This window comes from Phyllobates terribilis, unplaced genomic scaffold (assembly GCF_046119375.1).
Source record: "Phyllobates terribilis strain yellow unplaced genomic scaffold, ASM4611937v1 Scaffold_8__6_contigs__length_399053987, whole genome shotgun sequence".
Lineage (NCBI taxonomy): Eukaryota > Metazoa > Chordata > Amphibia > Anura > Dendrobatidae > Phyllobates > Phyllobates terribilis.
The window spans coordinates 142666261-142810439 of record NW_027362768.1 but is presented as its reverse complement, the minus strand read 5'-3'; the positions used below and the strand labels follow the sequence as shown (position 1 = coordinate 142810439).

Genomic DNA, 144179 nt, shown 5'->3' with positions numbered 1-144179 from the left:
GCCCAATTAACCGGGGCAGCCCAAAGGGAGGTAAAGTCCTGGCCACCTGGGAGGAGGACTGTCGCAGAGATACTAACCCAGCTAACCGAGGAGGAGCTGCAGTACTACCAATACGAGGAAAGCCAAGAGGACCCGGACGGGTCTGAGGACTACCCTCAGGAGGGAGCACAAAGAGGACATAGCTACTGAAGGGAAGTAGCATGAATAAAGAGCTGTAAATAGTTACCCGTAAGGGTACAAGGACTGCTGCTAATTAAAATATGGTCCCCGTTGGGATTAGTGAATTGTTCCCCATGTGCCCCTATCCCTTACCAGGCTGAGGACTGTGAGCAGCCATCCCCTATCCCTTACCAGGCTGAGGACTGTGAGCAGCCAATCCTTATCCCCACTGGCCGAGGACTGAGAGCGGCCATATCCTGTAAATAATTATGTGTTTCTAGTAATTTATAGGAGTCCTTGGTGGATTTACCGGGAATCCTTTGTACAGTTAGTGGAGCGTAACCCAGGATGGACTAAAAGACTGTTAAGGACTCGGGGCAGGACAGACCCCTACCTGGTTACGTCTCCCTGTTTTGGTGAAATGGACACCTTTGTTTCCTTCAAAGACTGCACCCGGTTGCGGACATGCCGTGACCACCTTTATGTGTTTCTTTATTGTTATTGTTATATCTTGTTATGTTTTTCTAAAATATGTTTAGTCCCGGAGTACTAAATTTCACTAGGGGGGAATGTGGCACCCCAGGGGTCTGGTTTTCCACAGTAACAGCAATGTTATGTCTGAGAGCAGGTGGGAGGTCTCTTGGTCAGGGATCCTGTGCATGCCACACCTCCTGCCCAGTCCTGGGAGGGGAAGAACTTCCCCTATATAAACTTAGGGCTGAGGCAGGGTTAGTGAGTAGAGAAGAAGTAGAGACAGAGAAAAGAAGCAAATATAGGAACAGAACATCAGGAGCTCTGTGGGAGCAGTGTTACAAGGAGTCAGGGGCTGGCAGCTGCAGAGCTCGCCCTGACTGAGAAGATTTCTTACCGGACCCGGAGTCCGAGGCTGTGGGGACTAACTCCTACCCAGCAGCAGAATCCGTCAGGCAGGGGATTCCAGGTCCTCTGGCCAAGAAACCCGAAGGCACGGTCACACGCATGGGACCAGCACCGCCGTCGTGGAGCGGAAGCTACTAGAAGGCCCCGAGTCACCGGCCATACGGGTGAGCACCACACGGCACACTCAGGGACGTGGGCTACTTTTACCCGCCTCTAGCAAGGTAGCCAGAAGAGTACAGTTAGTTTGGGAGGCCTACAACTCCGCCTGGCCAGGGGAGATCCCATCTGCTCAAGGACTGACCAGGCCCCAATCGCTAGCCAGTACTCCGGGAGGGTCTATCTTTGTCACCAGTAAAGACCCTGAACTACACCGCATCGTCTCTGAGTGGTTCCTGCTACCCCCATCATCCACGTCGGCTGCCCTGAGGCCATACCCCTCCCGTTGGGGGTTATACCATCCACGCTGCACCATCCTTCCACCGGCCTCAGCGGTCTGCCCTGCAGCGGCAGCTCCATAGCTGCATTCAACGGGTGGCGTAGTCGTCCATCATCTACCGCTGATACAGCGCCACTTAGTCTGACTCCCTGGGCACGGACCGGATCACCGCCACGAGACTACAACCCTCAAGAGATCCGGCTCCGGGTAAGCTCCCGCGTGCGCAACGCAGCGCGACACAGGCCCAGGGGCGCGTCATCTGCATGGCTTTTTAAGCAAATAATCAGGATTAAGATAAAAAAATAATTATTTCTGGCCCCTGATACCTGGGGCTATTTCTAGAAATATATGTAAAAGTACCAGCATACAGAACTGGAATGGACTCTCTTGCTATATGTGACTCGCCCAGGGGGATATGGGGGAAAACTCGGTACCCGGGCCTTGACCTTCTGTGGCATGTCACGGCAGTCGACTCCCGGGCCCGTACCCTGGGGTCACTCTTTAAAAGGGGGTTTTGTTAACAGTTTTGTCTCGTGACGCCACCTGTGGCTCCTGGTAATGGGTACCAGCGCTGCTGCAGACCTCCGGGGGTGATGGGATGGCAGCTGGGATGTTTCTGCTCCCCACAGGCGGAGCGGGCCCCCGGGGCAGGGTTGATGGAAGGGATGCAGGTGAGAGGTGGCCCAGCCGGGCCAGGGGAGAATAACAGACACGTACACAGGGGGTTCGCTTCAGTACCTTTACTGGTGTAGACGGCAGGTACGGTCCAGGGTACTTGATAGGAAGGGTGCACTTCTGGACTCTCCCCAGTGAGCCTGATCTGTTTCTTCCTCTCTCTCAGAAGCTTCTGACCAGCCTGAAACTAGGCCTAGCTTCTGTACTCTTTCCCTCTCCTCACCTGCATGCTTGGTGGTAAGAACTTTCTTCTGGCTACCTCTATCCCTGGACGCTGGGGCCTTTGTGGTTCCTAGTTCTTTAAATGATTGTAGCTTCAGGTTGACCAGGGGTTTAGAATCCTCCTGGTATACCGGTTATTCCTACTGGGCGTAGAGGACCCTGTAGGCGCGGACCCGGTGTCCGGCTTGTGTTCTGGGGTGAGCCTAAGATGCTCCTCTGCCCCCACAACTCCTTTCACTCTTCTCCTTGCCTCCGGTAATGCTCTAGGCCCTGAGGCTTCAGCACCTGCTTTAGGCCCTCCTGGCCCTCAGCACAGCAGCTCACATGCTGCTTCTTCACTGATCTCTGTGCCAGCACACACTGACTGCCTAACTCCACCCTCCAGTATATATATCCTTAACAGGCACCCTCTGGTGGTATGAGGTGGAAGGGTGAATGTGTTTGTTATGTAATGAGGGCCTCTTCTGGAGAAGTCCATCCATGCACCCTTTTGGGTTCTGTGGTACCTGTAATAGCAGGGTGCCACATATGCACTGCAGTCTGCTATTTACCCTGCCTGCCTAGCACTGATATCTCTGCTGCTTTAGTAGTCCTCAGAAGGACTGTTAGTTGAGATGGATATGTAAAGAATCTTGTAGAATACCTACACTAACTAATAAACAACCAAATCTCTCCCTAGCTCAGTAGCACCTCTCCCTACACTGCCTCATTCCAGAGTAGACTGTGACGAGCACGGTGGCGCCAGGTCTGATATAGACCTGATGACGCTGTGCAGCCAGCCAATCACTGTAATGCCACAACCAACATGGCTGCTTCATTACAGTGTGTGGCAGACAATCCCTGCATGTTGATTTGCGCTCTAAAGAGCGCCAAACATGCAGGGAGTGGACTCGAGCTTCCACCTGAGCATCTCGGAAGTACTCGAGATACTCAGAGCTCGCTGAGTGCTTCTGAGATGCTCGGGCGGAAGCTCGGACCATCTCGGAAGTAGTCGGCAAGCTCCTAGCATCTCGAGTACTGAGATGCTCGGGCGAGTACCGAGTACTTGCGAGTATGCACGCTCATCACTAGTGTGCTTCTTAACATGGCTGGCATACAGAAATGAGGAAGAATGGAGGGTTACTGACATCAGACCTAGATCAGAGCTACAGGGAGAGAGGAAGGACAGATTAAAGGGAATCAACCAAACAACAGCACAATGAAATACAATACTGTCTGTATAATTCCTAAATCATGGGACATGACAGCTAAAGTTTCCACCTTGCCAGTATATTACTAGCACAGCCGGTATCTACACTTTGAGGCCACTGGAATTAAAATATTGTCATTTAGAGATGAACAAATCTCCTGAAATTTGTCTTGGGCACATTCATTCAAATCGACGTTCATGTTTGATTCAGTCCAAATAAAATGGGTCAGAATGGAAAATACCCTGATTGCTGTGAAAACACTTCTATTCTGTTCCGAAATCTCTCCAAGACTCCAAAGCATAATAACTGGAGGAGAAGAGCAAGTTGAAAAATACATTACACCCATGTGTCAAACACCCTGTACAGACTCCTTACACATTGATGTGTGGCACCCCTGAGGGTTCAGTCGCCACAGGGGTACTGCACCTCAGGACGAGGTGTGGTATCTCCTCCCCCAGGTAAGGATGGAGTTTCTCACAGGACCCCAACCACCCACTCAACACTACACCACTCCAGTTCTGAAGGGGGCCTAAAGCACCATAGTGCTGCCCCGGGCCTGAATGGAGGAGTTGGGGGGGGAACCAAAGTTAGGGGGAACCACGTAGTGAGTGAGGGTGGAGGAAGCACTTTACTTAAGCACTTATTAGAATCATATATAACTGGAGGCCATTTTAAGAACCGGGTCTTTGGTCGTGGGTCTTTGGGACGACAGGTCAGCACAAGGCTGCAGTCGCCTCAGGGTCCACGGTTCCCCCGGTCTCAGGCCTCGAGACAGGGGATTGGGGCAGAGTTATAACCGGCTCTGTCCCCGGTCAGAGTCCAACCAAGAAGGCCCAGGAGGGGAGCAGAGGAGATAGGCTCAACAGGCGAAAGGATCTCAGGGGGTGCGGACGGAGCGGAGTTGCCACCTGCATACCTTATTCTGGCCCAGCCAGAGAGACCCTGCAGTAAGAGGGGGTACCGGTCCCCAATTATCTGACTTTGCACTTCACGTCTCTGTCGGAAAAGTCCGGAGGCTTATGTGGATCCCAGGGGGATACGGACAGAGCGGAATTGCCACCTGTATGCCCTAATCTGAGTTTATCCAGAGGGACCCGGCCTTACGCCACGTTCTCACCACAAGTCACCAAAAAAGGCACCCAGTCGGTCCAGGAACTACACGTTACCCACAAGGGACATCGCAGTACCCGTATGGGACTCAGTGGGCGACACAAGGCAGGAGAAGTACAACAAGAGAGGAACACTTTAGAGTGGGGGTCCTGTCAAGCGCTTCTGAACTACCTGGAGTGTGCTGAACCCCACCCTGGCGGCCGCAGCTCGCCGTGCGACAGCAGAGAGAAGCTCTGAGATGAGAAAGCACCACCGTGAGTAAAGACTTGGATGACTTCAACTACTGACTCTGTCTGTTCTTTCCTCCGTGGCTCTGCACCCGCCAGCGCTCTATTCTACACCCTCTCTACGCTGCCCTGAGGCCCTGCTCCACCTGTGGAGAGCCGAACCATCTATAGCTGCCCTGACACCGGCCTCAGAGGACTGTTGCAGCGCTGGTGATTCTCACCAGACACCACAGGAAGGGTCACGAACATTCCCCCTTTCCCATACACCTTTTCCCCTTTCCTTGCTTTTAAGAGTGACCCCAGGGTACGGCCCCGGGAGCCGGCCACCGCGACATCCCCCAAAACCAACAGCAAGGCCCGGGCGCCGAGTCGTTTCCCCATCCCCTAGGCGCGTCAGATGTATGTGACTTTAAAGAAAAAATGGCTATTCTGCAGTGCACTAAAAGTGGTGATACTAAATGATTAATGATTAATGGTAAAATAATAGGGTATAACCACCCTTACCTGCTGAGTGGTAGTAGTAGCCTGGATGCTGGTTAATGTTGGGAGAAGATAACATCTACGGTGCCGGAGTTCCTACGCTCTGAACTCACATTGCTCTTGCTGGATAGCCAGGTGCTGGAAGGTGGCGGAGCTTGGAAAAGCATGGGATCCTGCGTGTCGGGACCTACTTGCGCTCGCCTATGCTGAATAATGGTGGTAGCCTGGATACCGGTTTGTACTGGGCGAAGGTAACAGCTATGAGGCCGGAGTTCCTGCGCTCTATGAAACTTGCTGGATATTCAGGTGCTGGGAGGTAGTGGAGCTTGGAAAAGCAGGGAATCCTGTATGTCAGAACCCCCTTCTCTTGCTTGAGAACAGTGTTGGCACTGTGCCGGCCAGTCACGTTCGTGTCAAACACTTGTTCAAAAAATCCCGCCGTGTAAGGTCGTGACGTCACTCAGACAGGTACGGGCTCATAATGTCAACATGGATGACATTATACAGTAGTACTGAGCAGTCTAGCTGTGAATCTGTCACAGGTGTGTCAGGTGTGACAGACAGATGCTCTGGAGCTGGCTGTAGAAGATCACTTCTCTTGCCATTGCAGACGCCTTCTTGATTCCCTCAACTCTTTAGTATAGTTTTTCCTCCTTCCTATTAGGACCCAGCAGTAACTTATACTTTCTGCTGCTGATTGACACACCTTTGCTGGCTAGTTAAATAGTCTCAGTTTCTGCAGAGAGTCGAGGGTGATAGTTCTATGTACCTCTGTGTAGGCTTGGAGTACTAGCAGTCAGCTAGTTTCTTCTTGGGTGCTCTTTTAGGACAGTTGGCGTTTTCTCTCTGGTGTCTGCTCAAGCTAACTGTATCTCCTTTGTGTCTACCTTGTTGGTTTTAGTTTGTAGTGGGGCTTGACTAGTGCTCGCCCTGTCCGCTCCCTATCTAGGGCCAAGCTCTAGGGACATTCAGAGCTTAGGTTTCTGCTCAGCGATATGTGTGGAACCTATATAGAAATGATAGGGTAGGCAGGGTGATATTAGATCTGCCTAGGGGTCTCTACTCCCTCTTTCCCTAGTTTTTGGGCTTCCTCCCCCTCTTCCTTTTGTGTTGCACTTAGTCGTTCCCTCACCTTGCGTGACAGAATCTAGCACTTAGGTGAGAAAAACATTTATCACAAAGCTGCAGTTTTATTCCTGTGGATTCTAGTTTAAATGATGAATTCAGGGAAAGAAGGGAGAAGTTGATCATATGTGAGAAAGAAGCATTCTTATATTTGCTTGTATCTGCATATGGGACAAGGCCATCTATACTTCTTTGAGTACTGACTTGTTGCTTGGCTGATAGTAAGGTTTGTAATTGTAACTGGCTGAAAGATCAATTGCACCCTGAGAGTTGTGGTGAATTACTGCTACTATGAATGGTCTCCAGTTATAAGTGGAGTATTCCAAGGCTCAGGGTTCAATTCTGGGTTCACTATTATTCAACTTATTTATTAATAATATAGAAGGCGGGATTAATAGTGTTGTTTCTATTTTTGCAGATGACACCAAAATTTGTTTTGTAGCGCAGTCTATGGCAGATGTTCATAAATTATACCCTGACTTGGACAAAAATGACTGATTAACAGTGTTGAGCGAGCATGCTCGACACTGCTCGGTACTCGCCCGAGCATCTCACTACTCGGGATGTTCGGTGAGCACCGAGCATTTCCGGGTTACTCGGGCGGGAGCTCGGGTCTCCGCCCTGCATGTTTGGCGCTCTTTACAGAGCCAATGAACATGCAGGGATTGCCAGCCAGTCACAGTAATGCCACAGCAATGTTGTTTGTGGGCATTACAGTGATTGGCTGGCCGCACAGCGTCACCTCGAGTATTTAAAACCGGGCGCCGCCATCTTTGACACAGTCGCTCCGGATCAGACAGTGTAGGGTCAGTGCTGCAGAGCTAGGGAGAGATTTATACTGCAAAATAGTTAGTGTAGGGTCTCTAAAGCCTGTCAAATCAAACAAACTATCCTTCTCAGGACTAATATCCATCCCAGATATCAGGCAGGCAGGCTGTATAGGAGACGCAGTGGTTATACGAGCAAACACTGCATTACAGTCCTGTGTGTTCCTGCTGGTCAAATTGCTAGACTTATCCCCAGGTCTCAGTGGCCAGGAAAAAATCCTTTTTTTTCATCTAAATCCTGTTTTTGTTTTTTTTTCCTCAGTCAGACTGTACAAATACCCGTCTTATTAACCTTTTGGTATCCCCCCCCAAAAAAAAAATTGATTGTCTCGCTGACTGTTCAGACACCAATATATCTGTTTAAAAGAGTCTGGTGTAGGCCAGAGAACTAGAACTGTGTTTTTCCTCTTCCACGGTTCAAATCTGGGTGTTATCAACCTGCTTGCCTTTTTTCCCTAAAAAAAAACTGTTTGAGAGTGTCGCTGACTGTTCAGACAAAAATATATCTATTTTAACAAGTCTGGTATACACCAGGAAATTATAACTGTGGTTTTGCAGTTCCACGGTTCAAATCTCAGTATTATCCACTTTTTTGTCTTTTTTGCATAAAAAAAACATTTTCAGTGTCTCGCTGACTGTTCAGACACCAACATATCTGTTTAAAAGAGTCTAGTGTAGGCCAGAGAAATAGAACTGTGTTTTTCCTCTTCCACGGTTCAAATCTGGGTGTTATCAACCTGCTTGCCTTTTTTTCCATAAAAAAAACAGTTTGAGTGTGTTGCTGAATGTTCAGACACAAATATATCTATTTTAACAAGGCTGGTATACACCAGAAAATTATAACTGTGCTTTTGTAGTTCCACGGTTCAAATCTCTGTATTATTCACTTTTTTGTCTCGCTGACTGTTCAGACACCAATACATCTGTTTAAAAGAGTCTGGTGTAGGCCAGATAACTAGAACTGTGGTTTTCCTCTTCCATGGTTCAAATCTCCTTTGTATTACCCTTTTGCCATTGATAGTGCGAGTGTAAGCTATTTTACTTCATTTACAATGGGCAAGGCGCGTGGCAAGGGACGTGGAACTGGACGTTCTGGTGATGGTGAGTGCAGAGGATGGGGCCGTGGCTAAGGTGAAAATGTGCCACAACCAACAGCCACATCTTCTCGCTCCCAGTTCTTGACCTAATTACTAGGGAAGCACACAACAGCACCACTATTGCGAACTGATCAGTGTGAACAGGTTATTAATTGGATAGCAGATAATACTTCCAGTCACCTGGGCACCACCACCTCCGGTCAGTCTTCCACACGGTCAAGTCTTAGTAGCCGTGAGTCTCGACTGCATTCTCCTCCTCACCCTGATGCTCCTTCCTCCCACCATGCCGAGTGTCGTCAGACAGCAACTGATCCCACAGTTGGACACTCTGAAGAGCAGTTCACTGGTCCATTTCCATATTTGTGCCCCTCGCCTGCTCCGCTTGAAGTGGTGGAAGAGGAGATCCCATGTAGCAATGGCCAAATATTTGAACAGCCACGGCCACAGGAAGGCGATGCTGGCAATTTGTCACAAGAGATGGACGATGACGAGACACAATTGCCACGAAGTGAGGAAGAGGACCGTGGTGCGGAAGTGGAAGAGGAGGAGGTGGTGGATGATCTAGTAACTGACCCAACGTGGCAGGAGGACATGCAGAGCGAGGCCAGCAGCACACAGGGGGAGGGAGGCAGAGTACCCCAACAGGCAGGAAGAAGCAGTGTGGTGGCCGCAGACAGAAGGCGGGCAACCGTTCCCCGTAACACCAACACGAGGGACCTTGCCAGTGCAACCGGTAGGTCTTCCAGAGTCTGGAATTTTTTTAAAGACTCTGCTGATAACCCCAAAAAGGCCATTTGTATCACCTGCCAGGCCAGCATCAGCAGGGGTGACAAAACTACCAGCCTGACCACCACCAGCATGATCAGGCACATGGCAGCAAAGCACCCGACAGTACATCTCCCTGACGGCACACTGGGTAAACATAGTGGAAGCCGGGACCCAATCGGACCTTGGGACGGAACACATCCTCCCCACACCGAGGATTGCGGACCCTATGTCAGTCAAAGTTGCCCCCACAGTGTACAGCTCCTGCGCATCCTCCTCCTCCTCCTCATGTTCAGCCTCCATCTCAGATATCACCACATCAGTTACAAGCTGGAAGCACTGCAGTACTGCCTCAGCCAAGCGGCAACAGGCTGTGCTGAAACTCATAAGCTTAGGTGATAAACCTCACACTGCTTGTGAGTTGTGGACAGCTGTGAAAGAGCAGGCAGATCTGTGGCTGAGACCGCTGAACCTACATCCAGGCATGGTCGTGTGTGAAAATGGCCGTAACCTGATGGCAGCTCTGAGACGAGGCGAGATCACACACGTACCATGCCTGGCTCATGTACTTAACCTCGTGGTTCAGCGGTTTCTTAAATCGTACCCCGAGTTGCCAGATCTGCTCGTCAAAGTACACCGCCAGTCAGCTCATTTTCAGAAGTCGGCTACAGCTTCCGCCGCCCTTGCTGTGTTGCACAGCGTTTGCAGCTTCCGGCACACGAACTGGTGTGTGATGTCCCCACACGTTGGAACTCTACCCTCCACATGTTGCAAAGTATTTGTGAGCAGAAGAGAGCAGTTGTGGAGTACCAGCTGCAACAAGGACATCTATATTCAGGTCAGACTCCACACATAAGACCTCAGGAGTGGACCTGGATGTCTGACATATGTACCATCCTGACAAACTTTGAGGAGTCCACCAAGATGGTGAGTGGCGATGATGATGGGCCCAGGGAATGGGGACGACTCGGCGCCCGGGTCTTGTTGTTGCCTGATATTGGGGGATATCGCGGTGGTTGGCTCCCGGGCCCGTACCCTGGGGTCACTCTTAAAAGAAGGGAGAAAGTTGTATGGGATAGGGAATGTTGTTGACGCCACCTGTGGTGTCTGGTGAGGATCACCAGCGCTGCGACAGTCCTCTGAGGCCGGTGTTCAGGCAGCTTAGTTGGTGCGGCTCCCCACAGGTGGAGCGGGGCCTCAGAACAGCGTAGAGAGGGTGTAGAATAGAGCGTTGGAGGGTGCAGATCCACGGAGGAAAGAACAGACAGAGGCAGTAGTTGAAGTCATCCAAGTCTTTACTCACTTTGGTGTTTACTCAGCTCAGAGCTTCTCTCTGCTGTCACACGGCGAGCTGCGGCCGCCAGGGTGGGGTTCGGCACTCTCCAGATAGTTCAGAAGCACTTGTCAGGACCCCCCGCTCTAGTGTGTTCCTCTCTTGTTCAACTTCTCCAGCCTTGTGTCCCCGACTGAGTCCCGTACGGGTACTGCGATGTCCCTTGTGGGTAACGTGTAGTGCCCTTTTTGGTGACTTGTGGTGAGAATGTGGCGTAAGGCCGGGTCCCTCTGGATAAACTCAGATTAGGGCATCTCCTCTGCTCCCCCCCTGGGCCTTCTTGCTTGGACCCTGACTGGGGACAGAGTCGGTTATAACTCTGCCCCGACCCCCCGTCTCGAGGCCTGAGACCGGGGACCGTGGACCCTCAGCCGGCTGCAGCCTTGTGCCGACTTGCCGTCCCAAGGACCCACGACCAAAGACCTTGTTATTAAAATGGCCTCCAGTTACATAGAATTCTAATAAAGTGCTTAGGTAAATGCTTTCTCCACCCTCACTCACTACGTGTTTCCCCCTAACTTTGGTTCCCCCCCAACTCCTCCATTCAGGCCCGGGGCAGCACTATGGTGCTTTAGGCCCCCTTCAGAACTGGAGTGGTGTAGTGTTGAGTGTGTGGTTGGGGTCCTGTGTAGTACTCCATCCTTACCTGGGAGAGGAGATACCACACCTCGTTCTGAGGTGCAGTACCCCTGTGGCGACTGAACCCTCAGGGGTGCCACAATGACGCCGTCAATAGCGTCAGCATCCCACTTGTCTGTCTTTTGCAGCGCTCTCTGCAGAGAATTAAAGAGGAGGCATTTCAGCCAGAGTATGATGAGATCGCTCAAGAAGCCATAGCGGGCGATTACACACAGCCCAGCCTCATCTCATCCCAACATGCATTGGGGGACAATGAGGGAGAGGAGGAGGAGTAGGAAGAACAGGAGCTGGTATCATGCGCTGTAGACGGTAGTACCTGTACAACTGTCATACCGTCGGTTCAGCGTGGGTGGCCTGAGTACAGGGGGGAGGAGGAGGAGGAGGAGAGCATGGTCAGTCGTCATCTTGGTGAGGACACGGAAGTCTTGCCCATTACCAGTCTGGCACACATGGCTGACTTTATGTTACGCTGCCTCGCATTGTCAAAATGTTGGGTGACAGTCATTACTGGTTGGTGACACTTTTAGACCCCCGCTACAAGGAGAACTTTCACTCTCTTATTCCTGAGGTGGAGAGGTCTACAAAAATGGGGCAGTACCAGAAGGCCCTTGCTGCAGAACTGTTAAAAAATTCCCATCTGAACACGCTAGCGGCAGAGGTCACAGTTCGTTGACCAACCAAGGCGTACAGGCAAGAGAGACGCAACTCCAATCCAGCAGAGGCAGGGGAACACTGTCAACGTTCTGGGACAGTTTTCTGAGACCCGCCCTGCTTACAGGCCCTGAGGCGCGGGGTACTCTCACAAGGAGTGGAAAGTTTCAAAAGATGGTGAGGGAGTACCTTGCCGACCGTACCAGCGTCCTCCGTGATTCCTCTGTGTCTTTTAATTATTGGGTATCCAAGCTGGACACTTGGAATGAACTCGCTCTGTAAGCCTTGGAGGTCCTAGCCTGCCCTGCCGCTAGCGTGTTATCAGAGCGTGTTTTTAGTGCTGCTGGGGGAATTATAACTGATAAGCGCACTCACCTGTCAACTGACAATGCTGACAAGCTGACCCTTATCAAAATGAACAAGGGTTGGATTGGGCCAGACATCTCATCACCACCAAATGACAGCAGAGTAACATAAAGTCAAATCCACTGTGTTGTTTCGGGAGGTGTATTCCCATGCACCGCTTCACACCCACACATGGGTATACGCTTCCTCATTTCGGCTGTTTTTTGCTCTTCTCCTTATTCCCAGCCTTGACCACCACTATACCACCAGGGTGACCGTGGTCCGTGTTGCCAGCATTGCAAGTTCCTCCGTCCTAATTTTTGGCAGCTTTTGCTTGGAAGGCATAGGCAAAGACTATGGGAGACCCACTCCCCAATAATGGAAATAATGTTTTTAATATGCTGTACTGCATGGCTCTTGTAAGGGGCATTAAAATTGCCTTGTTAAGCTATTGTGACCTCCACGTCTCTTCCAAGGGGCATTGATATTGTCTTTTTATTCCACTGTAACCTCCACGTCTCTTCCAAGGGGCATTAAAACCATCTTGTTAAACTACTCTGACCTCCACGTCTCTTCCAATGGGAATTAAAACCATCTTGTTAAAACACTCTGACCTACACCACTATTTCAAGGGGCATTAAAACCGTCTTGTTAAGCTACTGACTGTGACCTCCACATCTCTTCCAAGTGGCATTAAAACCGTCTTGTTAAGCTACTGTGACCTCCACGTCTCTTCCGAGGGGCATTAAAACCGTCTTGTTAAGCTACTGCGACCTCCACCACTCTTCGAAGGGGCATTGAAATTGTCTTTTTATTCCACTGCGACCTCCACCACATTGATATTGTCTTTTTATTCCACTGTAACCTCCACCACTCTTCCAAGGGGCATTAAAAATGTCTTGTTAAGCTACCGTGACCTCCACGTCTCTTCCAAGGGACATTAAAACCGTCTTGTTAAGCTACTGTGACGCCCACGTCTCTTCCACGGGGCATTGATATTGTCTTTTTATTCCACTGTAACCTCCACCACTCTTCCAAGGGGCATTAAAAACGTCTTGTTAAGCTACTGTGACCGCCACGTCTCTTCCACGGGGCATTGATATTGTCTTTTTATTCCACTGTAACCTCCACCACTCTTCCAAGGGACATTAAAAACGTCTTGTTAAGCTACTGTGACCTCCACGTCTCTTCCAAGGGGCATTAAAACCGTCTTGTTAAACTACTGCGACCTCCACCACTCTTCCAAGGGGCATTGATATTGTCTTTTTATTCCACTGCAACCTCCACCACTCTTCCAAGGGGCATTAAAACCGTCTTGTTAAGCTACTGTGACCTCCACGTCTCTTCCAAGGGGCATTAAAACCATCTTGTTAAACCACTCTGACCTAAACGTCTCTTCCAAGGGGTATTAAAACCGTCTTGTTAAACCACTCTGAACTCCACAGCTCTTTCAAGGGGCATTGAAATGTTGTTTTTAATTAACTCTAACCTCCACGACTCTTCCAACGGGCATTGCATTTCCTCCTAATTTTAGTCAGCTTTTGATTTTCAATGCATAGGCGAACACTAAGGGAAACCCACTCCCCAATAATGGGTAGAAGGTTTTTAGTACGCTGTAATCGTTGTCTGTTTCAAGGGGCATTGCAGCTCCTCATAATTTTTGGAAAGCCTTCCTTCACTGCTTAGGCCAACAGTGTACAGGAGACACAGTTGCTTTAAATGGAAAAAACGGTTTAGTTAAGGCCCTCTGACCTCCATGTCACTTCCAAGGGGCATTGGAGTGCCTCAAAATTTTTGGTAGGAATTGCACTCACTGTATGCCCTATAACTGTGTAGCCGAACCGCCCCTTTTGGTACAGAAACATATCCTACAAGACATGTGTGGTTGACTGGCCTGATATTGATGTGAATGGTCCCTGTTCCTCCTGCTCTTTCTCCTTTGCCACCACCTCATCCACCATTCATCACCTGAAGCTTTGTTTTAACAGGAGTCATAGAACTGGGATAGTAGCAGGAAAACATCCAGCAATCCTCGGAGGAGGTAGGATATGCGCCAAAACGCTGACCACTTCAGGCCTAGCCGCTACTACATACATGCGCTTGCATTCCAAGGAACAGAAAGCTAAGGAGATGGATGGCCTCATGATCATGAATAATTTACTCGTTGTGTAGAAGGCCGACCACTGCTGCTGTCTACCTTCTGAACTTTGTGTTGAAGCCTGATTGACCCAGGACCCGCAATCCTCTATGTCTGGAGGACGTGTTGCATCCCAGTGTCCCTGGCCATATTCACTTGTCCACGTGTTTGTGGTTAGGCTGTCCTTCAAATAGGGGCGGCTGGGGATCGAGTATGGACACCCGGCTGCCCCCTGGCGGCTGGGGACCAAGTGTGGACACCCGGCCGCCGGGCAGCTGGGGACTGAGTATGGATACCAGGCCCCCGACTCAGCCATGACGTGGTGGCCAGATTCCGCCTCCACATGCCTAAAAGGCCCAATTTCAAGTGCAAGCAAGCAGTATGGTATTGCAGCCTGGGGGTGGGTGGGTGGCAGGCTGCATACTTGCGCTTGTGTGGCACCCCAGGCCTGGTTGCCACAAATGTGATTAATCTGCATCTGAGAGCAGGAGGGAGGTTCCCTGGTTAGGGACAATTAGCATGCAGCACCTCCTGTTCCAGGCCAGTAGGGGGAGCTGGCTGCCCTATAAAAGCTGGAACTGGGGCAGGGTTAGTGAGACCAGAACCCACTTCTGAAGTGACCAGAAGGGTTTCTTAGAGGAAGGGACAGGTCAGCAGCAGCTGAGGAGTCCATGAGGCAGAGGAGAGACTGCAAGCCAGGGACAGAGGCGACGAGAGCCGGTCCTGGCAGAGAATCAATCTAACCGGACATTGGGGTCCGAGGCTGTCCAGGTTATCATTCCCAGCAGCAAAGAACCAATCCGTGAGGGATTTCAGGTCCCTTGGCCTAAGAAGCCTGGAGGCTCCACCACACAGAGGGACCAGTACAGCAAGGAGAATCAAAAGGTACCCAAGGCCCGAGTCGCAAGCCATACAGGCGAGAAGTATACGGCAAGCTCAGGGACATGGGCTATTACACCACGAAGAGGGGGATAGTCAGAAAGAGCATAGAGAGAACGGTAGGCCTACACACTCACCCTGACCAGTGGGGCTCCCCCGAATGCTCTCAGACACCCAGGCCCATTCCTAACCGGTACTACTGTTGGGTCATTAATAACATCTACAATAAAGACCCAGAAACGTTTTGAAACGGACTCTGAACTTTTACTATTGCGGCCGGCACTATCACCCCCAGCATCCACCTGCACTGCCCTGAGGCCACACTCCTCCCGTGGGGAGTTATCCTACCCTTGAGCTGCACACCAACACCAGCCTCAGCGGTCTGCCTAGCAGCGGCGGTTATCCCTGACCGCAATCCACGGGTGGCGTAGTCGGACATTCACAAATCTATAAATAGGCTGCCACAAATTGGTCTGACCACCCTGAGCCACGGGACCGGGTTGCCACTACTACCCCCATCAGCACCATACACCAGAAGACCCGGTTTCGAATACCCCACGGCCCAGGGGGTGAGTCAGCTTTGGCGTAGTCGGCAGGATTGTGACCAACCCGCCAAAAACGGGTATTGTGTGCATGAAAAGACTTTATATTTGCCAGAGTGAAGTTTCCCGCCATTCGGGGCCGTTTCCCGCCAACTTCGGGAATCCGCGCGGGAAGAAGAGGGGCGTGGACACCAAAACCGTGCGAGACCTGAAGCCCCGCCCTAAGTCCAGACGCTGCGCAAGGTCCTGGAAGGAGATCCAGCGGACGCCGACGTCATCACCCCGCGACGCAAGGTCCTCACCCAGAGCATCGCGAGCGGAGCCGCGGCCTACAGAAGAGGATCGTCGGAAGGTAGGCCACGGTTAACTTGGGGGGGAGGAAGATGTCGGAAGCGGAGGGACCCTCTACCACCAGCGTAGCCACTGCAGCTGTGATGCCGTTTTCATGCCCTATATCCCCGGAGCGGCCTGGCTGCCACAGTATGCCGGCGAGTCGCATACCTTGAGCGACTTTAAAGAAAGACTGTATAGCTTATTCAAAGTTTATCCCCTGACAGAAGAAGAGAAAGTAAGCATACTGATAGGGCAGTTAACTGGTGCGGCCCAGCGGGAGGTAAAGTCTTGGACAGCTGAGGAGAAAAGGACTGTAAAGGGGGTTCTGACCGGTCTACGGGACACCTTTGATACCCGTACCTCAGCAGAAATCAAAATGCGGTTCTATGGATGTAAGCAGCGGGCCCAAGATAGTATCAGAGACTATGCCATAAACTTGCAAGAAGCCCAGAGAGCAATCAAACAAGCTGACCCTGGCAGCGTGCAGGATACAGATAAACTATTGACTAAACAGTTCATAGAAGGTCTGCTGTCCAGCGCCCACAGAACCCAGCTGCGCCTCTTTGCCCTACAGAACCCCGATTTGACTTTTGCACAGTTTAAAGATAGGGCCATCCGGGTGCTCCGAGAACCCGCACCAGGTGGCGCTGTAGCTTCCCGGCGCCCTGCCATCACTTACCACCAGGAGGCGGCGCCCTACCCTGCAGACCTTGTGGGAGCTGATGCGCAGGCCCTAAACCAATCCCCGCCTGCAAACCTGCACCATCAGGTCCAAGAACTAACAAAGAGTGTTGCTGCATTGACCAGGACCGTACAGTCGTTACAGATGGACCCGTCAGGACCAATCGAGCTGGCTTCCAGTCCGGAGGATGTCCCATGGCGTCGACAGAGGAGGATCCCGTTGTTCAGAGGGAGGCCCACAGACCGCTACGCTGAGGATGGACAGCCGATTTGCCGCCGTTGCAACCAGACAGGACACATAGCCAGGTACTGTACTTTAAACGGGTCCGACCTGGGGCAGAGGGCCAACCCCCAGGAATAAGGTCACCAGGCACGTCTAATTGGCGTGATAAGTACGTGGGGGGACGCCCGGTTTTACCCGTAGTGCTGGATGGTATCCCCATGAGTGCACTGCTGGACACCGGGTCCCAAGTGACTACCATCCCCTATGTACTTTTCAAGCAGTATTGGAGTGACACTGATATAACCCGTTATCCAGACAATGACTTGAGCATCATCGCCAGCAATGGCCAACTCGTGCCGCAGGTGGGGTTCAAAGAGGTGACCATCAAGATTGGTAAAGTTGAACTGCCGGCACAGGGGATGATTATTGTGGACATTGACCGTCGTGAAAGTCACCCTAAAATAACTTTGGGTACTAACGTGATTGAAAATTGTCTTTCTGAGATAATTGTAATTTTACAGCAGGTGGCGATGAATGCTAGCTCCAGCCAACAGAGGGTCCTCCAGAAAGAGATAAGAGCCCTGATGAGACGGCAACAGGTAGAACTGTCTGGTGGTGAGATCGGTAGCGTGAGGATGAGCAACCCGTTCCCCATTGCCATGCCTCCCAAAAGTGAAATGATGATCTGGTGTCGGACTGCAATCGGGTTAAGAGGAAGAGACTACCAAGCCATGGTAGAACCCGTGTACTCAGACAGCAGGCCCACCATTTTGACAGCCCGGGGGGTGGTTGATGTCCGCGATGGGAGGGTGCCCGTCTGCATCTTAAACATTGGGGAAAGGGAAGTACACATGCCCCGGTACGCTACACTAGCCAAACTGTTTGCTGTCGAACACAATGCTCTCAGGGTCGTGGAACCCTTGCCTCCATCTCCCCCGGTGGAGGATAATGGCTCCCAGAAACACAAGGAGGACTGGTGCCAGAAACTCCATGTGGGTGCTGACTCCACTCCCCTGCACCAAAAACAAGGAGTCTACCGGGTGGTTCAGGAGTACGAGAGAATCTTTAGTAAGCACCCGCTAGACTTCGGCAGAGTAAAAGGGGTAGTACACCACATCCCCACGGGGAGCCACCCACCAATAAAAGAGAGATACAGACCTGTACCCCCCGCACACTATCAGAACGCAAAGGGCATGCTGAGAGAAATGAAAGAAGCTGGGGTCATTAGAGACAGCTGTAGCCCCTGGGCAGCTCCCTTAGTTCTGGTAAAAAAGAAAGACGGTACCATGAGAATGTGCGTGGATTATAGAAAGGTTAATCGTATTAACCATAAAGATGCGTACCCGTTGCCTAGGATAGAGGAGTCTTTAGCTGCACTAAAATCAGCTAACTTCTTCTCTACTTTGGATCTTACTAGCGGGTACTGGCAGGTTCCTGTGGCAGAGGCTGACAAGGAGAAGACCGCCTTCACCACCCCGATGGGACTCAGTGAATTCAACTGTATGCCGTTCGGGCTCTGCAACGCACCAGGGACCTTCCAGAGGTTGATGGAATGCAGCTTAGGACACAAAAATTTTGAAACGGTCCTACTCTACTTGGACGATGTTTTTGTCTATTCAAAGACTTATGAGGACCATCTAAAACACCTGGCAGAGGTGTTCGAGGCCCTGGCAGGCTTTGGCATGAAAGTGAAACCATCCAAGTGCCATCTGTTAAAGCCGAAGGTACAGTACCTGGGACACGTGGTGAGTTGAGAAGGAGTAGCCCCCGACCCTGACAAGATCACAGCAATAAAGAACTGGCCAAGCCCCTCTAACATAAAAGAAGTGAGGCAGTTCCTCGAGTTGGTGGGCTACTACCGCAGGTTCATCCCCGGGTTCACCTAGATGGCAGCCCCTATGCAGGACCTCCTGATAGGACAATCTAAGACCTGAAGCCAAAAGCCACCCTTCAAGTGGGACAAGCTGGAAGAGGAGTCCTTCCGCCAGCTGAAGATGGCCCTCACGGGGGATGAAATCCTGGCCTACCCCGATTATGGCCAGCCTTTTATCCTCCACACAGACCCCAGTAATGTGGGGCTGGGAGCCGTACTGTCACAGAACCAACAGGGCAGAGAAAGTGTGATTGCGTACGCCAGCTGGAAACTGAGGCCCACCGGAGAATTACAGCTCCTTCAAACTGGAGTTCTTGGCCGTGGTGTGGGCCGTAATGGAACATTTTAAACATTTCCTGGCCTCTGCTAAGTTCACAGTATACACGGACAATAATCCATTGACGCACCTGGACACTGCAAGACTTGGTGCCTTAGAGCAGCGATGGATGGCTCGGCTATCAAACTATGACTTCACAATCAAGTACCGGGCAGGCCAAGCCAATGCCAATGCAGATGCCCTATCGAGAATGCCCCACTTACCCGATGAGGGAGAAGATCCAGAAGAGCTGGAGGAAATAGAGCTCCCTGCATTCCACCGGTATGGGGCCACTCAGTAGTCCTACCGTGTAAGAGATAAAGACTTGACGACCGTCATGGTCAATCCCTTACCTCACCACGGCTGGGCTGAAATGCCCTGCAGTTCGCTTGGTGAAAGAAATGCTGACTCAGGCAGATGCCTACCCCGATCCGGATGCCCCTGAGGAAGCTAAGCATCTGTGGAAGGAGAAGAGCAGGCTATTCCTCTACGAGGGGAAGCTGTGCAGAAGGCTTGTCAACCACCGGACACACGAGTTAACTTGGCAGGTAGTAGTCCCAAGGCGAGATGCGGCCATGGTCCTGGAGGCCTACCACGATAGAGCAGGACACTTCGGGTGGAAGAAACTGGAGTTCCAGTTACGTGAGCGGTTCTTCTGGATAGGTATGAGAGGGGCCATAGAGAGATGGTGCAGAGAATGCGGCCCCTGTAACCTCAGAAGGAAGGATCGTACCAGCCAGAAGACTCCTTTGAGGCCCATTATCACCAGGCAGCCTCTCGAGCTGGTAGCACTAGACCACGTGAAGTTGGCTCCAAGCCGGTCCGGCTACATCTATGCTCTCACGATTGTGGACCATTACTCCCGGTTCCTAGTGGTGGTTCCTGTTAAAGACTTGACAGCGCAAACGGCAGCCCGCGCCTTCCAGCAACACTTCTGCCGTCCACACGGGTACCCGGAGCAGGTATTGACAGACCAAGGTCCAGCGTTCGAGGCAGAAGTCTTCCAAGAGTTCTGCAACCTCTACGGCTGTAAGAAGATACGGACGACGCCTTACCACCCCCAGACCAACGGGATGTGTGAGAAAATGAACCAGGTCGTCATAGACCTGCTCAAAATGTTGCCCCTGGAGGAACGCTGCCTGTGGCCTGAGAAGCTGCCAGATCTAATAGACTTGTATAATCATATCCTGGTGGGATCTACCAACTGCACCCCGGCTTACCTAATGCGAGCAAGACCTGGTAAGCTGCCGATGGACTTGGAGATGGGAGTCCTGACACCCGAGGACACCTCCCCAGAAGCAGACTGGGACACGGAAAGGAGGCAGCAGTACAAGAAGGTACAGGAGAGTGTGGAGAGGAGCTTATCCCAGGCGAGAGAGAAGCAGGAGAGGCTCTTCAACCAACACGCACCTGCTGGTCCCCTGGCACCTGGAGCACAGGTCCTAAAGAGGAAGAGGCGGCCCCACAAGCTGGACGACCAGTGGGAGAAGGACCCGTACACGGTGCTGCCTTCCAACCATGACAATTCGAAGGTGTGTGTAATCAGCAAGGATGGAGGAGAAACCACCACCACTATTTCCAGAGACCACCTGAAAAGGTGCCCCGAGCAGCTACAGAGTGCTGGTGAAGACCAGGATAGCCTTGAACCCGCAGTGGACAAGGAAGAAATGGTCAGCACGGTCCTCGGAGAGTTCCCCCTGTCCTGGACTCAAATTAACAATGCCATAGTGGTACCTGTCCTTACCTTCCTTCAACCAAACCAGCAAGAACCTACAGGAGAGCAGGAAGAGTCGGAAGAACAAGCAGCCCCGGAGGCAGAAGAATCCATACCAGCAGCCCAGGAGAGTCAGTCCTCTGCTGATAGTGAGCCTGCCATGCTTGCGGTAAGCCAAAGGACACGCAGACAGCTGCCCGACCTACCTGTAGGCCCTGCAAGTATCTGTACCCCCAATAAGAGTGAAGAGAGCCAGGTAAGACCACCATCAGACAGTGGGTTACGTAGGTCAACCCGGAGCACTAGGGGACAGATACCCTTGCGCTGGAAAATATAGGATGTGCCAATAGTGTGACCTGTATATATTTTCCTGTAAATGATGCCTAATGTTGAAAAAGTTTACAAAAGTTAATTGCATGACCAGTAATTATGTTTTTCTAGTTTCTCCTAGTGACAAATGGACTAACAGGTTATGAATAGTGTTGAGCGAACATGCTCGACACTGCTCGGTACTCGCCCGAGCATCACGCTACTCGGGATGTTCGGCGAGCACCGAGCATTTCCAGGTTACTCGGGCGGGAGCTCGGGTCTCCGCCCTGCATGTTTGGCACTCTTTACAGAGCCAATGAACATGCAGGGATTTCCAGCCAGTCACTGTAATGCCGCAGCCATGTTGCTTGTGGGCATTACAGTGATTGGCTGGCCGCACAGCGTCACTTCGAGTATTTAAAACCGGGCGCCGCCATCTTGGACACAGTCGCTCCGCATCAGACAGTGTAGGGACAGCGCTGCTGATTTAGGGAGAGATATATCGTGCAAAATAGTTAGTGTAGGGTCTGTAAAGGCTGCCAGATCAAACAAACAGTCCTTCTCAGGACTAATATCCATCCCAGGTATATCAGGCAGGCAGGCTGTATAGGAGACGCAGTGGTTATACCAGCAAATGCTGCATTACAGTCCTGTGTGCTCCTCCTGTTGCTGAAATTGCTGGACTTAGCTCCAGGTCCCGGGGGCCAGGAAAAATCCTTTTTTTTTATCTAAATCCTCTTTTTTTTTTCCTCCTTCGCAATGTACAAATACCCATCTTATTAACCTTTTGGTGCCCCCCCCCCCCCAAAAAAAAAGTGTGCCTCTGATTTTTCAGACACAAATATATCTGTTGAAAATAGTCTGGTGTAGGCCCGAGAAATACAAGTGTGGTTTTGCAGTTCCACGGTAAAAAATCTCTATTATCCTGCTTTTTGCATTTTTTGCTATAAAAAAAAAAAAATAGTGTCTCCCTGATTTTTCAGACACAAATATATCTGTTGAAAATAGTCTGGTGTAGGCCAGAGAGACAGAAGTGTGCTTTTGCTGTTCCACGGTAAAAAATCTCTATTATCCTGCTTTTTGCATTTTTTGCTGTAAAGAAAAAAAAAATAGTGTCTCCCGGATTTTTCAGACACAAATATATCTGTTGAAAATAGTCTGGTGTAGGCCAGAGAGACAGAAGTGTGCTTTTGCTGTTCCCCGGTAAAAAATCTCTATTATCCTGCTTTTTGCATTTTTTGCTGTAAAAAAAAAAAAAAAAAGTGTCTCCCTGATTTTTCAGACACAAATATATCTGTTGAAAATAGTCTGGTGTAGGCCCGAGAAATACAAGTGTGGTTTTGCAGTTCCACGGTACAAACCTCTGTATTATCCACTTTTGGGCCATTTGTATCTAAAAAAAACAGTTTGAGTGTGTCGCTCACTATTCAGCCGCAAATATATCTATATTTTAAAAAGCCAGGTATACACCAGTAAATTATTACTGTGGTTTTGATGTTCCACGGTAAAAAATCTCTATTATTCTGCTTTTTGCATTTTTTGCTGTAAAAAAAAAAAAAAATAGTGTCTCCCTGATTTTTCAGACACAAATATATCTGTTGAAAATAGTCTGGTGTAGGCCAGAGAGACAGAAGTGTGCTTTTGCTGTTCCACGGTAAAAAATCTCTATTATCCTGCTTTTTGCATTTTTTGCTGTAAAAAAAAAAAAAAAAAAATAGTGTCTCCCTGATTTTTCAGACACAAATATATCTGTTGAAAATAGTCTGGTGTAGGCCCGAGAAATACAAGTGTGGTTTTGCAGTTCCACGGTACAAACCTCTGTATTATCCACTTTTGGGCCATTTGTATCTAAAAAAAACAGTTTGAGTGTGTCGCTCACTGTTCAGCTGCAAATATATATATATTTTAAAAAGCCTGGTATACACCAGTAAATTATAACTGTGGTTTTGCTGTTCCACGGTAAAAAATCTCTATTATTCAGGTTTTGGTAGTTTTTTCCGTAAAGAAAAACAGTAGTGTCTCCTGACTGTTGTGACACAAAAATATATCTGTTGAAAATAGTCTTGTGTAGGCCCGACATCCCAGTGTGGTTTCGCAGTTCCACGGGTCAAATCGCTGTACTATCCAGTTTTGGGCCTTTGGTATCTAAAAAAAAAGCAGTTTGAGTGTGTCGCTCACTGTTCAGCCGCAAATATCTCTGTTTAAAAAAGTGTGGTATACCCCAGTAAACAATAACTGTGGTTTTCCTCTTCCACGGTTCTAATCTACTCTTTGTTACCCTTTTTCCATTGATAGTGCTAGTGTAAGCTATTTTACTTCATTTACAATGGGCAAGGCGCGTGGCAAGGGACGTGGAAGTGGACGTTCTGGTGATGGTTCGTGCAGAGGACGGGGCCATGGCCAAGGTAAAAATGTGCCACAACCAACAGCCACATCTTCTCGCTCCCACTTCTTGACCGAATTACTAGGGAAGCACAGAACAACACCAGTATTGAGAACTGATCAGTGTGAACAGGTTATTAATTGGATAGCAGACAATACTTCCAGTTACCTGGGCACCACCACCTCCGGTCTGTCTTCCACACGGTCAACTCTTAGTAGCCGTGAGTCTCGACCGCATACTCCTCCTCACCCTGATGCTCCTTCCTCCCACCATGCCGAGTGTCGTCAGACAGCAAGTGATCCCACACTTGGACACTCTGAAGAGCTGTTCACTGGTCCATTTCCATATTTGGGCCCCTCGCCTGATACGCTTGAAGTGGTGGAAGAGGAGATCCCATGTTGCGATGCCCAAATATTTGAACAGCCACGGCCACAGGAAGTCGACGTTGGCAATCTGTCACAAGAGGTGGACGATGACGAGACACAATTGCCAGGAAGTGAGGAGGAGGATCGTGGTGCGCAAGTGGAAGAGGAGGAAGTGGTGGATGATCTAGTAACTGACCCAACGTGGAAGGAGGACATGCCGAGTGAGGCCAGCAGCACACAGGGGGAGGGAGGCAGAGTACCCCAACAGGCAGGAAGAAGCAGTGTGGTGGCCGCAGACAGAAGGCAGGCAACCGTTCCCCGTAACACCAACACAAGGGACGTTGCCAGTACAAGCGGTAGGTCTTCCAGAGTCTGGAATTTTTTTAAAGACTCTGCTGATAACCCCAAAAAGGCCATATGTTCCACCTGCCATGCCAGCATCAGCAGGGGTGACAAAACTACCAGCCTGACCACCACCAGCATGATCAGGCACATGGCAGCAAAGCACCCGACTTTGTGGGGCGAAACCCAGGGTCCACGACCAGTGTCAGCGGGTGTCACCACTGCTTCTTCCACTGTTGTGCGTGCAATAGAACCCCCTGTTGTGTGTGCAAGGCAATCCCCTGTCCATACTGCATGTAAAGATGCCCCCTCCTCTCAGTCTTCACTTGTTATGGCAGTTTCTCAAGAAACAGCATCAACGTCCACGTCCACGTCCCACCGCAGCGTTCAATTGTCCATATCCCAGACCTTTGAACGAAAGCGGAAATTCGCAGCTAACGCCCCACAGGCCACAGTCCTAAATTCGCACATTTCACCACTGCTTGCATTGGAAATGCTGCCTTTTAGGCTGGTGGAGACGGAATCCTTCCGCAATCTTATGGCGGTGGTCGTCCCTCGGTACTCGGTCCCCAGCCGACACTATTTTGCCCGGTGTGCCATCCCCGCACTACACAAGCACGTGTCCCAAAGCATCTGCCGTGCCCTCAACAACGCAGTTACTGGGAGAGTCCACCTGACAACGGACACGTGGACAAGTGCTTGTGGCCAGGGACGGTACATCTCTGTGACGGCACACTGGGTAAACATAGTGGAAGCCGGGACCCAGTCGGACCTTGGGACGGAACACATCCTCCCCACACCGAGGATTGCGGGCCCTATGTCAGTCAGAGTTGCCCCCACAGTGTACAGCTCCTGCGCATCCTTCTCCTCCTCCTCCTCCTCATGTTCAGCCTCCATCTAAGATATCACCACATCAGTTACAAGCTGGAAGCATTGCAGTACTGCCTCCGCCAAGCGGCAACAGGCTGTGCTAACTCATAAGCTTAGGTGATAAACCTCACACTGCTTGTGAGTTGTGGACAGCTGTGAAAGAGCAGGCAGATCTGTGGCTGAGACCGCTGAACCTACATCCCGGCATGGTCGTGTGTGACAATGGCCGTAACCTGGTGGCGGCTCTGAGGCGAGGTGAGATCACACACGTACCATGCCTGGCTCATGTGCTTAACCTCGTGGTTCAGCGGTTTCTTAAATCGTACCCCGAGTTGCCAGATCTGCTCGTGAAAGTACGCCGCCTGTCAGCTCATTTTCAGAAGTCGGCTACAGCTTCCGCCACCCTTGCTGTGTTGCAGCAGCGTTTGCAGCTTCCGGCACACCGACTGGTGTGTGATGTCCCCACACGTTGGAACTCTACCCTCCACATGTTGTAAAGGATTTGTGAGTAGAAGAGAGCAGTTGTGGAGTACCAGCTGCAACAAGGCCGTCGATATACAGGTCAGACTCCACACATAAGACCTCAGGAGTGGACCTGGATGTCTGACATATGTACCATCCTGACAAACTTTGAGGAGGCCACCAAGATGGTGAGTGGCGATGACGCCATCATTAGTGTCAGCTTCCCACTTGTCTGTCTTTTGCAACGCTCTCTGCAGAGAATTAAAGAGGAGGCATTGCAGCCAGAGTATGATGAGATGGATCAAGAAGCCATAGCGGGTGATTACACACAGCCCAGCCTCATCTCATCCCAACGTGCATTGGGGGACAATGAGGGAGAGGAGGAGGAGGAGGAGGAGGAAGAACAGGAGCTGCTATCATGCGTTGTAGACGGTAGTACCTGTACAAGTGTCATACTGTCGGTTCAGCGTGGGTGGCCTGAGGACAGGGGGGAGGAGGAAGAGGAGGAGGAGGAGGAGGAGAGCATGGTCAGTCGTCATCTTGGTGAGGACACGGAAATCTTGCCCGTTACTAGTCTGGCACGCATGGCTGACTTTATGTTACGCTGCCTTAACCGTGACCCTCGCGTTGTCAAAATGTTGGGTGACAGTCATTACTGGTTGGTGACACTTGTAGACCCCCGCTACAAGGAGAACTTTCACTCTCTTATTCCTGAACACGCTAGCGGCAGAGGTCACAGTTCGTTGCCCAACCAAGGCGTACAGGCGAGAGAGATGCAACTCCAATCCAGCAGAGGCAGGGGAAAACTGTCAACGTTCTGGGACAGTTTTCTGACACCCGCCCAGCTTACAGGCCCTGGGGCGTGGGGTACTCTCACAAGGAGTGGAAAGTTTCAAAAGATGGTGAGGGAGTACCTTGCCGATCGTGCCAGCGTCCTCCGTGATTCCTCTGTGCCTTTTAATTATTGGGTATCCAAGCAGGACACTTGGAATGAACTCGCTCTGTACGCCTTGGAGGTCCTGGCCTGCCCTGCCACTAGCGTGCTATCGGAGCGTGTTTTTAGTGCCGCTGGGGGAATTATAACTGATAAGCGCACTCGCCTGTCAACTGACAATGCTGACAAGCTGACCCTTATCAAAATGAACAAGGGCTGGATTGGGCCAGACTTCTCATCACCACCAAATGACAGCAGAGTAACATAAAGTCAAATCCACTGTGTTATTTCGGGAGGTGTATTCCCATGCACCGCTTCACACCCACACATGGGTATACGCTTCCTCGTTTCGGCTGTTTAATCTTCTTCTCCTTATCCTCAGCCTCCACCACCACTATACCACCAGGGTGTCAGCATTGCAAGTTCCTCCGTCCTAATTTTTGGCAGCTTTTGCTGGGAAAGCATAAGCAAATACCATGGGACACCCACTCCCCAATAATGGGACTTATGTTTGTAATATGCTGTACTGCATGGCTCTTGTAAGGGGCATTGCAAGTTGCTCCGTCCTAATTTTTGGCAGCTTTTGCTGGGAAAGCATAAGCAAATACTATGGGAGACCCACTCCCCAATAATGGGACTTATATTTGTAATATGCTGTACTGCATGGCTCTTGTAAGGGGCATTGCAAGTTGCTCCGTCCTAATTTTTGGCAGCTTTTGCTTGCAAGGCATAAGCAAATACTATGGGACACCCACTCCCCAATAATGGGACTTATGTTTGTAATATGCTGTACTGCATGTGACGCGCCCCCTGGGCCGTGTGTACACGTGTGTGGGATACCCGGTGCCGGGTCTCTGGGGTCTGTAGTCTCCGTGGCGGTGACCCGGTCCCGTGGCTCAGGCTGGTCAAACCAGTGGCAGTCTTTCTTAGGTTTTGAGGTTAATTGTCCGACTGCGCCACCCGTGGATTGCGGTCAGGGAGTACCACCGCTGCGAGGCAGACCGCTGAGGCTGGTGTTGTGTGCGCAGCATAGAATGGGATAACTCCCCTCGGGAGGAGTATAGCCTCAGGGCAGTGAGTGTGGATGATGGGGGTGATGGTGCACGAGCGCAGCAGGAACGACTCAGAGTCTTTGCAGTGCAGTTCAGGGTCTTTACTGATGATTATAAGGTAGACCCTCCCGGGAGTACTGGCTAGCATAAGAGGCCTGGTCAGTCTGTGAGCAAGCAGGAGTTCCCCTGGCCAGGTGGAGTTGTAGGCCTCCCCGTCTGTCTGCACTCTTACTGGCTACCTTGCTGTAAGCGGGTAGAAGTAGCCCACGTCCCTGAGTGTACCGTGTAGTGCTCACCCGTATGGCTGGTGACTTGGGGCCTTCTGTTAGCCTCCGCTCCACGACGGCGGTGCTGGTCCCTTGCTTGTGACTGAGCCTCCGGGCTTCTATGGCCAGAGGACCTGAAATCCCCTGCCGGCTGGTTTCTGCTGCTGGATATATAAGTCCTCACAGCTTCGGACTCCTGTGTCCGGTTCCTATTGCCTTCTGCCAGGGCGAGCTCTGCTCAGCTTCCAGCCCCTGGTCTTTAGCTCCTAGCTCCTACAGAGCTCCTTGCTGTTACTTTCCCTTGCTCTCACTCTGACTCTGACTGTTCTCTGACTCACTCAACCCCGCCCCAGATCCAGTTTATAAGGGCAGAATTCTCCCCTCCCAGGACTGGGGCAGGAGGATGTTGCATGTTTAAGGGATCCTGACCAGGAAACCTCCCACTTGCTCTCCGACGTAATATCTCTATTACTGTGGTGACCAGACCCCTGGGGTGCCACACATGGCTCTTGTAAGGGGCATTGCAGTTCCTCATAATTTTTGGAAAGCCTTCCATTCACTGCTTAGGCCAACAGTGCACGGGAGACCCAGTTGCTATAAATCGAAAGAAAGGTTTAGTTAACGCCCTCTGACCTCCATGTCATTTCCAAGGGGCATTAGAGTGGCTCGAAATTTTTGGTAGGCATTGCACTCACTGTATGCCCTATAACTGTGTAGCCGAACCACTCCTTTTGTTACAGAAACATATCCTACAAGACATATCTGGTTGACTGGCCTGATATTGATGTGAATGGTCCCTGTTCCTCCTGCTCTTTCTCCTTTGCCACCACCTCATCCATCATTCATCACCTGAAGCTTTGTTTAACGGGAGTCATAGAACTGGGATAGTAGCAGGAAAACATCCAGCAATCCTCGAAGGAGGTAGAATATGCACCAAAACGCTGACCACCTCAGGCCTAGCTGCTACTACATACATGCGCTTGCATTCCAAGGAACAGAAAGCTAAGGAGGTGGATGGCCTCATGATCATGAATAATTTACTCGTTGTGTAGGAGGCCCACCACTGCTGCTGTCTACCTTCTGAACTTTGTGTTGAAGCCTGATTGACCCAGTACCCGCAATCCTCTATGTCTGGAGGACGTGTTGCATCCCAGTGTCCAACTGTGTCCCGGCTTACACAATATTAACCCAGTGTGAAGGCGTCAGTGAGATGGACCATTCCTGGCCACATTCACTTGTCCACGTGTTTGTGGTTAGGCTGTCCTTCCCACTAAATGCACTGGGGAGGGCACAGGTAATGTTTTGGTATGCGCGCTTGTGTATAAGGCGCACCGGGACAAATAGGGGCGGCTGGGGACCGTTTATGGACACCCGGCCACCCCCACGCGGCTGGGGTCGGTGTGTGGCCACCCGGACGCGGAGCGGCAGGGGACTGAGTATGGACACCCGGCCGCCCCCTGGCGGCTGGGGACCAAGCATGGACACCCGGCCGCCGGGCGGCTGGGGACTGAGTATGAATACCAGGCTACCGACGCAGCCATGACGTGGTGGCCAGATTCCACCTCCACATGCCTAAAAGGCCCAATTTCAAGTGCAAGCAAGCTAGCAGTATGGTATTGCAGCCTGGGGGTGGGTGGGTGGCAGGCTGCATACTTGCGCTTGTATTGCAAGTTATGGGGGAGGTACAATTGAACACTGCCCTGGGACAAGGACTTGCACGGGGATAGTTGCAAGTCTGCATCTTCTGATGCGGCAAGGATCACTTCTGATGGGCACACTTTTAGGCAGTGACCTGGGTTTCAGAGATCCTTCCAGGGGTCTTCCCCATGCTGTTCCCATGTCTTTTTAGCACTGTATGCATGTGTCACACAGCGCATGGCCAGATAAGGTTGTAAAATGTTAAAATGACATTTCCCGGTGAATGCATTTGTCACGGTTGAAAGCAATACAAACGTGCAAAAACGCATAAAAAATGCTACTTGTGAACATAGCCCAAGGTGTGGAGGAGTATTTTTGTTTTTGGTTATTTATTTTACCTTATACACAAGTCTTTACCCTGGAAAGGATGTTCCTTAACCCCTTTCCGACCTGGTCAGTAATAGTACGCACCAGGTCGGGAAGGCCGGTTCAGCGGGGGCTCCGGCGGTGAGCCCGCACTGAAGTGAGCGCATGTCAGCTGATTATTGGAATCGCAATCCACCCGCGGCTGTTAACATGTTAAATCTCTGACAGTGGCATTTAATTTGCGCTTCCGGGAGTCCTAAGCCCCGCCCATCAGTGACCCCGTCACGTGATCGCGGGTCACCAATGGGTGGGCATGACAACTCAGGGTCTGCAGCAGACGCCTGTGGTTGTCATGTCTCAATTGCTATGAGCGCCACCTAGTGGTCAGCGCTCATAGCAAGTGAGCATTTCTCCTGCATACAAGCGATCTGCTCATCGTTTGTATGCAGTAGAAGCAATCAGACAACTGCTGCTTCTAGTCTCCTCTGGAGACTATAGAAGCAAGCAGAAAGTGTAAAAAAAAAGTTTTTAAAAATATTAAAAAATAAAAAATATATAAAAGTTTAAGTCACCCCCCTTTCGCCCCATTCAAAATAAAATATATATATATATAAAAAAAAACCCACATACACATATTTGGTATCGCCGCGTTCAGAATCGCCCGATCTATCAATATAAAAGAAGAATTAATACAATCAGTAAACGGCGTAACGAGAAAAAATTTTAAACGCCAGAATTAAGTTTTTTTGGTCGCTACAACTTTGCAATAAAATGCAATAACGGGCGATCAAAACATCGGATCTACCCCAAAATGGTATCAATAGAAACGTCAGCCTGGCACGCAAAAAATAAGCCCTCACCTGGCCCCAGATCCCGAAAAATGGAGAAGCTAAGGGTCTCGGAAAATGGCGTCATTTTTTTTTGTTTTTTTAGCAAGCTTTGGATTTTTTTTTCAACACTTAAATAAAAAAGAACCTATACATGTTTGGTGTCTATGAACTCGTAACGACCTGGAAAATAATGATGGCAGGTCAGTTTTAGCAATCTGTGAACGTGGTAAAAAAAGGACCCAAAAAACAACTGTGGAATTGCATTTTTTTGCAGTTTCACTGCACTTGGAATTTTTTTCCCATTTTCCAGCACACGATATGGTAAAACCAGTGATGGTGTTTAAAAGTACAACTCGTCCTGCAAAAAATAAGCCCTCACATGGCCATATTGAACGAAAATTAAAAAAGTTCTGGCTCTGGGAAGAAGGGGAGCAAAAAAGGAAAACACAAAAACAGAAAGACCCATGGTCGTTAAGGGGTTAACATATTTCACAGGAAAGCACTTTCACTTTCGTTTTTGAACGTTTTATTGTGAGCCTGTAAAAGTGGCTTAATACCTCTGACCACGTTGTTGACAGCAGTGACCTGGGGGTCAGAAATGCTTCCAGGGGCGATCCCCATGCTGTCCCCATGTCATTTGAGCACTGTCACTATCGTTTTGGGCACTTTTTAGGCTTTCTACAGACTGCCGGGGGAGCCGCCGCAAAAATGTTCGGGTCTCCCATAGACTAACATTGGGCTCGTTGCCCGGGTCGAGCACCCGAGTATCACAGTGAGCTCGGCCCGAGCTTCGACCATCCGAGCATTTTAGTGCTCACTCAACACTAGTTATGAACTTTGAGTAACCGGGACTGCTTGTAAATAATTGCACAAGGTGCCTCCTTTTGAAGCTCAACCGCGGAAGAAAGACTGTCCAAGCAAAGACTGTCAAAGACTTGGGGGTTAGGACAGACACCCACCCGGTTTGAGCCTTACCTGTTTAAGTGACATGGACACCCGATCACAGACCACAATGTGACCTAAAGAACTCAATTGTGTTTTGTTTGTTGCCATTTATTAATGTTGTGTTTATGGTCATGCATATGTTACCCGGTTGTTTTTGCCTACAAGGCTTAGTCCCGGAGTACTAACTTTTACTAGGGGGAATGTGGCACCCCAGGCCTGGTTGCCACAAATGTGATTAATCTGCGTCTGAGAGCAGGAGGGAGGTTCCCGGGTTAGGGACAATTAGCATGCAGCACCTCCTGACCCAGGCCAGTAGTGGGAGCTGGCTGCCCTATAAAAGCTGGAACTGGGGCAGGGTTAGAGAGACCAGAACCCACTTCTGAAGAGACCAGAAGGGTTTCTTAGAGGAAGGGACAGGTCAGCAGCAGCTGAGGAGTCCGTGAGGCAGAGGAGAGACTGCAAGCTAGGGACAGAGGCGACGAGAGCCGGTCCTGGCAGAGAATCTATCTAACCGGACATTGGGGTCCGAGGCTGTCCGGGTTATCATTCCCAGCAGCAAAGAACCAATCCGCGAGGGATTTCAGGTCCCTTGGCCTAAGAAGCCTGGAGTCTCCGCCACACAGAGGGACCAGTACAGCGAGGAGAAAGCAAAAGGTACCCAAGGCCCGAGTTGCAAGCCATACAGGCGAGAAGTACACTGCAAGCTCAGGGACGTGGGCTATTACACCACGAAGAGGGGGATAGTCAGAAAGAGCATAGAGAGAACGGTAAGCCTACACACTCACCCTGGTCAGTGGGGCTCCCCCGAATGCTCTCAGACACCCAGGCCCATTCCTAACTGGTACTACTGTTGGGTCATTAATAACATCTACAATAAAGACCCAGAAACGTTTTGAAATGGACTCTGAACTTTTACTATTGCGGCCGGCACTATCACCCCCAGCATCCACCTACACTGCCCTGAGGCCACACTCCTCCCATGGGGAGTTATCCTACCCTTGAGCTGCACACCAACACCAGCCTCAGCGGTCTGCCTAGCAGCGGCGGTTATCCCTGACCGCAATCCACGGGTGGCGTAGTCGGACATTCACAAATCTATAAATAGGCTGCCACAACATTGGTCTGACCACCGTGAGCCACGGGACCAGGTTTCCTCTACTACCCCAATCAGCACCGTACACCAGAAGACCCGGTTTCGAGTACCCCACGGCCCAGGGGGTGAGTCACTTGCATTGCAAGGAATGGGGGAGGTACAATTGAACACTGCCCTGGGACAAGGACTTGCACGGGGATAGTTGCAAGTCTGCATCTTCTAATGCGGCAAGGAACACTTCGGATGGGCACACTTTTAGGCAGTGGCCTGGGTGTCAGAGATGCTTCTAGGGGTCTTCCCCATGCTGTTCCCATGTCTTTTCAGCACTGTATGTGACGCGCCCCTGGGCCTGTGTCGCGCTGCGTTGCGCACGCGGGAGCTTACCCGGAGCCGGATCTCTTGAGGGTTGTAGTCTCGTGGCGGTGACCCGGTCCGTGCCCAGGGAGTCAAACTGAGCGGCGATGTAACAGCGGTAGATGTAGGACGACTACGCCACCCGTTGAATGCAGCTATGGAGCTGCCGCTGCAGGACAGTCCGCTGAGGCCGGTGGATGGATGGTGCAGCGTAGATGGTATAACCCCCAACGGGAGGGGTATGGCCTCAGGGCAGCAGGTGTGGATGATGGGGGTAGCAGGAACCACTCAGAGACGGTGCGGTGTAATTCAGGGTCTTTACTCGTAACAACGATAGACCCTCCCGGAGTACTTGCTAGTGAATGGGGCCTGGTCAGTCCTTGAGCAGATGGGATCTCCCCTGGCCAGGCGGAGTTGTAGGCCTCCCAAACTGACTGTACTCTTCTGGCTACCTTGCTAGAAGCGGGTATAAGTAGCCCACGTCCCTGAGTGTACCGTGTGGTGCTCACCCGTATGGCCGGTGACTCGGGGCCTTCTAATGGCTTCCGCTCCACGATGGCGGTGCTGGTCCCACGCGTGTGACCGTGCCTTCGGGTTTCTGGGCCTGAGGACCTGAAATCCCCTGCCGGTCGGCTTCTGCTGCTGGGTAAGAGTTAGTCCCCACAGCCTCGGACGCCGGGTCCGGTAAGAAAGCTTCTCAGTCAGGGCGAGCTCTGCAGCTGCCAGCCCCTGACTCGTAGTAGTATTGCTTCTGCTGTTTCTTGTCTCTACTCTCCTTGACTGCTCACCCTGCTTCAGCCCCGGGTTTATATAGGGGAAGTTCTTCCCCTCCCAAGACTGGGCAGGAGGTGTGGCATGCACAGGATCCCTGACCAAAGGACCTCCCACCTGCTCTCAGACATAATATCTCTATCACTGTGGCAACCAGACCCCTGGGGTGTCACATTCCCCCCTAGTGAAATTTAGTACTCCGGGACTAAACATATTTTAGAAAAACATAACAAGATATAACAATAACAATACAATAAAGAAACACATAAAGGTGGTCACGGCATGTCCGTAACCGGGTGCAGTCTTTGAAGAAAGCAAGGTGTCCATTTCACCAAAACAGGGAGACGTAACCAGGTAGGGGTCTGTCCTACCCCGAGTCCTTAACAGTCTCTAGTCCATCCTGGGTTACGCTTCAACTATGTACAAGGATTCCCGGTAAATCCACCAAGGATTCCTAAAAATAACTGGAAACACAAAATTATACACAAGCAACAATACACAGATAAACATAAATAAAACAATTTATACACTTTAAATCCTCCAGCGTGCGGGTAACTGGCCCCTAGTGGCCCTAGTGGACCTACGGAGCTGACTGTCTGGCCCTGAACTACAGGGTGTAGGAGCTGTCAAGGGTAAACTGGGCAGCTGTCTACCGGCTCTTTGTCTCACTAGGGGTACGGCAGGCTCACTATAAGCAGAGGGTTGATCCTCCTGTTCTGCTTGTGTGGAGTCTTCTGCCTCCTGGACCGGCTGTTCTTCCAGCTCTACCTGTTGCTCCGTAGGTGCTTGGGATGCTGGTTGGAGGAAGGTGAGTACGGGTACCACAACTGCACCATTGACTTGAGTCCAAGACCGAGGGAAGTCCCCGAGCACAGTACTAACCATATCTTCCCTTTCCTCTACGGGTCGATGGTCTTCTTGTTCCTCTTCAGGGTTCCTCAGTTGTTCGGGACACTTCTTCAGGTGGTCCCGGGATACAATGGCTGTAGTTTCCCCTCCGTCTTTATTGATGGTACAAACCTTCGGGTTCTCGTGGCTTGAGGGCAGTACGGTGTACGGGTCCTTCTCCCACTGGTCGTCCAACTTGTGGAGCCGTCTCTTCCTCTTCAAGACCTGCTCTCCGGGTACCAGGGGAACAGCGGGAGCATACTGGTTGTAAGTTTTCTCTTGTCTTTCCCTAGCCTGACAGAGACTTCGCTCCACGCTCTCCTGTACTCTCCGGTACTGCTGCTGCCTCTCTGTGTCCCAGTCTGCTTCTGGTGAAGTGTCCTCGGGTGTCAGGACTCCCATTTCCAGGTCAACAGGTAACTTACCAGGTCTTGCCCTCATTAGGTAAGCCGGGGTACAGTTGGTGGAACCTACCGGGATGTGGTTGTATAGGTCCACCAGATCGGGCAGCTTCTCAGGCCACAGACTGCGTTCTTCCAGGGGCAACGTTTTCAGAAGATCCATTACCACCTGGTTCATTTTCTCACAAAGTCCATTAGTTTGCGGATGATAGGGTGTCGTCCTTATCTTCCGGCAGCCATACAGAGTGCAGAATTCTTGGAAGACCTCCGCTTCAAAGGCAGGTCCCTGGTCTGTCAACACTTGGTCCGGGTACCCGTGTGGACGGCAGAAATGCTGCTGGAAGGCTCTCGCTGCTGTTCGAGCTGTTAAGTCCTTGACGGGGACGACAACCAAGAACCGGGAGTAGTGATCCACGATGGTTAGTGCGTAGACGTAGCCACTTCTGCTTGGGGTCAGTTTTACATGATCCAAGGCTACCAGTTCCAACGGCTGCCGGGTGACGATGGACTGCAGGGGAGTCTTCTGGCTGGCACGATCCTTCCTTCTTAGGTTGCACGGGCCACAGTCTCTGCACCACTTCTCAATGGTTCCCCTCATGCCTACCCAGTGGAATCGCTCGTGCAGCAGGAACTCCAGCTTCTTCCACCCGAAGTGTCCAGCTCCGTCGTGGTATGCCTCCATCACCATGGCTGCGTCTCTTCGTGGCACCACTACTTGCCAGAGTAGTTCATGCGTCTGGGAGTTAACCATTCTGCGGCACAACTTCCCCTTGTAAAGGAACAGTCGACTCCTCTCCGCCCATAGTTGTTTGGCTTCCTCCGGAGCGTCTGGTTCAAGGCAAGCCTCCGGGCGAGTCAGCATCTCCTTCACCAGTCGGACGGCAGGGTCGCTGTCTTGCGTTTCCGCCCAGTTGTAGTGAGGTAAGGGGTTCAACGTAGCAGCCTGCTTACTCCTTACCCGGTGGGAGTACTGGATAGTCCCATGACGGTGGAACGCAGGGAGTTCAACTTCTTCCAGTCCCTCCGGATCTTCTCCTTCGTCCGGCAGGTTGGGCATCCTGGACAGGGCGTCCGCGTTGGTATTGGAGCGTCCTGCCCGGTATTTGATTGTGAACTCGTAGTTGGACAGACGGGCCATCCACCTCTGCTCCAGGGCACCGAGTCTTGCCGTGTCCAGGTGTGTCAACGGGTTGTTATCCATGTACACGGTGAACCGGGAAGAAGAGAGGTAATGCTTAAAGCGCTCGGTGACTGCCCATACTACGGCCAGGAACTCTAGCTTAAATGAGCTGTAATTCTCGGGATTCCTTTCGGTGGGTCGCAGCTTTCGGCTGGCGTAGGCGATTACTCGTTCCTTCCCCTGCTGGATCTGGGACAGTACGGCTCCTAGCCCGATGTTACTGGCGTCGGTGTAGAGGATAAAGGGCTGGCTATAATCCGGGTACGCCAGGATTTCGTCCCCCGTGAGGGCCATCTTCAGCTGGCGGAAGGACTCTTCTTCCAGCTCCTCCCATTTGAAGGGCGGCTTCTGGTTCTTGGCCTTCCGGGACTGGCCTATCAGGAGGTCCTGCATAGGTGCTGCCTTTTTGGTGAAACCGGGAATAAACCTTCGGTAGTAGCCTACCAACCCGAGGAACTGCCGCACTTCTTTTACGCTGGAGGGGCTTGGCCATTCCTTAATTGCGGTGATCTTATCAGGGTCGGGAGCCACTCCGTCAGCGCTCACCACGTGTCCCAGGTACTGCACCTTTGGCTTCAGGAGGTGACACTTGGAGGGTTTCACCTTTAGGCCGTAACTCGCCAGAGCTTCGAACACTTCCGCCAGGTGTTTCAGGTGGTCCTCATACGTCTTGGAATATACGATGACATCGTCCAGGTACAACAGGACCGTCTCGAAGTTTCTGTGGCCCAGACAACACTCCATTAGTCGTTGGAAGGTTCCTGGTGCGTTGCAGAGTCCGAACGGCATGCAGGTGAACTCGCTAAGTCCCATCGGGGTGGTGAATGCGGTCTTCTCCCGGTCCGCCTCTGCTACAGGAACCTGCCAGTACCCGCTAGTGAGATCCAAGGTAGAGAAGAAGTTAGCAGATCTTAAAGCAGCCAATGACTCCTCTATCCTTGGTAAGGGGTACGCATCCTTGTGTGTGATACGGTTGATTTTCCGGTAATCTACACACATCCTCATGGTGTTGTCTTTTTTTCTGACTAAGACTAGTGGAGCTGCCCAGGGGCTACAGCTATCCCTGATCACCCCAGCCTCCTTCATGTCTCTAAGCATCCCCTTGGCATGTTGGTAGTGTGCAGGGGGTACGGGTCGATACCTCTCTTTTATGGGAGGATGGTCTCCCGTGGGGATGTGGTGTTCTACCCCCTTGACTCGCCCGAAGTCTAACGGGTGTTTACTAAACACTCTCTCGTACTCTTGAACCACCCGATAGACTCCCTGTTTCTGATGTGAGGGAGTGGAGTCAGTACCCAAATGTAGTTGCTGACACCAGTCCTCCTTTGTTTTCTTAGAGCCATTACCTTCCTCCGGGTGAGATGGAGGCAAGGGTTCCACAGATTGTATAGCATTTTGGTTAATGGTATATAATTTGGCTAGCGTGGCATACCGGGGCAGGTACACTTCCCTCTTCCCGATATTGATTATGCGAACGGGCACCCTCCCATGGCGTACATTAACCACCCCCCGTGCTGTCAAGATGGTGGGCCTACTGTCTGAGTAAACTGGTTCTACCATTGCCTGGTAATCTCTACCTCTCAGACCAATAGCTGCCCGGCACCAAATCATCATTTCACTTTTTGGGGGCATGGCAATAGGAAAAGGGTCACACATTCTTACGCTACCAATCTCACCGCCGGAGAGTTCCACCTGTTGCCGTCGCATCAGTGCCCGGATCTCTTTCTGGAGCACCCGCTGCTCGCCGGAGCTGGCGTTCTTGGCAACCTGCTGTAAAAGGAAAATCACCTCTGCAAGACAATTTTCAATTACATTAGTTCCTAGAGTTATTTTTGGGTGACTCTCATGTTTGTCAATATCTACAATGATCAGTCCCTGTGCTGCCAGTTCGACTCTACCGATTTTGATGGTCACCTCTTTAAATCCGATCTGTGGCACGGGCTGGCCATTGCTGGCGATGATACTCAAGTCGTCGTCAGGGTAGCGGGTAATATCCGAGTCATTCCAGTACTGCTTAAAGAGCACGTACGGGATGGTGGTGACCTGTGACCCGGTGTCCAGTAGGGCACTCATGGGAATGCCATCCAGTACCACAGGCAAGACTGGACGTCCTCCCACATATCTGTGCGCCAGTTCGATGGGCCTGGTGATCTTTTTCCTGGGGGTTGGCCCTCTACCCCAGGTTGTTCCCGTTTAAAGAACAGTACCTTGCCATATGTCCGGGTTGATTGCAGCGGCGGCAGATGGGTCGTCCGTCTTCGCTGTATCGGTCACTGGGTCTTCCTCTGGCCGGTGGGGTCCTCCTTGGTCGACGCCACGGGATGTCCTCCGGTCCGGATGCCAGCTGGATCTTCCCTGGGGTGGAAGCCTGTAAAGACTGCACAGTTCGGGTTAGCGCAGCAACGCTCTTAGCTAGCTCTTGGACCTGATGGTGTAGGTCTGGAGCCGGGTCATTGTCCAAAGCCTGCGCATCAGCTCCCACAGGCCCTGCCGACAAGGGCGCCGCCTCCTGGTGGTAAGTGATAGCAGGGCGCTTGTGGGTCACAACGCCACCCGGTGCCGGTTCTCGGAGCACCCGGATGGCTCTGTCCTTGAACTGTGCAAAGCCCAGATGGGGATCCTGTAAGGCCATTGCCCGCAACTGGGTTCGGTGGGTATTACAATACAGTCCCTCTATAAACTGTTCGGTCAACAGCCTGTCCTCGTTTCCCACTCCATCAGGGTCGGTCTGCTTAATGGCCCTCAGGTCCTCTTGTAGGTTTAGTGCATAGTCCCTTATACTCTCATGCACTCGCTGCTTGCACCCGTAGAATCTAAGCTTAATCTCGGCTGAGGTGCGGGTATCAAAGGTGTCCTTCAGCCGGGTTAGTATTCCTGCGACAGTCTTCCTCCCAGGTGGCCAGGATTTTACTTCCCTTTTGGCTGCCCCGGTTAGTTGGGCCACCAGGATGCTCACTTTTTGCTCTTCTGTGAGGGGGTACACCTGGAAGAGGCTATCCAGCTTTTCTCTAAAGTCATGCAGGGTATGTGACTCCCCTGAGTACTGGGGTAGCCAAGCTGCTCCCGGGATATAGGGCATGGTGAAGGGCATAACTGCAGCAGCGGTAGCGCTGGCGGGGGTTGAGGCAGTGAAGCTCTCCTCCGTATCCGACATCTTCCTCCCCCCTAGTGGACCGTGGCCTACCTTACGATGATCCTCTTCCGTAGGCCGCGGCTCCGCAGTGGATCGTCAGGGTTGAGGACCTTCCGTCGCGCTCCTGTGACGTCGGCGTCTGCTGGGCTCCTTCCAGGACCTTACGCAACGTCCGGACGTGAGGCGGGGCTTCAGTTCTCGCGCGCTTTCGGAGTCCACGCCCCTCTTCTTCCCGCGCGGCGTCCTCAAGATGGCGTCCAATGGCGGGAAAACTCCACGGATGGCGGGAAGAAGGCAGAAGATGGCGCCGGATGGCGGGAAACTTCACCGATGGCGGGAAGAAGGCTGAAGATGGCGCCGGATGGCGGGAATCTTCACCACAGGTAAGTTTGAAAAGTCTCTTTTTCAGGCACGCAGTACCCGGTGGTTGCGGGCACGAAATCCTGCCGACTACGCCAAAGTTGACGCGCCCCTGGGCCTGTGTCGCGCTGCGTTGCGCACACGGGAGCTTACCCGGAGCCGGATCTCTTGAGGGTTGTAGTCTCGTGGCGGTGACCCGGTCCGTGCCCAGGGAGTCAAACTGAGCGGCGATGTAACAGCGGTAGATGTAGGACGACTACGCCACCCGTTGAATGCAGCTATGGAGCTGCCGCTGCAGGACAGTCCGCTGAGGCCGGTGGATGGATGGTGCAGCGTAGATGGTATAACCCCCAACGGGAGGGGTATGGCCTCAGGGCAGCAGGTGTGGATGATGGGGGTAGCAGGAACCACTCAGAGACGGTGCGTTGTAATTCAGGGTCTTTACTGGTAACAACGATAGACCCTCCCGGAGTACTTGCTAGTGAATGGGGCCTGGTCAGTCCTTGAGCAGATGGGATCTCCCCTGGCCAGGCGGAGTTGTAGGCCTCCCAAACTGACTGTACTCTTCTGGCTACCTTGCTAGAAGCGGGTATAAGTAGCCCACGTCCCTGAGTGTACCGTGTGGTGCTCACCCGTATGGCCGGTGACTCGGGGCCTTCTAATGGCTTCCGCTCCACGATGGCGGTGCTGGTCCCACGCGTGTGACCGTGCCTTCGGGTTTCTGGGCCTGAGGACCTGAAATCCCCTGCCGGTCGGCTTCTGCTGCTGGGTAAGAGTTAGTCCCCACAGCCTCGGACGCCGGGTCCGGTAAGAAAGCTTCTCAGTCAGGGCGAGCTCTGCAGCTGCCAGCCCCTGACTCGTAGTAGTATTGCTTCTGCTGTTTCTTGTCTCTACTCTCCTTGACTGCTCACCCTGCTTCAGCCCCGGGTTTATATAGGGGAAGTTCTTCCCCTCCCAAGACTGGGCAGGAGGTGTGGCATGCACAGGATCCCTGACCAAAGGACCTCCCACCTGCTCTCAGACATAATATCTCTATCACTGTGGCAACCAGACCCCTGGGGTGTCACATATGCATGTGTCACACAGCACATGGCCAGATAAGGTTGTAAAATGTTAAAATGACATTTCCCGGTGAATGCATTTGTCACGGTTGAAAGCAATACAAAAGTGCAAAAACGCATAAAAAATGCTACTTGTGAACATAGTCCAAGGTGTGGAGGAGTATTTTTGTTTTTGGTTATTTATTTTACCTTCTACACAAGTCTTTACCCTGGAAAGGAAGTTCCTAAACATATTTCACAGGAAAACAGTTTCAGTTTTGTTTTTGAATGTTTTCTTGTGAGCCCGTAAAAGTGGCTTAATACCTCTGACCACGTTGTTGACAGCAGTGACCTGGGGGTCAGAAATGCTTCCTGTGGCGATCCCCATGCTGTCCCCATGTCATTTGAGCACTGTCACTATCGTTTTGGGCACTTTTTAGGCTTTCTACAGACTGCCGGGGGTGCCGCCGCAAAAATGCTCGGGTCCCCCATAGACTAACATTGGGCTTGTTGCTCGGGTCGAGCACCCGAGTATCACGGTGAGCTCGGCCCGAGCTTCAAGCACCCGAGCATTTTAGTGCTCACTCAACACTACTGATTAGACATCAACTTGGCAGATGTGGTTCAATGTGGAAAAATGTAAAGTTATGCACCTAATAATATTGTGGCAACATATGTTTTCGGGGTAATAAAACTTTGAGAGTCACTTGTAGAGAAGGATCTGGGCATACTTGTTGGACAGCATGCAATATCAATCAGCAACTTCTACGGCTAGCAGGATTTTGTCATGTGTTAAAAGAGATATGAACTCACGGCACAGGGATGTAATACTACCACATTACAAAGCGTTAGTGTGACCTCATCTGGAATATGATGTTCAGTTCTTGTTAGTAGTTCATAGATAAGATGCCCTGGAGCTAGAAAAGGTACAAATAAGACCCACAAAACTGATAAGGATTAAAATAATTAAACTTATTTAGTCTTGAGATGGGATGTCAAGGGGGGACATGATTAACTTGTACAAGTGCATAAATGGCTTATGAAAAAATATGGTCAACGACTGTTTCATGTAAACCCCTCCCCCCTTCCTGCAAAAGAAAAGAGGGCGCTCCTTTTGTTTGGAGAAAAAAATGGTTCCATCTCCAAAAAAGAGAAACTTTCTTTGCAATGAGAATTATTAATCTGTGGAACAGCAGACCTCAGGGGCTGGTCACAGTGGGAACTGTCCATGGTTTCCAAAAGGGGCTTAGATGTTTTTTTCTAGAAGAAATAAACATAAATACTTATGTAAATGTATAAAATTCTTGTTCTGAATGTTGATTCAGTCAATCGATACTTGGGATCAGGAGGGAAATACTTGCTCTCTAGGGCAGATGGGATCATGTATTATGGATGCACCTTTCCCTCATTCCCTTTATCCTTTCCCATTCCTCGGTTGAATTTGATAGTTGTCTTTTTTCAATACTACTAAGTAACTACTTGGTCAGTCAAGCAGTGAGTAAATAGGAGATTTACGAAATAATGAACTTGATGAAATATCATTGGATCTAAAGTGGATAAGAAAAAGAAAAAACAATAAATGCTGAAAATCTGCAAAAAACAGCAAATAAGTTCTATAAGTACTAGGCTAATATCATGGATTACCTTCTGTAATATGAACAGTATTTCCAGATAACATAATATGCAATAAAATATTGAAGCTATTCCAAACCTCTCTCTTCTATCTAAAGATGCTTTTCTTAGCTGTAATTTCTTCGTTTAAAAGCAATTTTCAGTGAGAGATTCCTGAATCGTTTTTAATACCATTCTTTAAAGGTCACAGGCATTTAATGACTATTTATAAAAGACTAGTAAAACAGCTTTTTATATATCCACTTATAGTTTACTCCAGCTATAAAATTATAACTGTCAAGCATCTCTTCCTTTTCTGGAACATAGTTGTGTTTGCTGTAATTTTTTTCCGCATTGTGGTTAAAGAAATATTTAAGAAATAATGGCAGGGGATGGGTAGAGGGATGTTTCATGACCAAAGGGATCACCCTTAACTGGTGTGCTATGGGGGTAATATACATACGGACAGATGTAATGTATAAAGTCCAAAGAATGTGATACTTTTTATGATAGGCCCTAAGGGGCGAAGTAATGCTCCTGGGACCCAATTCAAAAGTTTGGTTGCCAAGTTTCACACATTACTTATAACACTGGTCTCCTTATATAGGGCACAGGTAACTTTTTGCATCTTAGATATCAAGGACAAGTTGCCCTCCCATAATTTGCTCCTGTAAAAAGGACACTATTGTGGTCCCAAATTATTGAAAAGTAATACTTACAAGGAATGATAGATCCACCATGTTTTTGGTGGTTTCCAGTTAGCAATAACATGTTTCTCAAGAATGATCCCATAACTGCAACTACCTCTCCACTAAGTATCTGGACTCTTGGGGTGGTTTGGGTTTAGGAGTTGGGTGCAACAAATTTGGCTACACTCTTGGATTGGCCTAGATCTGTCTTTTAAGCATACATGGCGAATTCTTATTAAGTGATGAGCCAAAAAAACATGCTTTCGTGGGCTTTTTCATGTGGGGAAATCTAATGACAGCCAAAGGGGTATAAAAGAATTGTTGAAGAATACTGTAGGCACTCTCATAGTGCCCTTGTCTTTTAGCTGGACGCAAACTCCACCATAGATCATGGTGTAAGAAACTTCACCATAGATCACCAAAGATTTGGACTGAGCTATCAGACTCACCATCACCAGAGGATCCTTCAGCGGAACCAGGCACTTACAGAATAATAGGCCCATACAGCAGAAGACAGCCCTATGTGTTGTTTACCATCAGGGCCTGCTTCCTATGGGGTGATTCACAAAAAAAACATTAGACTTATAAATCTGCCCTGCGTTGACTTGGACACGTTCTATACTTATGAAGGGTGCACCACCTTGAATCTTCTAGTTAGGGTGGACCCAAGGAACCCGAAGCTATTACTGGATCATTATTTCCCATAGATGTGTTTGAAGACATAAACTGAATCTTCAGAAATTCAGTTTTGGCAGATTTTCTCAACATGGTGGTGAGATTCGACTTTCATCGAATAAATTGAGTGCGAATCGAATCTGCTGGAAAGGGGTTAAAAAATAAACTTTTATACTCACCTCTACTCGGTCTTTCCCTACTGCCGCTTCGTTCTCTGATCTACACCTTTTTGGCCTTCATCTACTTCTTCTACTTCTACCCTTTGGGCCTAGTAAGCGATGGCACCCATCAGAAGACCCAAAAAGAAGGCTGAAGTGGAGTGAATGGATGACCAAGCAGGGAGCAGCATCGCTGAGACGGGTATGGCCGAGGAGTAGTGAGTATGATAATTTATTGTTTTTTCCAACTTATTTAAAATATAAATTAGCATAAGCATATCTAATACTGAATGAGCGCTACTGTGCTGTAAGGTTTTCTATGCAGCGGCTCGGCGATAATGCATTCCTGATGGCTTTCAGTACAAATGAAGAGAGCGGCGTGCATGCTTGTTATTGATTTTACAAATGTCATTATTATTCATTTACTGTGGGGGCTGCGTAAAAGATTAATTTTAAAAAATGCAATTTAGTATCTAGGGTTTCCAAAGACCTTGTAATAACTTGCTGTTGATTAAAGTTGTAATTCAAACTCCTTGTTAAAAAAAAGAATCATATATATGCAATTTTTTTTGTACAGTGAAAATTTATTCTGCTGCTCATTAAATCTACAATTTCACCTTGAGTTGACTATATTGCTCTCAGGAGATATGAGGTGTGAAATCAGCATCCGCACAACTTGTTAAGAAAATAAATTTCTTCTAACCTTTAAAAAATGTGCATCCTGTTCTTCGCATGTGGCTTTACCTTGAACGTCTCAGTGCACGTAGGCTAATATAATCCTAAAATCGGACGCCCTGTAATAAAATATCCTGCCTCATTGAACTTGATTACTTAGAGCTTATTAAAACCCTTTGTTTTTCAGATAGGAAAAATACAAAGGGTTAGGCCAGGTTAAGGATAGCAAATGGCAAGCACATGGACCAATGGTATTGATTAGGGAAGTTTAGATGAGCATTTTTTTTTCAAAAGGACCCAATGTCTGCGTGAAAAAAAGTAGCAGCATAGCACAGGTCCCATGTTTTTTAGGATGGGTCTTTTCCAATAAACTCAATGGGTGCGTTAAAGCCAACTATAGTGAACATCAAGAGCCGTGAGTTAAAAATCGATGGTCAGTTGTGTACCCTGACTGGACAATGACTTAAAGAAGATCTTTCACTTGTTGGGGCATGTTAAACTGGGCACATTATGGAATAGTGGCTGCAGAACTGAGTAAAATGTAATTTTTATAGTTTCTCTTCTTCATTACTGAGATATTAGCTTGTAAATTTCAAGGGGTTGCTCACTACTAGGATAATCCCTTCTTGATCTGAATGTTTGCCCCCCGTTAAAATAAAAATATCTATACTCACTTCCCGTGCCGGCGCCGTTCCAGCAGTGTCAGCCACTCATGTTTCTGGGGCTCACATTACTTATACATCTGAAGGCGGGGATAGAGACGCCAGCACTGATTGGAAGCAGGGTTTACGTTATGTAACAACCTCACATGAGCCCCGGGAATGTGAGTGATGCACTGCTGAAATGGCACCCGGCATGGGAGGTGAGTATAGGTGTTTTTGTTTTAATGGGGGCAAACATTCAGATGGAGAAAGGGTTGCCCTAGTAGTGGACATCCCCTTCAAGTTATAACTTATGCTATAGGTCAACTGGGCATTACCAGAGATTTGAGTGTACTTCTTCCCTTGAATTAGGTTGACTAATCATAAGCATCAAGCAGGGGAAAAAAAATAACAGACCCTCCTCTCCTTCCTGATCTCTTCAGCTACTATTTGGAGATACTGCCAAGCTGAGTTATGTAATATTACAAACACTTCCATATATAATCTCACAGCAGTCAGTGTGGGGGAGAGTAATGGCTGACAGCACTGTGAGATGAGATCTTGAAGTTTTTGCAATGATACATAACTCTGCAGCTACTATATAGCTGATCTGAGTTATGTATCATTAAAAACTCTTCCAGATCTTATCTCATAGTGCTGTCAGTGATGCGCCCAAGGGATGGGGACTCGGCGCCCGGGCCTTGCTGTTTGGTTTTGGGGGATGCCGCGGTGACCGGCTCCCGGGGCCGTACCCTGGGGTCACTCTTTAAAAGAAGAAGGAATGGGGGAAAGGGTGTATGGGAAAGGGGAAAGTTCGTGACGCCACCCGTGGTATCTGGTGAGACTCACCAGCGCTTCGGCAGTCCTCTGAGGCCGGTGATCAGGCAGCTTAATTGGTGTGGCTCCCCACAGGTGGAGCGGGGCCTCAGGGCAGCATAGGAAAAGGGATGCAGGACAGAGGGGACCCAGCCGGGTCGGAAGAAGAATAGGCACACTCACAACAGTTCACTTCTGTACCTTTACTGGTGGTGTTTCAGGCACGATCCAGGGCACTGTAGGGTGAAGGGTGCATTTCAGGACTCTCCCCAGTGAGCGGGTGTGGGGCCTCCTATTTCTTGCCTTTTCCTGATAAGTTTATGACCTGCCTGTAGTTAGGCCTAACTTGGTCTCTGTCTTGCACCGGCTGACCGGGTGGTAGGGCCTTCTGTTGGAGTTCACACTCCCTGGTCTCTTGGGCCTCAGTGACTCCTGACCCTGGTATATCAGTGAGCTTTTGGTGTTCCTGGGACATGTAGTTCGCCAGGGGTTCTGGTTGTTTCTGCTGATCCTAGAGATCCTTGCAGACACGGACCCGGTGTCCGGTAAATGCTTGTGGGGTGAGCTGGTTAAGCTCCTCTGCCCCCTATGTAGCTCGCTTACTCCACTTGACTTCGGCCTCGCTTGGGGCCCTCACTAGGCTTCACACTGGCAGTAGGCCTCGCTACTCTTCACCGCTCTTATGGCGTCGGCACGCCTTAGGCTCACTAACCTGAGCTCCCTGAGTCTAGGCTGGACTGGCAACTTCTCTGGCTGCAGCAGACCGTAGACTGAACTGCCTAGCTCCACCTTCCCTTTTTATATCCCTATCCGGGCTCCCTCTGCTGGTCTGAGGTGGAAGGTGGAGGTGTGTGTATGCTATGAGGGCCTCTTTTGGAGGAATCCGTCCATGCACCCCTCTAGGATCTGTGGCACCAATGCACAGCAGGGCGCCACATCAGCTCTCCCTGCCCCCACATTTACTGCCGAGAAATGAGATCAGGAAGGTTTTGTAATAATACATAACCCAGCTCTGTTGTATCTCTGCACAATAGCCGCAAAGAAAAGTAAGAAGAGAAGAGTGTGGTCTTTTTCTCCTCTGCATGACTCTTGAGACAAATTTCTGGTAACACACAGTTGAACTCAGCTGGAGGATCAATTTTTAACTATGTCAAAGGACTGTGTATAAAAAGAGTATGTTAGGGAGGCCGAGTCTCTCTTTTTCAGTGAAGGCCTTGCATATATTGGCAAGACAGTGCTAAACCACATACTGCATCCATCACAACATCATGGCTTCACAGAAGAAGAAATCAGGTGATGAACAGTCCATACCTTCTACCAACAGAAATTTTTTTCTGCATTAAGAAATGAAAAATTTGGCAAAGACCCCGGACTGTGGAGCAGCGAGAATCCCACATCAGACAAGAATGGGACCACATTTCTCTCCAAAAACTTCAGCAATTGTCTCCTCACTTCCCAGAAAGTTTACAGAAAAGAAGATGAAATACTACACATTGGTAGAAATGGCCCTGGTGCAACTTTTTTGAGAAGTGTTGCTGCCATCATTCTTATTTTCTTTTAAATTTTACACATTGTCCCAATCATTTTAGAATTGGGGCTGTACAAAAAATTCAGATTCTGGAGAATATTCATTTTTGTAAATCTCGAAGCAAATTTAATTAGCCTCAAACAGATTTGCTCATCGTTATTATCCTCTATAAGAATCGGTACAAATGAAGACAATGAGCAGGAATTTGATCTGTTGCTAGATGCCACTTCCCGCTTTTTACGGAACTTTCTTTTAACTTTCACATGTAAAGCGCCATGGAATAAATGGAGCTATAATAACAAATAATAATAACATTTAGCGTGAAGGTGTTGCTGCGATCCATTCATAACACGAGGGCTATGTTACGTGTCTTCACCACATTTTAGGAATGTGAACAATAAATGATAAAATATGACAATCCATCGGACCACCACAATCACTTAACAATTCACTTAATGCAGCTATGGGCCTTGTCCTTTGACCACCATGGGTTACAGTCATCCAGCTCTTTCTACATAAATAATCTACTTTCAGTATTTGTGACAAGGATGTGATAGATAAGAGCACAGGACATAACGCTGGGAACACTTTATTACATGTTTTATTTATTTATTGCAGAAAAACTCAACTGACAAAAAATGAGTTATTATTTTGGAGTTTCCTCATGGACTATACTTTATAAACCAAGGGTTAAATCATTGACAATAAAATCTAGGGCTGAATAAATATCTGTACATAACATGGCGTAAGTGTAAAGGAACATTTTTTGCTTTATTTTCATATTATTTTATTAGAAAATCTCTACGTAAATCCAATAAAGTTATTTCTGAATGTATGCTCCAAATGTAGCAGATGCTTCTGACTCACCCCCTGGGCCAGTGCTGTAGTGCGGCGCGCGTGCGCGCGGGGGATACCCGGAGCCGGATCCGATGGGGGTAGTAGTCTTCGTGTGGCGGTGACCCGGTCCGCGCCCAGGGTGGTCAAACTAAGTGGCAGTTATTGGTATGATGGTATTAGTGTCCGACTACGCCACCCGTTGAATGCGGTTATGAAACCGCCGCTGCAGGGCAGACCGCTGAGGCCGGTGGTATAGGTGTGCAGCAATGTTGATATAACCCCCAACGGGAGAGGTATGGCCTCAGGGCAGCGGATGTGGGTGATGTTGGGAGTGATGGTGTGGATGTCCCAGCACTAACGGTGCGACAAGGAAGCACGGAGACGCGAGGGTACAGTTCAGGGCCTTTACTGATGGTACAAGGCAAATTCCCCCGGGAGAACTGGCTAGTAGTTGGGGCCTGGTTAGTTTGCGAGTAAGCCGGAGTTCCCCTGGCCAGGTGGAGTTGTAGGCCTTCCCGTTAGTCTGTACCCTTCCTGGCTACCCTGCTTTCGGCGGTTACAAGTAGCCCACGTCCCTGGGTATACCGTGTGGTGCTCACCCGTATGGCTGGTGACCTGGGGCCTCCTGTTAGCCTCCGCTCCGGGATGGCGGTGCTGGTCCCTTCGTTGTGACTGAGCCTCCGGGCTTTTATGGCCAGAGGACCTGGAATCCCCTGCCGGATGGATTCTGCTGCTGGGTATATCTTAGTCCCCACAGCCTCGGACTCCTGTGTCCGGTTTTAGTACCTTCTCCCAGGGCGAGCTCTGCACAGCTCCAGCCCCTGGCGCTTCTCCTTGGCTCCTACAGAGCTCCTGATGTTTATCTGTCCCTGTTTCTGCGTGTCCAGACCAGACTCCGTCTCTGTCTGGAACTCCTCTCTCTAACCCTGCCTCAGCCCCAGTTTATGTAGGGGAAGTTCTTCCCCTCCCAGGACTGGGCAGGAGGTGTGGCATGCTTAGGATTCCTGCCCAGGAGACCTCCCACCTGCTCACAGACGTAATACTGCTATTACTGTGGAAACCAGACCCCTGGGCTGCCACATTCCCCCCTAGTGAAATTTAGTACTCCCGGACTAAACATATATATATATTTTTTTTCAAAACATAACAGGGTATAAACAATAACAATTAAATACATGAGATGGTCACGGCGTGTCCGTAACCGGGAAGCAATAAGGGTGTCCATTTCACCAAAGAACAGGGAGCCGTAACCAGGTAGGGGTCTGTCCTGCCCCGAGTCTTCAACAGTCTTTAGTCCATTCCTGGGTTACACTCCAAACATATTTACAACAGAGTTCCGGTTACTCACTGTCCATAACCTGTCAGTCCATATAAAGAAATCTGTAACTGAAAAACATAATTAGCAACGGCTACAACAAAAACAGGTAAACATAAAATAGTTAAAGCAACTAGCCAACTTAGATTCTCCAACGTACGGGCAACTGGCCTCTGGTAACCCTAGTGGACCTACGGAGCTCACTAACTGGTCCTGCACTACAGGGTGTAGGAGGTGTTATGGGCAGACTGGGCAGCTTTCTGCGCACTCTTTGGCTCACCACGGGCACGGCAGGCTCACTACTAGCAGAGGGTTGATCCTCCTGTACTGCTGGTGTGGACTCTTCTGCCTCTTGGGCCGGCTGCTCTTCCAGCTCTACTGGTTCCTCTGTAGGCACTTGCGGGGCTGGCTGGAGAAAGGTGAGGACGGGTACCACGACAGCACCGTTTACTTGTGTCCAAGACCGGGGGAAGTCTCCGAGTACAGTCCTGATCATTTCTTCCCTTTCCTCTGCGGGTCGAGGGTTTTCTTGATCTTCTTCTTCAGGGCTTTGCAGCTGCTCGGGACACTTCTTCAGGTGGTCTCTGGAGACAACGGCTGTGGTTTCTCCTCCATCCTTACTGATCACGCAAATCTTTGGGTTCTCATGGCTTGATGGCAGTACGGTGAACGGGTTCTTCTCCCACTGGTCGTCCAACTTGTGGAGCCGTCTTTTCCTCTTCAAGACCTGCTCTCCAGGTACCAGGGGAACAGCGGGAGCATACTGATTATAAGCCCTCTCTTGCCTTTCTCTAGCTTGAGACAGACTTCGCTCCACGCTCTCCTGCACTTTCCGATACTGCTGCTGCCGTCCTGTATCCCAGTCTGCCTCTGGCGAGGTGTCCTCGGGCGTCAGGACTCCCATATCGAGGTCGATAGGCAGCTTACCAGGTCTCGCTCTCATTAGATAAGCCGGGGTACAGTTGGTAGCACCTACAGGGATGTGGTTGTATAGGTCCACCAGATCAGGCAGCTTCTCAGGCCACATACTGCGTTCTTCCAGGGGCAATGTTTTCAGGAGGTCTATCACCACCTGGTTCATCTTCTCGCAGAGTCCATTAGTTTGTGGGTGATAGGGCGTTGTTCTTATCTTCGTGCAGCCATACAGGTTGCAGAACTCCTGGAAGACTTCCGCTTCGAAGGCTGGCCCTTGGTCTGTCAGCACTTGGTCCGGGTACCCGTGTGGACGGCAGAAGTGCTGCTGGAAGGCTCTAGCTGCTGTTTGAGCCGTTAAGTCCTTGACCGGGACCACCACCAGGAACCGGGAGTAATGATCTACGATTGTGAGGGCGTAGACATACCCAGATCTGCTTGGAGCCAGTTTCACATGGTCCAGGGCTACCAGTTCCAGTGGCTGTCGGGTGATGATGGGCTGCAAGGGAGTCTTCTGGCTGGCACGGTCCCTCCTTCTTAGGTGGCACGGTCCACAGTCTCTGCACCACCTCTCGATGGCTCCTCTCATGCCTACCCAGTAGAACCGTTCACGCAACAAGAACTCCAGCTTCTTCCACCCGAAATGTCCTGCTCCGTTGTTGTACGCCTCCAGAATCATAGCCGCGTCTCGTCTGGGGACCACTACCTGCCAGGTCAACTCATGTGTTCGAGAGTTAACCATTCTCCGACACAACTTCTCCCTGTAGAGGAACAGCCTACTTTTCTCCTTCCACAGTTGCTTAGTCTCTTCTGGGGCGTCTGGGTCCAGACTGGCATCGGCTTGGGTCAGCATTTCCTTCACCAGACGGACTGCAGGATCACTGTCTTGCGTCTCCGCCCAGTTGTAGTGGGGCAAGGGATTGAACGTCGCGGAGTGCCTGTCCTTCACACGGTGGGAATACAGGGTAATCCCATGACGGTGGAACGCAGGGAGCTCAACTTCTTCCAGATCTTCTGGATCTTCCCCTACGTCCGGTAAGTTCGGCATTCTAGACAGGGCATCCGCGTTGGCATTTGAGCGTCCTGCCCGGTATTTGATGGTGAATTCAAAGTTGGACAGGCGAGCCATCCATCTCTGTTCCAGAGCACCGAGCCTTGCAGTGTCCAGGTGTGTCAACGGGTTGTTATCCGTGTACACGATGAATTTGGAGGAGGCAAGGTAATGCTTGAAACATTCGGTCACTGCCCACACTACTGCCAGGAACTCCAGCTTGAATGATTTATAATTCTCAGGGTTCCTCTCGGTGGGTCGTAGCTTTCGGCTAGCGTAAGCGATTACTCGTTCTTTTCCTTGCTGGATCTGGGACAGCACGGCTCCTAGTCCGATGTTACTTGCGTCCGTGTGGAGGATAAAGGGCTGGCTGTAGTCTGGATATGCCAGGATTTCATCCCCCGTGAGGGCCATCTTCAGCTGGCAAAAGGACTCCTCTTCCAGCTTTTCCCACCTGAAGGGCGGCTTCTGGTTTTTGGCTTTTCGAGATTGACCTATCAGGAGGTCCTGCATAGGGGCTGCCATTTTGGTGAAACTGGGAATGAATCTTCGGTAGTAGCCTACCAACCCGAGGAACTGCCGCACTTCCTTTATGCTGGAGGGTCTTGGCCAGTCCTTAATCACGGTGATCTTATCAGGGTCAGGAGCCACTCCGTCAGCACTCACTACGTGTCCCAGGTATTGCACCTTTGGTTTCAGGAGGTGACACTTGGAGGGTTTCACCTTTAGGCCGTAGTTTGCCAGAGCTTCGAACACTTCTGCCAGGTGTTTCAGGTGGTCCTCGTAGGTCTTGGAATAGACGATGACATCGTCCAGGTATAACAGGACCGTCTCGAAGTTCCGGTGTCCCAGACAGCATTCCATCAACCGTTGGAAGGTTCCTGGTGCATTGCAGAGCCCGAACGGCATACAGTTAAATTCGCTGAGACCCATCGGGGTGGTGAATGCGGTCTTCTCTCGGTCTGCCTCTGCTACAGGAACCTGCCAGTACCCGCTAGTGAGATCCAAAGTAGAGAAGAAATTAGCAGATTTTAACGCAGCTAAGGACTCTTCTATCCTTGGTAACGGGTACGCATCTTTGTGTGTGATACGGTTGACCTTCCTGTAGTCTACACACATTCTCATAGTGTTGTCCTTCTTTTTCACTAAGACTAGTGGAGCTGCCCAGGGGCCACAGCTGTCCCTGATTACCCCAGCCTCCTTCATGTCTCTAAGCATCCCCTTGGCGTGTTGGTAGTGTGCAGGGGGTACGGGTCGGTATCTCTCCTTTATGGGAGGATGGTCTCCCGTGGGGATGTGGTGTTCTACCCCCTTTACTCGCCCGAAGTCTAACGGGTGTTTACTAAACACTCTCTCGTACTCTTGAACCACCCGATAGACTCCTTGTTTCTGGTGTGAGGGAGTGGAGTCAGTACCCAGATGTAGTTGTTGACACCAGTCCTCCACTGGTTTCTTAGAGCCGTTACCTTCCTCTGGTTGAGATGGAGGCAAGGGTTCCACGGCCTGTACAGAATTCTGGTTTATGGTGAACAATTTAGCTAGCGTGGCATACCGGGGCAGGTGTACTTCTCTCTCACCGATATTTATGATGCGAACGGGCACCCTCCCATGGCGTACATTGACCACCCCCCGTGCTGTCAAAATGGTGGGCCTACTGTCTAAGTAGATGGGTTCTACCATTGCTTGGTAGTCTCTACCTCTTAGACCAATAGCTGCCCGGCACCAAATCATCATCTCACTTTTTGGGGCATGGCAATAGGGAACGGGTCACACATTCTCACGCTACCTATCTCACCACCAGATAGTTCCACCTGTTGCCGCTTCATCAGCGCCCGGATCTCTTTTTGGAGCACACGCTGCTGGCCGGAACTGGCGTTCTTGGCAACCTGCTGTAAAATGAGAATCACCTCTGCAAGACAATTTTCAATTACATTGGTTCCCAGGGTGATTCTAGGGTGACTCTCATGACGGTCTATGTCCACTATAATCAGTCCTTGTGCCGCCTGTTCGACTTTACCGATCTTAATGGTCACCTCTTTGAATCCCACCTGCGGCACGGGCTGACCATTGCTGGCGATGATACTCAGGTCGTCGTCTGGGTAGCGGGTTATGTCCGAATCATTCCAGTACTGCTTGAAGAGCACGTACGGGATGGTGGTGACCTGTGACCCAGTGTCTAGTAGGGCACTCATAGGAATGCCATCCAGTACCACAGGCAAGATTGGACGTCCCCCTACGTATTTATCACGCCAGTTTGATGGGCCTGATGGTCTTATGCCTGGGGGTTGGCCCTCTACCCCAGGTTGTGCCCGTTTAAATGACAGTACCTTGCCACATCTCCGGGTTGATTGCAGCGGCGGCAAATAGGTCGTCCGTCCTCGTTGTATCGATCGCTGGGTCTTCCTCTGGCCGGTGGGGTCCTCCTTGGTCGGCGCCACGGGATGTCCTCCGGTCCGGATGCCAGCTCGATCTTCCCTGCAGTAGAAACCTGTAAAGACTGCACAGTTCGGGTTAGCGCGGCAACGCTTTTAGTTAGCTCTTGGACCTGATGGTGCAGGTCTGTAGCCGGGTCACTGTTTAAAGCCTGCGCATCAACTCCCACAGGCCCGGCAGACAAGGGCGCCGTCTCCTGGTGATAAGTGATAGCAGGGTGCCTGTGGGTCACAGCGCCACCTGGTGCCGGTTCTTGGAGCACCCGGATGGCTCTGTCCTTGAACTGTGCAAAGTCCAGGTCAGGGTCCTGTAAGGCCATTGCCCGCAACTGGGTCCGGTGGGCATTGCACAGTAGACCCTCAATGAATTGTTCAGTCAACAGCTTATCTTCATTTCCCACGCTGTCAGGGTCTGCCTGCTTAATGGCTCTCAGGGCCTCTTGTAGGTTTAGAGCATAGTCTCTTATACTCTCATGTGCCCGTTGTTTGCACCCATAAAATCTTAGTTTTATTTCGGCTGAGGTGCGGGTGTCAAATGTGTCTTTCAGCCGGGTTAGTATGTCTCGGACAGTCCTCTTCCTCCCAGGTGGCCAGGACTTTACCTCCCTTTGGGCTGCCCCGATTAATTGGGCCACCAGGATGCTCACTTTTTGCGCCTCCGTGAGGGGATACACCTGGAAGAGGCTATCCAGCCTTTCTCTGAAGTCATTTAGGGTATGTGACTCCCCTGAGTACTGGGGTAGCCAGGCTGCCCCCGGGATATAGGGCATGGTGAAAGGCATGACCGCAGCAGCGGTGGCGCTGGCGGCGGCTGTGGCGGTGAAGCTCTCCTCCGTATCCGACATCCTCCTCCCCCCTAGTGGACCGTGGCCTACCTTGCGATGATCCTCTTCCGTAGGCCGCGGCTCCGCAGTGGATCGTCAGGGTTGAGGACCTTCCGTCGCGCTCCTGTGACGTCGGCGTCTGCTGGGCTCCTTCCAGGACCTTACGCAACGTCCGGACGTGAGGCGGGGCTTCAGTTCTCGCGGGCTTTCGGAGTCCACGCCCCTTTTCTTCCTGCGCGGCGCCCTCAGGATGGCGTCCAATGGCGGGAAAACTCCATGGATGGCGGGAAGAAGGCAGAAGATGGCGTCGGATGGCGGGAATCGGCTCCAGATGGCGGGAAACGACTCCGGACGGCGGGAAACTTCACCACAGGTAAGTATAAAAGTCTCTTTTTTTCAGGTACGCAGTACCCGGTGGTTGCGGGCACGTAATCCTGCCGACTACGCCAAAATTGACTCACCCCCTGGGCCAGTGCTGTAGTGCGGCGCGCGTGCGCGCGGGGGATACCCGGAGCCGGATCCGATGGGGGTAGTAGTCTTCGTGTGGCGGTGACCCGGTCCGCGCCCAGGGTGGTCAAACTAAGTGGCAGTTATTGGTATGATGGTATTAGTGTCCGACTACGCCACCCGTTGAATGCGGTTATGAAACCGCCGCTGCAGGGCAGACCGCTGAGGCCGGTGGTATAGGTGTGCAGCAATGTTGATATAACCCCCAACGGGAGAGGTATGGCCTCAGGGCAGCGGATGTGGGTGATGTTGGGAGTGATGGTGTGGATGTCCCAGCACTAACGGTGCGACAAGGAAGCACGGAGACGCGAGGGTACAGTTCAGGGCCTTTACTGATGGTACAAGGCAAATTCCCCCGGGAGTACTGGCTAGTAGTTGGGGCCTGGTTAGTCTGCGAGTAAGCCGGAGTTCCCCTGGCCAGGTGGAGTTGTAGGCCTTCCCGTTAGTCTGTACCCTTCCTGGCTACCCTGCTTTCGGCGGTTACAAGTAGCCCACGTCCCTGGGTATACCGTGTGGTGCTCACCCGTATGGCTGGTGACCTGGGGCCTCCTGTTAGCCTCCGCTCCGGGATGGCGGTGCTGGTCCCTTCGTTGTGACTGAGCCTCCGGGCTTTTATGGCCAGAGGACCTGGAATCCCCTGCCGGATGCATTCTGCTGCTGGGTATATCTTAGTCCCCACAGCCTCGGATTCATGTGTCCGGTTTTAGTACCTTCTCCCAGGGCGAGCTCTGCACAGCTCCAGCCCCTGGCGCTTCTCCTTGGCTCCTACAGAGCTCCTGATGTTTATCTGTCCCTGTTTCTGCGTGTCCAGACCAGACTCCGTCTCTGTCTGGAACTCCTCTCTCTAACCCTGCCTCAGCCCCAGTTTATGTAGGGGAAGTTCTTCCCCTCCCAGGACTGGGCAGGAGGTGTGGCATGCTTAGGATTCCTGCCCAGGAGACCTCCCACCTGCTCACAAACGTAATACTGCTATTACTGTGGAAACCAGACCCCTGGGGTGCCACATTTCAATTAATTAAAGAGAACTTATGGAGGGCGGCATCAGGCAGAGAATGTATGTGGGGGGTCGAGGCCGTGGAAGCAGGTTCGGACTGGTCCACTGGACAGCAGGAGAATTTCCAGGTGGACCCCTATAAAGCAGTGCTAATAAGCAGTGCTAGTACACTTGATTTAATTTTCAACAGTGGGCCCTTAGACTCTAAGTTACTGGTGGGTCCGTACCAGCCCAGTCCGACAATCCGTGGACGTACATAGTCTCATTAGCATATTGTTTCAAAATAGCTTTGGTGGTGATATACAGGTATGAATTGAGTTGTATTTACAACAGCACCCACATGTTTTCGGTTTTAAGGGGTTGTTACTGACAGGTCCCCTTTAAGTCCACTTGTTTGTTAGGTATTTTTACTGAACTGGTGGAGATGAAATAATACTACATATATTTTTCGTCAGGCCATCGTGCCTCTAGAAGCAGATCATTTAGGTCGTATTTATCAAATCTGCGTAGGAGAAAAATTGGTTTTGTTGCCCATAGCAACCAATCAGACCTCAGCTTATACAGGGTGGTCCAAAAGTAGGTGGACACTGGACAGAAAGTGTAATAAGGTTATGAAGGGGGAGATTTATCAAACATGGTGTAAAGTGAAACTGGCTCAGTTGCCCTTAGCAACCAATCAGATTCCACTTTTCATTCCTCACAGACTCTTTGGAAAATGAAAGGTGGAATCTGATTGGTTGCTAAGGGCAACTGAGCCAGTTTCACAGATCTAGCTTTCACAGATAGATCTCCCTCAAATCTGTTTTCTTTTCAGATAATTCAGATAACACATAATGGCAAATAATTTAAATACAGATCAAAGAAAATGGATTTTAACAGAGTATTGGAAATCTCAAAATGCTGAAACCGTTAGAGCAAATTGGGTTGAAACATTTGGTACTCAAGCCCCAAAGAGACAAACCATTTACCGCATTCGTGACAAATTCAATGCCACTGGCTCAATCCTTAATGCTCCAAAAACTGCTCGACCCAAAACAGTCTGTACAGAAGATAATAAACAACTTGTTGCTGAAACATTTGTTCAGAGTCCAAAAAAGTCCACCAGAAGAGCCTCATTGGAATTGGGAATTTCACGAGCTTCTATCATGCGAATCCTGAAATCTATTGGGTGGAAAGCTTATCGTCCACGTCTAATTCATGGTTTATTGGAGGATGATCCAGACAGGCGGCTGCAATTTAGTGTTTGATAAATCTCCCCCTTCATAACCTTATTACACTTTCTGTCCACCTACTTTTGGACCACCCTGTATTTGTTAAACTGCTCTGGAAAAATGAAAGCTGTGCCGTGATTGGTTGCTGTGGGCTACAAGGCTGGTTCTTCTGAAAAATTATATAAATTAGACCTAATGTTCTTTTCAGGGCAATGGTTGCAGGTTTAACCCGTGAGACTGCTAGAGTGAAAAAAAAAAGCCTTAACCCTTTGATTTTACGCATTTGTATTTTTGCTTTTTTCTCCCCTTCTTCCAAGAGCCATAACTTTTTTTCCCATCCATATAACTGTACGATGGCTTCATTTTTGCGGGATAAGATGTACTTTTGAATGACACCATTGATTTTACCATATAGTGTGCTGGAAAACGGGAAAAAAAATCAAAGTGCGGTGAAATAGCAATAAAGGTGCAATTCTACAATTTTTTATCGTTTATTTTATTTACCATGTTCACTATATGGTAAAACTCACCAGACAACATGATTCTCCAGGTTAGGCCACGGCCCCACTATCAGTATCCGGTCAGCATTTTTTCTCAGGAGTGGGAGCCAAAACCAGGAGTGGGTGATAAATGCAGAATTGGTGACTTGTTTCTATTCTACCTTTTCCCTGATTGTTCCTCACCTGGTTTTGGCTCCCACCCCTGAGAAAAAATACTGACCAAATACTGACCAAATACTGATAGTGGGGTCGTGGCCTTAGTACAGGAACGCAGGTACCAAACATGTATAGTTTTTTTTTTTATTTAAGTGGTGAAAAAAAGATCAAAAATGTGTAAGAAAAAAAAAATTGCTTATGTCGCCATTTTCCGAGACCCGTAGTGTTTTCATATATTGGGATAGTGGGCTGGTTGAGGGCTTATTTTTTGCAGCTTGAGCTGACGTTTTTATCAATTTTATTTGTAGATATATAAAGAAAGAGAGATAGAGATATATGTATATATATATATATATATATATATATGTATATATATATATATATATATAATAGGTATAATATTCTATTAACAAGGTGGCCTCGATTTATTATTTGTTTGTTTTATTTAAGTCATTTTTTTGCCTTCCCTTGTTCTTGCCCTGGCGGATCTTCTGCCAAATTCACCAAAGTGGCGAACGATGATTAAATGTTCCGTAAATTTAAAGATACTTTTTTTTTGCATAAAAGTTAAAATTCAAGCGATCCTTTAAAATGTCTGACGTTACTCTTCAACTGGCAAAAACATGCTAGAACATCTGGAATTGGCTATCCAAACCTCTCAGTCATGAACAGAAAAAGAAAAGTGTCAAAGTGCGTAAAAAGTGCGCAAAACACTGAGATAGTGAAAGAAAAAGCAAAACAACAAAACGAGAAAAAAAATTAAAAAAATCACTAAAAAAAAATTGCACAATGATGAATTTTATGGATAAACCTGAAATGTTCCCGATGTGTACATGTATATAGGATCCCATAGCACTGAGAGGCTGTAAGCAGGCCTCAGTATTAACTGACAGTCGGATATGCACTGATGTCAATGAGTGGCGGGGGTATGTGCTTTAGGCCACAGTCTCCCTATCAGTATTTGGTCAGTATTCGGTCAGTATTTTTTCTCAGGAGTGGGAGCCAAAACCAGGAGTGGGTGATAAATGAAGAATTGGTGACTTGTTTCTACTATACCTTTTCTCTGATTGTTCCTCACCCGGTTTTGGTTCCCACTCCTGAGAAAAAATACTGACCGAATACTGACCAAATACTGATAGTGGGGCCGTGGCCTTAGTGCTGTGATCGGTGACTGTAATTGTTCCAGCCACGCCTGCATGACTGAAAGCCGGCGGCTGACGGGAGAAAAAAAGTTGATTCTCTGCTGGTGCCACACTTTCAGTACGGCGGCCGGGCACTTTCCTAATGCAATTAACCTGCAGATTAACCCTGTATCTGCAGGTTAATAGCGCTATAGGACATCACAGGTTCCCTTTAAAGAAAAGTACATTTTCTCCAAAAATTCCTCAAAATGGTACGTTTCCTGAAGAAGTTTCCACTTGAAAAACTCATTATTTTTGAATGCCTAGAAAAACCCTGTGAGAACATCACCTGATTGCACAGTATCTGGAGTGAATTATACTAGAATGGAAGCCTCAAGACAAGAATTAGAAGATTTTAATTAAAATTGCGCAGAATTGTGAATGCAGCTCTGGATGTAAATGGAGAGAAATGCTGGCTGTTCTAGATAAGTAAAGCTACTGAATATGATACTTGTGAAGGCACTAAAGATGATAACTTTGGTTTCTTTCACACAGTTCATAGCTGCAGAGTTCAGGAAATTCTAGTGCAAAAATAAAACCACAAACACTTATGAGCAAAGTAAACGCCATTGTCGCTCACAGTTTTATGAGGGTGATAACATTTTATACTTGCTTTACTCCCCAAGTAATGAAACTAGTATAATCTGTACAGAAATCTTATCTTCAGTGCAAATTCAGTACAATAATAACACTTCCATTTACAACACAAAAAGAAAAATGCGCCCAAGGTTTATTCGAACGTTCAGTTTTTGCAGCATTTTTTTCTGCACTAAAAATGCATCTTTTGGCAGGAGAAACACAGCATACAATACTTGCATTTTTGATGCGTTTTTAATTGCATTTTCATTGCGTTTTTATGCATTTAATTTGAATGGGTGAAAAACTTTGCAAAAAATTCTGAAAGAACTGACATGCTGCAGATTTAAAAAAAACACATTGATGGTTAATATTCAACCAGGAAAGAAAGGCAACATGTGCAAGAGATTTCAGAAATCTCATTCATTTTGCTGGCATTGTAGAGTTTTTTTGCGCATGAAAAAAGCACTGAAAAAATGCAGCATGTGAACAAGCCCTTAAAAGGGTATTTCTAATATATTAAAGATGTTAGATACACCTGAATGTATCATATATTAATTTCAATTAAATACCCTATTTGAGATCAATATCTGATACATTCAGATATATCTCACAAATGGGAACCCATATCATGCTGCTAGCTGTGCATGTACATCCCCCTGCTGTTCTTTTGATTCTCTTTTAGAAAGTCCATGAAATGTGCTCCATGTCAGTGAGAAGAAGACAATTCTAGTTCAGAAAATCCACCTTGTGGAACTGAGCTACTGGGCACGAACGTCCCAGGGTTTGGACACATGCTTTGAAAAGGAATCATAAGAACACCAGAGGGCGCTATAACAAATATGTAACAGAATTTTTTTTTAAATATTCCAATTTCAAAAATATTTCAGTTTTGTGTGATGGAAATGAGTAATTCATTGAGGGTCTGTAATACTGTAATACTTTGCTATTTAGGTTAAACAAAGAAAAATCCCTTTCTGATACCAATTATGAACTGTGCAAAACTGTGTAATCAAATTATTCCTACTAGCAAAATGTACAGATATTATATTTTAATTTATATATATAACTTAAGGATTTCAGTCCCATAAAGTGCCTATATAAAATACTCTTACTGTAACAGTGCTGTTCTGGGTTTTAGGCTTTTACTATGGCATTATATTTTTCAGTTGTTTAGTTAAGTATGTAATGTATACACACATATATATGTATATATAAATATATATGTATATATATATATATATGTGGACCAATAGAAGTTGATTAACTGCTATTCTTTTCTGCAGGGGCTTAAAAGTAATGTGACATCAGAAATTGACCTATTGTTTAAACCAAGGTTTTATGATAAATATATTTTTCCAAGTTTCAGGGAATGTTTTTTTTTCAGTATTCCATATCACTATGTACCGTATATTAAAAATCTGAAGTCTTGCAATTTTTACACTGGCCACTAGGCCTAATTCTAAACTCATACTTCCTGTTCTGTACAGAAGAATTTTCAGCAGTCTCATTATCATCACAGACAGAATTACAATGGCAGATAACAACTCTATATCAGTTAGATAACAGAGGATCCACCCTGCACAATAGAATGTAACAGTCATGGGAATAACTATAGTAGATGCATCAGTTGCAGTGGCACCTGGGCCCTGTGGGTCTAAAAGTTCCCTTTGGCACTTATAAGAGGACCAGTAACTGGTAGGGGCAAGTTGGAGATTTTACATTGTCCCACAAACTTCGAATAATGTCCCTGATCATATCACAGCTTACCTTCTTCCCCTCTCTTCTGACCTTAGCCCAGATTAGATCAAGCTCAGATTATACTTTAGGACAAAAAAATACAGTCTCAGTCAGTCTATATTTATATGTCCAACAGGAATTGGAAGTCTTAAATTAGACCTAGTGTCTGTGTGGAAATAGCAAACATTTTTATTATTTATAATGATATAAAAAAATATGTAAAAATATAAAATAAAGCATTTAACATAAAAAACGCTGATTTAAACAGTAGGTAATTTTCTAATGACATGTGAAATAAAGTTGAAGGTCCTGGGCTCAAATATAAAATTTGTAACAGAATTCCCCACCTACCATGTGGCTGAGCCGCAGGTGGGCATGAGGCCTCAGTGCTACTGCTACCTCTGCACCACACTATAGATATGCATTGAGATTTGTACTGTCCAGTGGAAACTTTTCTTGGAACTTCCCCAAACTCCCATCACTCCAGAGAATGATGGGAGTATATCTAGCCTGAGTATTTGTTACACCTCTATAATATTCCATCCTTTCTTGTTTATGGCATAATAAAGGAAATGTGTATGACTTTTAGTTTACTGAGTCCTGGACGGACAAAACTGTTGGATATTGTCCATCCTCATGCAGCAGGTTGATATAGCTTGTAGCAAAATAGTTGATGTCAACTTTGCATTCAGCTGCAGCAGATAAGCTATCAATAGTCCAATCTCATCCCCAGCTATACAGAAAATGAAGGCACTTTTTCCAACATGATGGACTTGGCCTGTGGACTTGGTATCCACAAGTCTTCTTCTTCGTTTTTCTTCTTCTTCTTTTTGCCCGGTGGAGGTTTCAGCGAGTTACTTTTTCTGGTCCGACAACAGCAGAAGTGACAACAAATAATGCTAGTAATGAGTATCACAAGTAACGGTAGGGCGAGCAATACCCCCAGGCAGATGGTGTTGTAAATCCCCTGCTCATGTTTATATTGTATCATCTCATAGATCCTTTGAAAGAAAGCATTTATCGACTCCATAGTAAGTCCTGAAGATCTGGAATCCCGATTCCTGAGAGTCCCTGTGCTGGCTAAGAAGTCAATATGAGCGTAATGCAAAGAAATGCAGTCACGTAGTCATTTCTAAGGGATATTCCAATTATTCATCTGAAAAGGCAGGCTTCACCCTGAGTGGTAAAAGAGAAATACGTCAATATGCTGAATTCATAGAAGTTTGTGATACAGAGAGATGAAAATATCATTTTACAAATGTAAGGATTTACATATAGATCCCGAATATGACAATATAATTTTATAGAGTACAAGCACAATCATATTTCTATACATCTGTATTTTATCACTCGTTGTAGATCCAAGGTTGGTTGGAGACACTAGGGCAAATAATCCCAGAAAAATATGTCTCGCTTTAAATAAAAAAACAAAATCAATATATTTCCATAAATGTTCGTCTCGGTTTCCAACTAACGTAAAAAAAAAACCCCAGCACAGTGGACAATCATTCTCTGCTACATATATCGTCAGATTTGGACTGGCCCACAGGAGAACAGGGGAATCCTCAGGTGGGCCATCATCCTCTTATATGAGCAGTACTTGGCATAATATACTTGAATCACTTATTCATTTAACAATCTACCCAGTTCATTGTTATATAAATTTGTGATTGAGGATAATGTCACATTTGCATGTAGTTGAAAAGTGGGGCCCTGGAGTTGGTCCTGGTGGGCCCTGGGCACCCTAGTCCGGCACTGTATATCATAATACATATATATGCTCAACCTCCATCTGGAAGTCCATTGGTATTAAACACCACTAGGAAAGAAACCTTTATTTTTACCCAGACTGGGACAGACATACCACATGTGCATCAGACAGGGGCACTTGGGAAAGGAGCGCCCAGTTGATCTCTGGCAATAGTTGGTTTCAACTATATATTTTCTCAAAGCAATCAAAGATCACCATCTTCTCATTTGCTATCACTCTACTCTCTATGTGTTTAATTAATTATTTCCTTTTCCATCAAGCTGGTCTTACTTGTGACCCAAACACAGGAACTGTCGCATGGAAGGCAGCAACATTAACAGTGAGCTCCAGGCTGCACTGTTATGCATAAGAGTATTTTCTCTACCTAAAGATCTAAATGTTATGTGCTGGTCCTGAGACTTTCTTCTATATGCCAGAACATCTCTATATGCCTGTACTTTATGATACAAAAAGTAGAAAAATATAAGCCAGAGATTTATTTTTCTAAAAAGTAACTAAAAAAATTGGCATATATAAACAATTAATAATCACTTATTTGTAGCACACTTTTTTTAAATTATTGTCATAAACCACTCAATAACACAACAATATTTAGTATTCCTGTAACAACCCATAAAATACACTGAATACTTCATTGATGATGCATGGTAAATAGTTTAAAAATGTTTTACTTTTTTTTTTCAATTTTACCCATAGCAAAAATTAATATGCATGAAAAGCTTAGATATGTGTATGGCAAAATTATGGAAAAATTACTGCTGGTTTTGTAAAAATCAAGACTTCATATAGTAAAATTTCCATAGATATAAAAAAGTTATGGCTGTTATACCAATGATCTCTGGAAGGTGAAAACAAAAAAATTCTTCTGACCGTCTGAATAGGTGCATCAGAAACTTGCCATGTGTAATGCATGTGGTACGTGTATGTGTATTTTATATATGTTTGTGTGCATATGTATATATGTGTTCGTAACGTATGGCCTGTACGGCGACCCAAAGGGGCTAAAAGGGAGGCAGTAGGCAGGACCTACACAAAAAAGTGGGGGGTTGATTAGGTGAATGGGGGGATTGCATGGTTCTACCTGATTGGTTAAAGGAGCTGGGTATAAAGATTTGCCTGGGCAGTGTAAGGGCAGTTCGTTAGAGGATCAGGGTCCCACTCTACCTTCTCTAAGCTTGATCGGGCATTATATTATGGCAGATGGTGGCAAAGGGGCTTTGAAAAGCCGATTAGTGGTATGGGAAAAAGGAGGGGATCAGCTTTGGTAGGGCCAAATCCCCTGTAAGTGGTGAAATACTCGAGGTTCTTACTTGGCGAAGGTCTCAGGGGGACAATCTATGGGACATCATTCAGCAGAAGGGCCTTCGAATCAACGGGATGCAGTGTGGGGGCAAAGAGGAGCAGCTGATGCCGCTAGGTTTTCATTTGTTGAGCTTTCAGAGATCCTTTCTTATATTCATGTCAATTGATAATATATTATGAGTATTAATATTGTTAATGTTATTTAATAAAGGCTTCTGTAGCCATTTCATCCAAGTCTTCAGTCTCTGTCGTTATTGAAGGGGGCAAAGGAAAAGGGATGATGCGGGTGGTACAAGCTAGGCAAAGTTCAGCCATTCCTCAGTCATGTATATGTAGCACCCCGAGGGCTCGGTTGCTACAGAGGTATTGCACCTCACCCAGATGTGAGATATCTCACTTTCAGGTAAGGATGGAGTGTGGATCAGGACCCTGACACCTGCATGCATTACACCACATTTCCGGGGGGCAGGGCAACCGATATGCCCCTAAGATGGGCACGACAGTCCCTGTCCCTGGCTGGAGGGAACACCGAGGAAGGGGGGACCCTGTAGTGCAAGAGCAGGGAGGAAGTAATTCCTGGGTGCACAGTTAGAAAGGTATAAAAGGCGGGCACCATCTTAGAGTTGTTGAGTTTGGTTCCAGTCAGAGAGAGGAGAGGACAGGGAGCAGGGGCTCTGTACGAGCTCTCCTCCAGAGGCGGGCCTAGGAACTGAGGCCGGAGCCTGGAGGAAGGAGAAAGAAGGAAGGGGAGATGAGGAGGCTCCAGGAACAAGGAATGAAGGGACCCCAGGGGTGTGGACCGGCGAGTCGCCACCGCACGCCCGAATCTACCTGCGTGGAGGGGTCAGCCAAAGGGGGGCACCGGTCCCCAAAACTAGTGGAGGCGGGGAACTACCCTCAGCTAGAAACCGGAGGCTGTGACATTTTATGTGGCGCAGCCCCTTGCCATACCCGAGGCAGCCGGACAGAAGCGTGGTCACTAGTGGGGTATGAACAGCCAGAGAAAGGACACACAAAGGGGGTCCTGTGAAGCGCTCCAAATTTATCTGGGAGTTGGCCGAGCCCCTCACCTGGTGAACACAGTGCGACGTGGGATGTTATGACCAGCTGAAGTAACTTGGATAAAGAACTGTGAGTAAAGACCCTGGACTGCATTACAGAGACTCTGAGTCATTATTCCTGCGCACCACCATCCCCGATCATCTGCACTCACTGCCCTGAGGCTATACTTCTCCCGTGGGGAGTTATACTACACTCTGCTGCACCCATAACACCAGCCTCAGCGGTCTGCCCTGCAGCGGCGGTTCATCCTGACCACAATCCACGGGTGGCATAAATAGACTGCCATTTGGTTTGACCACCCTGAGCCACGGACCGGGTCACTGCCACGCGAAGACTACAACCCCCAGCATCCCACAAAAGGCCCGGTTCCGGGTTCCCCACATGGCCCAGGGGGCGCGTCAACTTTGGCGTAGTCGGCAGGATTTCGTGCCCGCAACCACCGGGTACTGCGTGCTTGAAAAGAGACTGTTTCACTGTATTGAATGTGGCGCCCGCCCCAGCAGAACGGACGCCATTATGTGCGCGCCAAAAGACAACAAGAAGCCACTGCCCATCATGGGCCAGGTCCTAGAATGGCGCCAAAGACGGAGCCCACCCCCAACAGCCATGAGTGCGGCTGTAGAGATGTCCATCAATGTGGGGGGGCTGCCCCTGAGAGTGATTGTCAGCAGATTACCCCGGGACCACCCCCAACAGGGGCAGAAAGAGAAGAAAACCGAGGGTCAGGGTGTGGTTTGGATCAGTCTCGGCAGACCACACCCGGAGATGGCGAGCAGCACCAACTCCAGCACCCTGATGGGTGGCCTGCTGCAGGCCGAGGCGGTCCCGTACAGCCTCACGGAGCTGATGGCTCAGCTCCCTGGAGAAGACCCGGAGTTCCTTCGGACTGCGCTGGAGGATCTGGACCGGAGGATGGTCCAGGCGCAGCGGGAGGCCATAGCTGGATGGAGGGAGGAGATGGCCCGACGGGTCGCGAACCGGCAGCAAGAGACGCCGCCAGCACCCGTGCCTGCCCTCGAGGATGAGGAGCGGAGGCCGGAAGCCAAGAGCAGCGCAGCCCTGGAAGCAGGTAAGGGGGATACCGCTGTCCAGAGTCTTGATGCCGTAGGTCTACCCCTGGATCCCGTCGCGGAGCCAGAAGCCCCGGGAGTTGTTGAAGCTCCCCCGCTCCCGCTGCCAACACCTAGGCCCCAAGCTGAGAGCGCAGTCGCCGGACCGGGCCCCACGCCGTGCCCTCTGACCCCGGGCGCGACCGGAAGTAGCCCGCCTCAGGCCTGGTTGTCAGGCCTGGTGCCCCCTGGCGCCTTTAGCCCGTTGGTGCCCCCTGCCCCAGTGCTACCACCTCTGGGCTTAGACCTGTATGCCCAACTCACAGGTCCAGAGGGAGAGCCGGTTCCCCGACCACCCGGGTGGGTCCGCCCTTGTCTTCGGGGGGGCCCGTCCGCAGAGGCCGGAGCCCCGCTTCTTCCGCTCCTGCCCGCCCCACAGCCGGTCGATATCCCCCAGCTCCCGGATGAAGAGGTCCAGTATGAGTTGGACCAGTCCAGGGAGGACCTCATGGAGTTCTCACAGGAGACGCGGGCGGCCGCCACCCGCAGGCGGGAGTTCTGTCACCGACAGGTGGCGCAGTTGGAGAAGGAGAGGCGGGCGCGGCATCAGAGGCAGGAACAGCTGCAGGCCCAGAGCGCAGAGCAGAAAATGCGCACCCGCCGGAACCCCCAAGCTGCACGCGGTCCCAAGATTACAGGGACCGTGGTAAAATTCCACCAAGAGAAAGGGTGGGGGTTCCTCAGGGACCTGACCACGGACACGGACATGTTCGTTACCCGGAGGGACGTGGAGAGCCACCTGCCAGAAGGTCACCGGGGGCGGGATCTGTTCCCGGGAGACTTGGTGTCCTACACCCGACACCGAGGTCTGCGGGGGTGGTACGCCCTTAATGTCCGGAGGGTAGAAGAGGAGCAACACTACCCCGAACTCGGCTATTCAGAGGACCCGGACGGGTCTGAAGAATATTACGACGAGGAGCAGGAGCGTCAAATAGCAGGACACCGCTACTAAGGAGCGGCAGCGTACACTGTATATAGTTACTCATCAGGGTAAAGAGAAAAAGTTGGCTACTGTTACCTGACTGTTTCCTGACTGTTCTACTTAAAGTTACCCGGAGACGGGTTAGTAATATCCGGCTGAGGACTGGGAGCAGCCAACCCTCTGCTTTATCCGACCGAGGACTGGGAGCGGTCAACTTTGTAAATAGTTGCACTTCCTAAAGTGCCCACTATTGGTTTTATAAACATTGCAACAGACCACAGAACAAAAACCTGTTTGGCGTGGCGGAAGACGTAGTCCAACGGCCGGATCACCTATGCCCTGCAGCCACGCCCAGGGCCTACGTTGAGGGTTTACGAGCGGGTCCCTCCTGTTAAAAGTTTTGCCAGTTTGCACCTTATTGAGAAATGGACACCTTGTCGCAAGTTGCACCGCGGCCAGTGAATCAGAGTTTACTTGAAAATGTTTTACCTACAGAAATGTTTTATATGCTGCTAGAAGAAGAGTTACATAGTATTGAAAATGTTCTATATGATGACTGATAAAAGAGTTCCTTTGATATTAAAGATGCACTATAATGTTTGGTAAAGAAAAGTAGCTAAAAATGTTGAAAAAGAGGAAGTGTTTCCCATAAAGGGAATTGTATGTGGTCGGCCGTTTTCTAACGTAAAAATACAAACAACAAAAACAACAAAAAAAACAACAACTTTAATTCTGCATGTCTTGTAAATCAAATTGTTTTTGCTCTGTTCCAGCCCGCGGACGTGCTGTGATTTACCAGGGGGGAATGTAGATCCCCGAGGGCTCGGTTGCTACAGAGGTATTGCACCTCACCCAGATGTGAGATATCTCACTTTCAGGTAAGGATGGAGTGTGGATCAGGACCCTGACACCTGCATGCATTACACCACATTTCCGGGGGGCAGGGCGACCGATATGCCCCTAAGATGGGCACGACAGTCCCTGTCCCTGGCTGGAGTGGGGGGAGGGAACACCGAGGAAGGGGGGACCCTGTAGTGCAAGAGCAGGGAGGAAGTAATTCCTGGGTGCACAGTTAGAAAGGTATAAAAGGCGGGTACCATCTTAGAGTTGTTGAGTTCGGTTCCAGTCAGAGAGAGGAGAGGACAGGGAGCAGGGGCTCTGTACGAGCTCTGCTCCAGAGGCGGGCCTAGGACTGAGGCCGGAGCCTGGAGGAAGGAGAAAGAAGGAAGGGGAGCGGAGGAGGCTCCAGGAACAAGGAACGAAGGGACCCCAGGGGTGTGGACCGGCGAGTCGCCACCGCACGCCCGAATCTACCTGCGTGGAGGGGTCAGGCCAAAGGGGGAGACCGGTCCCCCGAAACTAGTGGAGGTAGGGGGAACTACCCTCAGCTAGAAACCGGAGGCTGTGACATGTTATGTAGCGCAGCCTCTTGCCATACCCGTTAGGAAGGCACCACATAGGGTCAGGGAAACGGAGGCCAACGTTTGCCCACCAAGGCCCGAGGCAGCCGGACAGAAGAGTGGTCACTGGTGGGGTATGAACGGCCAGAGAAAGGACACACAAAGGGGGTCCTGTGAAGCGCTCCAAAGTTATCTGGGAGTTGGCCGAGCCCCTCACTTGGTGAACACAGTGCGACGTGGGACGTTATGACCAGCTGAAGTAACTTGGATAAAGAACTGTGAGTAAAGACCCTGGACTGCATTACAGAGGCTCTGAGTCATTATTCCCGCGCACCACCATCCCCCATCATCTGCACTCACTGCCCTGAGGCTATACTTCTCCCGTGGGGAGTTATACTACACTCTGCTGCACCCATAACACCAGCCTCAGTGGTCTGCCCTGCAGCGGCAGTTCATCCTGACCGCAATCCACGGGTGGCGTAGTCGGACAATTTATAAATAATAACAAACACCATAAATAGACTACCATTTGGTTTGACCACCCTGAGCCACGGACCGGGTCACCGCCACGCGAAGACTACAACCCCCAGCATCCCACAAAAGGCCCGGTTCCGGGTTCCCCACACGGCCCAGAGGGCGCGTCATATATGTATTAAGGTGTGCATAGTTTAGTATAAGAGAGTAGGGCATTACGATAGAGGGGCCCAGACACACGTGCTGCACAGGTGCCCTTTACTGTCAGTGTCCATCCCAGGACCCAAACATCTGACACCTATATTTTAATATTTGTATTTGTATTTACTCTCAAGCAATTCTTTAGCCATGAACGTCATATATCATAAAAGCTAAAATCTTACATTTGCCACTCGTTTCAGTTATGTACACATTGTCATTAATCCTGTAAACTTCTCATTTAAAAAAAAAAACTTTGAGCAAACTTTTTCAAGTGTATCATAAAACAATTAAAAAGAAATGATCGTAGTATAATATATTGCAGCCCAGGCCTCCCAGTCTGGTTATTGTGAGGTTTCGCAGTGGTTGAGGGCACTCTGTGTAATATCCAGTGCGCTTCCTGTTTATAAGGGTTCACTATTCTTACTCAGGGCTCGGAGCATTACACATCCTGTTTGTGTTAGGACTGGCAGAGAACCACGGTTCTCATGTTTACTCCACAGCAGCCGGAATGCGTTGATGAGAACCCAAAACCACTGCCAATTTGCACTTGCTTTTCGCATAAACTAAAAATGAAGAGGTTCAGGCTCAGCCTAAGATTAGCATTAGCTCTACAGTCTTTATGTTTGAGATTCTGCAGGTTTGTACATCAGGTTTATAATGGTTGCTGTGTTTTGATTTTACTTACAGTGCAGAAAAAGTGTGGAAAACTTTAGTAACTTATCTGATGTTAACAGATGTTACGTGTATTTCAGTAGACAAAATTGAGACAATAAAGCCATGCCCAACTAAAAAAGTCCAAAACGCTGTGGAACAACCCTATATTTCCAGAATGTCGGTGTGACGCTAGTCACTACTCACGGACAAGTCGTACGGCTGGATAGTCAAGCGGTCCGAGGACAAATGCCAGGAGGGTACATCATAGACAGAGGGGTGAGACAAAGGCGTAGTCAGGTAACAGTCAGAGGTCAGAATTCCAAAAAGGTAGTGGATCCTGACAAAAGGGCTAGGCAAACGGATGGTCAAAGGCAAATCCAAGGTCTAGCAGCAAAGATTAGAATACAAGACTAAGAGCACAGAGCAAACACACACTTCTTCAGCAAAGCTACAATTGGCAGCAATCTAAGGCAGAGAGAGCTAAATAGGAGACACATGGAGGAAGCCCTGGCACACCCTTGTCCTGATTGGACGGCTAAACTGTCACTCAAGACACTGACAGCTCAGCACACCCCAGCATCTGATTGGATGGTTGAGCTGTCCATCACCATACTGACAGCTCAGCATGCTATTTTCCTAGATTGGACGACAGACGGCATCTAGACACACTGATAGGAGGAATCGTGACAGTCGGCAGGGTTGCATCAGCTCCACTATTTTTGAGCAGCAGTTCTTGCAATAATCCTGGAAAAGTTGGGTCTGTTGGCAAGAATGGTGTTAGTATGGTTTCATAGTTAATGTAGTGCATGCTAATGATCACTCCTCCAGAAGAAACACATATATCTCAGACCAGCCAAACCAGAGATCAGTTAAAAAGGAAGAGGATAACATCTACATACAACTATTTTAGGGTTCTTGCCCCACATTGATGTAGAGCAAGGTACTATATTATTTGAGATGTGGTGCCTTACACATTGAGAAGGGGGAGGTTCTACTCCTCATTGAAAATACACAGGGATGTATTGAGAAATTTATTTTCAGGCAATAGATAATGGGAAACAATATGAAAATTAGCTCAAAAATACAAGCTGAACCAGAGGCTTCAAGGATTTTTTCCTGCTCATCAGTGCAAAGCAGGAGACATAACTAAGTTGACTCTGATTTATTTGGATGCTTCCTTTACATGAAGATCTTTCACCTACTCTGTTATGGAATATTAATACTACAAAGGAGGTGTCTTACTCAACAGACTACCTGTCTACTACCCAGAGTTGAGAGCAGTCTTATGTGCAGTGTTGTATCATATCTCCTTATATCCTCTGAGCAATCAACTTCTCTGGTGCCCTACTATACCTACTATACGCCTCTAAATTCATAGGGAGGCATACAAAACTTTTTTTTTTTTTTAAATAAAACATCATTCCATCTCCTAAGGGAATAGCTGTACAGAAGCACTATATGGCAACACAGGAGTTGCCTATGGCCATGGATGTAAATACCATAGAGACAAAGTCTGTGGCCGCCATGGAGCCCTTGATGAGAGGTGGTCCAGCCCTTGTTGGACCCATTCTCTTTGCCACTGAGGCTCGTCAGAAAGATGTAATTTTTAGCAAAGAAAGAGAGGTGGCCTCTTTAATTGAGGCGTCCCAGGGTTTAGTGATCAGAATGTGGCGCATTATACCCTGCAGACATGGCATAATATTCAATGATATGGAATGTCTACTTAGCCAGGTCAACCTTTATATGGTGATGCAGATTTTCTCTGTTTGCTTGTATGATCTCCAGTTTGCTCGAGGATTATTGGCTTGATGCAAAATTGTAACAGGAATATGTGGGTGGTTGAGCCCGAGCGAGGGAAGTTGCATCCCAAATCCCACTGGGGACAGTTGTAGGTGCCAATTACAGATAATAAATAATGGTGTTCTCCTGATCTCCATCGCTTGCTGTTCAGAATTTTCTTTTTGGACCTCCTAGGTGGCATGATATGCATACGCAAGTTCCTTTTTGCTCAATTTATACTTAAATGCTTCATTTTCTTATGCTACTTGATAATACTAAAGTGCTCACCCTAAATAAATTCACCCTTATCCCTCCCTCCCACATTTGCTGGTGACATACCATAATAATAACTCTCATTTTACCTGCTATAACCTGCAGAAAATAAGTTTTGTTTGGAAAACATTAAAGGGAAAACAATAAAGATCTATGGAGTTGTACCATGTAGTTTTCACATGCGCCACGCCGCCAACGCTGTGCTGCCTTTTGATGCGTCTCTGGGGTAGTTATAAAACATTGATGTGTCTCCGCGGTTCACAACTTCTAACCGACAGTATAAATAAGATACAGGGAAGTGATTCAGCTCTTATTGAGTCAATGCTTCAATACTTATAGAGTGTCAATATCACATTATTTAGACATAATATAAAGAAAATATAAAATGTGGAGCACTGCACTGCATTGCTGCAAATAAATATTTATATGTTGAGTCTGCTTTCCTTGCCTTGGGCATGTGTAGCCTATGCTTATATCCGAGTCTGATCGCTGTGGGACTTAGCATGACAAAGGAGCAGTTCACATGGAGATCAGATAACATTTCGTTATGGGGCCATAGGATTTAACAAAAATGAGAAATTAAAGAAAATCTCCACCTTTTGGCCACGTTCACACGTTCAGTATTTGGTCAGTATTTTTTATCAGTATTTGAAAGCCTAAACTAGGAGTGCAGAATTCAGAAATGGTGACGTGTTTCTATAATACCTTTTCTCTAATTGCTTCATTCCTGATTTTGGCTTACAAATACTGATGTAACATACTGAACGTGTGAACATGGCCTTAGGCAATGACAGATCTGTGATTTCTGCTGCATAAGGCCACGTTGACATGTTCAGTATTTGGTCAGTATCTTACATCAAGCCAAAATCAGGATAGGAACAATCAGAGGAAAAGTATAATAGATGGGATTGTGTTACTTACGTATTCACCAATGTCATAGACATTGTTCAGGCAAGTGTACAGTCATGGCCAAAAGTATTGAGAATGAGACAAATACTAATTTTTCCAAAGTTTACTGCTTCATTTTTTGTAATGGCAATTTGCATATATTCCTGAATGTCAAAGAGTGATCAGCTTAACAGCAATTACTGTACTTGCAAAGTCAATATTTGCCCAGAAAATGAATTTTAACCCCCGAAACACATTTCAACATCATTGCAGTCCTGCCTTAAAAGGAGCAGCTGACATCGTTTTAGTGATTGATCCATTAACACAGGTGTGGGTGTTGATGAGGACAGGGCTGGCGATCAATCAGTCATGACTAAGTAAGAATGACATCACTGGACACTTTAAAAGGAGACTGGTTCTTGGTATCATTGTTTCTCTTCAGTTAACCATGGTTATCTCTAAAGAAACACGTGCAGCCATCATTGCACTGGACAAAAATGGCCTAACAGGGAAGAGTATCGCAGCTACAACGATTGCACCTCAGTCAACAATCTATCGCATCATCAAGAACTTCAAGGAGAGAGCTTCCACTGTTGTCAAAAAGGCTCCAGGGCGCCCAAGAAAGACCAGCAAGCACCAGGACCGTATCTTAAAACTGTTTCAGCTGCGGGATCAGACTACCAGCAGTGCCGAGCTTGCTCAGGAATGGCAGCAGGCTGGTGTGAGTGCTTCTGCGCGCACTGTGAGGCGGAGACTCTTTGAGCAAGGGCTGGTTTCAAGGAGGGCAGCAAAGAAGCCACTTCTCTCCAGAAGTTGATTGAGAGCATGCCAGGGAGAATTACAGAGGTCTTGAAGAAGAAGGGGCAACACTGCAAATATTGACTTGCTGCATTAACCCATTCTAACTGTCAATATAACCTATTGGTACTCATAATATGATTGCAATTATATTTCTGTATGTGATATAAACATCAGACAAACACTAATAAAAACCAGAGGCCAGCAGATTATGTGAAAATTTCATTTTGGTGTCATTCTCAAAACTTTTGGCCATGACTGTATAGTTGGTTTGTGTGCAGTCAGTCTGCAAAACTGAGAGCATAATATACCACAAAAAGAACCAGACTTTGATATAAATCATGCTAACTCCTTATTAAGCATTTTACTTAGAAAGACAGAGTAATTACACATGCAGCAATTTTTGTGAAAAAGTATAAATCCATTTATTTTACATATATGCTGACAAACAATTAAAAACAGTTATTTAGCAGACAGTGAGCCATAGTAAATAATGAACCGATCAATTGGGGTGGTTTGCAGGTTTACAAGTATATATCCTGAGTGGCATTAACATCAATCAAATCACATTGCAGTAAACAGTTTAACAGCAGTCTTTTTAGTAATCAGAAGGGCTTTATCTTCCCCTCTCCACGGGAGGTGGCAAACAGCAGGCAGAGAAAACACAAGTCACAGTTTAACAGCACGCCATTATATATATATATATATACCTCAGTCTATGCCTCAAGTGCAATCATAAATGCAGGCTGCAGACTATCAGTGCTCATGTACCCAGTGCACAGTTACCCTGTGCTGAAATCTCAAACCCCAGTTAGTGTCACCTCACTGAATCAAGCAAGAATATCTCATTTTGTGGTGTTAGCAGAGTCAAATCATGTGTTACATGCTATTACCAGTCAGGAAAGCTGTTAGGACCCACTTACCACGTGACCCCTGGCCCCAATGCGCATTTCGCACTAGCTTCCTCAAGGGGGCGTCAAACTGAGAGCATATAGACAGTACAATGACCAATGCAAGTCAATGAGAGAGAGAGAGAGAAAGGTGTGTAGCTAACTGCGGTATAGAAATCAATGGGTTGGAAAGAGGTGGCTGGGATATCAGAAGTTAACTCCTCTCTCCTGGAATGAAACTACTGTGCTCACTCACCCAGGATCTGAGCAGGTACCAATGGCCGAGCTCCATGGGAATCAGCTTTACACTACAAAAGATAAAAGCTCTCATTGCAGTAGAATGACATCAGATACAAAAAGCAAATCAATAGAAACCTTGCTTATTTTCATGCTGTTTAACTAAATCAATTTAACAACTTGAAAATACCCCTTTAAGTTTATTGACTGAGTGAAGCTGGGAGGGACAAAACTTATTTAAAGGGAATCAGTTACCAGCTTTTTGCTACCTCATCTGAGAGCAATATCATATAGGGGCAGAGACCCTGATTCCAGAGATGTATCACTTACTTTGCTGCTTTCTGCACTTTTGATATAATCAGATTTGTCTGCTGCAGATATTCCAGTTATTTGTATGCTGAACTCAGTATAACCACACCCACAGCACTTATTGACAGTTTTCTGTGTACACTGTGCATAGGCAGAAAGCTGACGGTTATACAGAGCTCATGAATATGGAGGACTACATTGCAGCAAGTTTACTAGTCCTCTACTGATAATCTCCTGCTGATAAAGGGGTAATTTTATCAATACTACAGCAAGCAGCCAAGTATGTGACAAATCACTGGAATCAGGGTCTATGTCCCGACATTATTGTGGCGCCCTGCTGCGCATTGGTGCCACAGAACCCAGGAGGGTGCATGGATGGACTTCTCCATAAGGGGCCCTCACACATTCACACACCTCCACCCTACCACCTCAGACCAGCAGAGGGAGCCCGTTAGGGATATACAGTTATATGAAAAAGTTTGGGCACCCCTATTAATCTTAAGCATGATGTTTTATAAAAATTGGTGTTTTTGCAACAGCTATTTCAGTTTGATATATGTAATAACTGTTGGACACAATAATGTTTCTGCCTTGAAATGAGGTTTATTGTACTAACAGAAAATGTGCAATCTGCATTCAAACAAAATTTGACAGGTGCATAAGTATGGGCACCTCACCAGAAAAGTGACATTAATATTTAGTAGATCCTCCTTTTGCAAAAATAACAGCCTCTAGTCGCTTCCTGTAGCTTTTAATGATTTCCTGGATGAAGGTATTTTTGACCATTCCTCTTTACAAAACAATTCCAGTTCAATAAAGTTTGATGGTCGCCGAGCATGGACAGCCTTCTTCAAATGATCCCACAGATGTTCAATGATATTCAGGTCTGGGGACTGGGATGGCCATTCGAGAACATTGTAATTGTTCCTCTGCATGAATGCCTGAGTAGATTTGGAGCGGTGTTTTGGATCATTGTCTTGCTGAAAGATCCATCCCCTGCGTAACTTCAACTTTATCACTGATTCTTGAACATTATTGTCAAGAATCTGCTGACACTGAGTGGAATCCATGCGTCCCTCAACTTTAACAAGATTCCCGATGCCGGCATTGGCCACACAGCCCCAAAGCATGATGGAATCTCCACCAAATTTTACTGTGGGTAGCCAGTGTTTTTCTTGGAATGCTGTGTTTTTTTTGCCGCCATTCATAACGCCTTTTTGTATGACCAAACAACTCAATCTTGGTTTCATCAGTCCACAGGACCTTCTTCCAAAAAGAAATTGGTTTCTCCAAATGTGCTTTTGCATTCCTCAGCCGACTCTGTTTGTAGCATGCTTGCAGAAACGGCTTCTTTCGCATCACTCTCCCATACAGCTTCTCCTTGTGCAAAGTGCGTTGTATAGTTGACCGATGCACAGTGACACCATCTGCAGCAAGTTGATGCTGCAGCTCTCTGGAGGTGGTCTGAGGATTGTCCTTGACTGATCTCACCATTCTTCTTCTCTGCCTTTCTGATGTTTTTCTTGGCCTGCCACTTCTGGCCTTAACAATAACTGTCCCTGTGTTCTTCCATTTCCTTACTATGTTCCTCACAGTGGAAACTGACAGGTTAAATCTCTGAGACAGCTTTTTGTATCCTTCCCCTGAACAACTATGTTGAATAATCTTTGTTTTCAGATCATTTGACAGTTGTTTTGAGGAGCCCATGATGCCACTCTTCAGAGGAGATTCAAACAGGAGAACAACTTGCAAGTGGCCACTTTAAGTAGCCTTTCTCATGATTGCATACACCTGGCTATGAAGTTCAAAGCTCAATGAGGTTACAAAACCAAAAAAAGTGTTTTAGTAAGTCAGTAAAAAGTAGGTAGGAGTATTTAAAACTAGAAAACGATAAGGGTGCCCATACTTATGCACCTGACAAATTTTGTTTGAATGCAGATTGCACATTTTCTGTTAGTACAATAAACCTCATTTCAAGGCAGAAACATTACTGTGTCCAACAGTTATTACATATATCAAACTGAAATAGCTGTTACAAAAACACCAATTTTTATAAAACATTAAGCTTAAGATTAATAGGGGTGCCCAAACTTTTTCATATAACTGTATAAAGGGAGGGTGGAGCTAGGCAGCTCAGTTTATAGTCAGTCAGTTCAGTGAGTAGTGAGCTCAGAGTCGAGCAGAAACAATGCTGACGCTCAGAGAGCAGCGAAGAGGCAGCAAACTGGCTGCTGTGCTTAGGCGAGCCAAGGCCTACAGCACGTGTGAAGGCCTAGTGAGGGCCCCGAGTGTGGCCGAAGGCGAGAGGAGAAGGAAGAAGTAGCGAGGGGGCAGAGGAGCATACCAGGCTCACCCCGAGATATATACCGGACACCGGGTCCACGCCTACATGGACCCTTTACACCCAGTATGAACCACCGGAACCCCTGGAGGACTACAGGTCCCAGGTTCACCAAACGCTGATTACAGTACCAGGGCTAGGAGTCACGGAGGCCCCAGCAACCAGGGAGAGTGATCTCCAAGAGAAGGCCCTACCACCAGGTCAGCAGGTGCAAAGAGAGACAGTAACCAAGCTAGGCCTAGTTCCAGGCAGGCCAGAAGCTTAGCGAGTAAAGCCTCGGATCAGGAGGCCCTATAGCCGCTCACTGGGGAGAGTCCAAGAGTGTGCCCTTCGTCCGGAATACCCGGGACCGTGCCGGCATCATCACCAGTAAAGGTACTGAAGTTTATCCCCGTGTGAGTGTCCGTCTTTCCTCCGGGACCGTCCTGCCGTCTCTCTCCCCAGCATCCACCATCTACCCCTACACTGCCCTGGAGCTAGCTCTACCTGTGGAGAGCCACACCATCCCTGCTGCCGAAACACCAGCTCCAGAGGACTGCTCTGCAGCAGCGGCACCCTCTAGCCTCATTCCACAGGTGGCGTCACAAACTTTTCCAAATCCCCTATAAATATCCCCCTTTTCAGTGACCGCCCTGGGCCATGGATCGGGCCAGCCATCGTGATATCCCTCGGCAACCAGAGGCCCGGCTGCCGAGTACCCCACGGCCCTGGGGCCGCGTCATTATGCTGTTCTCAGATTAAGTGGCAAAAACATGGTGACAGATTCCCATCAATGGCTAATTTCCTCCATTCTGAGTCAGTAGCAGAGGGAATTAGGAAAGAGTAGAAGCTACAATGTCTTTTAGAGCCTGCAATTTTGACATGAGAAGTGGGCATTTTTGCTGTGGTTCGTCACCCCAGGTTATGGAAAGGAGCTTGCCCCCGTAACTATGCCGGGTGGAGGAAGTCATGCCTGCCTGAAATGAGAGGAGAAAGATACTAATCGGAGAATGATGGTGAGGAATTTTGAGAAGGTGCCTCCTGACCACTGAGATAGTGAAATATACAAGAAGTGAGGAGTTTGACACCATGACTGTGTGGTCTGTTGTGAGAGTGTGTTAGCAACCATGCTGAAGACATGTTCCAGAAGAGTAACCATCAGAATCATCTCTTACGACTGAAAAATGGATGAATGCAGAAGCGTCTCCTGTAATCGTGTGGGGAAAAGAGGGCCTGACTTTTTGAGAAACGCCTATAAAACATGTTAGTTGTTAAAATTTGAGCCAAGAATCTTATCTGAGTAAAAGTTTTTTCTTACTACTTTTAAAAGAGTCTGTTGTGTCCGTGGTTCTTGCGCTGCCCTGAGAGATGAATCCCCAGACAAGGCCATCCTACAAGGTACACTGAAGTTATGGCGCACACCTTTAGCTTGGTGCACCTGTTACCGATGTGTTTGGCTGACCTAAGAGAACCTTTCAGCTACAAGAAAAGCCATTCACCTGCAGATACAGTGCTAATCTGAAGGTAAATAGTGTTTTAATCATGTTTGTTTGGCTTACTGAAAAAAAAAATGACTGCAGGGAGAAAGTGAAGTTATATTCTCCCTGCAGCTGCTCCCTTCCAGTGATTAAGGCGATACAAGAGCTGTTACTGCCAGGACATGACAGGGATCAGCAGTCACTACTGTTCCCTTTACCTTGTAACAGGGTGGGATATGCTTCTAACAATTACCTCTGCTTTATATACTAATTTGTTGAAATGTATCGCACAAGGTGACATCCTCTTTCCATTGCTTTATTTTATTTAGTAAGGAAGGCAGACATGATTAAAACCTGACAGGCTCCCATTAATTTGGAGCTTTGGAAAATTCGGGGAATCAGAGTCGGAAGCATTCAAGTGATTTTATCTTAGCATAGAATTCAAGTAAGTTATTAAAAAGCATTTTTCACATTTTTAATCAACACTAAAGGGCTCTAAGAAATTTTTTTCCAGCATGTCTCATTAAAGGTTAAGCTGTCTGGCAGTGATTTTTTTTTAAACCCTTCACAAATATCAGTACGGGTGTCAGTGATAGAGACCTTTCTTCTATGGAGCTTGTTTTTAGTGACCTGATTTGACTGGTCTTGTGTCTATAAATTTGTAAAGCTGCTGCGATTTTGGTGACATAGACTCTGCTGATGATCCTGTGGCTGTTCACTGACCATCTTTCCACATGTTTATGCCTGGTACCTCTCCTGTCTCCTTGGTTGCTGAGATGACTTGAGATCAGGTATGGACATACAGTACGATTAAAGAGGTTGTCTACTAATTTTTCATTGATGACCTATCCTTAGGATAGGTCATCAATGTCTGATCAGTCGGGGTCCGACACCCGGCACCCCCACCAACCAGCTGCTCTCGGTATCGGCGGCAGCCGACGTAACTGTTCAATCAATCTTGCATTGATGACCTATCCTAAGAATAGGTCATCAATGAAAAAATTGTGGACAACCTCTTACTTGTGCAGCTGAACAGGGACCCAAAAGAGGACCCACTCCTACCTCAAAAGCAGCAAGCAACTTCTCTCACAGACACATAAAGTGGTGCATTATGATGAACTATTGGACTGCAAAGGGCCAATATACAGTTCTTGGTTGAGGACGACTCTTAACAGCAACTGTGTCATCTAGATGTCAATACATTTGAATACTATGATGAGTTAAGCCGGACCACCCCCTCACTATTGATTTTGTGTTATTTTCAACTTCATCCCTTTTGGAGACCTTTGGAATGTGATTAATGGGAGCAAGCAAAAAAGGGTAGGATGTGCATGTATGCTGGCTGCTTGGCAATACATCCCTGGTAGTATCATTGATTAGCAAGTGGGAGGCCCTGAACGCCTGAGGGTACATGGGGGTATGTATTGCACGGTGACGGTGAGCATGCAGAATGTGTGACGTCAATGAGCGCACGTGACCTCTACGGGTGTACTTTAGCAAGTTCTTCTCTCTGCTCAGAGTCAGTCATGGATGCAACAGTCGGATCAGCCTGTGATGTATAACCTAGGGACAGACACACTTGAAGCATGTATTGGATAGTTGAAGAGTGTTATGAGGTCTGCCATTGCTGCCTAAGGCAATGGATACAGTACATCATAGGGTATGACGTGAGCATGTGGCCAAGTTAGGGCCACAGAAGAGAGTTTGCCTGTGAGCTGTTGGTTGTGAGAGCCCACAAAGGGAAAAGTTGTCACCATGTGTGATAACAACCCACTTGCGTGCTTCAGATGCCGAGGCCGGGAGGTGTCGTGTCCATAAGTATCGAGAAGTAGTCCTTTGAGAACAGTGATAAAGACGTGAAGAAACCAACTGGAGTCTGTCCCACATTGTTCAAACAGAAGCAGACCAGAAAAGGCACTGGCTATGCTAATGGAAGAGTAAGCAAAGAAGTGTATGACAAAACCGATCAGGTGGTGGTGTGCTGTGTGGCCTACCTAGGTCAGGGAAAGAGGGCCTGAGAACATTGCGCTGGTACATGGTGTGTGTCTCGTAAATGCAGACTCACCCTGAAGTGAGTTCAAATCGTTCTTCCACTGCAACTACTTTACATTTGCAATGTTTAAGTATAAACATCAGTATTACAGTAGAAGAGGCTTCAATAAAGAATCCCGTTATTTGTTGTATCTACCTATGGCTTCCTGAAAGTAGGCTGGAATCCACCCAGGAGGATGGGCAGCTTCAACACCCACCCATGCAGGCAAGTGCAATGTATATGGATGGGGGCATGATTACTGTTTAGAGGGAATTTTTCTACTGTGAGGGTGTGTGCTATTAATGTGTAGGGAGCATCAAGTAGGCAGCCAAAAATGTTTCATGGACACCAAACATGTAGCATAAAGAGGGCACTATTGTGTGAGGCACAAAGGGGCTTTTTTATTGTGTAGGGCCAAAGGTGGACACTATTTTTGTATGTCAGCAATTAGGGGCAGTATTACTGTGTAGGACACTATACTATCTTTGCGCTATTATTTTTGGGGCACTATCTGTATGATAGCAGCAGGGTGGGAAGTTTCTGTACACGTTGGAGATGTGCCAGAATAGTGAGTAGCAAAAAATGTCTGGGCAGAGATGAAAGCGATACTGATTACACACCTCCCTAAGGCTGGGTTGGCACATAACTTTAGGACAGAAGGGGGCCACATTAGTGAAGCATTTTTATGCCATGTTTTGGAGTCTACAAGTGAACATTTTACAGGTTTGCAGGAAGTATATGTACTAAACTATGGCATACTGCATATTTTATCATAAGACAGTAGAAAGGCTGGGTAATTGGCAAAATCCTTGCTGAAGGTCACTATGTCATATGCAAAACCTTCCCAATTGTGAAAACTGACTCTTACTTATCCTCTACAGCAGAGAAAGGTTACAGGCAACTTTTCTAATGTTTTGCGTTCAGTCATAATAAACTCAAAGTTTTAAAGCGAATATGTTTGTGGAATGTTGTAATATAAGGTCATAAATGAAAAACTCTTCTATTTGATCAATTTTCTAGAAAGCCGATATAGAATGTTAACCAGCTGACATCAACCCAGTGAGAAATAATTGCCTGCCTGTGTATTTTAATTGCTGTTCGATGGTAATGGTTATTTTATGGTATCAATGTAAAACAAGTCAGACTAGAGGTCTTTTTATTAGAATCTACCGATCAGCAGATAAAGACAGGCTGCAATTAGCAGGAGGAAAACTGCGCCTCACGCGACATGCATACTTGAAATGTCTTCTATAAATTCCTCTATTTTATGAAGGAGGTAGCTTTCCTTAGATGCTCTGTACCTTAAAGGTTATATGCCACCAGACTAATCCTTATAAATGAGGGCTTCTATTAGATGTCCTAATGTAGAAAAGCTAATGGTAACATCTTTATCCATTACCAGTGACGGACTGGTGTGTCGTGCGTCCAACGGAGGAAATTATTACAGAACGAGCACTTGTACACTTTCAATTAAATTCTACACTAAGCTGTTATTAAAGTCAGGTAACATCATTAAAAGGGGTTTTCATTGTATTCTTTATCTAATCCATTTACTCAGAAAAAAAGGAAGACTTTTTCTAACTCAGATTGTAAGAGGGGACATAAGTGAAGAATAGCGCCACTTTAAATTACCAGGATTGACTGACTTGAGATAGGTGGCAACTGACCATTTTTGCTCATCGAGAGGCACAAGTTGCTGAGTGTTACAAATGGTGCTTTGAACACTCTCACTCCGGTTGGACTTTCTATTCACACCACTCATTCTCCCGCTGGCACACCTCTCACCAGCCCTCCACTCCAAACTACCACAGTCTACCATAGGCCTCACTTCTTCCAGGATCAAGGGCGGACATATCATTGGTGCAACCTGTGTAGCCCCTCAGGGGACGGAGAGCTAAAGGGGCCCATTTCTACCTCCAAAGCAGGTGGAATTGTGCATAATGATGACCTAGTGGACTGAAAAGTGCCCATATATTGTTCTTGCACATAGGCCCTTTTCTCTCTGTGTCCGCCAGTCAATAGGTTGTATTGACAGTGACACCGGTCTGGCACTTAGCTCACTTACACCCACACCTGGCCTTCTCCTTTCTGTTGCACTCACTCGTTGTAACACATACTCCGGACAGAGATGACGATGCCATGTCACAAACTTTCAGCAAGCGCTGTGACCACAATGAGGACACCCTTTCCGTGCAAATATTTCATACAGTGCACAAACCATAATAGTATAGGAAGGCTGCGTACGATATGCAGCAGTGAACAATTACCCTATCCATATAGATTGACAATTGGTCCTCAAATAGTTTACTCTTTAGTTATTTCTAGCAGCAATGTTTGGGCTGAAAATCAGCGTCAAATGAGTTTCCGGTCTACTGGAGCCTAATATTGTGTTAGACCAAGTGGATCCTCTGGTACTAGGCCGGTACCACTCTATTCATTAATAAATCTTTTGTGTGCACTCTACATTAAAGGGGGTGTCCAGTCCCCCCTCCAAAAAAATACATAAATTAACTTTAAACAGTAAGTGATATAGTTCAATAGCTCCAAATGCCAAATCTGACAGTAGAGGATCCGGTAAGCAGTTCTGGCATCTCCACTTCCGGTCCTGTGATTGATGCAAAGCAGTGCTTCCTGTGTCAGCGTTAGACCGGAACAGTGTGTGAAGGGGTCTGGCTGACTGCTTATTTTAATAGCCAAGCCAATTCCCCTCTCTGTTTAATCTTTGCTTATAGCAAAGAAGGGGGCTGGCTTTTCTATGGAAATAAGTGTCATATGATGACACAAAAAACACTAAAAGTGAAGCTAGGGCGACCGCAGAAAAGAGTGGAGTGGGGCAGTTGGTGTAATAGAAGTACATTTCTAGATTCCTACGTCACTTTTTCTTTTTTCAGATAATTTATGTTTATTTTTTGTGGCTGGACAATCTCTTTAATTACTATGTCGTATATTTTTCTTTTTTAAATAATGGGAACCATAGGATGCAGTATGCTACCTCTACCTTTGCACCCTATGTAATTATAACTCTAGGTGGAAATGTGCCCATAAATTTTCCTTCTTATTTATTTTACTCACTTATATTTATTGATTTATTTTACTCACTTATATAGCACCATTAATTCCACAGCGTTTTACAGATATTATGTATATATATATATATATATATATATAGTGCCATTAATTCCACAGCGCTTTACAAACATCACTGTCCCCATTGGGGCTCACAATCTAAATTCCCTATCAGTATGTTTTTGGAGTGTGGGAGGAAACTGGGGAACCCAGAGGAAACCCACGCAAACATGGGCAGAACATACAAACTCTATGCAGATGTTCTCCTTGGTGGGATTTGGACCTCAGTGCTGCAAACCAACAGTGCTACTGACTGATACATCACCCCTAAATATTACAGACTCTTATAGAGTGTGAGGATATCCTTCAACCCATATAATATTTTCAATTTCTATATCTAACCTTAGGATGTTTCTTTATCCCTTGATTATATTGTAAGAGCCAGAGCTATAGAAAATGCAACATGTCCTTGCCTTGGGTTTCGAGACACCTTGATCCCATGCTACCTGCTTCATCTGCCTCGTCCATCACTAGAAGTCAGTAGAGGAATATTACAATTTCTTTCATCCCTTTATGACTGTAAGTTGTTTCTTCTTTTTTTACAGTGTAACCCAATCATAGCCGTATTGTCATAGACATGAAGGGTGCTGCTCTACGTATGAATAGTGGTCAGAGCAGTGGAATGATTATCACAAATGTACTCTCCTATTGTAAAGTTAGCTGTGACCCTGCAAAGAACTTATGTAGGAAATATGAAAAGTTAACGCTCTGTGGCATCATTAAAATATAATTCCTTCAAATGAAGTTTAAGTGTATTTATTTTTAATAAATTTCCTCTACTTTCATTTGCCTCAGGCATCGGATAGTGTACCATGAGTACTGATAGTGACTGCTTTATTTATCACTATGATGAAGTTTTATTACTATTCTAAAATGTCTAAAACTGCCTGCCATGTACTTTGCAAAATGCAGCAAAAGTCAAGGCGAGATGTAAAAGAGTTATTTATTTTTCCCCAATGGCTTCCTAAAGTTATGTTTTATTTTAATACTGGTGCTAATGGGTTGAACCGTAATAATGAGGGCATCAAAAGCTTGATCTCGCTCTCGAGGGTTCCAGGACATCTACTACTCCGCTGAACTATTCATACACTTTTTTGTTAAAGGGGTTGTCTGGAGAAAAAAAAGTTATGCCATGGATAGGTGATAACTTATCGATCGGTGGGGATCCGACCACCTGGATCTGCACCGATCGGCAGAGCGGGGAACCTTTATTGCCTGACAGCCACTCAATTCATTTCGTATGTGGCTCCTTATTCCAGCACTTGACTCTTTCTGGCAGCCCGATAGGCAATCAATGGGGTGCCAGTAGGGTGACCAACCTTCCCTTCATTTTGTAACTTGGACAAAAGTGCCCTGTTGGGGATAAAAAATCTCACACACCATTGGCAACCATACTTTCCTTTTGTAGGCTACTCACAGTCAGTGACTATCAGGTAAACTCTTTTCAGCTGCCCTTACTTCTCCACACCCTTGTCGAATCAGTACCGGTAATTCTTCAGGACCAGCTGGTCTTACACCCCTGGGAAATCCATGGACAACCTCTTACACTCCCACTGTTCAGCCAACGTAGCCCATTCCCAATTTGCTTTTTATCCAACAGTTGTGACTGACACCTTAATTATTGCCTTCCATGACACCAGAGAGAGAAAACCAGACTAGCAGGGGTTGACCACCTTTGGAACAACTTTTCTTTTTACTTAAATGTTTTTATTTTGGGTTAAAACAAATTTTTGCAATTTGGTTTCATTCCAAATTTTGCACCGTTTGGCTTTTAAAAGCACATTCAACTTTAAGGTGGGTTGTGGTCTCAAATCAGTTAGCAGGAGCTAAGAAAAAGACAGATAAAAAAAGATTTACAGACTTCCCTGTTAAACTATCAGAACAATTCGTTCTCATCTTACTCCAACGCTCCCTTCAATGAAAATGGCGTACAAAATGCCAAACTTAATGAACCCATGCCTAAGTTCCACAACCTACTAATATTCTTCTTTTATCACACATGCCCCAATCTTCAGATATCCCTTCCTATCCTGATTTCCCGGTAGTAAAGGAAGTTGAGTGTCATAGAGAAAAATTAAAATCCATCCAGACATCTCCAGAGAGGGGGACATATTCCCCTCACATTGAACATATGGGACTAATTGTAACTGAAGAGTAAAAAATAATTAAAGCAAGGGAAGTGAGAGAGAGAGATCTAATACTACCATCTCCATTGAAGTAGCGGTCTCCTGCAGTGACCAGATAGTTACAGCAGGGAGATTTGCAGGGAAAAAGACACACAGTCTGAGAACCATATATTCAGGAGGCAGAGAAGTGGAAAATCTAACACTTTCAGAGGTAACTCTTCTTCTCTTCAAAGAAAAACTGGACAATTGCAGCTAGACACTCTGTCTCCTATGTCCACTTATGAATATTGGGGTTTGCATCGATGCAATATTTATGGGAGATACACTTTAGGCGTCGTAGCGAAGGGACCAACAGAACACATTCACTCACATCACTGTAAGGCCGGCAGAACCCCTCCAACCTAATATTGGTCCAATGGATGGAGCTATCCATGTTATGTTTCGTCTCTATGAAAAGATAAAACCTTAATAGAAAACATGACAATATCTACTGCCTGGGACCTCCAGGGGTAAAGATACCCTGTAACTTGGGGATCTCATAAAACTCTGTGGGATCTCTATGGTTTCATCTGTGCCAAACTGGTAACAGTGGTGGGATCTGCGCAACCCCCCCGGCTGTTATCCTTGGCATTGAGCTACACTGCTTTTGGAAAAAACAACCTTATTTTTCTAATTCTGTACAATCCCTTTAAGAATACTTCACTACAGAATCTACATTATTTCTGTCAGATTTTCTGTTCACAGATGTACTGTGCATCAACAATACGAATTGCACTGCAAACAGACTCCTTAAAGGGGCGCTCTGGGTTTGTATACATGGCTGAAATAAAAGAAAGGGCTCTGACTTGGTAATGTGTTATGCATTAAAATTTATAAGGAAGGAAGTATTTGTTGACAAAGCAATTGCCATATGTCTCCAATTAAGCTTATGTATCAAGAAGTTCAGAAGTGGCAGCATTGAACAGCTGGCATATAGTGTGTATATATGAGTCAAGACGTTTAATGGGGTTTTATTTTCTTAGAGCTTTAACAATCATCTTCTTGGTTCAGTGTTGACTAACTTTACATATTACTGACATCTAGTGTATACATTGGAAACTGCATAATTAATAAGAACTAGATTTATGGTTATAGAATAACTAAACTTTCTTTTTTTTTGACTTGTGTGAAGCATAGAAAGTTATGAAACTTTACAAATCACTTTATTAGGGGATTCCAGAAAAAAAGTTGCATGTAAGTGGTTCCCAAACTCCTGCTTTTCCCCAGTCTATTTGCCTTCCTTTATCTGCATTGATATACTAACGTATTCATTTAGAGTACTGATGCTGGCAGTGAAAGGGTCAGCACCTGTGTCCTCCTCTCCTGCCCTCTATACTGTAAAGGAAGAATTGGATTTACGTCCACATATACTCTCATATACTCTGTTCTCATTATGTCTTTCCCGCAGTGATACATATGCATATATAGGTCTAATTCAGAGCAAGACATGGGTGCTGACCCTTTCACTGCCAGCATCAGTACTCCAGTACTCCCAAGGCAGGTAAATAGACTGGGAAAAAGCAGTGATTTGGAAGACATCTGCTAATAAAGTGATTGCAAAGTTACATAACTTTTCATGGTGGACAACATTCTACAAAAAAAAAAAACCTAAATAAAAGTTTAGTTACTCTTAAAAGTCATTGCCCACCCATGAATTTCTTTAAAAAAAAATTGCCTTGCATGCATTAAAAAAAAAAATTATATACTTTACCGATCCCCTGATGCTCCTCTTCCAGCGCTGCACAGTTCGATCCCCACTTCATAGAAACTTTAACGAGTAGAGATGATCAAAATCATTCCCGGGTCCAGCGGCCACTTCGGTAGTCCGTAGTCACCAGACCACAGAACTGCGATCTTCTTTCTATATATCGGAATCTACTGTGGCTTCTTCTGAGGCATGAGGTCATGGTAGAGGAGCAAATTATAACGTGATCGTAGAACATGTCCCTAACACAAGTCAATGAGTCACGTCCAAACTTTGTAAGATCCATGAAAATTACGCTAACAGCAGCGCAGGCAAGATGAACGTTTCCCGTGATCATGAACAAAAAATAAAATAATTTGATGGAATTATTAAAAAAATAAAGATGATAGATTCCATTAAAATTGGAGTAGCGGTGCCATGCTGGACAGTGGTGGTGGGGTAGCTGATCATTGTGCGAAATGTGGGTAAATGGCAATTTCATTCTTATTAGGCTAGGGTCATAGGAGCATATATTCTCCCATCGGTCGGATCATGCTAATCACACTCTGATCAGAATTTGATCAGAGTGTGACCCGAGCAGAATAGAAAAAAAAATTCTCTGTCTTCTCCATTCAATCTGACCGTGAAAATCAAATCGTACTCGGATGACATCCGAGTTCAGTCCAATTTTTTCCACGAACCCATAGACATGAAAGGCTGAGTGCAATCCGATAATCAGATGCAACTCATGCATGCTGTGACTTTTCCCTCAGATCGACTCGGTCGGAGGAAAAAATTGGACATGTGCACGGCCCCATAGAATAACATGGGGATGAAAACGACGGATAGCACTCGTCCAATTTTAATGGTCATGTGCATGAGTCCTTACTTATATAGCCCCAGCCTGGGTGGCTTCTGCCATGGGGAGAGATGTAGAGATTTCCTTTGGGGGGCGGCAAAATGTAAAGGAATAATGTAAATGAACTTTTCAAATACGCAAACTTTACTTATTGCACTTTTTCATAAGTTACAAAATGACTGAAACAGAAAGGGTTAAAGTAAATGTGATAAAATTTGTAGACAGCTGAATGAGGATTTCCCAACTGATGACGAGCGTCCAGGAAAATGAGGACAGAGGGAGAAACACGAGCAAACAAGATTAAAACTGAAACTATGTGACCATTCCCACCACCTCGGCGAGAACATTGTGTAAGTGGCTGGTAAATATCAGCACCATGAATCACCGCCGCAGCCCTGCCCAGGAATGTGCTTTCTACATCTGCATGTGTTACCAAGAAACAGCAACAATATTATACAGGAAAAATGTACATTTTACGTATCTGCTGAGCTAATACGCCGTCTATGCCTCAGGGCATGGTATGCACAGCGGAAGGAATGACTCTTATATCTAGATTCTGTTGCATCAAAATAATGTGGCAATGACACTAAAACATCCTGTATAGTTGCATCTAGAATAGGAAATGAAGCAACTCTGCAAAAAGTTTTGATTTAAAAAAATTCTGTCGTATAGAGAATGCAGCTCCTATGCTGATATATGATGTGTCTCCCGTAGGTTCTTCCTAACCGTTAGACAGAGGAGGAGAATGAAACACAACTGCAGGATCAGAGTCTGTAATCAAGGAAGCGCATAGATCTGCATCGGAACTGTGAACACAAAACGGTTGTAAAAAGTGCAACTACTGGTTTAAAAGGGTAGACTCATTTCGGTAATTGATAGCATAGGATAGTGACTTTTTTCTTGAAGTTCACCACTCCCTAGCTTATTTCTTGCCAGGAGGACAGTGATTGGCAGTTTGAACCAGTGCCGGCATTGCGTCGTTGGCTGAAAATGTGCGTTATCCAATACAGCTTTGCCTCTGCAGTATCAGAGAAGAACAGTTACACTGAAGCTGGCGAGGATCAGGAGCTAACAGCATGCTCCAGCAATCACGACCACTTTCAGGGCAGTGCTTACAAGCTCAATAGAGAAGAGCTTGTAAGCACTGTGCATCTCTTCTAGACTGCAGATGAGAATATTCCAATATTTGAGAACCCCACTGGTCCTAAGAATGTAGTAGATCAGTTTCACGACCGCAGTTTTTCTCCTGCACAGCGGTGCTCCCGAACATCCGGACGTGCAGAGATCTACCGGCGGCCTCATTCACTTTTAGAAGGTGGCCGGGGACGCCCCTGAACCGAAGAAAAATTGTGATGGTGATGTAGCTCTGAAACAGCACTGTAACCCCATCATTTACATGATTGATGGGGGTCACAGAGGTTGGACCCTTAGTGACCGACCATTAAGTGGGTCGTCCGGTCCAAATTGATGTCTGCAGTCAATCTGTGTGACTGAAGACTTATGAATCCCCCCAGCATTCGCACTGTGCACTGCAGGGATTGGCCAGTTTCTGACCCGAGACCGGAAGGTATTTATGTGTTATACATACTCCTGGCCAGTGGGCACGGCCTCACTCCATACACTTGTGTAGAGCAAGTCCATCCCCTCTAGTCAGCCACGCCCACTGGATGGCCCTATCACTAGACGGTGCGCAGCCTCGCGCCCACTGGCTGGGTCCTGGCCGGGAGTATGTATAACTCATACATACCTTTCAGTCCTAGCTCAGAAACAGGCAAATTCCCACAGCACACAGTGACTGCGCTGGGGGATTCATATGTCTGCAGTCACACAGAGTGACTGCAGACTTATTTGATTTGGACAGGACAACCCCTTTAAGTGAGGGTATATAATAATGATGTGCCACCACTGACTAAGATGTGAACACCTGTTAGAGCCTAGATGAATCCCATGAAAGAGCGCCAATAAGTTACACCTACAACCTCAGAATAATTGTATACCCAGATGGACCTTGTTTTTCGCTTACCTAGAAGTGATGTTCACTGAGGCATAAGCGGGCCTTTTCACGCCTTTTCACCCTTGTGAAATAAAAATATATAATTAAAATTAGACATGAACAATATTGTTCTGCATTCTATTGTTATAATAACACGTGTTCTTTTATATTTTTGGAATCAGTTGGAAAAATATCACAGCAAACTCTACAATCTGCAAAATTTCAGAAAAAAAAAGTAATAGGTGAGTGGGATTTCCATAAATTTCCATTTATTAACACTGCGCACCTGGCTACTGTGGTAAGAATGCCAGAAAAGGGACCTGTGAGAATGCGAAAAGGTCAATCGCTTTGTCAAACTTGTGTATACAGCATGAAAATATCTATCTATCTATCTATCTATCTATCTATCTATCTATCTATCTATCTATCTATCTATCTATCTATCTATCTATCTATCAGGGGAGTACATAGAAATCATGGGGCCCCATAGCAGAAGTTCTAATTGCTCCCCCCCCCCAAATGTAATAATTGTCGGGGTCACAGAAGAGCAGATCTCACAACTTTCAAACCTTTACATAGTAATTTTCCTTCTGCTGAAGTCTTAGATTCCTCTTTCATTGCCCCCATAAAAAGTATGATGCCAACAAAGCGCCCCCCCTAAACACAGTATGATACCCCCATGGTGAATTCCTCCACATGCGCAGTATAATGACCCTACTGTACCCCACCTCAACTCCCAAGGCAAAGTATGGTGACCACAACACAGTATGATCCCCCAACCGTGACCCCCACACAGCCTTCCAGTATAATGGGCCTACATACAGAATAATGGCCTGCACTAGCCCTCCAAACAGTAAGATGGCCCCCATACAAACCTTCACACTGTATAATTGCTTGCACACAGTATAATGGCCCCACATAACCCTTCAAATATTATAATGGCCCCATGCAACCCTCCAAATATTATAATGGCCCCACATAGCATTCCATATAGTATAATGCACCCCCCCATGGTCCTCCATGCAATAAAATGCACCCCCATGGTCCTCCACGCAAAATGATGCACCCCCCATGGTCCTCCACACAATATAATGCACCCCCATGGTCCTCCATACAGTATAATGTAATCCCATGGTCCTCCATTCAATATAATGCACCCCATGGTCCTCCATACAGTAAATGCACCCCCATGGTCCTCCATACAATATAATGCACTCCATGGTCCTCCATATAGTATAATGCACCCCCATACAATATAGTGCAGCCCCCATGGTCCTCCATACAGTATAATGCACCCCCATGGTCCTCCATACAGTATAATGCACCCCCATGGTCCTCCACACAGTATAATGTGGCCCCCATGGTTCTCCATACAGTATAATGCGGCCACCATGGGGCTTAGTGCGGCCCCCTTAGGGCTTAGTGTGGCCCCATATGGCTTAGTATGGCCCCCATAGGGCACAGTGCGGCCCCCATAGGGCTTAATGTTGCCTCATATCACTTAGTGTGGCCCCCATAGGGTATAGTGCGGACCCCATAGGGCATAGAGCAGCCACAGTCCTCCATTAATATGGGCACCACATTCAAATAAATAAATGCACACTTACCGCTCCTCGTTCCCCCGCTGCTTCGGTCTCTGCAGCGCGTCTGCTCCACTGCCTGACCCAGCATGGTCCAATGAAGTGAAGTCATTGCTCCGCTGCGTCAGACAGGGGAATGATGGGAGAGGGAGTGTCACATGATGCTCCCTCCTCCATCATTGCCTTCAACTGTATCGGCATCTGCATTTTTACATTATAGTGTAAAAAAATTCTGTACAATTTGTTTTCTAAAATTGCACGAATGCCATTTCATCTGAGCATAAACCACTTATGATCCACTCTTGTGTCAGAATGTGGACAATGATAATTTCCTTGATTGGCAAGTCCCATAATAAACAAACACTTTTAAAGTGGATTTGTCATCATGTTTTACTATACAAACTATGCATTATTAAATACATCTCTTAGACCTGAGGAGGTTGATATAATTATCTTGAAAATCTCTGTCAGAATAGCTGTACGATACCTTTGGGAAATTTTGTTGCCTATAATAAGCATTTTTTATTTCAGATCTACAGTGGTGTGAAAAAGTGTTTGCCCCCTTCCTGATTTCTTATTCTTTTGCATGTTTGTCACACTTAAATGTTTCAGATCACAAAACAAATTTAAATATTAGACAAAGATAACACAAGTAAACACAAAATGCAGTTTTTAAATTAAGCTCTTTATTATTAAGGGAAAAAGAAATCCAAACCTACAGGGCCCTGTGAGAAAAAGTGATTGCCCCCTAAACCTAATAACTGGTTGGGCCACCTTTAGCAGCAACAACTGCAATCACACCAGTCTCATCAGGCCTAAGAAATCTATTTAATAATGTATACAGTTTGTATTGTGAAATTCACTTTGATACCACTTTTTACTACATTGTACCAAGAATCTGGGGCATAATCTGGAGTTTAGGGGGGCACAAAAGGTCCTCTGGCTCATATGAAGAGACAAATACTATTTTTCCAGCTGTAACTCAGTAAATTGGGTGCGAGATTGACAAAAACAGAGCTTCCACCTAAAAATAATTCTTCATTTATGACAGAGAGTTTTTGCTTACCTCCTGAATCCAACAATATGACAGCGGTGTGACAAGTGAATCTGCATCGCAGACATGAAACATAGAGAGAACGTCATAAGTGTCAAATCTACATCAAAATGGGCTGTAAAATTGACAAATTCTGGAGTAAAGTGGCTGGACAGAAGACTGATAACATCACGTCCACAGATTTCTCATCTCACAGACATTCAATCAACTCCTATACGTCTGTTCTGACAAAACCCAAAAAACATGATCCAGACACATATGGGAAAAAAATCTGCCGACTGTTGAGACTTTTATATTTGCCTGTAGGGGGCGTATTCCATATGACACATAATAGCCCTATTGACTTACAGAGTGACGCTTCTTATCTATGGTTATGCTTACCTCTGCAAAACAATAAAAAATGAAGTGCATAAAATACAACTGGTCAATCACATTTTCCGTAAATAGGAGATGTCAGCGGGCAGCTAAGCTGTCACCATAAATAGTAAACTTTTGGTTACCCACACTAAAATTGACTCAGCTAAAGGGAAGTGATTCACATGGTAGATATATATTTTTTCTTACAATAGCTACTTAATTTTTTCTTCCATACATAAGATTGCCAGCAGATCTAATTAACACTATTAAAGAGATAGCTGTGGGCTGAACAATTGTTTAACACCTTTTTAATGTTTATCGGGGCCTTAAACCTGGCATAGACATGAGATCTTTCTTAAAAGAATCTGTCACCAGGTTAAAAAAAAGGCCAGTTTTTTTTATCTTATTTTATTCTCGCTGTTCCCCTGTTTAGTACGTTTTTTGTATTTTTTAAATCCGCCATACGGTACCAGATATATGAGCTTTTTTATTTAGTGCTAATTTATATGTTCTTTAGCAAGAAGGCGGGGCTCACAGGGTAATTATGCAGAAAAAGTCTAAAGACACACCCCCAAGGAATCATGTGAGCCACACCCCCTTAGTAAAGACCGCAAAAATGTGCACTTGAAAACGGCTTGCATCTCTGGAACCGTATGGCGGATTTAAAAAATACAAAAACCGGTATACTCAGGGAGCAGCGGGATTAAGATGGCACCAAAAACTTGGCACTTTTTCTCTGGTGACAGGTCACCTTTAAGAAGATCTAATGTCTATTGCAGGTTTCTCATAGATGGTATAACAGAAGTAAAAACACGGATGTGTTCGCTGAGCTCCTTGATAATGAAGAAATCCAAATTGAGTGTAGAAATCCAATCGAAATGAGAAGATAAAGTTCAAGCAGTTTATTTCAATGCGTTTCTGAGTTGGACAGATTCCTTCTTCAGGAGAAAAACACACAAAGAGTATAGAAGTATACATTGGCGTTTTAAGAAACGCCCCCCCTGGGAGTGTATACAACAATTTTATTGTTGTTCTTGTATTTGTTAATAATAATAACTGGACACTATTATTATTATTATTATTATTATTATTATTATTAATAAACATGAATTTCATGTCTACGTCAGGTTTCTCATAGACACATTTTTGAACTAAAGAACTTTAATTATTTGAAGAAGCACAACCATACACATGGGTTAAAGCAGTGGTTCACTCCTATTTTATTAAAAAATGTTTAAAAAAAATATTTTTATTTTATAAAATAAAAAAAATAATTATTACACTCACCTACTGATCCATCTCGACCAAGGCATTTTACCCTTGCAGACAATAGTTGGCTGACAGGGTAGCCAGGTAGCAATCGGAAGGAGGAGAAGTGTGGGTGAGTAGACATTTTTATTCTCTACCCCTGCTTGACTTTTTTTTTAGGGTAGCTGACACCTTTAATAACTTTAACGTATTACAAAATTGCTATTGAAAAACTCATTCATTCTACATATTATTGTGCTTTAGTTTTATCAATATACCTAAAATAACTAAGGCTGTGTAGCTTTACCAAGTATGTATTGTTTAGGAACCTGATCTGTCACTTGATCTTTACATGTGGGTGTGTAGGTACGTGTGCACACAAGCAAAACAATCCTATTGCTATTTACCTAGCTGGTAAATTGTGTCTAGTGTTTGTTTAGCTTACATTATATTGTCTGGATGTCAGCTTTTATCTGAAGATGTGTCCAGGCATTAAGAACACTGCTCCATAAAGCAAAAGCTGGTATTTAGACAAGTTGGCTAACACTATTGTGATATATTGATAAAGGATATAATAAATGATAGGTATTATCATAACCTGACACAATCAAAAAGGGGGTTGTCTGGGGTCATCTGTACTGGATCTTTGTGATATTAGAGGGTAGAACAGGTACCAACCTTCTCTAACCCTGGAGGATTCGGCACATCCACAAATTACTCAGGAAGCTCCTTGAGTTGTATCAGAATTGTGTAATTCCTAATCATGCCTGTGGTGGCGCTATAGGGAATCTGAAAACTTTCTGATGACTTCCCACACAAATTATAAAGATTTGTAGAGTTTATCTACTGGGCAGGATCAAGGTTGAGGAATGCCTCTTGGAAAAATATGGGGGTTGTATCCCCACCTCAGTAAGGGCAGGCGCACACAACCGTATGTTCTCCATCCAAGAAAAACGATCCACTTATACTAATCACACTCTGATCAGAACTAGATCAGAGTTTGATCAGAGTGGGATCCATTTTTCTCAAACGTGGAGAATAAAAAAAAGTTTTTTCCATCTTCTCCATTCAGTCTGTATGTGAAAATTGGACCGCACTCGGATGTCCTCTGAGTGAGGTCCAATGTTTTCCATAGACATGAATTTGGTGAGAGCCATCCTCGGTCCGAGGAAAAAATTGGACCCCAGAGAATAACATTGGTCCATGTGTGATCCGATGTCTTGACGGATCACACTCGGACTGAAACTACGGTCGTCTACACAAGCCCTATTAAAAGGGTTTTCTGGGCTGAGCATAAATAAAGTGACAGCAGATAGAGAGACTGCAGATAGTCAAATCCCCTAGCCAGTTTGAGTGGTAATGAGATTAGCAAGTTGCAGTCACGAGACGACTATCTTCTCATCCGCTTCACTCAACAGAACATTGAGAGAAACAGGAAAAGTGTAGCGCTATGGCCGGCGTCCCAGCATGGTGTCCCCTTCTCTCTCCATGCAGGGAGGCTGGCTTACTCACCGCCCTGGCTCCGCGGCGTGGTCCCTGGCATACCCTACTTTCTGCTTTTAAAGGGACAGCGCAGGTGACGCGCTCCCTGGGCCGTGTGTGCAAGCGTGTGGGTTACCCGGAGCCGGGTCTCTGGGGGTTGTAGTCTCCGTGGCGGCGACCCGGTACCGTGGCTCAGGGTGGTCAAACCAGTGGCAGTCTTTATAGGGTTTTTGTGGTTTAATGTCCGACTACGCCACCCGTGGATTTCGGTCAGGGTGTACCGCCGCTGCGAGGCAGTCTGCTGAGGCTGGTGTGGTGTGCGCAGCTAAAGATGGGATAACTCCCCACGGGAAGAGTATGGCCTCAGGGCAGGGAATGTGGATGATGGGAGTGATGGTGCACGGGCATCCCAGTACTAGTAGTGCTGTATGCGGTGAGAAAGCAGGAACGACTCAGAGTCTTTGCAGTGCAGTTCAGGGTCTTTACTGATGATATTAAGGCAGACCCTCCCGGGAGTACTGGCTAGCATAAGGGGCCTGGTCAGTCTGCGAGCAAGCAGGAGTTCCTCTGGCCAGGTGGAGTTGTAGGCCTCCCCGTCTATCTGCACTCTTCCTGGCTACCTTGCTGTAAGCGAGTGGAAGTAGCCCACGTCCCTGAGTATACCGTGTGGTGCTCACCCGTTTGGCTGGTGACTTGGGGCCTTCTGATAGCCTCCGCTCCTCGATGGCAGTGCTGGTCCCTTCCTTGTGACTGAGCCTCCGGGCTTCTATGGCCAGAGGACCTGGAATCCCCTGCCGGCTGGGTTCTGCTGCTGGACTTGAAGATCCCTGCAGCCTCGGACTCCGGTGTCCGGTATTTAGATTCTTCTGCCAGGGAGAGCTCTGCTCAGCTCCAGCCCCTGGTCTCCGCTCCTGCTCCTACAGAGCTCCTGCTGTTTCTTGCCCTGTGTCTGGAACTTCACTCCAGGCTCTGACTGACTAACCCCGCCCCAGACCCAGTTTATAAGGGCAGATTCCTCCCCTCCCAGGTCTGGGCAGGAGGTGTTGCATGCTTAAGGGCTCCTGACCAGGAAACCTCCCACTTGCTCTCAGACGTAATATTTCTATTACTGTGGTAACCAGACCCCTGGGGTGCCACATTCCCCCCTAGTAAATTTTAGTACTCCGGGACTAAACACATTTTTAAGAAAACACAAATACAGGGTATAAACAATAATACAACAACATATGTACAAGAAGTTTTAGTCTTTAGAGGTCACGGCATGTCCGTAACCGGGTGTCCATGTCACCCAACAAGGTGAAGTCTTGGAACAGAGTAGGGGACCTGTCCAAAGCAAACCCCAAACGTTGGCCCTGGGCGTGGCTGCAAGGCTGAGGCTAGCTACTTTGGGCCACAAGGAGGCCACGCCAGACAGGTTTTTCTCTTCCGCGGCCATCTTCGCAAGAGGTACCAAGGTGCAACTATCTACAATGTAGTTCCGGTTACTCAGCGTCCATAACCTGTCAGTCCAAATAAACCTGAAGGGTAACTAGAGAAACATAATTAGTAACCAGGTAACAAAAACATAAACCTTTTTCAACATTGGCAATTTACAAGCAAATTCACATTACATTTAGATTCTCCAGCGAGTGGACATTTGTCCTCTAGTGCTCCTGGTGGACCTACGTAACCCACTATCTGGTTCTGCACTACAGGGTGTAGAAGGTGTTGCGGGTAGGCCTGGCAGCTTTCTGCGTACTCTTTGGCTTACTAAGGGCACGGCAGGCTCACTACTAGCAGAGGGTTGATTCTCCTGGGCTGCTTGTATGGATTCTTCTCCCTCCTGGGCCGGCTGCTCTTCTGACACTACCTGTTCTTCTGTAGGCCCTTGAGGAGCTGGCTGGAGAAAGGTGAGGACGGGTACCACGACTGCGTTGTTAATTTGAGTCCAGGACCGGGGAAAGTCTCCGAGTACGGTACTGATCATTTCTTCCCTTTCCTCTGCAGGTTGAGGGTTCTCTTGGTCTTCGTCAGGGCTTTGCAGCTGCTCGGGACACTTTTTCAGGTGGTCTCTGGAGACAATGGCTGTGGTCTCTCATCCATCCTTACTGATTATGCAGACTTTTGGATTATCATGACTTGAAGGCAGTACTGTGTACGGGTCCTTCTCCCACTGGTCGTCCAACTTGTGGAGCCACCTTTTTCTCTTCAAGACCTGCTCTCCAGGTACCAGGGGAACAGTGGGAGCATGCTGGTTATAAGTCTTCTCTTGCCTTTCTCTTGCTTGAGACAGACTCCGCTCGACGCTCTCCTGTACTTTCCGATACTGCAGCTGCCGTTCTGTATCCCAGTCTGCCTCTGGTGAGGTGTCCTCAGGTGTCAGGACTCCCATATCCAGGTCAATAGGCAGCTTACCAGGTCTTGCCCTCATTAGGTAAGCCGGGGTACAGTTCGTGAAACCTACAGGGATGTGATTATATAAGTCCACCAGATCAGGCAGTTTTTCAGGCCAGAGACTGCGTTCTTCCAGGGGCAACGTTTTTAGCAAGTCTATCACCACCTGGTTCATTTTCTCACATAGTCCGTTGGTCTGAGGGTGATAGGGCGTTGTTCTTATCTTCCTGCAGCCATACAGATTGCAGAACTCTTGGAAGACCTCCGCTTCGAAGGCTGGCCCTTGGTCAGTCAACACTTGCTCCGGATACCCGTGTGGACCGCAGAAGTGCTGCTGGAAGGCTCTAGCTGCTGTTTGAGCCGTTAAGTCCTTGACAGGGACCACCACCAGGAACCGGGAGTAGTGATCTACGATTGTGAGGGCGTAGACGTACCCAGATTTGTTTGGAGCCAGTTTCACATGGTCCAGAGCTACCAGCTCCAGTGGCTGCCTGGTGATGATGGGCTGCAGGGGAGTCTTCTGGCTGGCATGGTCCTTTCTTCTTAGGTTGCACGGGCCACAGCCTCTGCACCATCTCTCGATAGCTCCTCTCATGCCTACCCAGTAGAACCATCCACGCAACAGGAACTCCAGCTTCTTCCATCCGAAGTGTCCTGCTCCGAACCATAGCCGCGTCTCGTCTTGGGACCACTACCTGCCAGGTCAGCTCATGTGTTCTAGAGTTGACCATTCTCCGGCACAGCTTCTCCTTGTAAAGAAACAGTCTACTTTTCTCCTTCCACAGTTGCTTGGTCTCCTCCAGAGCGTCTGGGTCAAGACGGGCATCAGCCTGTGTCAGCATTTCCTTCACCAGATGGACTGCGGGATCACTGTCTTGTGTCTCCGCCCGGCTGTAGTGGGGTAAGGGATTGAACGTGGCAGAGCGCCTGTCCCTTACATGGTGGGAATACAGGGTAATCCCATGACGGTGGAATGCAGGGAGTTCGACTTCTTCCAGTTCTTCTGGATCTTCCCCTACGTCCGGTAAGTTTGGCATTCTGGACAGGGCATCCGCGTTGGCATTTGAGCGTCCCGCCCGGTATTTGATGGTGAATTCATAGTTGGACAGGTGGGCCATCCATCTCTGCTCCAGGGCACCAAGTCTTGCAGTGTCCAGGTGTGTCAACGGGTTGTTATCCGTGTACACGGTGAACTTGGAAGAGGCAAGGTAATGTTTGAAACTTTCGGTCACTGCCCACACCACTGCCAGGAACTCTCGCTTGAATGAGCTATAATTCTCAGGGTTCCTCTCCGTGGGCCGTAGTTTTCGGCTTGCGTAAGCGATTACCCGTTCTTTCCCCTGCTGGATCTGGGATAGTACGGCTCCTAGCCCGATGTTGCTCGCGTCCGTGTGGAGGATAAAGGGCTGGCTGTAGTCAGGGTACGCCAGGATTTCATCCCCCGTGAGGGCCATCTTCAGCTGGTGGAAGGACTCCTCTTCCAGCTTTTCCCCACCTGAAGGGCGGCTTCTGGTTTTTGGCCTTCCTGGATTGACCTATTAGGAGGTTCTGCATAGGAGCTGCCATTTTGGTGAAACCGGGAATGAATCTTCGGTAGTAGCCTACCAACCGAGGAACTGCCGCACTTCCTTTATGCTGGAGGGTCTTGGCCAGTCTTTAATCACGGTAATCTTATCGGGGTCGGGAACCACTCCGTCAGCACTCACCACGTGTCCCAGGTACTGCACCTTTGGTTTCAGCAGGTGACACTTGGAGGGTTTCACCTTGAGGCCGTAGCTTGCCAGGGCGTCAAACACTTCTGCCAGGTGTTTCAGATGGTCCTCGTAGGTTTTGGAATAAACGATGACAGGTATAACAGGACCGTCTCGAAATTCCGGTGTCCGCTGGAAGGTTCCTGGTGCGTTGCAGAGCCCGAACGGCATACAGTTGAATTCGCTGAGACCCATCGGGGTGGTGAATGCGGTCTTCTCCTTGTCCGCCTCTGCTACAGGAACCTGCCAGTACCCGCTAGTAAGATCCAAAGTGGAGAAGAAGTTAGCAGATTTTAATGCAGCTAAAGATTCTTCTATTCTGGGTAACGGGTACGCATCTTTGTGTGTGATACGGTTGACCTTTCTGTAGTCTACGCACATTCTCATGGTGTTGTCCTTCTTTTTCACTAGAACTAGTGGAGCTGCCCAGGGGCTACAGCTGTTCCTGATTACCCCAGCCTCCTTCATGTCCCACAGCATCCCCTTTGCATGCTGATAGTGTGCAGGGGGTACAGGTCGGTATCTTTCCTTTATGGGTGGATGGTCTCCGGTGGGGATGTGATGCTCTACCCCCTTTACTCGCCCGAAGTCTAGCGGGTGTTTACTAAAGACCCTTTCATACTCCTGAACCACCCGGTAGACTCCCTGTTTTTGGTGTGAGGGAGTGGAGTCAGTACCCAAATGCAGTTGCTGACACCAGTCCTCCATTTGTTTCTTAGAGCCGTTACCTTCCTCTGGTTGAGATGGAGGCAAGGGTTCTACGGCCTTTACCGAATTTTGGTTTATGGTGAACAATTTGGCTAGCGTGGCATACCGGGGCAGGTGTACTTCTCTCTCCCCGATATTTACGATGCGGACAGGTACCCTCCCATGGCGTACATCGACCACTCCCCGTGCTGTCAAAATGGTGGGCCTACTGTCTGAGTAGACGGGCTCTACCATGGCTTGGTAGTCTCTACCTCTTAGACCAATAGCTGCCCGGCACCAGATCATCATCTCACTTTTCGGGGGCATGGCAATAGGGAACGGTCACACATTCTCACGCTACCAATCTCACCACCAGATAATTCCACCTGTTGCCGTTTCATCAGTGCCCGGATCTCTTTTTGGAGGACACGCTGCTGGCTGGAACTGGCGTTCTTGGCAACCTGCTGTAAAATGAGAATCACCTCTGCAAGACAATTTTCAATCACGTTAGTTCCCAAGGTTATTCTAGGGTGACTCTCATGACGGTCAATGTCTACAATAATCAGTCCTTGTGCCGCCAGTTCGACTTTACCGATCTTAATGGTCACCTCTTTGAACCCCACCGGCGGCACGGGCTGACCATTGCTGGGCGATGATACTCAGGTCGTCATCTGGGTAGCGGGTTATGTCCGAGTCATTCCAGTACCTCTGAAAGAGCACGTACGGGATGGTAGTCACCTGTGACCCAGTGTCTAGTAGGGCACTCATAGGAATGCCATCCAGTACCATAGGCAAGACTGGACGCCCCCCTACATATTTATCACGCCAGTTCGATGGGCCTGATGATCTTATGCCTGGGGGTCGGCCCTCTGCCCCAGGTTGTGCCCGTTTAAATGACAGTACCTTGCCATATGTCCTGGTTGATTGCAGCGGCGGCAGATGGGTTGTCTGTCCTCGTTGTATCTGTCGCTGGGTCTTCCTCTGGACGATGGGATCCTCCTCTGTCGGTGCCACGGGACGTCCTCCGGACTGGTGGCCAGCTTGATCCTTCCTGGAGGAGAGACCAGTAAAGACTGCACAGTTCGGGTTAGCGTGGCTATGCTTTTAGTTAGCTCTTGGACCTGATGGTGCTGGTCTGTAGCCGGGTTGTTGTCCAAAGCCTGTGCACCAGCTCCTACAGGCTCTGCAGACAAGGGCGCCGCCTCTTGATGATAGGTAATAGCAGGGCGCCGGTGGGTTACAGCGCTACCCGGTGCCGGTTCTCGGAGCACCCGGATGGCCCTGTCCTTGAACTTTGCAAAGTCTAAACCAGGGTTCTGCAAGGCCATTGCACGCAACTGGGTTCGGTGGGCGTTGGACAGCAGACCCTCAATGAATTGCTCAGTTAACAGTTCATCTGCATTCCGCACACTGTCAGGGTCTGCCTGTTTAATGGCTCCCAGGGCCTCTTGCAAACTCAAAGCATAGTCTCTTATACTGTCTTGGGCCCGCTGCTTGCACCCATAAAATCTCATTTTGATCTCGGCTGAGGTGCGGGTGTCAAAAGTGTCCTTCAGACGGGCCAAGATCTCCTTTACGGTCTCCTTGTCCCGGACTGACCAGGACTTTACTTCACGCTGGGCTGCGCCGGTTAGCTGGCCTATCAATATGCTCACTTTCTGGCCCTCCGTCAGGGGGTATACCTTAAATAGGCTGTACAGTCTCTCTTTAAAGTCGCTTAGGGTATGCGACTCCCCTGAGTATTGGGGCAGCCAGGCCGCTCAGCGGATGTAGGGCATTGTAAATGGCATTACTGCGGCAGTGGCCGCGCTGGTGGTAGAGGGTCCCTCCGTGTCAGTCATCTTCCTCCCCCCTAGTTAAGTGTAGCCTACCTTCCGACGATCCTCTTCTGTAGGCCGCGGCTCTGCTGATGCTTCTCCGGACGAGGACCTTGCGTTGCGTCCTGGTGACGTCAGCGTCGCTCTCTCTCCCTTCCAGGACCTTGCGCAGTGTCGGTGCGTGGGGCGGAGCTTCGGGTCTCGCGCGCTTTCGGCATCCACGCCCCTCTTCTTCCCGCGCGGCGTCCCGAAGATGGCGTCCGATGGCGGGAAAACGACTGCGGATGGCGGGAAAACAGCTGCGGATGGCGGGAAACTTCTGAAGATGGCGGGAAACGGCTCCGGATGGCGGGAACCTTCACCATGGCAGGTATGACAGTCTTTTGAAGGCACGCAGTACCCGGTGGTTGCGGGCACAAAATTCTGCCGACTACGCCAAAAGTTGACGCGCCCCCTGGGCCGTGTGTGCAAGCGTGTGGGTTACCCGGAGCCGGGTCTCTGGGGGTTGTAGTCTCCGTGACGGCGACCCGGTCCCGTAGCTCAGGGTGGTCAAACCAGTGGCAGTCTTTATAGGGTTTTTGTGGTTTAATGTCCGACTACGCCACCCGTGGATTGCGGTCAGGGTGTACCGCCGCTGCGAGGCAGTCCGCTGACGCTGGTGTGGTGTGTGCAGCTAAAGATGGGATAACTCCCCACGGGAAGAGTATGACCTCAGGGCAGGGAATGTGGATGAAGGGAGTGATGGTGCACGGGCGTCCCAGTACTAGTAGTGCTGTATGCGGTGAGAAAGTAGGAATGACTCAGAGTCTTTGCAGTGCAGTTCAGGGTCTTTACTGATGATATTAAGGCAGACCCTCCCGGGAGTACTGGCTAGCATAAGGGGCCTGGTCAGTCTGCGAGCAAGCAGGAGTTCCCCTGGCCAGGTGGAGTTGTAGGCCTCCCCGTCTATCTACACTCTTCCTGGCTACCTTGCTGTAAGCGAGTGGAAGTAGCCCACGTCCCTGAGTATACCGTGTGGTGCTCACCCGTATAGTTGGTGACTTGGGGCCTTCTGATAGCCTCCGCTCCTCGATGGCGGTGCTGGTCCCTTCCTTGTGACTGAGCCTCCGGGCTTCTATGGCCAGAGGACCTGGAATCCCCTGCCGGCTGGGTTCTGCTGCTGGACTTGAAGATCCCTGCAGCCTCGGACTCTGGTGTCCGGTATTTAGATTCTTCTGCCAGGGCGAGCTCTGCTCAGCTCCAGCCCCTGGTCTCAGCTCCTGCTCCTACAGAGCTCCTGTTGTTTCTTGCCCTGTGTCTGGAACTTCACTCCAGGCTCTGACTGACTAACCCCGCCCCAGACCCAGTTTATAAGGGCAGATTCCTCCCCTCCCAGGTCTGGGCAGGAGGTGTTGCATGCTTAAGGGCTCCTGACCAGGAAACCTCCCACTTGCTCTCAGACGTAATATTTCTATTACTGTGGTAACCAGACCCCTGGGGTGCCACACAGGCATATAGTAATATGCCCTCTGCCTGTTGCTGAGAGGTATTTAGTGTAATGATGTCCACCTGTAAGATGGCTCCCAGCCAATAGCTGGGTGTCATCCTGTATAAAAGACTCCCTCTCCCTTAGGGAGTTGCCAAACAATGAGTTTAGTCATTAGGTAGTGTTGTGTTCTACCAGAGCAGTTGTGAGGTCCCCTGGTCCCGGTGCGGCCAGTGTACTGGACCCGAATTCCTGGTCTCTCTTTGGCCAGTGTCCTGAACCCGAATCCCTGGATCTGGTGCAGCCAGTTCCTGAACATTGTCCTCCGGTCCGTTTGCGACCAGTCCCTGATTCAGTATCCTAGACCGGTGTGTCTGAACATAGCCCTAGTCCGTGTCAGCGAAGCTGACCCCTCAGCAGCTGCAGTACCGGGATCTGCCTAGGAGGCAGACCAGTCTGTCTCCACCATCAGGAGCTCCAGTGAATTCCTGGTAGCCACTTAGCTTTGCCCCTTCCTAGGCAGACCCGTTAATGTGGCACAGTGGGTCCACAAAACCACTTGCGCCAAAATAATGATAAATAGAGTTTTCTTCAGATTTCCTAGTAGTTACCAGACAATAATAAACTATACCTGGAGCTGAAGAATCCAATGTGAAAGAAACCTCAATACTTGTGGCGCAAGGTCATAATCAGTCTACAGCAGCTGTAAATTGTGTCTGTGAACTGATAGCTTATGGTTTTGTATGTTCTAGTAGACATGTCGAACCTTGGACACTAAATAACGTTCTTCTAAGAAGAATTCACCTTAAGACTTTGTTCCCACACACAATAAGTGATTTATAACATTTCAATAAGACATCTTGAGTCTGCTCAGTCTTCAAGGCCCATTTGGGACCCCAACCTCTACACCTCACACATTATGCTCCTGCCTCAATAGGACAATTGGATGCATGGGTATTTCCTATTGTCTAGAGCTCCTTTGTGAAATCAGAACTCCTCTCCTGCAGATTTCAAGGCTGAATTCTAATAATGATATGAGGAAGGACACATTTAGCTAATGTTAACCCAATGTGGTCAGGTAGTCTCACTCCAAAGACCCATAAGTGTAGCCTAGACTTCTTTAGTGACCAGAATCAAGATTTCCTGTCCACCTTTAATAAAGAAATAGTAGGGTATTTTGTTTATTCAGGATTTTGAGGCATTTGTCATGCCGTGCTTTAACGGGGGGAATTTGTCAGAATATCATATGCATTGTGAGGAAATACAGGTAATTTTTACATATTCATTAAGGGCTGATATTCTAAATTGCATATGATACCCTTTGTCTGGAAAACCCCGAGCTCTGCAGATAATAGACAGCTTAGTTTAAAAAAGCCTATTAATAGCAATAAAGGAAATAACCTTTTCCAAAACATGAAGTTTTCAGAAGACAATCTGACATGCTTTACTCAGTAATTGAATATAGGTTACTATATTATATTCTCTATGACAGATCTATGCAGACGATATATCCAATATAGCATGCTGAACTCAAGCTATTGCCAACATACTGGTGGTTTTTGCACATGTAATTAATTTAATTAATTAATATTATTTGCTTTTGTTATTTATTATTATTTTACTCATTTATATGGGGGCAATTACTGTAACATTTCATTACTGCCTCCTATCTATCTATCTCTCTATATATCTATCTATCTATCTATCTATCTATTTTATCATCAATCTTTTACTACTGTATGTGTGGGGATTCAGGGGCCATTATTACTGTATGTGACGGGACTTTGGGGCCATTATCACTGAATGTGGGGGGACTCAGAGGCCATAATTAATGTATGTGAGAGGACTTTTGGGCCATTATCACTGTTTGTGAGGGGACTCAGAGGCAGGGCCGGCTCCAGGTTTTTCTGGGCCCCGGGCGAAAGAGTCTCAGTGGGCCCCTTTAACACATACCACGATTCATGAAGCACGGATACCGCAGAGAAATATATATATATATAGTACAATGCAAAGATTTCACTTCTTACATTACATGAGTGATATCTATTGTAAATTCCACAATAGCTCAGAAACCGGTGAATCGCTCCACACAGAATACTGGCCCCCGTATAAGGCTCCATACGGAATACTGGCCCCCATATAAGGCCCCATACGGAATACTGGCCCCCATATAAGGCCCCATAAGGAATACTGGCCCCCATGTAAGGCCCCATACGGAATACTGGCCCCCATATAAGGCTCCATGCGGAATACTGACCCCCATATAAGGCTCCATGCGGAATACTGACCCCCATATAAGGCTCCATACGGAATACTGGCCCCCATATAAGGCTCCATACGGAATACTGGCCCCCATATAAGGCTCCATACGGAATACTGGCCCCCATATAAGGCTCCATACGGAATACTGGCCCCCATATAAGGCTCCATACGGAATACTGGCCCCCATATAAGGCTCCATACGGAATACTGGCCCCCATATAAGGCCCCATAAGGAATACTGGCCCCCATGTAAGGCCCCATACGGAATACTGGCCCCCATATAAGGCTCCATGCGGAATACTGACCCCCATATAAGGCTCCATACGGAATACTGGCCCCCATATAAGGCTCCATACGGAATACTGGCCCCCATATAAGGCTCCATACGGCATACTGGCCCCCATATAAGGCTCCATACGGAATACTGGCCCCCATATAAGGCTCCATACGGAATACTGGCCCCCATATAAGGCTCCATACGGAATACTGGCCCCCATATAAGGCTCCATACGGAATACTGACCCCCATATAACGCTCCATACAGGATACTGGTCCCCTTATAAAGCTCCATACAGGATACTGGTCCCCTTATAAAGCTCCATACAGGATACTGGCCCCCATATAACGCTCCATACAGGATACTGGTCCCCTTATAAAACTCCATACAGGATACTGGCCCCCATATAACGCTCCATACAGGATACCGGTCCCCTTATAACGCTCCATACAGGATACTGGCCCCCATATAATGCTCCATGCAGGCTGTTATCCCCCACATAATGCCCCATACAGGCCCCCCCACTTTTAATGCTCCATCCTGGCTGTTACCCCCCACATAATGCTCCATGCAGGCTGTTCCCCCCACATAATGCACTATGCAGGCTGCCCCCCCCTTTATAATGGCCCATGCAGGCTGTTCCCCACTTTATAATGCCCCATGCAGGATGTCCCCCCCTCTCTTTATAATGCCCCATGCAGGATGCCCCCCCTCTCTTTATAATGCCCCATGCAGGATGTCACCCCCCCCTCTTTATAATGCCCCATGCAGGATGTCCCCCCCTCTCTTTATAATGCCCCATGCAGGATGCCCCCCCACTCTTTATAATGCCCCATGCAAGATGTCACCCCCCTCTCTTTATAATGCCCCATGCCTCCATACATTTAAAAAAAAAAAATCAAATACTCACCTCCCTTCTCCTCACCTGCTACCTGCTGCCCGCTGCTCGGGTCCGAACTCCAGCGTTGTCGGCGTCTTCCTGCTCAGCACTCCCTGTGACGGCTCAAGGGAGGGCGCGGTGTAAAGACGTCACCGCGCCCTCTGACCTGAGACGTCACAGGGAGCGCAGAGCAGGAAGACAGCTGATCTGCGGAGGCACGGGGAGAGGTAAGTATCCAGCTGCCGGGGCCCTGAGCAAGCGGCGGAGAAGGGCGGGCGCTGACACCGCTCTCCTCCGCCCATAGCCCAGCGGGGTGCGCGACTGCCAGTGGGCCCCTCTGCCAGCTCAGGGCCCCGGCATTTGCCCGGGTGCGCCGGGTGCTGACGCCGGCCCTGCTCAGAGGCCATCATTACTACATATAAGGGGACTTTAGGGCCATTACACTGTATGTGGAAGGACTTAGGGGTCTTTGTAACTATATGTGCAGGTGCTCAGGAGGGCATTATTACTATATGTGAGAGATTCAAGGGGCGTTATTACTTTTAATGAGGCACTTTGTTGTATTATTAATTGCTAAGAAGACACTTAGGGGACATTATAACTTTTTAGTAGCACTAAGGGGACAATATTAAGTGTTAAGTGGGCACTTAAGAGGTATTATTAAAATGATAGGGGTACTATGGATATAACTGTCAAGTGGGCACACATGCATTATTAATTTTTAGAGGGAATAAAGGTGGACACTATTACTTTCTAGAGCTCTCACAGAGGGCATTCATATTCTTTAGGGGACAATTTTACCATCAGTTACCAGTGGCTGTAACTGCGCCACTGACACTCACTGACAGCCGGCTCAGCAGTGCATCAGTATAGAGCCGGCTGTCAGTCAGTGCCGGTAGTGTGGTTATAGCTGCTGCTCACTATGTACTGGGCAATGACTCATGCTGCACCGGTCATGCTTCTATGACTGAAAGCAGGATGCTGCTGGTAGAAATTAAGTACATTTCTTCCCGGCAGCGGGGCTCTCATTGCAGCAGCCGGGTCGCTTTAGAAGGCTATTAACCTGCAGATTAGCCCCATATCAGCAGGTTAATTGCATTTTTTTGACATGATATGTTCCCTTTAAGGTCTTAATGAGGAATCCTACCTTAAGTGTAAAAGTGGCCATATATTAGAAAAACTCAGAAGTTAATTCTGCAAGCGAAGTTGACAAGGCATAGGTCAGTTAGCCACTCTGCTTTGACCAGTGAATTTAGATACAGGACTGGGGCCGTAAACTGAACATTTGCTCTGGAACTGGGAAAAAAAAAGCTGGTGGAGTCTTTACTGACGTGCCCCCTGGGCTGTGTGTGGGGGAATACCCGGAGCCGGGTCTCTGTGTAATGCTGGGGGTTGTAGTCTCCATGGCGGCGACCTGGTCCCGTGGCTCAGGGTGGTCAAACCAGTGGCGGATCTGTTTATTTGGTTTTCAATGTTTAAATGTCCGACTACGCCACCCGTGGATTGCGGTCACTGAGAACCGCCGCTGCGGGGCAGACCGCTGAGGCTGATGTTGTGTGCGCAGCAGAGAGTAGTATAACTCCCCACGGGAGGAGTATAGCCCTTGGGCAGTGTGTATAGATGGTGAGGGTCGTGGTGCATGGGCGCAGCAGAAATGACTCAGAGTCCGTGCAGTGCAGTTCAGGGTCTTTACTGTTGGTAATGAAGAAGGCCCTGCCGGGAGTACTGGCTAACGTTAAAGGCCTGGTCAGTCTGTGAGCGAACAAGAGTCCCCCTGGCCAGGTGGAGGTGTAGGCCTTCCCGTCTGACTGCACTCTTCCTGGCTACCTTGCTGTAGTCGTGTAGTAGCCCACGTCCCTGAGTGTACCGTGTGGTGCTCACCCGTATGGCTGGTGACTTGGGGCCTTTGGTACCTTCTGCTCCTCGATGGCGGTGCCAGTCCCTTGCTTGTGACTGCTTGCTTGTGACTGAGCCTCTGGGCTTTCTATGGCCAGAGGACCTGAAATCCCCTGCCAGGTGGTTTCTGCTGCTGGATGTGGATATCCTCACAGCCTCGGACTCCGGTGTCCGGTTCTCTGCGTCTTCTGCCAGGATGAGCTCTATCAGCTCCAATCCCTGGCTCTCTGCTCCTGTGTTGCCTCCAGAGCTCCTTGCTCTGACTAGACTCGACTCTGACTCCAGGCTAGACTAGACTAGACTAACCCCGCCCCAGATACAGTTTATAAAGGGCATGTTCCTCCCCTCCCTGGACTGGGGCAGGAGGTGTTGCATATTACAGTGCTCCTGACCAGGAAAACCCATGCTCGCTCTCAGACATGGTATTTCTACCACTGTGGCAACCAGACCCCTGGGGTGCCACATAACCACTCACAAGGTTGAATTTCTTGCTAAGGTTTAGGCTTTGTAGGTTTTGTATCAACCTGAGATGTAAAGTTTAGCATTTCAGGAAACTGACATAGAGCGACATCCCTGCTTAATGGTGGAGCTACATGACACTGTGTGCCTCATTGCACAGAATCATAAAGATAACATTTCTTCATGTGCATGGCATGAATCATATGCTGCAGAGAGAAGTATATCTCAGGGCTAATGTCATCATTCTTTATAATGCGCTATGTATTTTATTGCTTCCCAGAGGCTTTATTTTCTACAGAGAGAATCTCGCTGATGCATCAGGTGGCATTTAATGATGAAGAAAGAAGAAATAAATAGGAAATGTGTAAAATAAAATGTAAACATAAAAAAATGTTTAGCGGTATATACCCTACCTCCCCTTGGGGCTGTAAAGGGGTTCTCTAGTTAGATCGATGGATCACCAGTATCATATCACTGAGGTCCGACACGCGGCATCTCCACTATTCAGCTTTTTCCAGCTCCTGCCGTGGTTGGATGCAAACAGTCAACTGATCCGAGAAGCACAACTCCATATATTGAATATTGGCCTTTTTGGCCAGTTTTTCTGTTAGGTCCATGCTCTCATTAGTTAATAAATAATTGAAAGTCAAGTTCAGGTTAAGGCAATGACTATGATTGTGGGATATAATGTAAAATGTTCCAAATCTGAAATCTAAAACTTTTTGAATATTTCCAACACCTGAAACTCAAATCCCAACACACTTGTAGACCCTCTCCTGTGTGAGCAGAAATGTCCCTTTTTATGCAAAAGGTGAAGCAATGGTGTAAAATCTTTTTTATATTGATATGAATATTTATGCTAATTAACTTATATATTCACTGGAAAACCCAATGGTTCCACATTAATGTACTATCCAAAAGGTTTTCTGTATATAAATTTATTTATTCATTTTCTTAGAGCTAAAATGTTCACCTACACTTATATCTTTTAATGCGGACAAACTTATGTATCATAAGAATTTCATCAGAGTTTGGTCCAAGTTTCATCAGTTTTTCACTATATATCAGCCCGTGAAAAATGTACAGCACACTGATGTGTCCAGTGCTGTGCGATATTTTCTGGGACTCAGACTTTCAATGTCGAGTTTGTTTTGACACTCGGATCAATATAGGACATGTCGCCGCGATTTTGTGTGTTACCCTGGGGGAATATATGGGACTCGGTACCCGGGCCTTTTACCTTGTTTAGGAGGTCACGGCAGTCGGCTCCTGGGCCCATGCTCTGGGTCTCTCTTTAAAAAGGGGTTTTAGTATACAGTTTGTCACGTGACGTCACCTGTGGTTTCCGGTAATGGTTAGGGGTGCTGCTGCAGACCTCCGGGGGTGATGGGATGGCAGCTGGGATGTTCTTGCTCCCCACAGGCGGAGCGGGCCCCCGGGGCAGTGTAGGTGCAATTGGTGGTGATGCTGGTTCTTGTAGTGCAGGAGAGATGGCGCAGCGGAAATAACTGACGGAGGCAGTGCAGTGCAGTCATCCGAGTTTTACTCACAGTTCTTGATCAAGTTACTCAGGTACACTGTACGTGTGTCAGCCTCCGTGTCGCACTGCGTCTGCCAGGCAGGGGCTCAGCACTCTTTCAGGTAGATTAGAGGCACTTAACGGGACCCCCTTTCTTATGTTCCTTTCCTTGACCGACTTCACGCACTGGGTCTTCTCCCTCCTGCCCTGCGCTCCCCCACACACTGTCCCGATCGGGTGCTCTGAAGTCCCTTCTGGGCAACCTGGAGTTCCCGGACCTACTTGATGCCCTTCACGGCGACTAGGGTGAGGCTGTGGCAACTGCACCATGGAAGTGCAGAAGCCTCCGGTTTTTCCAGCTGAGACCTGGAGTAACACGGCTGGTCCAGGGACCGGTTCCCTTCCTATGGCCTGATCCCTCTGACACCTGGCAGATTCGGGGCGTATGGGTGCCGTCCTGCACTCACTGTACCCCCTGGGATCCCTTCTGTTACCGGAGCCTTTCTCCTCTGCTCCCCTCCTGGGCCTCTATTACTAGGCCCCACTTATGGAGCTGAGCTCCTAAAGAGACTCTGCTCCCCTCCTCTCCTTACTACTCACTGACTGAACTCTCTCTCCCCACCACCCTAAGATGGCTTACCTTTATATACCTCCTACAATGGTGCTCCCCTACTCTACATCCTCCACCCACACCCACTACTGGTTCCCCCTCTCTTTGGTTCTCCCCACTCCAGCCAGGGACAGGGCTCAGCAGGAAACACAGTGCATCTTGCCCTTCCAGCCGGCCTGGAGCAGTGTAGTGTTGAATGTGGGTGTCGGGGTCCCAGGCAGCACTCCCTCCTTACCTGAGAGAAGGAGGCACCACACCTCTGGGTGAGGTGCAGTACCTCTGTGGCGACTGAACCCCCAGGGGTGCCACATTTGCACAGAACCTTTGGTCAGGAAAAACTCACAGACATGTGAACAGCCCCATAGACTGTCTTACGCATGAGTGCTATCTGTGAAAAACATGGATGGCCCTTGTACATGAAAAACTGACATGTAAATAAGCCCTAATTATGAGGAAACCAGCAAGATTGCTGGGAGTAAATCAGCATAATTACTGGGAGGAAACCAGCTCGATCACTGGGAGGAAACCAGCACGATCACTGGGAGGAAACCAGGATGATCACTGGGAGAAAACAAACATGATGACTGGGAGGAAACCAACACAATGACTGGGAGGAAACCTACACAATGACTGGGAGGAAACCAACACAATCACTGGGAGAAAACAAACACGATTACTGGGAGGAAGCCAACATGATCACTGGGAGGAAACCAACACAATCACTGGGAGAAAACAAACACAATCACTGGGAGGAAACCAGCACGATCATTGGGTGGGAACCAACACAATCACTGGGAGAAAACAAACACGATTACTGGGAGGAAGCCAACACGTTCACAGGGAGGAAACCAGCACGATCACTTGGAGGAAACCAGCACGATCACGGGGAGGAAACCATCATGATCACTGGGAAGAAACCAGCACAATCACTGGGAGGAAACCAGCTCAATCACCGGGAGGAGACGAGATCGATCACTGGGAGGTAACCAGCACAATAACTGGGAGGAGACCAGATCAATCACTGGGAGGTAACCAGCACAATTACTGGGAGTAAATCAACACAATCACTGGGAAGAAATCAGCATAATCACTGGGAGGAAACAAGCACAAACACTGGGAGGAAACCAGCACAATAACTGGGAAAAAAATCGGAATAATCACTGGGAGCAAACCAGCACAATCACTGGGAGGAAACCAGCACAATCACTTTGAGGTAACCAGCACAATCACTTTGAGGTAACCAGCACAATCACTTTGAGGTAACCAGCATGATCACTAGGAGGAAACCAGCATGATCACTGGGAGGAAACCAGCATGATCACCGGAAGGAACCTTGCATAATTGCTCAGAGGGAACGTCCACAATCTGGGAGGAAATCAGCACAATCAATGGGAAGAAACCTGTACAATCACTGTAAGAAAATATTTCAGTCACTTTAAGAAAATACAAGCTCTAGTTAGTTACTGCCCTGGTAGTGGTGAAGTTCAAAAGTCTAGCAAGCCGCAAAAACATTGCTGATCCCTTAGCCACTATGGCATCTCTTTTAAAGGAGCACTCTTGCCAAGGCCAGTTTCAAAGTTTGCGCCAGTATTATGGCAGACTGTGCTTGTCGAACAAGAATTTTACTACCCAAAATGCCAGAATCATTGAGACGTATGATGCACTCAGTTCGGATCATTTTACCTGCGATTGTACCAACACTTAATTGTTTTACAGGTTCAAAAATGTATCTGTCATTCTCTAGTGTGAATCTGGCCCTAAGCTTATACACTGTGATTTGCTTAGTGGCTACAGCATGCATTGCCTCCTCATGCCCTCGCATAACACAGTGTATCAGTTTTTATTGGAGAACATGTAAATCGTAAAATACATACAAAAAATAAAATACAGATTAAAATGACTCCTTTGTGCCAAACGCACCAAAAATAATACTAGCAATGGAATAATATAATTTAAAAACACGACATTTTCACTATTATCATGTTATTCTCATATCCATTGCACCATCTGATTGACATAACTAGATGTTTCTGATGAGTTCCCCTGCTGTGGTTCTTATGGGCAAACACTCCAGGAGCAAAACATATTTTCTGAATTTGGAAAGACGTAGAATACCAGGGACACTGGAAAAGCCATGTGAGTTTATGTAAGAATGACGCATTGGGCTGCAGGGCGGGTTGGCATTGTTATTGGCATGGATCCCTGAGTAGGAGTTTATAGTAGAAGAAGTCATACTGCAGGGCAGAGCATGGGTGCAGCGGCACTTTGTGTGAGGCTGATGCAGAAATAGTCATTGTTATTACAGGAATCAGGAATTGGCAGAGCAATCAGAGTTTAGAGCAGGTCGCAGCAGGAGGGAGAAGTATGTGCACCGGGAAGTTTATGAGCCAATTACATGTTACACTGAGCAGAGGAATGTGTATATAGAGGAAGTGATCACAAAATTGGGCAACGCGTAATCACATTAATACAAGAAAAATCTCCCCAGTTGACAGTTCTACCTTTACGCCAAATTTGTGGTGTGGCGCCCATCCATAGTGTACCCAAACATGAAATGGGCTTAGAAAAAAAGTTGATTCCTTGTACAGTCCTACAAAGTCCTAGTAGTCAGATGGAAACACTATTACTCAGTTGTACGATATGTACGTGCACATACTCACTGTTATATAATAGATTAATAGCTGTGTATTACACTTTATGTAAATACATCCCATATAGATAGTGTTAATGCCTAAAGATAGGATCAATTTCCATCTCCACCTAAATATATGTGTTTTCACATTCATCTGAAAATTGTTGTACACTTATCCCCCCCTCAACTTGTATGACAGATCCCATTATGATGAGCTGATCTGCTACAATTGGGGGAAACAGAGCTGGTATATTATTCTTGACCCCAAAGGAGTAACTAAGCATTATATGATTCCCAATAGAACCAATGGGTCATCCATGTAATGTTCAGAAAACCCGTGTCCCCCAAAAGGAGTGCAGCATCTCTCCCCTCTGTATAACAGAGACATGACCCCTGCCGCCTACTTACTAATATATATATATATATATATATATAATATACATATATGCATAATATATATATATATATATACATACTGTATATATATTAGGGCATATGGGGAGGGCCCTCTAACTTAGTCAAACCCTTTCAATTAACTTTACACATATAAATAATGGGGAACTGGTTCCTAAAATATAGGAACAGCGGGTAGGTACTTGCACCTTTGATGAGAGAAATAAAGTCTTACACTTTCAAGAGAAATAACAAAAGCACAATGCAATTCTCACAGATCTTCTGGAGATAAAGTAGTAGTATTTGGTGCTTCTTGGGAGGTATATTTTTCTGAACTGTAGTATTAGATGCTTCTTGGGAGGTATATTGTGCTGTACTGTAGTATTTGATGCTTCTTGGTAGGTGTATTGTGCTGCACTGTAGTATTAGAGGCTTTTTGGAGGGTATATTTATTTATTTTACTCATATAGCGCCATTAATTCCTCAGCGCTTTACAGACAATATCAGCACAGTCCCCATTGGGGCTCACAATCTAAATTCCATGCAAACACGGGGAGAACATATAAACTCCTTGCAGATGTTGTCCTTGGTTGGATTTGAACCCAGGACCCCAGCGCTGGAGTTATGATGTACTGCGCTATTTCATTTGGTGCTTCTTGGGAGGTATGTTGTTCTGCACTGTAGTATTTGGTGCGTCTTGGAAGGTATGTTGTTCTGCCTTGTAGTATTAGATGATTCTTGGGAAGGTATGTTATTCTGCATTGTAGTATTAAATGCTTCTTGGGAGGTATGTTGTTCTGCACTGTAGTATTTGGTGCGTCTTGGGAGGTATATTGTTCTGCATTGTAGTATTAGATGATTCTTGGGAGGTATGTTGTTCTGCATTGTAGTATTAGATGCTTCTTGGGAGGTATGTTTTTCTGCACTGTAGTATTAGATGATTCTTAGGAGGTATGTTGATCTGCACTGTAATATTAAATGCTTCTTGGGAGTTATGTTGTTCTGCACTGTAGTATTAGACGATTCTTGAGAAGTATGTTGTTCTGCACTGTATTATTAAATGCTTCTTGGGAGGTATGTTGTTCTGCACTGTAGTATTTGGTGCTTCTTGGTAGGTATGTTGTTCTGCATTGTATTATTAGATGATTCTTGGGAGTTATGTTGTTCTGCACTGTAGTATTAGATGCTTCTTGGGCGGTATGTTGTTCTCCAGTTTCCTCCCACACTCCAAAGACATACTGATAGGGAATCTAGATTGTGAGCCCCAATGGGGACATTGATGATAATGTCTGTAAAGCGCTGTGGAACTAATGGAGCTACAGTGGTGGCCAAAAGTATTGGCACCCCTGCAATTCTGTCAGATAATACTCAGTTTCTTCCTGAAAATGATTGCAATCACAAATTCTTTGGCATTATTATCTTCATTTAATTTGCTTGCAAGGAAAAAACACAAAAGAGAATGAAGCAAAAATCAAATCATTGATCATTTCACACAAAACTCCAAAAATGGGCCAAACAAAAGTATTGGCACCCTCAGCCTAATACTTGGTTGCACAACCTTTAGCCAAAATAACTGCGAACAACCGCTTCCGGTAACCATCAATGAGTTTCTTACAATGCTCTGCTGGAATTGTAGATCATTCTTCTTTGGCAAACTGCTCCAGATCCCTGATATTTGAAGGGTGCCTTCTCCAAACTGCCATTTTGAGGTCTCTCCACAGGTGTTCTATGGGATTCAGGTCTGGACTCATTGCTGGCCACTTTAGAAGTCTCCAGTGCTTTCTCTCAAACCATTTTATAGTGCTTTTGGAAGTGTGTTTTGGGTCATTGTCCTGCTGGAAGACCCATGACCTCTGAGGGAGACCCAGCTTTCTCACACTGGGCCCTACATTATGCTGCAAAATTTGTTGGTAGTCTTCAGACTTCATAATACCATGCACACGGTCAAGCAGTCCAGTGCCAGAGGCAGCAAAGCAACCCCAAAACATCAGGGAACCTCCGCCATGTTTGACTGTAGGGACCGTGTTCTTTTCTTTGAATGCCTCTTTTTTTTTCCTGTACACTCTATGTTGATGCTTTTTGCCAAAAAACTCTACTTTTGTCTCATCTGACCAGAGAACATTCTTCCAAAACGTTTTAGGCTTTCTCAGGTAAGTTTTGGCAAACTCCAGCCTGGCTTTTTTATGTCTCGGGGTAAGAAGTGGGGTCTTCCTGGGTATCCTACCATACAGTCCCTTTTCATTCAGACGCCGACGGATAGTACGGGTTGACACTGTTGTACCCTCGGACTGCAGGGCCGCTTGAACTTGTTTGGATGTTAGTCGAGGTTCTTTATCCACCATCCACACAATCTTGTGTTGAAATCTCTCGTCAATTTTTCTTTTCCGTCCACATCTAGGGAGGTTAGCCACAGTGCCATGGGCTTTAAACTTCTTGATGACACTGCGCACGGAAGACACAGGAACATTCAGGTCTTTGGAGATGGACTTGTAGCCTTGAGATTGCTCATGCTTCCTCACAATTTGGTTTCTCAAGTCCTCAGACAGTTCTTTGGTCTTCTTTCTTTTCTCCATGCTCAATGTGGTACACACAAGGACACAGGACAGAGGTTGAGTCAACTTTAATCCATATTAACTGGCTGCAAGTGTGATTTAGTTATTGCCAACACCTGTTAGGTGCCACAGGTAAGTTACAGGTGCTGTTAATTACACGAATTAGAGAAGCATCACATGATTTTTCAAACAGTGCCAATACTTTTGTCCACCCCCTTTTTTAGGTTTGGTGTGGAATTATATCCAATTTGGCTTTAGGACAATTCTTTTTGTGTTTTTTCAATGAAGACAAATTAAATGAAGATAATAATACCAAAGAATTTGTGATTGCAAACATTTTCAGGAAGAAACTGAGTATTATCTGACAGAATTGCAGGGGTGCCAATACTTTTGGCCACCACTGTATATAAGTGAGTAAAATAAATAAATAATTTGCAGGATGAATGAGATTGCATCTAGTCCTGTGCTTGCATTTCATACAATTACTGCAATGTGTGCAGACATGAGAAAAGCACACAACTATATAACAGTACCAGATTCTCCCCACTAGTCAGTCAGCACACCACGGCCACACTTTGTCATGTTTAGTAGAATTCTGCATATGGCGGTGTCATCCAGACGGCTGCAAATATGAACGTACGGATTGTTTTATAGGCGTACTAGAAGGCAGGCAACCCGCAGTAAATCCGCTGCTGCTGCAGAACTGACACTTTGTGACTTAGGTGACAGACGTGCAAAGATTTCCAAAAATTTCAGCACTGTGCTGGAGCAGCAGATGTTCGTGACTTCATTTTGTATCAGCTTTTTCTTTTTTTTGACCATCAAACATCTGTTTTTCCACATGGCCTCATGTATATAACTGACAGGGAATATGCCAGATAACAAAGGAAAGCAGGAAGCCAATTCCTCACGTGGATGAACACTCATTTGGATTATCAGGTGCAATTCCACAGCTTGGTCGGGATGATTTGGGGATTTCCTCGTATAACCCATTTGTGTATTAAATAGACTTTCATGTAATTAGTTTACATGATGTCCTTCAAGATTTACATGTTGCTATATGTGCGGTCACATGATATCTAAATCTAAGGAGCTGTTTTATTTTCCCTAAATGCATTGATTTCTGATACATTGTTATTATCTAGGCAGCACTGGTAATTGTTTCATCACAACTAATGTACTGCAAAATATTATTGTTAAAATGTATCTGTTGCTCGAACAATCCTTTAAATGGAATGTATCATTGGAAAATGACAAAGTTTAAGGCCTCATTCACACATCAGTATCTTTTGCATATGCAAAAAATGGCACTGGAGTCATCAATATTTTGGATCAGTGTGGCATCAGTGTTTTGTCCATATGTCCGTTTTTACCATCAGTGTGGTCATCAGTGTTTTGTCCGTGTGTCCGTTTTTACCTGTATTTTTCACTTATCCATAGATTTGTATTTAGTATTTTTCATCCGTGGTACCGGAAAAAAATAGACTTGTCTCTGTGGGTTTTGCATGGACACGTGTAAAGTGACCGAGGGCGGTGGCCATGTACAAGTTGCTGCTCGATAACGCCCTGGCACTTTACAGAACAAGAGTGTCCCAGTCCCAATGTGCTGTCAGGTGTGGGGTGGATCACACTCACTTGTAGGCCGCAGACCTCCTCAAGGACTCCATCTTCAGGACCCGCCACACATAACTCAGGGGACACCAAGTTTGTTTCAAAACACAGAAGTTTACTGGACAGTTTCATATTCGTCAGATTTTAACACGCAGTATCAGGCACAACACTTCTTATTTTTTGTTTCCTTTACACAGCACATTTTCAGCATTACTATCTGTTCCTCCTGGACTATCCCTATATTTACTGGCTCTTTCAGCCCTAGGGGTTTCCTGTCCAGTCCCGCATTGCACCCGGGATCCGTTACCTTCCCTTCACGCGGTTCCACATTCATCGTCCCCTGTACGCTAGAGGATAAGGCCCTCTTCATAGCACCTATATTGAGCCTTGAGCTCCAGACGTCGCAGGAATATCCGCAAGGGATCCCAGTAAGGCCTTCCACTGCCCTGAACGATAGGTCCATACTTCCACTATCAGCCCACTACAAATTAAACTTGACCTTGGTTAACAAACTTCCCTATCTGACTCCCATCTGCAAGCAGTCCCTTTTTACTGAGGCTTTCCCCTCCCACTATGGGCTAGTCCCGAACTTTAACTATGTCTGTTCCTACGTCTGTAATTGACAGATCATCTTCACACGTTGTGCATTACATTTACATACATTAAACATATTACACCTATAATGCTTACCAAAGTATATATTATCCTATAGTCACTACCTTATGTCCTAAAACCTAACCTATGTCTAACTCTATACTTTATACCGTACCGTATCACAGACTATATCACAATACAAACTATAAACTACAGGGCATAGTTCACACTTCACATGACACAACCTATGTATATAAAACACATGATATTATTCACATGACGTGATTGGTGTCTGCAGGGGTAGGAATGAGACAGCATAGTCCACCATGAAGAAAACATGGACGTCTGAACAGCCCCAACGGACGTCTGAATGAGGACTAAATCAGATTTTTGTGTTTTTGTGACAATTTTTTTTCCATCTCACAATCTGTGCTAAAAAAAAATATTGCAATTTTTATCCTTGCTTCTGGTGCTTTTATAGACTCTAAATGTCTATAGTTTCAAGAAAATCCACATCTACAATTGCCACAATGAACAGACTCTGACCCTATGTTTTATACTGAAGCATTTAATGAGCGTATGCAAAGGTCATAGTGAAGGGAGAGGGAGGTGGTGAGCTGTGACATCGCCTATTGTGATTGGTGGATCCTGTGTTATCAGCTGTGTATTAAGGTGTGACTTGTCATTGTAATCCTGCCTCTGATTATAACTCTTCCTGTGTGAGGAGGTGCGAGTTTGAAACAGCCCCAATTTCCAGTGTGAAAATTTCAACATTATTAAAATTAAAAAAGTAAGTAAAGATTGGCTCATTTTTAAAAAAAAACACAGAAATATTATTCAAATATTGGGTCATTTTTTGATGATAACTTTCCTCTAAGGAATAATTCTCTATGTATTTGCAGAGAATTCAGTTGCAGAACCCTAAGGGTATGTGCACACGTTAAATATTTGCAGCAGAAAAATCTGGAATGTTGGCAGGAAAAACTCTGGATGAAATACTCACCTTTTGATGCTTTTTTAATATATATTTTAATATATTTTTTTCCCATTCGTTTGAATGGGTAAAAACACTGAAAGAATTGGCATGCTGCAGATTTAAAATTGCTTCCTATTTGCAAGGAAAAAATAAGAAAAATTGCATGAGATTTCATTCACTTCGCTGCTTTAGTAAAACTGTGTTTTATCAACAAATATGTGCAGAAAAAAAACGTGGGCAAACCACGGCTAAAATGCAACGTGTGAACATATCCTAAGGCTAACACCTGGATTTTAGCTGCGGGTTAAGAGTTTAAAATCCTGACTGTCCGCATGTAGATTAGCATTGGGACTGATCCCCCTATCGCCACCCACTATGCTTTGAAGATTGCTTTGAAACGTGACATGGAAGAGGATATGTCATAAACGTGTGATAGATATGGGTGGCTCTCCTACAACCTGCATCTTTAGAAAAGATGGTGTCTTTGTACACCTACAGTATGTCAATGGAGAGGTGGCCTCAATGACAATGACGGGGAACGATTCTCGAGACGGATGCAGGTCGCAGCCCACCTCTACATTTTTGGCATGTCCTGTGGGCCTACCCCTTTAAGAATATGTACCTTTTTTCCCCAATATTACTATGTAAATACGATTAATTTGCATTTGGTTTTAATTAAATAATGCGAAGAAGACTATGCATATGTAATAGTAGAAGCACTAGATTTGCAGCATAGCCGTCTGATTCTCATCTGTGCTTATCTGTTTAAAATGGAAAAAAATGAATTAATCAGGTTTAAGATTGGGGCTGATTAATCTACAGCAGGGAATATTCTCTCCTCTCACATATATTTATATCTATAATACAGTAAAAATCTTTTAATCCAACACTTAATTGTCTGGAGATCCTGATATAGTCCAGCGGGTAACAAAAATAAAGTTTCTTGTTGGGTCAACTGGAATTTACCTAATTTTTCCCCACTTGAGATTGACTATTAAAAATAAAGGTGAGGATTTCACCATTTTGTTTAGTAGTAAACCTATATTTGTATGATGGGAAACAAGTAAAGTGCCACCGAGGAAAGTATAGCAACAAAAGCCTACATAAATGGAGGGCGAGGCACAATATCTTTAGAAAATGTTCTAATTTTATACTGATATTGAAAAGTTAAAAATAATACATGCAATGAAACAACATAAAAGAATTACGAACTTCACATCATCCATTGACAAATAGGTACAAGAGAGCTAAAATACAATAGGTGTAAATAGTCAGTGATTTTGAGAACGGATACATTAATGAAAACTGGATACAAGAGTGCTAAGCATAGGCGGATTATAATGAGGGCAATCTGGGCTACCGCCCGGGGCTCAGGGGTGTCTATGGCCAGATTGCCCTCATTATATGTGCGGCGCCGCGGCACATGCCGGCAGACAGTGGCGGAGGGGGGCTCCCAGACCTCTCCCCCAGCAGCGATGCACGGCCCCTACTTCTTCTTCTGCCGGGCCAGCACTGCAGCTGTTAACTTCCCTGTGCTGGCCCGGCCACGTCACAGCTAGGAGTCATGGCCCTGTGCGCGGCCGTGTCTGCTAGTGTGACATCATGCAGTGCGCGCCCAGCCTGCACTGCTGCACCGGAGAGGAGCAGGAGGACTGGAGCCGGGGGATAGTGAGTGTGTGTGAGTGTGTGTGAGAGTGTGTGAGTGTGTGTGTGTGTGTGTGAGTGTGTGTGTGAGTGTGTGTGAGTGTGTGTGTGTGAGTGTGTGTGTGTGTGAGTGAGTGTGTGTGTGCAGGCATATATCATTGTGTGATGTCTGTTTATATGTATTTTTGTGTTTTTTCAAATGTGTCTATGCGTGTATGTATACTGTATGTCTGTATATGTTTGTGTGTGCGTGACTGCGTGCGGCCTCCCGCTATCTCTGGGGGGGCGCTGTGCGGCCTACCGCTGTGTATAGATGGCGCCATGCAGCCTCCTGTTGTGTATAGATGGCTACGTGCGGCCTCCCGCTGTCTATAGATGGCTACGTGCGGCCTCCCGCTGTATATAGATGGCTACGTGCGGCCTACCGCTGTGTATAGATGGCTACATGCAGCCTCCTGCTGTGTATAGATGGCTACGTGCGGCCTCCTGCTGTGTATAGATGGCTACGTGCGGCCTCCTGCTGTGTATAGATGGCTACGTGCGGCCTCCTGCTGTGTATAGATGGCTACGTGCGGCCTCCCGCTGTGTATAGATGGCACCATGCAGCCTCCTGCTGTGTATAGATGGCTACGTGTGGCCTTCTGCTGTGTATAGATGGCTACGTGCGGCCTCCTGCTGTGCATAGATGGCTACGTGCTGCCTCCCGCTGTGTATAGATGGCATTGTGCAGCCTCCTGCTGTGCATAGATGGCTACGTGCGGCCTCCCGCTGTGTATAGATGGCTACGTGCGGCCTCCCGCTGTGTATAGATGGCACCGTGCAGCCTCCTGCTGTGTATTGATGGCTACGTGCGGCCTCCTGCTGTGTATTGATGGCTACGTGTGGCCTCCCGCTGTCTATAGATGGCTACGTGCGGCCTCCTGCTGTGTATAGATGGCACCGTGCGGCCTCCTGCTGTGTATTGATGGCTACGTGTGGCCTCCCGCTGTCTATAGATGGCTACGTGCGGCCTCCTGCTGTCTATAGATGGCTACGTGCGGCCTCCTGCTGTGTATAAATGGCACCGTGCGGCCTCCTGCTGTGTATAGATGGCGCCGTGCGGCCTCCCGCTGTGTATAGATGGCTACATGTGCTCAATATTGAGTCATATAATTAATGTAAGGCTGTGTGCCCATGATGCACAAATGCTCCGGATTTTTTTGAGCGTTTCTGCATCTCCCTGGCAGAGAAAACGCATGCGGATTTTATAAGCGTTTTTCCTGCCAGGGACAAGCGGAAGTGAAGCGTTCTTCACATGCATTTCCGCATGCGGTTTGCAAGCACTTTCCAAGCAATTTTAGCATCACTTGGAAAGTGCTTGACAACTTGGTTACACTATATAAATCCATGCAACCGGCATGGATTTATATAGTGTGACTGTAAAAGAATAGTAAAAAATATATATATATATATAATTACCTTCTGATCGCCTGCCGACGTCAGCGGTCACGTGACCCGTCACATGACTAAATGACGTCACGGCAGGTCCTTTTCAGACCATCGCGAGCTGCCGGCAAGCCAGGACGCATCAGATAAAGACACCGGGGGCCATCAGAAGGTAAGTATAATATTTATTTTTTATTTTATTCTTTTTTTACAGGTTCTATAGTACCCGGGTCCGGAGGAGAGTCTCCTCTTCTCCAGACCCTGGTACCATCCTCACATTGAAACGCATGGAATCCACATGTACAGATGCAGTGATGCGTAATCCATGCGTTCCAATGCAAGTCAATGGCGGCGAAAACGCAGCGCTTCGGCAAAATAATTGTTAATGCTGCAAATTTTTCCGCAATGATAATCCGCAGCAGAAATTTCCGCAGCATGTGCAAAGCACATGCGGATTATCATTGGAGAACATGGCAGGCCTTCTATCAAGCGTTTTTTAAGCGTTTCTGCAGCGGAATTGCCACTGCGGAAACGCTTAAAAAACGCGTAGTGGGCACACAGCCTAAAAAAAATTATTATAATTAATATTGAGCCAAATTAGTTTCATGTGAACTATCACATGATCTATCACAGGGGATCATGTGACATGTCACGTGATACATCAGGTGTGTGTGTGTGTGTGTGTGGGGGGCCCACGCCTTCTAAACTGCCCGGGGCCCTTGCTACTCAATTCACCTCTGGTGGTAAGTAATAGTAATATACAGTGTAAATCAGTGGTTCCCAAACTCCAGTCCTCACGGTCCCCCACACGTCATGTTTTCAGGATTTCCTTAGTATTGCCCAGGTGATAGAATTATTATTAATGCATCAGAAACTGCCACAGGTTCTCTCACCTGTGCAATGCTAAGGAGATCCTGAAAACACGATGCGTTGGGGTCCGTGAGGACAGGGTTTAGGAAACACTGATGTAAATGAACCACTGATAAAGAGAGGGAGACAATGTCAAGTATAATAAAAAATAAATCAAAGTGAAAAGCGTAAACATAAGTAAAGATGCACAGTGGCATAAAGGAGACCTCACCAGTCCGAGAAAAGCACCCGATGCGCGTTTCACACCTTTCTTCATAAGGGGACTGGTGAAGTCTCCTTTATGCTACTGTGCATCAATACTTATGTTTACACTTTTCATCTATCTATCTATCTATCTATCTATCTATCTATCTATCTATCTATCTATCTATCTGTCTTTTTATCTACTATGGCACTATTTCATAAAGAACTTTTCGCCATAATTCTGCCATAAAAAACCTTGAAGTGTTGCACAATTGCTCATTTTTTAAAATTTTTTTGCCGCTATTACATAAATCTCGGCCATTGCTGCCAAAGTGGACGTAATTGGGGTGGGTAGCAAAGTCTGACTGACAAATTTATAATTTTTGAGGTGTAAACTATGTCAGAAAACATTTCTGGCGGATGTGCACAGTAGTCATAAGATGCGCCAAATTCATTAAGCGGCACATGCCTCTTAATGAATTTGGCACAACTTTCTCCAGTGCTCTTTCATTAAAGGGCCACTCCAGCATTTATTTTATTGCAGCGCTGGAGTGGTGCCACTAATATAAGTTCCCTGACCCTAATCTTATACTTACCAGCCGCAGTCTTCAATTGGTATTGGTGCCTCTGCGGTCGGTCTTCGCAAGTTGTGACCTGCCGGTGATAGCACCAGTGTTTGCTGGGCAATCCAATCAAGAAGTCTCAACTCAATGTAAGTCTATGAGCGAATCCAGAACGAGGCTGGAACGAGGTTCTCATAAATTGCCATTGAGAGGTTGTAACCATTACCTCTGATTTCTGGTCACAAGATGGCAAGCGGCACTGGGAAGAGCTGAAGACGGCAGCTGGTAAGTATATTAGTAGGATAAGAGAACTTAGATTAGTGGCACCACTCCAGCACTGAAATGAAGATGGCAAGCGGCACTGGGAAGAGCTGAAGACGGCTTTCGACTGGTAATGTATATTAGTAGGATAAGAAAACTTAGATTAGTGGCACCACTCCAGCACTGAAGTGAAGATGGCAAGAGGCACTGGGAAGAGCTGAAGACGGCTTTCGACTGGTAAGTATATTAGTAGGATAAGAAAACTTAGATTAGTAGCACCACTCCAGCACTGAAATGAAGATGGCAAGCGGCACTGGGAAGAGCTGAAGATGGCTTTCTACTGGTAAGTATATTAGTAGGATAAGAAAACTTAGATTAGTAGCACCACTCCAGCACTGAAATGAAAAAAAAATGCTGCAGTGGTGCTTTAAGACGTGATGTGTAGAACGCTATTCTTTATGAATCGAGGTCTATGACTCTGGAGTATTTGACGTGTGCCGGTGACTAGGTAATGTGTGCTTTACTGTTTTATGGTGTGAGCCTTTCTAAATATAGATGTCCGGTCTTGCAGGAGAGCACATTACACCATCTCCACTCCGCACATTTTTTTTACACTGTTACTAGTTTTCTGCACATTCCTGCACTCTCTGGCCGCTTTAGTGTCAACTCCCAGGCGCAAGAAACCAGTTTTATTTTCGGCTCACGCGCTCAGATTGCCCATATTTGGGATTAGTGGAATTTTCAACTTTAATGAGTGGGGGCGTAAGAGTTTTTCCTCTAAATTGTTATCACAGGGCTGCGGAGAAGCCCCAGGGAGAGCGAGTTCAATGCCTCCAGTGTCTTTAGAAAGAAGAGGGGAAACAGGAGTTGTTTGTCATGCGAGATGTAAGTGAAACAAGCAGAGGCGCCTGTTTTTCCTTCTCATACACAGGCATTGTATACAAGGAGGCGAGCGGATTATACCATACTGAGAGCGAACCTCTGATGGATGCCAGGAAAAAGAGTCTCAACAAGAGGGATCCTCCGCCTCCGTATCCCTATCCATGGGAATTTCTGCTGTCATGTATATACAGCGCAGTGTGACCGAGCAGTATGCAAATATTAACCCTGATGGTGACGTTACCAGATGCCATGAAATATACCGTAATCATCTATTGCTACAGTCATACAACTAATGATTTGCTTCAGGAAACAACCTATAAATCATAAACAATTCTTTAATGTTTGAGCTTTATCATTTTCCCCAAAAATTTGCCATAATAACCCATTGGAAAATATTAGCTCAAATGGATATGATAATGGATATGATATGCATCGATAGTGTAGCAACATGTTAGCCCTAAAAAATCTGTTGGGTCAAACATATTTGTGGCAAAAGTATTTTAAAAGTGATACATGTATTGATTAACGGGAAAAATGAAATGTGCAAGTTTTCGGAGTAATTTGCATAATTTATTTATTTTACTCACTTATATAGCTTTTATATAGCTTATATACTTATATATAATTCCACAGCACTTTATAGACATTATCGTGATAAATTTAGGCTGTGGATTTGGGGGACGGTGTCATTGCAAGCACCTGTCATCAGGGTCGTATTCTTCAGGTCTATGGTCTGGTGGCACCAAAGTTCCACATTCTATTGGATCAGTATTTTCGCCTATCCCCTATGATGCAACAAGTATACAAGGAGTCTACTAACATGTCTGGTGGTGATGGTTACAGGGTGTTTATTTGTAAAGCACCACTCCAGTGTTTTTTTTTTTTTATTTCAACCCTGGAGTGGTGCCACTAACGTAAGGTCCCTGACTTTAGTATTATAGCAGCTGCCGTCTTCAGCTGTTCCCAGCACTGCTCCGATCCTGATCCACCACTTCTGACAGACCGTAATTCAGACGTAATGGTCACAAGCTCTCAGTTTAAGTCTATGAGCGCCTCGTTCTGCCCTCGTCTTATCTCTCATAGGCTTAAATTGAATAGTGACTTTTGGATTGTTAAAGGCACTGGCGGACAAGAGACAGCGAAGGGCCCATGTGCAAGAACAGTATACGGGCCCTTTGCAGTCCAATACCTCATCATAATGCACAAATGTATATGTTTTGGAGGTAGATGTGGCTGTACAGGTTGCAATCATATGTCCGCCCCTGGCTCCAGCATGCACTGGAGGGATCCAGCAGGTCACAACCTGCAGAAGACCGACCAAAGCGACATCGAGAACAGAAGAAGACAGCGGCTGGTAAGTATAAGACTAGGTGCAGGAAACGTAGATTAGTGGCACTACTCCAGCGGTAAAATAAAAAATAAACTCTGGACTGGTGCTTTAAGGATGCTCTACCATGTCTGAACTGAGCTTATGTGAGAAATATGAGATAAACCCAAACTACAGCATAGATGAGCATCATGAAAGTAAATACCCCTAAGCAATACTTGAGCTTTATGAAAATAACACTCCCATTGCAGTTGGTGACATGTCTAAGGAAGGGTGCCTTTAAGTACATATTTGGAGTTGTGAGCACTACATTTGCTCTAGTATTTGTGTCTTATTGAAATTGATCCAAAGATCCTCTTTAAATCCATACGCAAGTCAACGACATTGCAATAAGATGTGTGCTGCTTCACCTGCAACAATTCACAGCATACATATTACGTACAGACAACTGGCAACCACGAGGGGTTAACAACCTGCTGCAGTGTGGTTCTTGCAAGAATAAAGCACAAACTACGCCAAACAATTCATGCTGCACCTTATAATTCTACTCCGGATGGTGAACCTCTGCTTCTCTGTCTAAACTGAAACCTATTGCTCAACTATAGAAGGTAGTGGCAGTTAGCAAATGCAGACAGCATAAAACCAACATAAAACAAAACCAAAACCAACATAAAACAAATACAAAACAATAGAAAACAATATCAAAAACGACATAAAACAAATAGAAAACAACATAAAAATAACATAAAACAACATAACTGCCACTCAAAAAGATATTTTTCACTTCTTAACTATTAGCAACTTGTTCCATTTAGAAGAAGTGACAATGAATGGCAGCCAGAAAGTTAGATCTCAGCTATTATAGTACTAAATTATAGATTACTAGTTAGTTAAAGTTACACTTAGCTGTACACAAGAGGACTTACCTTTCTGGTCAAGGTTAGATCCATACACTACAGAAAACTTTGTAAAAGTTCACTTTACTTGCTCTCGTATACGTCAAGGAAATAGTAAGAGGCTGTATTTTCTTCTGCAAGGCTGTCAGTCTTCTCATAGGTCTGCTCTGGTGCCCTCCCTTGCCTCTCCCCTGTACATTTCCTTCAGAGCTTCCCTCCCATTGCTCACTGGTACCTGTGGCTTCTTGTGAGTAATGCTGCCCTGTCTGAAGCTTGCTCTTACTCTTTGTGTTGTGTATATTTCTCATGCTTGTGCATGCCATTACTTATCTGTAGATGGCGGACTGCCAGGAGCCTTTAACTGATGTAACTAGCCTGAATTTACAAGGCTTGGTCGGGGACTGATGACACATGAGGAGCATCTAGAGAAGTTTTCAAGTGGAGAAACAACTCTGTTTAACTTTACAGAAATGGAAAACAATGTGCATTATAATTAAGAGGAAGCAGAACCTAAATCCTTGTGGGAATACATTAGTGTTAGGGATAAAAATGTCTGGTTGGAATATTTATTAAAGAAAAAAAAATTGTAGTTGTACCATGTATGCATAAAAAAATGTTTCATGTGGTCTGAAAAATCTCATGCTTTGCACTGAGGAGGGGCGAAAACCCCTAAACACTGTGTCTGCAAATTGAGATTCTGGTTTGTAATGGTAATAATAATAATCATGTAATAATATCCTTGATCCCGGGCCCCTCTTATTATAATGTCACCTGTACCCCTTTCCTGTAATGATGTTCTCCATCCTGGCCTTTTTATTGGTAAATGTTCCCCATCCTGGGCCCCTTCCAGTAATAATGTCCCCCCATCCTTGTATAAAGTCTCCATCCTGGGTCCCTTCCTGTTATAATGTCTCTTTTTCCTGGTATAATGTTCTCCATCCTTGGCCCCTTCCTGGTATAATGTCTGCCTTTCCTGGTATAATGTCCTCCATCCTGGGCCCCTTTCTGGTATAATGGGCCCCTTCCTGGTTTAATGCCCCCCATCATGGGCCCTTGTTAGTAATATATTACTGGAAGGGGCCGAGGATGGGGGACATTATCCCAGGAAGAGGGATATCCCTCTTCCTGGGATAATGTCCCCTATCCTCGGCCACTTCCAGTAATATATGTCACCCATCCTGGTATAATGCCCCCCGATCCTGGGCCCCTTCCAATAATATCTTGTAGATTGTGAGCCCTCGCGGGCAGGGTACTCTCTCCTCCAGTACCAGTTGCTGACTCGTTTTGTTCAAGATTATTGTAAGTGTTTCTGCTATGTATACCCCTTTTTCACATGTAAACGCCATGGAAAAATTGGCGCTATAATAATAAATAATAACAATATATGTCCCACATCCTTGTATAATGTCTTCCATCATGGGCCCCTTCCTTGTATAATATCTCTTTTTCCTGGTAAAATATCCTCCATCCTAGGCCCCTTCCTGGTATAATATCTCTTTTTCCTGATATAATGTCCTTCATCCTAGGTCCCTTCCTGGTATAATGCCCTCCATCCTGGGCCCCTTCTAGTAATACACATCCCTCTTCCTGGGATAATGTCCCTCTTCCTGGCCCCTTCCAGTAATATATGTCCCCTATCTTGGTATAATGTCCCCAAACTGGGCCCTTTCCAGTAATATATGCCCTTATTCTGGTATAATACCTCCATCCTGGGCCCCTTCCAATAATATATGTTGCCTATCCTGGTATAATGTGCCCCATCCTGGCCTTCTTCCAGTAATAATGTCCCTGTTCGACAGCTCTTCTCCCACAATGTTTTAACGATTCTACTCGTGTTCCCCAGCTTCCATGATGTGCGGCATCCTTTGACTTCAGCGTTCAAACGGCAGGCAGCTCATGATGTCACTGCCATTTGCCATCATTGACTTGTACGCCGACGTCAGTTGCCGGCCTCTGATTGGCTCACGGCATGTATTGTGATGCAGGGACCCAGTGGGTCATTGCGCTGCAATACATTTCAGCTGAGTGTGTGCTCTCAGACGCACATCCAGCTGAAATAGGTACTAGCGACAATGGGCTCCCTCCCGCAGGGCTCAGTTGTGGTCGCACTCTGCGACCACGAACGTTACCCCCCTGCTCGTAGCTAATCCTTTTTATAAACTAATTGTTTACAGTGGAATATAAAAGTATTTCTATGTGATGCATTACATCCAGCCCTTTAAAGATTGCTTTCCAAAAAAGCAAAAGCAAAAAAAAAAAAAATAGACCATTGGTAGATATTCAGGAAAATATTCTCATTTTGCATTCTAGTGCTGCATGAGATACATTTACACAACTGACAGCTATTGTTACCCTATATCAACCAGAGTGGAGGAATAATTTAGAGAATATTCCCTGGAGAATATAATAACTTTGTTGTTTTATAAACTAAATCTAATTGAGGCAATTTAGGAAAAAAAAAACATCATCTCTTCTGGATTATGCTGCAAAGAAAACTGGACATTTGCACTTCTGTTCTCTTTTTGACTTCTTTCTTGGCTGTCTCAAGGGTCACTTCCAATTCTGCATCAGCAAATCTGAGCAGTGAGATCCAGACTTACTATTGAAATAATCAATACTTTCTCGGTACAAGCAGTATATTACAAGTTAAAAGGGCAAAATTTCTCATTTACTGTCCAACAATGTCAGATTGATCCTATTTCTGTTTCATGATAACTTTTAGCCCAAGTCTCATGCTGAAATTGAGATCAATAAAACTTGTGTCAGAAAGTTAAAAAGTCTTCTTTGAGTTTGGACTATTTTTCCAAGCCTTGTCTTCTCAGCTGGGATCCCGTGTTTGTATGGTCGTCTGTAGTCATGTGCATTAGATCATGAGTTTATGAAGCCAAATAATTCTCCTTGCTTGTTTCTTTCGCATTCCTCACATGTATTAAAGCTGTCAAACAGTCGCAAATCATGCACACGGGAGTGATTCACACATATCACCAAGTACGCTGAAGATACTTGGTACTTGCCTGAGTATACTCGCCAAAAGGGTTAACCGAAAATACTCGCTCATCACTATAGGTCATCAATGTCTGATTGGTCAGGGTCCGATACCCGGCATCCCCGCCGATAAGCTGTTCTCGGTGTCGGTTGTGGCAGCCGTCGACCAGAATTGCAAGATTACGGAGCTGCTCTGTCTTCAGATAATGGCCGCAGCAGGGTACTACACATCCGCCTCCTATTCAAATCAATAGAAGGATGTGTAGTACCTTGCCATGGCCACTACAAAAAGACGGCCAGCTCTGCAAATGAGTACTTCTGGCCGCCGGCTGCCACCGCCGGCACCGAGAACGGATTAGCGGCGGGGGTGCCGGGTGTTGGACCACAACTGATCAGACATTGATGACCTATTCCAAGGATAGGTCATCAATGAAAAAATAGTGGACAACTTCTTTAAAGTAGGATCCTAAATGCTGACTTATTACACAATAACATGCAAACATTTAGATTGCATTTACATGCGCTGAGTTCAGGCCGTTAAACGAGCATGATTGACAATATTGAAGTCATTTTGTGCTTGTTTCCCGGCCTTTTTACACCGGCTGACTAAGAATCATGGACACAGAGTGATCACTAGTAGATCAATCTGTCCCCATACATATCATGTAATCATCAGCACATCTGCAGTCTACACCAGGTGATGTGCTGCTGAGAACAATGATTTTTGTTCCACTATAAACAATCTAATGACTTGATGAATTAGCAGCATTTTACTCATTTGTTGGACATGTTAAAACCTATGAACTCTTGTCTGCATGTTTTAAATGTGAATGCTACATACACACACTCATCATCAAGCACACAAATGTGTACACACACACGTATACTGTTAGGTGTCGGTCTTGTGCTGTATTTGAGCACAAATTTTGTATTTGGGTCCAGGACCTTCTGAGGTCTCCCATTTCAGTCTAGCCAGGCCTGATGCTGCTTAGCATCACCATCAGCCCCAACGCCCAGCTGGTCCGCGAGCACTGTTTGTCTCCCAAGTAGTTGTGCCTAGCAATGTTAAGCCTGGGTTGCAGAGGGCGACAGGGCTTGTTGAATCTAAGTCCAGGATTTGCCGCACTGAGCATGTCCGTGACCTGGCGGATCATGATTGGTGGGTTGGCACCCACCTGACCCGGTGACCTGGCACCGCCTGATTGGTCCACGGGTAATGTCACCAATGGCGCGTCGGTGGGCAGGGCTTAGTCTTTAAAAGGCCCGCCCACAAACATGGCGACGCGCTCAGATCATTTGAGCTGGTTGTTTGTGGTGTGCACGCTTAACTCTTGGGCTCCTCATAGAGCCATAGCTTTATGCAGGCAGGTAGCTTGAGCCATATAGAGCGGGTCTGCTCAGTCCGGTAGCACGCCGGCTGAGTGCTCAAATACCCGGCGGGAATCACACCCACATACTAGCGCCAACTCCTATAGCGTAGCGCCTGTATTGAAGACAGGGCTACTGCTTCTCCCACGGTCACACGCCTCCCTGCGGTTCTTGGAGATTGTGTGAACCGTTATACTAGCGCCAACTCCTATAGCGTAGCACCTGTATGGAAGACAGGGCTATTGCTTCTCCCACGGTTGCACGTCTCCCTGCGGTTCTTGGAGATTGTGCGAACCGTCTTACCCTTCCGTGTGCATTAACACGAAGGGCTTAGATAGTTTGTAGGTGCGTCGCCAGTCGCTCTTCCTCCGTGCAGTTAACGGAGATAGAGCGTACCGCTTAACCTGGTTCTGTGTGCAGTTAACACGGACGGGTTACCATTTTAGTTGGTTACTTCCCTTTCCACCCAGGAAGTGTTCGGCAGCAGTCCACCAGGCTGCATCGCGGACCCCGGGGTCGGTTGCGTTCCATTTTAATAAAGTTGTCTGCAACCGCCCTCCTAACATATACACTGAGCACATACAAACACACCTAGCAGACACGCATTTATACACTGAGCACATACACACATGTGGCGCCCCTGAGGGTTCAGTCGCCACAGGGGTACTGCACCTCAGCCTGAGGTGTGGTATCTCCTCTTCCAGGTAAGGATGGAGCACTTCTCAGGACCCTACTTCACCATTCAACACTACACCACTCCTGTCCTGTACGGGGCCTAAATGCACCAGGGTGCTGCCCCGGCCCGGGATATAGGAGATGGGGGGAACCAAAGCTAGGGGGAACCATGTAGTGGGTGAGGGTGGAGGACACACTTTTAGGGTACACTTACTAATTCATATTTAATCTACAGCCATCTTAGGTTCAGGGTCTTTGATTGTGATCTTCATCAGTGATTGCGGTCTCCATCTCTGATTGTGGTCACCCACCAGAGTTCAGTAGTAGGCCTCATCCGACTGAAGATACACGATCCTTGTTCTCTGGCCTTGAGGCGAGGAGCGGGTTAGAGTTAACCACTGCCTCTACCCGGTCAAGGTCCCTTCCTAAGAAGGCCTGGAGGGGAGCAGAGGAGACAGGCTCCACAGGCAAAAGGATCCCAGGGGGATACAGACGGAGCGGCACACGCCACCTGTATTTCTTACTCTGGCCTAGTCAGAGGGATTCCTGCTGCAAGAGGGGTTACCGGCCCTCGATATCTGACTCTGTTACTTCACGTCTCAGTCGGAAAAGCCCGGAGGCTTAGTGGATCCCAGGAGGGATACGGACGGAGCGGCATACGCCACCTGTTCCTCTCTACCTGCGTTTATCCAGTGGTACCCGGCCTTACACCTAGTTCTAACCACACATACAGTCAGGAGAAGACTTAGTGGGAGAACTCACCAAGGAGAGGAACACACACCAGAGGGGTCTCGACAGGTGCTCCTGATCTACCTGGAAAGTGCTGGACCCCCTTCCCGGTGGCCGCAGTACGCCGCGAGGAGCAGAGGGAAGCTTTGCGGCTAAAGTTCATCTGAATGTGGGTAAAAACCCTGGATGACTTCACACCCCGCTTCAGCCTGTTATTTCCTCCGCGGCACTGCACCCACCATTCCTCATCACACTGCCCTGAGGCCTGCTCCGCCTGCGGGGAGCCATCCCATCCAAGCTGCCTTTAAACACCGGCCTCTGTGGACTGCAGCAGCGCTGGTGTTTATCACCGGAAACCGTAGGTGGCGTAGTCGGAAAATACCACTCAACCCTGAAAGCCCATTAAATCTTTTATGTGACCGCCCTGGGCCCGGACTGGGTCCGGGCCACGACTGCAACCCCGAGACACCTACACTGACCCGGCTCAGAGTAACCTCATTTCCCAGGGAGGGCTGTGAGCGTCACACACACATAACCACCACGCATGTACAGTGCCTACAAGTAGTATTCAACCCCCTGCAGATTTAGCTGGTTTGATAAGATGCAAATAACTTAGAGCCTTCAAACTGCAAACGAGAGTAGGTTTTATAAACAGAAGCATAAATCTTACAAACCAAAAAGTTATGTTGCTCAGTTGAATTTTATTAAATTTTAAACATAAAAGTGTGGGTCAATTATTATACAACCCCTATGTTTAATATTTTGTGGAATAACCCTTGTTTGCAATTACACAGGTCGGCACAGGTCTGTGGAGTTATCTTGGCCCACTCCTCCATGCAGATCTTCTCCAAGTTATCTAGGTTCTTTGGGTGTCTCATGTGGACTTTATTCTTGAGCTCCTTCCACAAGTTTTCAATTGGGTTAAGGTCAGGAGACTGACTAGGCCACTCCAACACCTTGACTTTTTCCCTATTGAACCAGGCCTTGGTTTTCTTGGCTGTGTGCTTTGGGTCGTTGTCTTGTTGGAAGATGAAATTACGACCCATCTTAAGATCCTTGATGGAGGAGCGGAGGTTCTTGGCCAAAATCTCCAGGTAGGCCGTGCTATCCATCTTCCCATGGATGCGGACCAGATGGCCAGGCCCCTTGGCAGAGAAACAGCCCCACAGCATGATGCTGCCACCACCATGCTTGACTGTAGGGATGGTATTCTTGGGGTCGTATGCAGTGCCATCCAGTCTCCAAACGTCACGTGTGTGGTTGGCACCAAAGATCTCGATCTTGGTCTCATCAGACCATAGAACCTTGAACCAGTCTGTCTCAGAGTCCTCCAAGTGATCATGAGCAAACTGTAGACGAGCCTTGACATGACGCTTTGAAAGTAAAGGTACCTTACGGGCTCGTCTGGAACGGAGACCATTGCGGTGGAGTATGTTACTTATGGTATTGACTGAAACCAATGTCCCCACTGCCATGAGATCTTCCAGGAGCTCCTTCCTTGTTGTCCTTGGGTTAGCCTTGACTCTTCGGACAAGCCTGGCCTCGGCACGGGAGGACACTTTCAAAGGCTGTCCTGGCCGTGGAAGGCTAACAGTAGTTCCATAAGCCTTCCACTTACGGATGATGCTCCCAACAGTGGAGACAGGTAGGCCCAACTCCTTGGAAAGGGTTTTGTACCCCTTGCCAGCCTTGTGACCCTCCACGATCTTGTCTCTGATGGCCTTGGAATGCTCCTTTGTCTTTCCCATGTTGACCATGTCTGAGTGCTGTTCACAAGTTTGGGGAGGGTCTTAAATAGTCAGAAAAGGCTGGCAAAAGAGATCTTTAATCCACACATGTGAAGCTCATTATTCTTGGTGCCTGAACTACTTCTTAATACTTTAGGGGGACCAAACAGAATTCTTGTGGTTTGAGGGGTTGAATAATAAATGACACTCTGAATTAACTTTTTACGTTTAAAAAAAAAAAAGAAGAAAAAAAACAAAAACAAAATTTGCTGCAGTGCATTTCCCACTTCCAGGCTGATCTACAGTACAAATGTCACAATGCTAAGTTAATTTCGCATGTGTCAACCAGCTAAATCTGCAGGGGGTTGAATACTACTTGTAGGCACTGTATACACTGAGCACATACACACACAAATAGCACACATGCATATATACGGTGAGCACATACACACACATTGAACACATGCATGTATACACTGAGCACATACACACACATAGCACACACGCATGTATACACTGAGCGCATACACATAGCACACATGCATGTACAGTTGAAACCAGAAGTTTACATACACTATATAAAAAGACACATATGCATGTTTTTCTCAATATCTGACATGAAATCAGAATAAACCTTTGCAGTTTTAGGTCAATTAGGATTACCATAATTTTTAATATTTGCCTAATGCCAGAATAATGAGAGAGAGAATGTTTTAAGGCATTTTTATTACTTACTACAAAGTCAAAAGTTTACATACACTAAGATTACTATGCCTTTAAACAATTCTGGACTGCCCATATGATGATGCCTTGTGTTTGGAAGCTTCTGATAGTTTTTTTGGCAACATCTAAGTTAATTAGAGACTCACCTGTGGATGTATTTTAACGCACACCTGAAACACACTGCTTCTTTGCGTAGCATCATGGGAAAGTTTAAAGAAATCAGTCAAGATATCAGGAAGAGAATTGTGGACTTGTACAAGTCTGGCTCATCCTTGGGTACAAATTCAAGATACCTGATGGTGCCTCGTTAATCTGTACAAACAATTATATGCAAGTACAAACAAGATGGGAATGTCCATCCATCATATCGCTCAGGAAGGAGACGGGTTCTGTGTCTCAGAGATGAACATGCTTTGGTCCGACATGTGCATATCAACCGAGGGAAAAAGCAAAAGACCTTCTGAAGATGATGGCAGAAGCCAGTAAGATTGTATCAATGTCCCCAGTGAAAAGAGTACTGTATCAACATGGGCTTAAGGGCCACTCTGCCAAGAAGAAGCCATTACTCCAAAAGAAGCATAAAAAAGTCAGATAAATGTTTGAAAATGCACACAGGAACAAAAACCTTAATTTTTGGAGACATGTCCTGTGGTCTGATGCAACTAAAATTGAACTTTTTAGGCATAATGACCATCGTTACATTTGGAAGAAAAAGGGAGAAGCATGGAAGCCTAAGAACACCATCCCAACTGTGAAACACGGGGGGTGGCAGCATCATGTTGTGGGGTTGTTTTGCTGCAGGAGGGACTGGTGCACTTCACAAAATAGATGTCATTATGAGAAAAGAAGATTATGTGGCAATACGGAAGCAACATCTCAAGACATCAGCCAGAAAGTTAAACCTTGGGCAGAAATGGGTCTTCCAAATGGGCAATGACCAGAAGCATACTGCCAAAATGGTAACAAAGTGGCTTAAGGATAAGAAAGTCAATGTTTTGGAGTGGCCATCACAAAGCCCTGATCTCAATCCTATTGAAAATTTATGGGCAAAGCTGAAAAGGCAGATGCGAGCAAGGCGACCTACAAACCTGGATCAGTTACACCAGTTTTGTCAAGAGGAATGGATCCAAATTCCGACCAACTATTGTGAGAAGCTTGTGGAAGGATATGACCCAAGTAATTCAGTTTAAGGGCAATGGTACCAAATTCTAATGAAATGTATGTAAACTTTTGACTTTGCAATAAGTAATAAAAATGCCTTAAAACATTCTCTCATTATTCTGTCATTTGGCAAATATTAAAAATTATGGTAATCCTAAATGACCTAAAACAGGAAAGGTCTATTCTGATTTCATGTCAGATATTGAGAAAAACATGTATATGTGTCTTTTTATATAGTGTATGTAAACTTCTGGTTTCAGCTGTATACACCGAGCACATACATAAACATACAGTACAGACCAAAAGTTTGGACACACCTTCTCATGTAAAGATTTTTCTGTAATTTCATGACTTTGAAAATTGTACATTCACACTGAAAGCATCAAAACTATGAATTAACACATGTGGAATTATATACTTAACAAAAAAGTGCGAAACAACTGAAAATATGTCTTATATTCTAGGTTCTTCAAAGTAGCCACCTTTTGCTTTGATGACTGCTTTGCACACTCTTGGCATTCTCTTGATGAGCTTCAAGAGGTAGTCACCTTAAATGGTCTTCCAACAATCTTGAAGGAGTTCCCAGAGATGCTTAGCACTGGTTGGCCCTTTTGCCTTCACTCTGCGGTCCAGTTCACCCCAAACCATCTGTGTAGGCCAGGTCATCTGGCGTAGCACTCCATCACTCTCTTTCTTGGTCAAATAGCCCTTACACAGCCTGGAGGTGTGTTTGGGGTCATTGTCCTGTTGAAAAATAAATGATGGTCCAACTAAACGCAAACCAGATGGAATAGCATGCTGCTGCAAGATGCTGTGGCAGCCATGCTGGTTCAGTATGCCTTCAATTTTTAATAAATCCCCAACAGTGTCACCAGCAAAGCACCCCCACACCATCACACCTGCTCCTCCATGCTTCACGGTGGGAACCAGGCATGTAGAGTCCATCCGTTCACCTTTTCTGCGTCGCACAAAGACATGGTGGTTGGAACCAAAGATCTCAAATTTGGACTTGTCAGACCAAAGCACAGATTTTCACTGGTCTAATGTCCATTCCTTGTGTTCTTTAGCCCAAACAAGTCTTTTCTGCTTGTTGACTGTCCTTAGCAGTGGTTTCCTAGCAGCTATTTTACCATGAAGGCCTGCTGCACAAAGTCTCCTCTTAACACTTGCTGTAGAGATGTGTCTGCTGCTAGAACTCTGTGTGGCATTGACCTGGTCTCTAATCTGAGCTGCTGTTAACCTGCGATTTCTGAGGCTGGTGACTCGGATAAACTTATCCTCAGAAGCAGAGGTGACTCTTGGTGTTCCTTTCCTGGGGCGGTCCTCATGTGAGCCAGTTTCTTTGTAGCGCTTGATGGTTTTTGCAACTGCACTTGGGGACACTTTCAAAGTTTGCCCAATTTTTCAGACTGACTGACCTTCATATCATAAAGTAATGATGGCCACTCATTTTTCTTTACTTAGCTGCTTTTTTCTTGCCATAATACAAATTCTAACAGTCTATTCAGTAGGACTATCAGCTGTGTATCCACCAGACTTCTGCACAACACAACTGATGGTCCCAACCCCATTTATAAGGCAAGAAATCCCACTTATTAAACCTGACAGGGCACACTTGTGAAGTGAAAACCATTTCCGGTGACTACCTCTTGAAGCTTATCAAGAGAATGCCAAGAGTGTGCAAAGCAGTCATCAAAGCAAAAGGTGGCTACTTTGAAGAACCAAGAATATAAGACATATTTTCAGCTATTTCACACTTTTTTGTTAAGTATATAATTTACATGTGTTAATTCATAGTTTTGATGCCTTCAGTGTGAATGTACAATTTTCATTGTCATGAAAATACAGAAAAATCTTTAAATGAGAAGGTGTGTCCAAACTTTTGGTCTGTACTGTATATGTCTTCACACACACACATATATATATATATATATATATATATATATATATATATATATACAGTACAGACCAAAAGTTTGGACACACCTTCTCATTTAAAGATTTTTCTGTATTTTCATGACAATGAAAATTGTACATTCACACTGAAGGCATCAAAACTATGAATTAACACATGTGGAATTATATACTTAACAAAAAAAGTGTGAAACAACTGAAAATATGTCATATTCTAGGTTCTTCAAAGTAGCCACCTTTTGCTTTGATTACTGCTTTGCACACTCTTGGCATTTTCTTGATGAGCTTCAAGAGGTAGTCACCGGAAATGGTCTTCCAACAATCTTGAAGGAGTTCCCAGAGATGCTTAGCACTTGTTGGCCCTTTTGCCTTCACTCTGCGGTCCAGCTCACCCCAAACCATCTCGATTGGGTTCAGGTCTGGTGACTGTGGAGGCAAGGTCATCTGGCGTAGCACCCCATCACTCTCCTTCTTGGTCAAATATCCCTTACACAGCCTGGAGGTGTGTTTGGGGTCATTGTCCTGTTGAAAGATAAATGATAGTCCAACTAAACGCAAACCGGATGGAATAGCATGCCGCTGCAAGATGCTGTGGTAGCCATGCTGGTGCAGTATGCCTTCAATTTTGAATAAATCCCCAACAGTGTCACCAGCAAAGCACCCCCACACCATCACACCTCCTCCTCCATGCTTCACGGTGGGAACCAGGCATGTAGAGTCCATCCGTTCACCTTTTCTGCGTCGCACAAAGACACAGTGGTTGGAACCAAAGATCTCAAATTTGGACTCATCAGACCAAAGCACAGATTTCCACTGGTCTAATGTCCATTCCTTGTGTTCTTTAGCCCAAACAAGTCTCTTCTGCTTGTTGCCTGTCCTTAGCAGTGGTTTTCTAGCAGCTATTTTACCATGAAGGCCTGCTACACAAAGTCTCCTCTTAACAGTTGTTGAAGAGATGTGTCTGCTGCTAGAACTCTGTCTGGCATTTACCTGGTCTCTAATCTGAGCTGCTGTTAACCTGCGATTTCTGAGGCTGGTGACTCGGATAAACTTATTCTTAGAAGCAGAGGTGACTCTTGGTCTTCCTTTCCTGGGGCGGTCCTCATGTGAGCCAGTTTCTTTGTATCGCTTGATGGTTTTTGCAACTGCACTTGGGGACACTTTCAAAGTTTGCCCAATTTTTCGGACTGACTGACCTTCATTTCTTAAAGTAATGATGGCCACTCGTTTTTCGTTACTTAGCTGCTTTTTTCTTGCCATAATACAAATTCTAACAATCTATTCAGTAGGACTATCAGCTGTGTATCCACCTGACTTCGGCACAACACAACTGATGGTCCCAACCCCATTTATAAGGCAAGAAATCCCACTTATTAAACCTGACAGGGCACACTTGTGAAGTGAAAACTATTTCCGGTGACTACCTCTTGAAGCTCATCAAGAGAATGCCAAGAGTGTGCAAAGCAGTCATCAAGCAAAAGGCGGCTACTTTGAAGAACCTAGAATATAAGACATATTTTCAGTTGTTTCACACTTTTTTGTTAAGTATATAATTCCACATGTGTTAATTCATAGTTTTGATGCCTTCAGTGTGAATGTACAGTTTTCAAAGTTATGAAAATACAGAAAAATCTTTAAATGAGAAGGTGTGTCCAAACTTTTGGTCTGTACTGTATATATATATATATATATATATATATATATATATATATATACAGTACAGACCAAAAGTTTGGAAAACACCTTCTCATTTAAAGATTTTTCTGTATTTTCATGACTTTGAAAATTGTACATTCACACTGAAGGCATCAAAACTATGAATTAACACATGTAAATTATATACTTAACAAAAAAGTGTGAAATAGCTGAAAATATGTCTTATATTCTTGGTTCTTCAAAGTAGCCACCTTTTGCTTTGATTACTGCTTTGCACACTCTTGGCATTCTCTTGGCGAGCTTCAAGAGGTAGTCACCAGAAATGGTTTTCACTTCACAGGTGTGCCCTGTCAGGTTTAATAAGTGGGATTTCTTGTCTTATAAATGGGGTTGGGACCATCAGTTGTTTTGTGCAGAAGTCAGGTGGATACACAGCTGATAGTCCTACTGAATAGACTGTTAGAATTTGTATTATGGCAAGAAAAAGCAGCTAAGTAAAGAAAAACGAGTGGCCATCATTACTTTATGAAATGAAGGTCAGTCAGTCCAAAAAATTGGGAAAACTTTGAAAGTGTCCCCAAGTGCAGTTGCAAAAACCATCAAGCGCTACAAAGAAACTGGCTCACATGAGGACCGCCCCAGGAAAGGAAGACCAAGAGTCACCTCTGCTTCTGAGGATAAGTTTATCCAAGTCACCAGCCTCAGAAATCGCAGGTTAACAGCAGCTCAGATTAGAGACCAGGTCAATGCCACACAGAGTTCTAGCAGCAGACACATCTCTTCAACAACTGTTAAGAGGAGGCTTTGTGCAGCAGGCCTTCATGGTTAAATAGCTGCTAGGAAACCACTGCTAAGGAAAGGCAACAAGCAGAGAGACTTGTTTGGGCTAAAGAACACAAGGAATGGACATTAGACCAGTGGAAATCTGTGCTTTGGTCTGATGAGTCCAAATTTGAGATCTTTGGTTCCAACCACCGTGTCTTTGTGCGACGCAGAAAAGATGAACGGATGGACTCTACATGCCTGGTTCCCACCATGAAGCATGGAGGAGGAGGTGTGATGGTGTGGGGGTGCTTTTCTGGTGACACTGTTGGGGATTTATTCAAAATTGAAGGCATAC

General features: G+C 46.9%; 1 protein-coding gene across 3 annotated transcripts; it reads right to left on the bottom strand.

Annotated features, from left to right (window-relative positions):
• Positions 1 to 61306: 61306 nt before the first annotated feature.
• On the bottom strand, positions 61307 to 130412 carry KIAA0040 (KIAA0040 ortholog). Of its 3 annotated transcripts, XM_073643381.1 has the most exons (3): positions 130152 to 130412; positions 91626 to 91677; positions 61307 to 63045 (listed from the first exon to the last, which is right to left on the bottom strand). In XM_073643381.1, the coding sequence occupies exon 3, from the start codon at positions 62897 to 62899 to the stop codon at positions 62603 to 62605; it is 297 nt and encodes a 98-aa protein (XP_073499482.1). In that variant the 5' UTR covers positions 62900 to 63045; positions 91626 to 91677; positions 130152 to 130412; the 3' UTR covers positions 61307 to 62602. The 3 variants fall into 3 exon arrangements, with proteins under 3 accessions (XP_073499482.1, XP_073499484.1, XP_073499485.1); XM_073643383.1 differs by lacking the exon at positions 91626 to 91677; XM_073643384.1 differs by lacking the exons at positions 91626 to 91677; positions 130152 to 130412 and adding an exon at positions 75649 to 75667.
• Positions 130413 to 144179: the final 13767 nt, after the last annotated feature.

What these genes read in the sequence shown, in the direction of transcription:
- KIAA0040 (XM_073643381.1), bottom strand. Translation starts at nt 62,899, where the DNA reads ATGGAGTCGATAAATGCTTTCTTTCAAAGGATCTATGAGATGATACAA.